This window comes from Thunnus thynnus, chromosome 17, assembly GCF_963924715.1.
Source record: "Thunnus thynnus chromosome 17, fThuThy2.1, whole genome shotgun sequence".
NCBI lineage: Eukaryota > Metazoa > Chordata > Actinopteri > Scombriformes > Scombridae > Thunnus > Thunnus thynnus.
In genome coordinates, this window is record NC_089533.1 from 17,672,508 (window position 1) to 17,815,068 (window position 142,561).

General features: G+C 40.7%; 6 protein-coding genes across 11 annotated transcripts in view; 2 read left to right on the forward strand and 4 right to left on the reverse strand.

The window, feature by feature from the left end:
- gtf2f1 (general transcription factor IIF, polypeptide 1) overlaps nucleotides 1-2,287 on the forward strand; it is a 5,256-nt gene extending 2,969 nt beyond the window's left edge. For both annotated transcript variants that reach the window (XM_067570232.1, XM_067570233.1), the window contains exons 8-14: nucleotides 85-232; nucleotides 340-395; nucleotides 532-663; nucleotides 808-878; nucleotides 1,093-1,234; nucleotides 1,407-1,545; nucleotides 1,726-2,287. In XM_067570232.1, the coding sequence (XP_067426333.1) occupies nucleotides 85-232; nucleotides 340-395; nucleotides 532-663; nucleotides 808-878; nucleotides 1,093-1,234; nucleotides 1,407-1,545; nucleotides 1,726-1,930 (893 nt within the window). In that variant the 3' untranslated portion in view covers nucleotides 1,931-2,287. The remainder of the gene's footprint in view (nucleotides 1-84; nucleotides 233-339; nucleotides 396-531; nucleotides 664-807; nucleotides 879-1,092; nucleotides 1,235-1,406; nucleotides 1,546-1,725) is intronic.
- Nucleotides 2,288-2,922: 635 nt separating this feature from the next.
- LOC137167924 (GDP-L-fucose synthase-like) lies at nucleotides 2,923-6,501 on the reverse strand. 2 transcript variants are annotated; one of them, XM_067570278.1, is made up of 11 exons: nucleotides 6,156-6,501; nucleotides 5,809-5,974; nucleotides 5,569-5,683; nucleotides 5,311-5,439; nucleotides 4,999-5,072; nucleotides 4,355-4,488; nucleotides 4,164-4,228; nucleotides 3,922-3,988; nucleotides 3,764-3,843; nucleotides 3,279-3,378; nucleotides 2,923-3,072 (listed from the first exon to the last, which is right to left on the reverse strand). In XM_067570278.1, the coding sequence occupies exons 2-11, from the start codon at nucleotides 5,940-5,942 to the stop codon at nucleotides 3,017-3,019; spliced, it is 954 nt and encodes a 317-aa protein (XP_067426379.1). In that variant the 5' UTR covers nucleotides 5,943-5,974; nucleotides 6,156-6,501; the 3' UTR covers nucleotides 2,923-3,016. The 2 variants fall into 2 exon arrangements, with proteins under 2 accessions (XP_067426379.1, XP_067426378.1); XM_067570277.1 differs by having other exon boundaries at nucleotides 5,809-6,501.
- A 72-nt stretch (nucleotides 6,502-6,573) lies between these two features.
- alkbh7 (alkB homolog 7) lies at nucleotides 6,574-9,296 on the reverse strand. The gene is made up of 4 exons (XM_067570279.1): nucleotides 8,877-9,296; nucleotides 7,750-7,923; nucleotides 7,520-7,644; nucleotides 6,574-7,296 (listed from the first exon to the last, which is right to left on the reverse strand). The coding sequence occupies exons 1-4, from the start codon at nucleotides 9,150-9,152 to the stop codon at nucleotides 7,176-7,178; spliced, it is 696 nt and encodes a 231-aa protein (XP_067426380.1). The 5' UTR covers nucleotides 9,153-9,296; the 3' UTR covers nucleotides 6,574-7,175.
- A 26,428-nt stretch (nucleotides 9,297-35,724) lies between these two features.
- cacna1aa (calcium channel, voltage-dependent, P/Q type, alpha 1A subunit, a) lies at nucleotides 35,725-102,953 on the forward strand. The gene is given in 48 exon segments (XM_067615792.1): nucleotides 35,725-37,978; nucleotides 38,512-38,616; nucleotides 38,618-38,652; nucleotides 46,477-46,568; nucleotides 47,740-47,892; nucleotides 48,263-48,450; nucleotides 51,081-51,184; nucleotides 51,458-51,573; nucleotides 52,468-52,512; nucleotides 52,641-52,724; nucleotides 53,102-53,308; nucleotides 53,839-53,951; nucleotides 54,437-54,549; nucleotides 54,665-54,796; nucleotides 55,075-55,147; nucleotides 55,440-55,557; nucleotides 55,808-55,875; nucleotides 56,049-56,155; nucleotides 59,144-59,194; nucleotides 60,059-60,224; nucleotides 60,561-61,189; nucleotides 61,483-61,835; nucleotides 61,955-62,090; nucleotides 62,401-62,530; nucleotides 63,028-63,087; nucleotides 63,221-63,327; nucleotides 70,177-70,276; nucleotides 70,883-71,043; nucleotides 71,285-71,425; nucleotides 71,517-71,718; nucleotides 71,894-72,058; nucleotides 72,489-72,599; nucleotides 74,405-74,488; nucleotides 77,772-77,888; nucleotides 78,117-78,182; nucleotides 78,444-78,541; nucleotides 78,717-78,867; nucleotides 79,363-79,490; nucleotides 81,179-81,275; nucleotides 85,724-85,838; nucleotides 86,390-86,497; nucleotides 87,529-87,632; nucleotides 89,935-90,026; nucleotides 90,181-90,313; nucleotides 92,065-92,178; nucleotides 95,706-95,922; nucleotides 96,189-96,472; nucleotides 98,513-102,953. Coding segments are annotated over 48 exon segments (7,179 nt in total). The 5' UTR covers nucleotides 35,725-37,885; the 3' UTR covers nucleotides 99,326-102,953.
- A 4,624-nt stretch (nucleotides 102,954-107,577) lies between these two features.
- On the reverse strand, nucleotides 107,578-108,720 carry ier2a (immediate early response 2a). Its single transcript, XM_067570146.1, has one exon. The coding sequence runs from the start codon at nucleotides 108,619-108,621 to the stop codon at nucleotides 108,061-108,063; it is 561 nt and encodes a 186-aa protein (XP_067426247.1). The 5' UTR covers nucleotides 108,622-108,720; the 3' UTR covers nucleotides 107,578-108,060.
- Nucleotides 108,721-117,855: 9,135 nt separating this feature from the next.
- On the reverse strand, nucleotides 117,856-134,679 carry nacc1a (nucleus accumbens associated 1, BEN and BTB (POZ) domain containing a). Of its 4 annotated transcripts, none has more exons than XM_067615798.1 (8): nucleotides 134,202-134,679; nucleotides 128,907-129,060; nucleotides 127,247-127,519; nucleotides 126,004-126,634; nucleotides 125,664-125,834; nucleotides 124,679-124,784; nucleotides 124,400-124,497; nucleotides 117,856-122,512 (listed from the first exon to the last, which is right to left on the reverse strand). In XM_067615798.1, exons 2-8 carry the CDS (start codon nucleotides 129,030-129,032, stop codon nucleotides 122,202-122,204), a joined length of 1,716 nt encoding a protein of 571 aa, XP_067471899.1. In that variant the 5' UTR covers nucleotides 129,033-129,060; nucleotides 134,202-134,679; the 3' UTR covers nucleotides 117,856-122,201. The 4 variants fall into 4 exon arrangements, with proteins under 4 accessions (XP_067471899.1, XP_067471900.1, XP_067471898.1 ...); XM_067615799.1 differs by lacking the exon at nucleotides 134,202-134,679 and adding an exon at nucleotides 133,569-134,090 and having other exon boundaries at nucleotides 125,664-125,831; XM_067615797.1 differs by lacking the exon at nucleotides 134,202-134,679 and adding an exon at nucleotides 133,569-134,088.
- Between the last annotated feature and the right edge of the window lie 7,882 nt (nucleotides 134,680-142,561).

Below are 142,561 nucleotides of genomic sequence, written 5' to 3' on the forward strand. Positions count from 1 at the left end.
AGGGCCATTTACATCCACAGTTTCCTTCCATTATTCATCATTTGATTTCCTTTTTTTGCGGGCATCCCTCTTTTCATTGGATAGATGGAGAGAGCAAGGCAAAGACAAAGAAAGACACGGGGAAAGGAAAAGGAAAGAAGAAGAAAAAGAGCAACGACAAAGAGGCCTTGGAAGACAGTGATGATGGTGACTACGAGGGTCTGGAGGTGGATTACATGTCAGATGAAAGCAGGTCAGATACTTTGCTTTGTCGCACACAAAAACCTCTTCTCTATAAACAATAGAGGTAGGTTTTTGATGGATCTTTTACATGTATGTCATTTTGTTTTCCAAAAACAGTTCAGATGAAGAGCCAGAGAAGGGGAAGCCCAGCAAAGGAGAGGACCTCCCTAAAGGTCAACCAGAAAATTATGAACCTTTCCTGTAAATTGTCAGCAGCAATGTATTTTTAGTTGGTTTGACTTATCGACTTGATTCGATGAATAGCTGGTATTTACATTGTTGTCTTAACCTAATATTCATCCTTAACAGGGATTGATGAGGCATCTGAAAGTGAGGAAGAGAGTGAGGAAGAGAAACAGAATGAGGAGGAAACAAAAGAGGAGGAAGAAGAGGAAGACGGAAAGAAAACTCCAGTCCAAGTGGACAAGAAGAAGAAAAAAGGTACAGACCTCATGAAGACAGATGATGACAGTTTGACAAAATACATTGACGAATGAGTTCTTAGTAAACATGAGCAGCACTGAATAATACTTCTTTCTGTTAAAAGTGACATTATGTTAAATTGTATGGATTTGTGTCTCACAGACAGCAGCGGCGAATCAGACAGCTCAGACGACAGCGACATCGAGGGAGAGACAGCCTCCGCTCTGTTCATGGTGTGTGGTAGAATAAATAGATATTTATGCATTTCCCTGCTAATTCCTGCTAGAACAAAATGTAGATTTTCAGTCTTACCACTTGGTATTTTCTTGTCTCTTCCTCTTGATCATAAGTAACCAGATGATTAGCAAGTCTGTAGTTGTCACATGGGCTATTACTAAGACTATTTACAGTTTTTTTAAAATCTGTTTCTCTCTCTCTCTCTTTTAGAAGAAGCGCACACCTCCTAAACGTGGAGGTGGGCGTGGCTCCGCAGGGAGCTCCAGGACTGGTAGCCGCCCCGGAACACCATCCATAGACTCTGCCTCCACCTCCAACACTCTCCGTGCCGCTGCCAGCAAGCTAGAGCAAGGTGTTTGCTCCTACACTAACAAACATACCCATGCAAAAGTATAATTTAAACAAGACGCATGACAGATGTTTTATATACTTATGTAACACTCTCAAAAGTTGCTGTCTGAAAACTCTGAAACTTAAGGTCCAGCTGCCATTATTCCACACCAACAAGTCTCACTTTCTAACAGGTAAAAGACAGACTCCGGGTCCTGGCACTGACTCACCAGCTGCTAAAAGGCTGAAGATGGAGCCCAGCAGCCAGAGTCCTGTTCCCTCTGGGAAGAGCACACCTCAACCCCCATCAGGAAAATCCACTCCAAGCTCCAGGTACTTTGTTAACAGTCATGCTTTATGCCTCTAAGAAATATGAAGTTATTTCTTCTTTTCTGATGTTACTGCAAAACTTCAAAATGCAAACAGACATTTAATTTAAGCCTTAAGAGAAATAGTTTGACTGGGCATTTGTGAACAGGGTAAAAACCATATCCTTTTCTATCCATCTCATAGTGATGTGCAGCTAACAGAGGAAGCGGTTCGGCGCTACCTGATCCGTAAACCGATGACCACCAAAGACCTGCTGAAGAAGTTCCAGACCAAGCGCACGGGATTGAGCAGTGAGCAGACTGTCAACGTGCTGGCACAGATCCTGAAGCGGCTCAACCCCGAGCGCAAGAATGTTAATGACAAAATGCACTTCTACCTCACTGAATAACCAATGAAAGTGGGGGACGAAGCAGCGGTTGAGAGGACCTCTATGGCTGCCGGAGAGGTTTTGTGTTCGTTTTAAAACAGGTTGTGCTGTGACATGCCACGAGATGAAAAGCTGAAACTGTCTCACTTGGTGTTTATCAAAAAGTATTTTGTTAAGCATGAATTAATTTTTCATACCCTGAAGTTTCATATTAAACAATGAAAACCTTGTTAATGTTGAGAGGGAAAATAGCTCAAACTCTGTGTGGTTTCCCTCCATGTGTAAACTGTTTAACTTAGAACTTAATGAATGAAAAAAAAAAAATCTTGAACTTGTTTTTCTTTGGTAGAAACTTTTTCTAATAAAACTTCAAATCTGCTGCTGTGCAAGGCTTTTCTCTTTGTACCCCATCTGTCATATACACTTTGTTTTATGGTATGAAAAAAAAACATCTTTTGTCCTCATTGGGACCTACTAACACAGGCTCTTATTTTAATGAAATTATTATACAAACACTGGTGTAAAAATCTAAATAGAAATCTGTTTTCAAATCTTAATCAGCAATCCGCAAATATGAAGTAAGGTTTTGTAAACAGGCTTTTTTAAAACTTGGGTTGGAAGAAAAAAAATATTTGCATTCTTGATAAATTCAAAGAATTATAACTGAAGATATTGTCAGCCTTTATGATATACAATCCATCCACTTTTGTATATAATTGTCTATGTACACACTTGTGGAGGGGTGCTATTCAGCTAACTGCCATTTGTTTGTGTTTTGCTTTGAGGGAAAGTCCCTATTTGCATATGAGGGAGAGTGGGAAGGGAGACTAGAAGGATGAGTTCCTTGTTTCTGTTAAATAATCGGTAGATTATGGTCCTTATTTCTCAGATTTTTTTTCTAGATTAATTTCTTAAGATTCATTAGATTCTAAGAAAAGCGTTGCTAAAATGACCCCTCATAAAACTTGACTGTGAAAGAAGCTTCAGTACACTAGAGAATATGTATTCCATTATTTAATGAGGCACTTAACTTCCTTAACACCAGAAGTAAAAAAAACAAACAAAAAACATTAAAGTAAAGACGATGCAGCTCAGTGTTTGGTCACTTCATGTCCTGGCGATGTCATAGTTGGCCACAAACCAGTCGCACGTCATCTGTATAGCTAGAAGGACAGAAAAACAAGAAAGGGTTACCTTCACCAGGCTGAGCATGCATGCAAATATTCATTCAAACCACTCATTTGTATATAAGTTGAGAGACAGACTTATCTTGAAACAAGGCTATTTGTCATAGTTTATTGTGCTCGTTGTAGTTAGACAGCATTGTATAGACTTCTTATGTTTTTGCCATCATGAGGTGAACTCTGACCTTCTCTAAGGGGTGTGAAGGTGAAGTCAGGGAGGTAGCGTCTCAGCTTGGCGTTGCTGGCCGTCTTCTTCATCTGGCCGTCAGACAGGGTGGTGTCATACTGATGTGAGGCGTCAAGGGGAGAGCGGGTGGTAGTTCTAGTTGCTTTGAGCTATTACCAAAACAGCACCAATTTACTTCCTGACTCCCTGAAATTCGTAAAGTAGCTGCTCAAGAAAAAATATGGTTTCCATCACTCAAAAATGAAAAATTGTTCCAACAGCCATACAAGCTTTAAACAAGTAACCTCCTCTTAAATTACAAGAAATCCAGTCTGTGGTGTGTAGAGTGTTAATCCATGTCTTTGTCTCTGTTATGTGACCCCTGTAATCCTCTATTTTGTAGAACTCTGTATAAAAGAACTTCTTAAAGGTAGGAAGTAAATGAAACCTGTCATGATGACCCATCTATGGGGACAGGATCATTGGGGAATATTGAAAGGATACATGTATTTTGCCTTTGAAGCCCAAAGCATGTGCAATCATGTCCGCAGCCTCTTTGATTGAGACCTCATCGTCTTCCCCCACTGAAATGAAACCAACAGTGACAAATGAATGTAAATAAAGCCTCAGAGATGCACACAAAGGATGAGAACTGTGCTCACCAGAGAGGATAATGGGATCAATCTCTTTATATTCTCTCAGGACCCAAATGATTAGACGACCCAAGTCCTGAGAATAAACAGACAACGGGATTTGGTTGACATGATTCAGTGTTTTCATACTGTTTTAAGATTTTCACCTTAATTCAGTCAGACATACATTTGGCCAAGATAGTTACAGAATACCATACACGGTGAAATCTAAGATTGAATATATACATTAAATATGTGTAATAATACCATACCAGAGAAAAGATGAACTGTCTTTTAGGAGCTCCAGATCCACACACATTCACAGGAGTTCCTTCATCTATGAGTGAGACAAGAGGAAATAGACTCTATTACGTGGTTATTGTCTGTGTTAGTGTGTGATTTTCATTGCTTGTGGTCTGCGCATGTGTGTATCAAGATGAATTAAGGGGTCTTAGTTAATCACTTTTGGCTTTGTATGTCTTGTTAACAAGCGCTGACAGCACATGACCCTTTTCTATGTTGAAGTTGTCGTTGGGGCCGAACACATTGGTCGGGATGACTGCTGTGTAACGATGTCCATACTGCTGAAAGTAAGCCCTGTCAACACACAAACACACACATCAGACATACACGTCAACTTCAGATAAAATTCTTAAAAGCCTTTTCTGCAGGTCATTGTGGTTAGTTTTTTCTCCTCAAATGCATGAAAGTCGTGGTTGATGCATGTTTCCCACCTTACACCTCCAACTATAAACACAGCACTAAAGTCTTTATGTCATAGGGCTTTTTAAGTAGAAACTTGATCCCTCTCAGAGTCCATTTTGCTTTATGGCATTCACAAATTGAACTGCTCTGAAAACAGAGCATCAAATGGCACCGTGCATGCGGCTCAGTGAATTACAACTAATTATGGATGTTTTCACAGAGTAATGGGTTGTATTCACGCATGTAGGCACATCCTCAGGTCAAATAAAGCTACAAAAGCCTAAACAGAAAGTACTTGCCTCATCAGGCGCTGCCTCCTCAGCCCTTTGTTGAGGATATGAATGCATGTCAGATTCACCTATGTGCCCGCACCACGCCCCTGTTTGCACTGCAGCTGCTTACCTGTTCTGAACATCAATCATTCTTTTGGCATATGAGTAACCAAAATTGGAGTCATGAGGTGGCCCATTGTGTATCTGTGAAAATGAGGGATTATAGTAAGGATAAAGTTATACCACAACCAAAATAACCTTTTTTGATAATATGTAAAATTATTCAAATCCCAAATTACAGGTGGTTAGTCAGCCCAAAATAACACCCTCATATTTAATATTGAAAAAAACTTTGTCTTTAAGTTACACCTTAAAGATAAAATAGGGCGTTCATGTTCCAAGGACCTAAACGTGGTAAATCAAGGTAAAACAAAAACCCTACCATGGTCTCATCGATGGGGTATGTGGTTTCATCAGGGAAGATACAGCTGGACAGGCAAGACACGACCTTAGTGACACCCATCTCATGGGCTGTTTGTAGTACATTGTCATTGATCTTGATGTTGTCTCTCTGTGAAGGTGTCAGACTGTCACTGTGTTGGCCATCACAGTTAAAAGACAATGTAGATTTGGCATGCTGACCCCACTTTTATTGCAGGGTTAAAATAAATTTTCCTGCAACAGTTTGCAATTGTCTCACTAAAAAGTGTAGGTTTTCCCTCATGTGCAGATAGAGTCCTCCCACTTTTGCAGCCAGGTGGATGACATGAGTGGGGCGATACTTCTCGAACACAGCCCTGGTCTGCCCGATATCTCTGTTCATATTTTAGTGCGCAGTTTTAATGCCACATGTATTTAAATAAAAAACATAAAAATAGAGTCATGCACAAATTTGTTTGTTGGAACGCTCTGGTTCAACAGAGGGATTGAAGCAACTTACACAAGATCAGCATCTTTAGAAGAGAGGAAGATCCACTCTTCTCCCTCACGTTTCCCCCCCTCCTGCTGCACCACATGCTCAATGGCTTTGCCTACCAAACCAGATCCACCAGTCACCAGAACACGCATTGGCATGCCTTTGATCCCGTGGCCAAATAATCTATATACTGAGTGAAAGTCACACGGAAAAGAGCTGTCATGATTCAAATAAATATGTTCCTCGTTGGATTAATATAGGTACATAAACGCAGTAGTTCACGTCCTCTAATACAAGTAGGTGAACCAAATGAAAACACAAATACAGATAATATAAATGCATCACATTTCTAATGCCTTCATGCTCCTTACCTGTGTGTTAGAGGGCTGAGGTAAGTGTGGACATCACCAGAGAGTGTTTGTCTAATCCAGGCTGTCAGTATATGTTTTAGCAATCCTGTCTTACAAGTACTTCAGTCTTTTGTATACTATATTATGTTATGGCTTTTTTCACTCAGCTTCTGAGTGATGAACAGGATTTAGGTGTGTGAGGCAATCTGAGACTCCTCCTACGACATGTCTCCGCCTATGAATTGATGGAAAAGATGAGCTGTTTCCATCTACTGGTCATAATGGACCTGTAGATTACATGCTATAGATTGACCCATGTTCCCTTCTGTTTTAATATAAAAAACAATAAAGATTAAACTTAAAATAGAAGATTCATGACAGCATTGTGCTTGTGTACTAAGAAACTTCACACACTAAACCAAGAAGAGTCTTTCCAACATCCAAGTTCACTTTGATTTTATTCGGTAAAGTGCGCTGCAAAATGTTTCACAAAGACTGTCTCTGTGATAATATATAAAAACTTTATTTAGAATCAAAGTACTCTCCTGCCTTTTAATGTGAAACTAAAATATGCATAAACAAATATTTTATACATTAAAAGCTGAGATTCTTAACTTTCTGCATGTTGCTCTCCTCTCCAGCAGTGGGAGGTAATTTAAATGATGTTAAAACTACAGCAAAGATGGTGCAGTTGTTGTGGGCGGATGTGTAGAAACTTTAAAAAAGCTCCAGTGAATGAAGACTGATAATCAAGGGCTCATTCAGTTGATTATGATCCATGAAAATGTGAACGCTGTGATGTTGCTTCTGTTAGAGCAGACTTCATTGGTACTCTGAGGCAGGTGTGACCCCGACAACCCAATCAACATTTCCCTATAGCACAGTGTGGAGAGTGTCTCAACTACAATAAATATCCCCAACACTTTATCATAGATGTATATAACAACTGTATATTAACTAAAAGACATGGAGGTCATTGACACAATCCTCAGAGCTCAGGTTGTGCTCTGTTAACATCCCAGCTGAGTCAATACGTGTGTGTTAGCCCGGAAGGTTCCGACAGATGACGGAGATTCGGCGCTGCCGAGGCACTTTCTGTCCATTGAACACAGACTCTTCATCTTTTAGGATCTCATGAGTGAAGTTATATCTGGCCTGGTTCCTGTAGGAGTGTGAGGAGAGCACAAGGAAAGAGATTACTGCGCTGTTTATTGCTAGATGTAAGTTACATGTTGTGCAAAATTATTGCAGTTGATTGAAACTACCTCTGTAGCACAGCCAAACTGTCCTGGGAAGGATCAATTAACAGTGTTTTTGAGACATAAACCATTCAGCCTCAAACTATTGAAATATATGATTTGAGTCAACTTCAGTATGCACTAAACCTCAGTATGTAGAGGGAGCGTCGTGGCAGCAGCAGGTCCAGCCATTCACTGGTAGCATCCTCCTTTACCAAGCGCATGATGCTGTCTGACAGCAGACTCAACCCAGCGATGGTGCTGCCACAAAACTGAAAAATTGGTGGGACAAAATGAAAGAATGAATGAAGCTGGTATCACATCTCACACAAAAGACTTTTCCAAAGGGAAAGATGATGAGCATATTATCCACTTACCTTGACACTGTCAACGTGAGGCTTGATGTAGCCAGTCTTGTCCAGATCTAGGACATGCACAGGCCCGAGGAGTGGGCTACCCTCATCGAACGCTACAGATCGGACACGAGTCAAGACCTCCTCACACGCTGCCCCCCAACTCAAACGCTCAGTCTCTCGGTACCCGTGAATAGCCTGAACGTGGGAAGGTGAAGACAGCACAGATAAAGTCAGCATCACTGTCACTTCAAACACAACCTTGCTCCATCTGTGGAATAAGAAAATAACTGTTTATGTGGACAATTAAAGTTTGTCAAGAGTGTGAAATTATGTACGGGGATCATTTTATCTAATAATCTGGATCAGTTTACAGCCTGTGGTTGTACTATATGTCACCCCGAGCTGGTAAAAACATCAAAATTTCAAGCATGTAAACATGCACATACACATCTATGGCATAAATGTATTGCATTTCTGTTTAATTTCAGATTTTGTGACCAATGTTTATAATAACTAAATCTTATTGCTGCCAATCTTTGCCAAGACACTTTTGAAAGACATTTTTAATGCTTCTAATTGAATAAAAATAGTCCAAAGAAAATCAAAAACGTCAAGTGGAGAAGAACTTTAAGATATAAATCATTATAACAACCAAAAACTGGACCCACAAACAGGGAAAACAATTATATTCATGTAATTAAAGCGACTTTTTTGTATACATATGCATACCGAATTCTGTTCTTCTACGGCAATTCGTGTCAAGGGGCTCAATTTTCTTAATTTTCTAGGGGGCGCTGTCGAGCCATTTTGCAAGACCCATAAAATATTAAATTTTTCACCGCTTTTGATGTATGCGCAAAGTTTAACAACTTTCCGTGCACGTTTAGGCCCTCAAAAATGCATTTGTTTCGGAAGAAAAATAGTAATAGAGAAAAATTCCTCGAGTTACAAATTATTAAATCATCCGGTGAAGGATTTTGGCAAAAAATCTGTTCAAATGTAGATTAATCGTAAAACCAATAACAGGTGTGCGTTTGGAGCGTGACCCTGCACCTCCACATCCACCTCTAATATGTCAACACGACGTGACATTTTGTAGAAACCAGTTATAATAATTAAAAAAATAAAGCATGTGTTTGTTGTCTTACATCGTCCCAGTGGTCAAATTCGTAGCGTTTCTTCTTCAAGCCTAGCTCCAGCTCTCGCATAAAAGCTCCCTCCTCCTCCTCGGTGATGAAGTCCGCCCTCACCTCCACCTGTGAGCCGAGTCTTTGCAGCAGCTCTCGGCTTGACCCGACGATCAGAGTCGCATCTCTGCCGGCTAACAGGCCGCCGCTGCTGGCGCAGGAGCTCAGACCGCGCCGGGGACTGGTGCACACAGCTGGTTTATGGAGGTGTTTTACTACTGTCAGCAGCAGTTTCATCCTCCTGTTTCAAATAGATTTGGTCAACCTCACTACACAGTTCGAGTTGCCTTTTAGAAACGTTTTCGTGTTTTGTTGACAGAAGTCAAGCCGCAGTGTGAGACGCCATGTTGAGAACGCAATGCATTGTGGGGGATGTATTCTTACAGCAATGTCACGCGGTTGTGTGTGACAGAGTAGGGTATCCTTGGCAAGGAAATGTGACATTGATGTATGAGACAGTATGTGGATGTTGCACATGTTCATTTGAAATAACTTTTTGGATTGAGGATATAATATTGACATATTGAATGATGACTGTTGACTATTTGTGGCACAAAGTAAAGTTTTTCTTAATATTGCTTGATATGATTTGTTGATTATTTACTCCTCTACCTCGCTCTTGCCTAGCCTCTGTCCAACCTGACTTATATGATTTGATTTTGGAATGAAGCCCCTTGTATACACAGTGTCTTATAAAAAAAACAAAACAGCGATACTCTAATTCTCTATTCATACAGACACGCTTTCTTGTCTCAGTTTGCTTTTCTAATATCATATGATAGTGAGCATTAAATGTGAAGAAGAGAAGCAGACAAGGTGCTATATTTTAACCGCTGTCAATAACTGTTACCTCCATTATTGTCCAACAGCTAGCCTCAGCATATGTGATTGTATATTATTTTTATGTCTAGGCTTCCAGGCCTGCATGCAATGCTCAGCTACAAAAGAATACTGAGTACAAGCCTGCTGCTCGCTCTCTGGCTCTCATACCTTTGGGATATGAACATATAAAAGGTAGAGTGGCGACACTGATTCAAGAGTGAGTAAAAATGGACAGATGTGAAGAAAAAGTGATGTGCACAAAGGGGAAGTGGGCAAGGAAAGGTTAGAAGGGAGAGTAAAGGAGTTGACACTGAGATTGTACTTTATATGGGTATATTTTACCACCTCCTTCCCCCTTGTCCTCTCAGCTGCTCTGCATTGGCCAGCCCTCACCTAGGCTCTTCACACACAGGCCTACTTCCAGTGCACTTATAACTGACAGCTGCCAGGTTGCACCACAGGAATATGAAAAAAAAAAAAAAAAGATTATCACCTAATCAGTTTACTGTGACCACTTCATTGTTATTCTGGTTTTTGAGACGGTTGAAAAAAATAATACCTTCAAAATAAATAGATATGTACTGTATGTGCGAATATTGCCTTGAGGTTGGTATGAACATCTCTAGCAGGTTAAAGCGGTTACTACACCAGATAGTTGTTAAAACAAGTCCATATTATTATCACAATTAGAAATATTGATACAATAATGGTACGCACTAATAATGAGTAATCAGTACATAATATAATTGATATATTTTAACAACCATTCATTAATTGGTTAACACATTTAACGTACTGTTGCAGTTCCTCACTTGGACCACTGGAGGGCAGTGAACACTCATGAAGACACTCAGGTCAACTATCCACTCCACCTACAGCCTAAAGGCAGACATAAAACCATACCAACACTACCAGTGAAAACATTGAATGAAATACTCAGAAAGAAAGTGGTGTTTCTCATCTGTCCACCGTCTGGTATGTAAATGGAGGTTGACAAAACATTCACAAAGCTCGTATTTATTGAAGCACTGTTTAATGTATTACATGGTGCAGGAGTTGTTTGCTTACAAAGTGTGTATGTGGCACCTGGAATTTGTTAAAATCAATAGTGTCAATCAATAGTGTTTTTCTGAACTATTAAGTTATTAAGCACTTTAAAAAGGATAATATATAAAAATATAATATGTATAATTAACTGAAGGATGGCAGTGTGGGAGGTACTGAATATATTTGAAATAATTTAAGGGATGGATGAAGAAGGAGAGGGTGTGTGTGTGTGCTATGTTTGAGAAAGAAGCTGAGTATAAAAAAGAGAGAAAGAAGAGAGTTCTGAGAGCAGATAAAGTGGTGACTTCATCCTCGCTAGAGATTCCCCCAGAAAAAAAGCATTGGCCTACTTACCACTAAGGACAGGTTACCACCCTCTCTCTTCTGCTCCCTCTTTTGCTTTGTTTCCAGGCGAACCTCTGTAGCTAGTGAAATGTAGGTATACAAGTATAAAGAAAATGGGGCGTCTTCTTTAACCTTTCAAGAAATCTTTAAATAAAGCTTAAAACTGAGGTTGAACTTCTGTATCAGACAGATCAGATATAAAAAGGGTAACCATCAAGGAGCCAGAAGGAGATGGAGAAAGAAGATTTTGCTTGTGCAGGACCAGCTGTGTTGCCCTGCTTATGGCGAGGTTAATAATTCTAGATGTTTAAAAATGCATCGTGCTTATTTCAGCAGGCTGAAAACTTTATGCGGGCGTATTTTTGTGTATTGCACCATAGTCTATCCACTATACTCACACCACAAGTAGACTGACAGGATGATCGTGTAGCGGCTGGACTTTAAAAGCAGGGGGCTTGATGCATAAGTTAGGTGCAGATCAACCGGGTGTTTATTTCACCCACAATGAAGACATAGTAACAGTAACAGTCATAATTCTCCACATAAAATACTGTGGACCACAATTCCAGCTGAGAGGCAGCTACAATATCTATAAAACACACATCATTTCAATTATTATTATTATTCACAATTTCGGTAAACCTTCCAACCTTCAAGTTTGTGCCTTATTTCTTTTACCAGTACTGTATACAAATTGTGCTACAAAATAATAGTAATGAAGTTGACCTTCATTACATAGATGCATTTTGCTTTTGATACATGTGAGCATGAGCCTATACATGGAACACATCCAAATACATTCACTGCATATACAAGGATTATTAGTGCTCTTTTTGTGAGCCTGCTGTTGGTCTCGGTCAGTGAGCATCCACAATAAAACTTACTCATGCCCCCCCCCCCCACCGCCAACAGACATATGCAACTGATGTGATGTCCATTTCATTGTTGGATGCCATGCTGCTGCCCCCAGCGTTACATTCATCTAGCCATGATGAGTGTTTTGGGTTCATATTCTAATTCCCAGTTGGTGCACGCATAGAAAGCTTCTATGATTAACTGCATTATCATCAGTCAGCTTGTCCTGGAAGCATCAGTATGACTTCTGTTGAATCATGCAATTAAACTGAATATTACCAGACAAATACTTGCAGTGGTTAGTGGGAGGTACATGTGTGGAACCTGTCCATCATTACTGCACTGTGATAGCTACCGAAAAACGCACAGTTTCATAGGATAATCTTAAAGATCTTCTCCAGACATGCTTTAGGACATATGAAAACCCTCTTCTTCTCTTGGAATAATTGTGTCTGATGTGTTTTTTTCCACATAAACTGTTCAGGTACCTTGTTGAAAATCCGTAAAATGACATCTTCTCCTTCTCCTTCATTGGAAAAATCCAGAATCTATGAATATACAAAGACTTTTCATTTCAAAAGTTTAGCTGCTGGACACAGTCCATTCTCAGTGTATGTGCACTGGAGGCTTCAAGTTTCCACATCACACTTGTGTAAGTTGTTTACTGGTACACAATTGGCTCAAAACTAGTTGTGATATCACAAATTGTGCTTGTGGGTACGCCTTAAATTTAGGTTTTCAGTGAGTTCAGAGAAACTTTTCTCCTTCATTAGATTAATGTGAAAACAACCTTCTAGTGTTAAAATTTGCCCATCATCCTGCACAGTGAGGCTGTAGCATCTATGTCAGGTATCAAAAGCAAAAGATATTTTAACTGGAGGGGGACTTTAAGATTCTTAATCATGATTTTATCAGATGATCACAGAAAATGAATGAAGTAGGACTCAGAGTGGTTGTTTTTGAAGCATGATGGTAAAATAGCTACAAATATGTTATCACTGGAGCAGAGAGATGATATTTTGGTTTTGACATAAAGAATAACGATGTGTTTGTAGGCTCATGGTGAGGGGAAGGTGGACCTTAGGAAACACACACAAAGGGAGATAACCGTGAGAAAGGGATGAGAAAAACCCATCTCCTGGGTCTACCAGTGAGTCTGCATAACTGTCTCTGTGGTCTGTCCTGTCAGATAGTCAGCTCCACAGCAATCAACGGTCTGAGACGACCAAAGACAAAAGTCATCACTTGATGAGTGTATTCTTATCACACCATTTCAGCTCATGACCACGCTCCCCTACTCTTCCACCAGAGTTGCTTGTCAGGTCTGTGTTAGGTTTGGGTATGGCTGGGCTACCAGCTCTTCACTAAGTGTATGTGTTCTACTGAGTCACTATATCATTCCATTGACCTTTAAAGTTTGTATTAGTTTTGGCGTAGCGTAGTTACCCATCTGTTAAACTGCCTCTTTACTAGTTAGGTCCGAATTGGATGTTGTGTAAACCAAATACAGCACGTGACCCCATTTTTTGTGGTTAGACACTTAAATCTTAACCTACCCTACTTTTCACATTGTTTATTTACATTCGTGACACATTATTGACTGTTGTTTGGCTATTAACCACAATCAGTCATTTTGTTGTGTGCACAATGTGGACCAGTATTGCAGAGGTTTACATGTACAGAAGTCTGCGACGGGTCTGTGAAGGACCAGGTTCAGCAGGGGCGGAGTGCTCTACATGCATCCAGCACATTGAATTATTCAGCCTTATGAATCATTGAGTCACGACACTCCCTTTTAGGCTCTCTCCTCAGAGCTCCAGCCACACAGCTACCAACTATTTGAACATCCGACAGAGAAAGAAAAACAATGCAGAACAATTCCGACATTTTTAAACTCTAGTTTTTTTTAAGCATGTTAGAAACCTGCAGTGGAAGTCATGGTTCTTATTGTTACTGTCTCCTCACCGATTTCAGCATCCAAACAGAACATAAAACATCACCTGGAGTTAATCATACATTATTTCTGAAATATACCAATAATCTATACTTTTATTGAAAAGCATGATACTTGTAATATACTTTTATTGTATTATGAAGAGGTGAAGGAGGAAAGGCAGAAGGCATGGAACTTGCATACTCAAGTGTGTGTCATTTATTACATTATTATGCCTCAGTCTTAAATAACATGTGGGGTGTGTTTTTGTTGCTTGTCAAATCCAGACTACAGTTTATTTTGTGCAGCCTGAATTTGACTTTTACCACAAATGTGTTGATATGGTATGTCTGCATAGAGCTACATTTTGATATTTTGTTTCTCTGCAGTCTAGCCTTAAACACAAGTTTGTCATCAAATGATGATCTGATCTTCAACTTTTTGTACTTTTAGTGTCGTGGTGCACTTTACAGTGTAGGCAAGGAAGAAGAAATGATCTGCACTAAACTTCAAATTGGCAAACACTTTGTACAAAAGGTATTGGAGACCCTGCAGACCCGGATACATGCCAACATGTAGCGGTATTCACCTGTACACACTCACAAACACACTGCTGTATAGGACAACGATAGCCTATCATGTAGCATTATTTTTCCCCGCCATACACCCTATAAATACACTGAGATTGTCATGTATACCTATCTCTTCTATAGAGACACTATGTGTTCTTGTGGGGTAACAATGTTTTATGCATGGCTGGCCTTGGAGATGTTGCTCTTCAGTGCTTCTTGTGCTAGCTGTGTGAAATAACAGGTTTAGACAGAAGGCTGCTGCTCCTCAAAGGCTCCAGTTCTGAAGGGCAATAGATAATTTCACAGATCATCACACCCAAGTGTAAACACACACATTTGTGGACATACACACATACATAAACAAGATATAACAACCTATAAAACTGGAGGATATTTATTTCAAAAAACAGGAAACACATTTTATATACTCGCTGCATCGTAAAGTTCTCTTAGTATTGCAGGATTTTTAGGTAGCTGAGATGAGACATTGTGTAACAAACAGCAGAATCTTTGCATTTTAATCGCTGTAACATGTACAAGATCATCCAAATGTAAAACTGCCATGAACTAGAACAAGACTGAACTGCAAGACATTACAGCAGCTCCATAGTTCTGACTATGTAATGTAAATGAATACATCTATGCTCTGACTCATGTACTGTAACACTTGTGCCAGAGAATCAGTTAACAACATAGATAGGTCTTTATTTATTTACAATACCAGACCATATGTAAATATAAATTATTTGTCCTGCTTTAGTATTTGCAACAAGCACACAGACAAAACCTTGTATATTCCTTTGAAAAGCATCTTTCTCACTCTTTACTATTGATTTTCATGGTCTTGAAGTGTTTATTTTTTATGGTATTCATTAATTTTTTGGGTTTGTTTTGTTTATCTTTCACAGTAATGCAATAAAGGGCTTTAAAATGTCTCTCTTTCTCTCTGTTTTATACACACACACACACACACACACACACACACACACACAGTCGTGTTTCCATCACTTCAGAGGACATTACATTGACTTATATTCATTTCCTGGAGACTTACCCTAACCTTAACCATAATCACCACATACCTAACCCTAACCCTACCCTAACCTCAACATAACCTTAAACTAACTTTAACTTTAATTCAAGTTTTCACCCCAAAAATTAATGATTTTATGTCAAGGGGACTTGCTTTTTGACCCCATAAGGAAGGCAAGTCCCAACATGTAAACAGATTTACATCCCCACAACTTGAGGAATACCTGGACCACACACACACACACACACACACACACACACACACACACACACACACACACAGTCGTGTTTCCATCAATCATTTTCTGGAGACTTACCCTAACTATTACTAGTGTAACCCTAACCCTTACCCTAACCCTTACCTTACCATCATACTACCTTACCTTAACCTATACATATATATATATATATACATACACACACACAGCGGTGTGTTGCTGTCCATGGTCCTGAAATGATGCCAGTAAGCTTGGCGGTATGGCCTTTTTCTCTATCTATCCATCTATCTATCTATCTATCTATCTATCTATCTATCTATCTATCTATCTATCTACCTACCTATCTATCTATCTATCTATCTAGCTAGCTAGCTATCTGTCTATCTGTCTATGTTGTCTGTCTCTATTTCTCTCCCTGTCTCTCTCTCTCTCTTTGGTTATGATCAGGAATTCAAATTTATGTTCTTGCATGCCCTTGTGGTGGGGTCAGTCTCACTCTCGCGGCCGGAAGCATTGCTTAAGTGGACACAAAGCAAAACGATCCCTTTCTGACATATCGGATAGACGTTTAAGGTCGTGCTGTTATCGATTGGCGTTCGCACGCGTAAGGTTCCTCTCCTGATTCAATCTGTTGGAGAGGTGAATTCATTCTCCCGGTCACCCTTAAATCTGTATATGTATAATCATTTCCCATTCACAGGGGCGGCTATTTCTGGAGTCAATCAATTAGGTCACATAATAGATTAAGAGAATGCTGTCCTGTGATGTTGTGGGCTAGAGCCTATACCTCTCCTCTTCTCCGGGGATTAACGTATTGGCACTAGTAGGCCTTCTTTACTGACGGTGTATTTGAGAGAGACTCATGACATTCACCGAATATGAGACCACTCTTTGCCATCTTTCTCCAGTCTCCATCATCAAAAAAAGAACAAAAAATCCAGTGAAATCAAAATACAATCGGTATTCAGGCTGCCTCATTGGCAGTTTCAGTCTGATTTTCCCTGTAGGCGAAAGACTGGTATTTTTTAAAGAAATGATAGGTTTGACAACTTACATGGAATTGGTGGGTAATATAGAAACGCTATCACAAGAAAAAAGTACCGCAGCTCTCATTTCTTGGAATTGTGTATTCACGTTGCCTGTTGTGTTTTCTCTGTGTTATGTCATTGGAAATCTTTGTTGTGCCTTGGCTTTAGCGCAAAGCATATGGTCGCACCTTAAACAGGCACCCGTGTTTTGGTGGAGCAATGAGAAAAAGAGGAGAGGAGAGGAGAGGAAAGGAGAGGATAGGAGAGGAGAGGAGAGGAGAAGGAGGGGGCCAGAGAAGAAGATCCTAGACTCGGTTTCGGAGAGGGAGGGAGGAGAGAGCTCCCTTCGTCCATTAATTTCCAAATGTCTGTTGCTAAGAATAGCCTCCCCCTCCACCTTCCCTAACAAACACACGCAGACTCACGCGCCCACACTTTGACGCGCATTTACTTTACTCACGCGCCCGTGTGCGCGCAGTCATTGTCAGCTTTGGTTGCAGCTGTATCTTTGCGCGAGCTGCATGATGCCAACACTCCCCCTCTCCATCACATACACACACACGCGCGCGCGCGCATCTGGCTATAATAAGAATACTTACTGGGTCTTTAAGAAAAACACACTCATACAGAGGTGGGAGAAAAGGAGAAACATAGTCACAGTTGCAGATGTCACCCCATCCTCTACGCCAATAGACTATCTTACGCATTATTTCAAATTGATTTGGAGTTGGACGGCTCGAGAGGTCCAATCCAACTGGGCAGGGCTATAGCCCGAAGCACCTTAAAAAAACACACACACACACACACACATAGACGATGCCTCAGTCCGTGACATACGTCTGCAAGTTGGACGAGCTGCGTGCGTCATGTGCTGCGGCTGCAGAGCCGATCCGGCTCCCATTATAGTTCACACAAGCTTAAAGACAATGATTCCGTGCGGTGCGATTATTTAATGTATGGGTAAACTCCGGCCAGAATTCCAGAGAAACAGCCGGTCCCCTCCCTTTCATTTTTGTCTCCGTCCATTCACCAATCCATCTATCCATCCGTCCGTCTGTCCCTCTCCTCCTCCCCTTGGGGCTGCTGGACGAAGAGAGAGGAGGCCGTAAGGAACGCACTACCCTACTCCAATGAGAGAGAGAGAAAGGACGCTCTGCCAGGACATTCGGGCTTATCAGTGCGGACGAAGGTAGACTTTTCGGGGCGGGGATGGTGAGGGACTTTATCGGCACTGCTGCACCTCAACAGCCAAACCAAGATCATGAGAGGGTGTAAGACGGCGGAGAAGCGGCCGTCATATCCTTGTCTTTGACGACGCCGTCCGTGTGTCCCTTGCTCAGCTTCTGGATGGCCGCGCAGGTGTCGGAGAGAAGATGATGGTTGCAACGAGGGAGGATGCTATTGAATTCGTTTGACAAAATTGTTTCATCTCGACTACAATGACACCGAGCTTTCAGAGGAAAACGGTATTTTTCTTTCTCCTTTCTGCTCGAGATTTTGTTTTCTGAAATAAGACTCATTAATAACAAATGCCACAATTTTCTTGGTCTCAAGCCTTGTCAGAGCGCACTGGTAAAACAACTGTAAGGTGGCGGGAGCCACATTATTGCCACACAATGTACCAAACATTGCGGATGTTTCAAAATAAATAAATAATAGTAGCTTTTCCTTTTCAGTGCATTTTAAGTATTCGGAAAGGCGGCTGTTTCCAATATGCCAAGTTGAACGTCTGACCGCCGAAGGTACAGGGTGTTAATAGCCTAATTTTCAGATTTATTTTCGACTATCTGATTTACTGAGGCCTGTGTGTTGTTAAAGGCGTTTGTACTGTCATTACATACTGTCATGAGAGTAAAGAAATAAATCGCCCAGAAAGGCGCAGGAGGCTGTGGTGCGCTCTCATACAGGCATGAACCATGGAGAACATGAAACATTCATGTTAACTCGCTACAGTCTCCCCATGATTTCATGTTGGGGGCGATTTCTGGTTTATACGGACATAAGAACGGACTAAGACTGAGACACCCCACAGCACTCTACAGTGCAACCAGTCAGCCAACCGACCACACATTTAATTTCCTCACACCCACAATTGGCCGTTGGCAGAGACGCACAGAGAAGGAGACGGTACATGGGCGTCCTCGTCTGCTAAAACCAACAGCTGCATATAACTGCTTGCCGGGTGCAGGTGATCAGCATAAGCTTCCAAGACAACCCGTTGTGCATATGAGACGTTGTGATCCAGATGGGATGTAATGTTGTGTGGCTGCACAGCTGAGCATTGGTCTCCTTCTCCGCTCCTTCGTGAAGATTGGCTTTCGGTGTCCATAGAATGGCGCGGTTCGGAGACGAGGTACCGGCCAGGTATGGCGGAGGGCCCGGCGGAGGGGGCCCGGGCGGCCGTGGTGGAAGCAGACAAGGAGGACCCCACGGACACGGTCACGGCCACGGGCATGGCCACGGGCATGGCCACGGCCACGGCCACGGCCATGGTCCACCCGGGGGGCCCGGAACCCAAAGAATGTACAAGCAGTCAATGGCGCAGAGAGCCCGGACTATGGCCCTCTATAACCCCATTCCCGTGCGCCAGAACTGTTTCACTGTCAACCGCTCGCTGTTCATTTTCAGTGAGGATAACTTCGTGAGAAAATACGCCAAAAAGATCACCGAATGGCCATATCCTTTACCTGGCATTGTACAGTGAGTAAAAGCTGACTACTGTAGGCCTTTCCCGGAGATCAGGTAATGTGCAGTCAGATGTTGGATTGAATGGTTCACATTTTTTTTCTTATTCCATGAGTAGCAAGCTTTACATTAAGTCATATAATGACAAAGGTGTAGCCAGCAGATGCATCAATGGAAGCCAATGTGAGTTAGGCTATAGGAGGTGACAGAGAAAATACTGCACATGTAATTTTTAGTTAATTAAGAGAAGGGGGCATGAACCAACAGCCCCTTTTTATGAGGCTGTTGATCACCATCAATCACATTTGTTAGTAATTTCATGTCACATCTCCTGGGACTTGCTTGATATATGTTTCCTGTGTGTGGTGTGGTGTGTGTGTGTGTGTGTGTGTGTGTGTGTGTAAATGTGTGGTGGTGGTGGTGGTGGTGGTGGTGGTGGTGGTGGTGGTGGGGTTTCTAGGGGGCGCTGCTGTATGGTTGCTGATGTCAGCAGAGTAGGCCCAGCGCCTAGCGCGGGTATAGAGAAACAGGAGGGGAGGGGAGGAGAGGTGGGAGAGACCGAGAGAAAGAGATGAAAATAAGCAGCTACAATTTGTCTGTTTGTACCATATCAGCATGATGCAGGTGTCTTTCTAGATATGGTGTGTGTGTGTGTGTGTGTGTGAGCAGATATGTAAGTATGCTCATCTATTAACTTGTGCATTGACAGTATTTTATTTTTCCCCATTTTGAGGCTCCTCCTCTTAATCACACAAGATGCAGGTGTCACTGAATGAATGTGCCATCATTTCAAACTGTGTGTGTGTGTGTGTGTGTGTGTGTGCTGATACTAAGTGTAACAGCGTTGAATTTCCAGTATTACCCTGCAATTTTCATTTTTCAGAAAGCAGCTCATTGCACCATTCTGGGGAGAAATAGCAAATGATTTCAGTATTTTCATTGCCAGGATTTTTGCGTATGTCTGTCTGAATGCATGCAAACGTGAAAATAAGTTTCTGTGTGAGTGTTAATGACAAGAGGGGAAATTGGAGTAATGATTGTATTGATCGATGCTGATGCTTGAGCTGTGACATAACTACACACACTAATTGGGCTGCTCTGGTGAAATGCAGGAGCTACTTATAGTGCCTCTGAATCATGTCTATTCACCATCTAACTGACAGACGTGTGTGTTAGTGAGAGAGAGGGAGCGGGTGCAGGAAATCTGATGTTATATATTCAGTTATATATGTCAACTTCATTTCCAAAATTTACATGCATTTAATAACGGGTAAGAAAGTTTAATAATGAGTAAGAAAGCCAGTAAAATGTCACTTTTTTAGTAAATTCTTCATGTAGTCTTTTTATGAGGTTATTTGTAGTCTGTTTTCAAATGGTGGATTTCTTACCTTCGAGCAAAACATTAAGGAATCAGGGTCTTGTTTTGGTTATTGGTGTCAGACATGTCTCTAAGGTACAAACCTCTCAGTGTCAACATTTTAAGAAAAGTGCAGACTGCTTGTGTTTACATACTACTTGAAAAAGAAAATGTAGAACCAACTTCAACAGTGCTAATAACAAAAATGGAGAAATCATAACTGCATTGGAAAGAATAAAGGGGCCAGTGGCATCCAGCAAGGGAAGGGAATGCACAGTAAACTTGAGTTTTTCCTTGTGCTGGTCTGTGAAATAAATACTTGTTAAAGTGGCTCCAGCTGGACCTTGTTAGATTAAAGTTCACCTTTCATGTGAATAAAAAGCTGCAAGATGGCTTTTACAGGCAAAATATTTTGACATTTCACTGTATGAAAAGCACATGTTTCAATAATATCATTAATAACGGCTGAACTCCATTTAGTTGCTTCAGTTTCAAGGTCTGGGTATTGTCCATACGGGTTCACTGTCACACTGTCATGGCTTACTGGGACACTTAAATTATATGGAGCAATTGTTAATGTTATTGGTAAAACCTGTGCTTTCACTACTGTGACAAGTTGTCTGCCATGAAAAAGACCCATGTCTCACTATCATACTGTTACATAGCTGGTCATATATAGATTTGGAGATCTTTAAGTAAAGTACACAATCCTTTTTCTCTCATTAGCCCTACAGAAAATATTGTCTTTTATATTTTTCCAGTATATTTGGCAGGATGGGAAACGTCCTTTGCCTGGCAGAAATAAATCTGATTATGGCAATAAAAATTTAAATTCTATGGTTAATCTAATTATTAAATAGCTTTAAGTGTAGAGCTGTATGTGTTGATTAATTTAAGATTTCAGAAGAGTTTTTGTTAAGACGGTATTATCTAAACTTGCAGCTGTATGACGCATTTTGTATTATTTTTAACGTCTCTGCTCTGCTGACATTAGTAGTCTGATTGGTTTCTTGGAACTTGATGTTTAGTCTGATGATCGGGAAAGCAGATGTCGAGGGGGTTTAATATTCTATATATATTTTCCTCAGAATTTTCCATTATCAAAATGTATCTTATCTGGGATATTTGCATTGTCTTTGAGGTACACATGGTCCCAACGGCAACGTAGGTGTGTTTGATACAATAACATGAACAGTAGTATGGTCTTATGCAATCCAACACAATAGCTCTGCAGTAAATACTGTACTAGCTTTTTGAAGCTTATAATGTTCAATATTTGCTGAGACTGTGTCAGAGTGTTGATTCAATTTAGTGGTATTTTTTGAAGCTGCGCTTTGTGCTGTTGTTGTTTATTGGATTGTAATAAATTGTGAGGCGTATGGGTATAATAGAGAGTACAGAGTTCCCCCCTCCCCAGGGAACACATTCATGTTATACTGCCCATCCATTGTATTACGTGGACTATTGTGGGCAGCCTTTAGTACATTTGAGATCCATTAGATATTATTGCATGGATTAATGTGGTAAAACTAACCGTGATGGGGTTAGAAGAAGGCACAAAATGGGTTTCATAATAAAATGCTATTTTGAGATTTCCATAACCTCCTTCAATCGATATTTCAAAGAAAAGGTCCCTGGATCTCTCGAAATTTCTAGTAAAGATCTCATAATCACGTATTAAATCACCCATTTATTGTTAATGATTTAGTCATATCTGCCTGATGCATGTTTAATTGTCCTCGGAATGGATTAGGCCCTACTAAATCACCTAACATGCTAAAGCTTGAGTCAGTTGAGGAAGTTTTGTGCAGGAGGTGGTGTAGTGGTGATGCCCATATCAATCATAAGGTCATTTCAGGTAACTCCAGACCCCACTGCACCACTGTGGACTGTGTCAAGGTGTCCAGTGTCTCATCAGCTGATGGGCTTTCATGCAACTGGTTCGAACCAAAGCAAGAAAAATGAACAAAATTTAACTGTGTCATAGTAACATGGTTATTTGTTGTATTTCTAGAACTTTCACATGCAAATACTTGATAGAAACTTATTGGATACTGGAGCCAATGAAGGCAGATTTCAATTTTGATCTATAAAAATCCCAATCAAAATCTAACTCTTTGTCTATTTTAACACATTGTGCTCCTGATATAACATGTGTCATGTAGCTTATAGTATAACTGTCCCATTGCACCGTGTTAAAACCCATTCCTAACCTAATATACAACATTGCAGAGAATAAAGCTCAAGTGACAAAATCAGCATCTAGCAGCTTCTATCAGGATATTCTCACTAACAAGAACGTCAGTGGAGACTACAGAAATCTAAGTCATTTTGATTCTGTTTTATAATATTTTGTAAATGTGTTGCACTTGTGAAAACTGCATTTGAACTTCCAACTTTTGTCATGCTTCGGTCAAAGAGAAGCCTTCTGTCCACGACTACCACAAAAGGTCCAGACTGAAACTTCCCTCTCCACATATATTAAGATAAAGGAAAGATGTGTAAGTGTGTACTTTACAACTGTATCATGTTGAAAAGTATGAATAGCAGGCTCATACTGGAAAACACTCCATATCAAATTACCCAAAACAAGATTAGGGGCAAAAGGAAATTACTTGAAACATCTCTAATTTAAAGAGGTTTTCTTTTCAGTTATAATATATGCCATACGTACTTCACTGACAGTTTAATGGCCAACATAAAAGTAAATCTAATTGCAAAACACAATGAAGAAAGGGGCTTAGAAATAGTAATGTGTATAGCCTAGTTCATTATAACATGGTGGAATTGTGGTTGGTTCATTAAAACCTGCTGCCAGTAGCCAGATGTTGTTTTGGTGGATTCATGAGTCAACAGTTTAAAGTTTACTGAATGGAGATTGAAAAAAACATTTTAATTCACCAGATGTACGAGTCTCAGTGGACTCACTGTTCAGCAGAAGTATGACCTGCGGCTTTATTTAGTTGTGAACTGACTCTGGACCCATGGGAGTAGCCTACCATATAAATAACTATTCTCTCACATCCATATTTAGATACAGTAGACAGATATTTGGTTGTTTAATTATAATTAGCATTACAGAGTTCAGGCCTGTTACTGTGCCATTTCCTTTTGTGGAAGCCCCTAAATGTGGCAGACAGGACTATAGTGCCTTATTAATACCAGCATTTAGCTATCTTTAAGGCTACTGATAAACATACATTGAACTTCAGGCACACAGAGCATATAGAGGGCTATTCAGAGACAGTCCTATCAGAATTTATTTTTTGTGCATGCATTACTCTACGGGTACCTCCAACACAATTTAATAACATTTACAATCACAGTAATTCCACAACACATACAATAATTTGATCATTTCCTGTTCAGGTGTGTTTGAGTGCGCGCGCGCGTGGCCGGTAACGAGGTTCTCCATCAAGTACCGGCTTCGACTCATCCACTTTCCGAAAAAAACGCTATGCTTTTGACGGTTTCTGCTGTGTCCAACCCTGCCTAAATGCTTAGGAAAAAGTACACCCGTATCATAACATATACCGACGGCACCGCAAAGGTCGCTAATTTAACAAGACGACGTGAACGCTGGCTGTTAAGTTATCGGCAGGAGCAGTCAACTAGTTAGAAGTGAGTAATGCTAACGCTAGCATCAGGCTACTACCAAAGTACAATGAAGCACAACTTGTCCAGGTCAGATGCAGTAGCTGGAGCCTTGAGGTTTGATTTACAAGGACATACGGTATGCCTGTATGCCACTGTTACAAAATGCCACTGACGCTGGAAGTGAGCTAACCGTAAACAAAACCCAGTAAGCAGCATTTCAGTGAAAAATTCAAGCTAGCTGGTGTGGGAGTTTACCTCATTTTGATTAATTTTGACATAAACACTGTGGCTCATTGGCTCTTTTAAATGTGGTTAACGTTAGTTACTACCAGTCAAAACTAATACTAAATTCATGACCAAGTAAATTATCCAAGCCTGTTACATCTGAGCTGATTCAAAATTAAATCCCACCGCATTTTATCATTGTGAACTGGCTTTTTGCAGTGTCTTGTATTGTTTATTTGTATCAGATTATTGACCATATCCAGTGTCTAGATACGTGTCTAGATGACTTTTTATTATATATATATATATATATATATATATATATATATATATATATATATATATATATATATATATGGCCCCAGAACATTTGCTCAGGGCATGTTTTATAATAGGCTATATAACATGAATTTGTGATCATAATGATTGTGCTGTTATCGTCCTTATAATGTGCTCATAAATAACATATCATGTCACATGTTGGTCGAAAGTTGAAACTAAATGGGTCATCCTATAGGACCTTAGAAATTAAATCCTTCCTCCATCTGCTGTCCTACTGACATTTGACCCTTAATGACACTTTGACGTTGCCTAATCCATATCTGGTGTCATACCTTGGAGTTACTGTAAACCTTGTGTGGTTGTGCATGTTTAATGGTATTTGTATGTCTTCTTTATATTTTCATGTACTCAATTGTTTATGTGTAACTGTAAATATTAGGTGTCGGCTAAGTCCACAATATCCACCTCTGCAGTACAGTAATATTAGCATGTGTGTACAGGTACATAAACACACAAACACGGGTAAGCACACACACATATGCACCCCCCACACATATACTACACGCTGACCATATGGTGTTGCATGCGTCATCAGTGTACATTTAAGTGTTTTTTCCCCTGCTGTTGTAAATGGAGAGGAAGTCAATACATGTTCTAGCTATCTATAGTACCAATGAGTTCAATATGAAATATAATACAAGTAATGTGTTTTATAAATGAACCATAATGTCATAATCATGGCTGCAGAAGATATGAAGTTAGTAAGTTGTTTAGCATATTCTGTGGACAATATAAACAAAGCAAAGTACAACGTTTCATGAAATACAGACTGAATAAATTAAATGATTAGATTATACTATTTAATGCCTTAGAGTATAAGAATAGGGAAACACAGCTCTCAAGAAAATGATATTTTGTTAGTGTAAACTTAATATAAAGGGTGTTCATTAGCAAAATCCATGAGTATGTCATATTTAGCTTGTGCATAGTGTATGATTTGTGTCGATGCGACTGTATATGATACTGTAAAACACCATACGGGAATTTAGTGGAATCAACTAACTTGACTTGAAATTTCAAAGTTAATTCAACTTAAAATTTCTACTTTTCATTTTCAGACCACTTCAGAACTTACAAACATGAGTTCTTCTGGCTTGAAATGATGAGTTGAATGAATATACTGCTGAGAGGTCACTCAACTTGTTAAATTAAGTTTCTAAAGAAACATGATCAGCATATTAGCAGACTTCCCAGCATGCATTGTTTATGAGTTAAAATTCTCCAGAGACCCATCTTTTATGTAGCTTGAAGAAAACACACAGTACATGAAACTTGCTGTGTATTTTTAATAAATGTTAAGATAAGTCATCGTTGTTGTTGTTTTTTTGTTTTTTTTATAATAATGAAAACAATACAAACCACAATAGTGGTTAGTAGTGAATTCAGTCCCTACCCCAGTAGGTAATTGAGAGCAGCCTTGCATGTTGTCTTAAAACTGACTTTTGAATTAAGTGGCTCCAACAGGAGCAGCCACAGTTATAAATTCTTTGTGACAAATAAAGAACCGAATTTACAAACTGAGAAAATGCAAATAGAAAGCAAATCTGACGGTGACATTTGTCAGTGTGACTGTTGTTGATTCAACTTAAGTATATTAAACTTGTTATTTGTAGTTGAGTTAACTTAACTCAGCTTTTTTTTCATTTCCGCAAGTCATGAGCCAACTTTGAACCAATTATTCAACTGAAGTTTAGTTAACTCACATTTTAAAGGCAGCAGGGAACTTATGTTTTACAGGCTAGTGGTGCCTTAATCGCCTAGTTCCATATTTGGTCCTACACAGAATCAATGAAAGATCAAATGACCATTCAAGACTACTAAAGGACTGTACAGGTGCATTATGGTTGACTGACCTTTCCTACAGTTGCTATGCTTTTTTGTAACTGTAGAAAATTGGAATGTCAATAAATTGCCAAGTGGAGAAAACTCCTCAGGTCCGCGTGTGTGTCCGAGTACTGACTCAGATTTATTTTCACCTTTAATGTACCTGACCAGGCTGCCATGTGAGTCCGGTCCAGAGACAGACATAGCTAGGGTAATCAAAGAAAGAACAGAAGATTAAATAGAGAAAGTGATTAAGAGGAACAGATAAGAGTTAAAGTGGAAAAAAAGAGACACACCCAGGAACAGAGAGAGAGAGAGAGAGAGAGAGAGAGAGAGGGACCTGGGTGTTTTTGGGTGGATGTGGAGAGTCAGTGATCTACGTTCACTGCAGAATCTAAATTATTTATTGGCCTTTCTCCAGCTTGCAACTGTCAGCTGGTAACTACACAGACTTAACATCAGCTTAGTTTGTGTGTGTGTGTGTGTGTGTGTATATGTACATGTTTTGTGTGTTTGAAGGCATATGTGCTTATTCATTTGTTCACAAGTCAATCACAGTCTGTGATTCAGTCTATTTTTTTTCTCTCACCCCCTTCATTTAGAAAACACACATACACACACACATACACACACACGCACTCTTACAGTACACACTCTGCTCATGTGGGGTCGGTCTCGCTCTTCTCAATCTGGTCACGTCCATTGAATCTTTATCCTTCACATCCAGGCAGCCTAAAAATATCAGGGTCTGCCTGGAAAAAGCACTTTTCACTAGCGACCCCCCCACCCCCCCTTCTCCTTCAACCCCCTTTCCTCTTGTGTTTTCCAGTTGACATAGAGACCGCGTAGTTTACAGCATCGTCATCGTGTGCGCGCTCATGCATGGTGTCTCGGTACCTTAATTTCTATTTGTCTTCCAAATACTTTGGTAAGAGTTAAGGTAAGGGGTTAACTGCAGAAAGTGACACGTAGTTACCGGTATGTGTGTTTATGTGGGATAAAATGAGCAAGAGAGTGAGAGAGAGATAGAGAGAGAGAGAGAAATGAGGTAAATGGCTGTTTCTGTTCTGCTTCTAATATACAGCTGGACTAGAAAGAAAAGAGAGATGGACTATGGTAGGGAGAAACAGAAAGGAGGGGGAAGTCAGTAAGACAGAGACATTATAGAGAGGGATAGACTAATGAGAAACAATGGAGAGAGAGAGAGAGAGACAGAGAGTCAAACTGCCTGTCTGCATATAAATCATTTAACACAAAGTGGTGGAGAGACAAACACTCAGGCTTGGCCAGCTTCACTGCAGCCAGAACACACACACACAAACTTGTTTTTGTCACTTATAAGACATTGCATTGACTTGCATTCATTCCTTGGAGGCTTAGCCGACCATAACAGCTACATGTCTAACCCCAGCAGCCCTAACCTTAACCAAAAACCAAGTCTTAGTCATAGAATTTAATGGTTTAGCTTGTAGGGACTGTTTTTTTCTTTTTGGTCCCCAAATGGGAGATAAGTTCCCATAACATGATTGATTAAACATATTTTCATCTCCATGATGTGAGTAATACAGCTACACACAAACACACTTTTTTCTCCTTTTTTCTCTCTTCCCCCTTCCCACCCCCCCCATCTCTCTCTCTCTCTCTCTCTCCCTCCCTCTCTGACTGATAGGAACTGAAGTTTTGTCGTCTCCTCTCACGTTTCACTACCTGTACTTTTTCTCTTTCGCTCAAATCCAATCCATCATTCTTTTCTGTCTCTCTCTTTCCTGTCACCGCTGTTCCACTCGCTCTCCTCCACTACATCTTGTCCTTCCTCTAATTGCCCGCTTCCGCCTTTTGTGATGCTAATTTTAAGCATTTGTTAGAAGTTTTAGGGATATTTTTCAGAACATCCTGACAGCTGTCTTGTTTAGTTTGCTCATGATTGTTGGCAATGAGAAGTGCATGTGTATGTGTGTATTTCTGCGTATGGGTTATGATTCCTTTCTGGGTTTGTGTGTGTGTGTGTGCGCGCGCCCTCTGGGCTCAATCTGCCTACCTCATACCTTTTGACTGTCTGGTAATAAATGTGTGAATTGATCCGTATCCTGAGTCCCTACAGGCAGACTCTGCACTGGGGTTTGCATGAGCACGCACACGCGCAAGTACGCACGGAGCAAAATTGAGTTTATAAGTGTAATCTATTTTGATTGTTTTTCTTAATTTTTTTCACACCTGGACAATATAGATGTTATTTCTCTTATTATGTTCTGTATGTATTTTTTATATATAGTGTTAAATTTCAGACAAAATGATTTAATTAAGCAATCAATAATTTTAGAATAGAGAATCTGGTCATTTAAAAGAATGACATTTTATAATAGACACTTTCCATTTAAACAGCATCATATTTGCTATATCCTGACTTTGTGACATTGAGAGCATTTTTGTGTGCACCTGTGTGTGTGTGTGTTTGTGTGCTCGTGCGTGTGTGTCTTTTACTGAAATATATCTGTCTGTCCTCCCACAGTGTTCTTACAGTACATAGAGGTGGAGAACACCGAGGTCATTCGAGGTAGAAAGGAATCTACATTTTCCTCTCTCTCTCTCTCACTCTCTGGTTCTCTGTCGCTGTTTGTCTGTCTCCTCCTTCCTGTTGACAATGCAGTTCACAAATCTAAGTTGAATTGATATTTTATTTACATTTTTTCCAACTTGTAAAGAAGGTCATACTAATTGTATTGTATTACACAATGTGAGGAGCTTCAGGTGAACGCTATAGGAGCATCTGTTTAGGAGCATCAGGCCGTTTACTTTGCAACTCTTAATCGTTTTGGTACAGAATTTTAAATGAAGTATAACAATCACTGCACACACCGTTTAAATTAATTTGTTGTCTAACATCAAAACAGTGAAGTGTTACTATTTTAAAATAAAAACTGAGGAACCTTTTGAAGACAAAGCATACTTACTTTCAAGACAAGTGGTGTATTATTTCATTTTCTAAAAATGTAGATGTTTTTCGTGTATCTGGATTTAATATGTTGATACAATCTACTGCCACAGATATTTATAATCCATTGGTTTATCAAGTTCTTCTGGTGTCAAAATGTTGTAAAGTGTCTGTAAGCAAGCTGTTGCCTACATCCAGTACATATCAAGCAGAGAAAAAGCAACATCCCTCTTGAGTCCTCTTAAGAAAGTTTTTTGTTCCCCTCTTTACATCATAGTTTAGTAAGAGCGAATATCAGAGACCTCATGTAATCAAATCACATGTTAATTGTGAGTAAAACTCAAGAAGAGATGAATGATTTGGTGTTATTGTGCTCCAAAAATTTTTTTTTTTTGGATGTGTTAGCTGACTTGTGTGCTGCAAAGTAGCTATGTAGGTTTAGCTAACCGTATCAGATACAGTGTAAAACAAAAAGTCAGGATTACGTTTTAATGACTTGTAACTCGGTTCACTCGGTTTTAAATTTTATGAATTTATTTGACCTTGTTTTTCAGAGTGGCTTGTGTAAGTGCAGCCAAATGTACAATCAGCATTCAGACAGTAAATGTAACACTCCTTTTGTATTGCAACTGAAAGTCTAGAGTGTAGTTAAGTGCTGGGCAGGAACAGTTCACCAAGAGCAAATGAAAATGACAAGCTGCACTGTTCTCAGATTGTAAATTGATCCTCTAAAATCTGATAAATGCGTCGTGTTAGCTGTTTTTTGATATACTGCAGATGGGTGCCCTTGTAACATATATGGCAATTGAGCAATGGAAGCAAAATCAATATGGGAACATGCTGCTGTGTGGCAACTAGGACATAAATCATGATAGAAATATTGGTATCAACAGCTGCTGGCAAAATTTGCCGACTCCGTGGCTTGAGTCAAACCTTGTGTGTGCAGATGTTTCTGGAACAACATACACTGCATTTAGAGAATATGGAGTACGGCTTGAACTTAAAGCAAGCCTCTGTGGTTAGAAAAATGTTATGTCGTGTTAGAGACATATCATGTTCTTTTCAAAACAGTCATATCATCTATCAAATCGCTGGCTCTCATTGATGTAATGTACTCTAGGTTAAGTTAAGATAAGCTTGCATATCTGTGTGTGTGTGTGTGTGTGTCCTTATTACATAATTTTGTCTGTTACCTACTTTTGCATCTGCTTTGACATCACATAAACTGGACACAGTCAGAAAATAAAACAGACATCCCTCAGAGATCAGTGTAAAGATTTAGTGTAGAGTCACTTTAACATCTTGGGGATCATTCTGTTTTAACATTTTGTATTATGAGCCCTTCTTATCAAGGACATTGCAGTCTTCTACTATTGCCATGTCACATTGCATTGCCTAAAACCTCTGATAACATGTAGATAAACATCCTTATCGTAATTGTTGGTGGGTTTACCTCGTAACCTGTTTGCCACAGGTCTAGTGTGTGTCTGTTTATCCATGTTTACTTTATCCACATGTATTCACATGAAATAGAAGATCTTTTTTTTCCTCTTTTTTTCTTTGTGTCTCACTCTCCTTTCCCTTTGCATTTTTCTTATTCCCCTTTTCTCTTAGCTGTGCATTCTGACTCTGCTAAATAATTTAGTTTCAGTTGCAGGCGAGTTCAGACGTGTGTGTTTGTGTGAAGGTGTGTCTGTGTGTGTGTGTGTGTGTGGAGGGGGGCAGTGACGTGGGGCAGCGCTATTTTTGGAATTTGGATACGTGGAGAGAGAAGAAATACAGAGAGAGGGGGAGAGTCTGTGATGGATTGATTTTCTCATGCCCGTGTTCTTTAGTCACGTGCTGCGGCTGTTACTAGACAAACCCTGCTGGAAGCCTGCACTCTACCTGCAGGGCGTGCTGGCACACACGCACGCACACACGCACACACGTACACATACACATTGGCAGTGAAAAAGCAGGCAAGCACACACGGTTAAATCGGCAAGTACTGTCAGGTATACAAACACGTTCATACTAACACACCAGCTCTGTCTGAACATGGAGCTAATGTAAAAAACATGCTACACTGATACGCTACACACAGCCAACAGAACACACACACACATACCAGCGTCAGCATCTTGTGAAAAGTGACAACTCGGCTGTATGTGGGTGATGGGGGAGAGGCAGTGGCAGGGGTGAGACAGAGAAACAACTTATGCAGTATGGAATAAAGAGGGACGAGATGTAGGTGCCTGTAAGGACTATACGCACTGATTGATGCTAAATCAGACTGCGAGAGGCCAAGCAGGGCTAAACTGGCCTTGGGGCACTCTCATTTGTTTGGCAATGCAGTCAAACATGGTGCCAAAGTGGGATAAATGTTGAATCATTACATTTTTTTTGTAGCACTGAGGCATGGACATGATTTTGGTTTGGGTTTCATGTCAGAGTGTGTTTTGGGCCCAGTTGTCTTGCTTTTGGTCAAATTGTCGAATGCATCAGCAGAATGAATCTGCTTTTTCTTGCTTTTGTGTGTGTGTGTGTGTGTGTGTGTGTGTGTGTGTTGGGGTGGGGGGGGCAGTGCTTCTCCTCAGTGAAGGCCATTTTCTTGCTGCAGAGGGCCTCTACTGCTAAATTAGTGCACATAAGTGTACAAGCAAAATTAATTATTATCATCTTTCAGTAATTATATACGTGAAATTATATAGTAATTGCTACTTAAAGTACACTGCCTCTTGTGTATTGTGGACTTTTCTCACCTATCTTGAAAATACCTTACCTTGAAAATAAAATCACTTTGCGGTGTAAAGCTGTTAGATTTTAAGATGTCTGGCTAAGTCCTGGAAAAACAAAATTATTAGGGCTGCAATGATTAGTCGAAAATTCATCGTCATTCTGATACTTGATTTGTCATTTTGAGTCATTTTTTTATGAAAGAATTTTCTTAAAAACTTCTCAAATGTGGATATTTTCTGGTTTCTTTAGTCTTCTGTGATAGTAAACTAAATATCTTTGGGTTGTGAACTGTTGGTCGGGACAAAAGAAGGCACTTGAGGACATCAACCTGGGCTATGGAAAACACCATTTTTCACCATTTTCTGACACTGATAATAACCATTAGATATAGCCCTAAAATTATATAATAATAACTTGTTTCCATTCATATTATACATTGTCACATTGACAAATGAAAATGTTGCTAAATGGGAAAACGGAAGGCTGCATTTGCAATATGATAAGAAACTAAACTGCGAATGGTGAAATTCTATTCAAAATGTATAATGTAGGATTAAAATGAAGCGCTTCAACCATGTCTCCTATCTTTTATGGCTACTGATTATCAAAATAATTAGATAGGTTTCAACTACAGTGCTTAATCCCATTCATTTTATCAAATCAGTGCTTCTGAGGGAAAAGTGACAAGAAAATGAAGTAATCATTTGAGCTGTTCTGCCACTGCTCTGCTGCATAATGTAACAGGGCAGAGAAAGAGAGGGAGGGAGGGAGGGGGAAGGAGTGAGGGATATCAAGAAACTGACAGAGAAAAAAGGGAGGCTGCTAAGTAATGAGTCCGACTTCCTTCTATTTCCTTTTTTCTTTCTAAAAGTAGCAACACAAAACATTTCGCTAATTCTTTTGTAACATACTGAATGGGTGTGTTCAGCACAAGCAAGGTACATTCGTAAATTATATTTAATGTTTGTGGACAAGACTGATATAACAAATTGTTGACGTATAAAACACTTTACCTACTTCACACCACACACACACCGATAGAGACAGATAAAGAAAACACAAGTAGGCAAGATGATTATTTTATCCTTGATCTTGTGGCTCTGTTATTTTCATAATTGCATAATTAATGATAAATTTGCAATATTATGGAGCCAAATCCCTTTTTTTTTTCTTTAAGAAACATTGCAAGTGAATGTAGTAAACAAATCTGAGAAATAAAACTGAGCAGATAGTGAGTATGAGAGCGATCATGCTTGGTTTTATTAATAGGGAGGCTGGCACCTTCCCAAAGGGTAGCAGCTGGTCTGGACTCCACTGGCAGATAAGTGTGGTGTAGTGAAGTGGAATCTAGTGTTGGTGTATGTGTGTACAGCACATGTATGAATATGTTGTTTGCTTGAATGGCAAGATGCATGAGCGTGGTAAAGAGACGGGCCGGAGGGGTTGATATTTTGGAAACAGTTCTGGTGTGGTTGGTAGATAGGTGGGTTATTCAGTAGCTGTATATAGTAAAAATATTTGTGTGTGTGTGTGTTAGTGTGTGTGCACCTGCTACAGTGCTGGCTTCCTGTATCAGGATTAAGGACTTCCAATTGTGAGCCATGTGCAGTATTTAAAAATATTTGCACATATGCTCATGTGGTGGTGCGGAAATGTGTCAATGTATGGAAGCATGTGAGGAATGCGGTGATTTTATACAGCACAGTGGGACAGTGGCACACATGCATACACACATACATACTGTATGTGACAGCATGATGTATGGTCTCCCTCCCACTCTCTTCCTTTTAATCCCCCTTCCTTTGTACAGTATGTGTGTGTGTGTGTGTGTGTGTGTGTTCTGCCACTAACCTACTTTCGACGGAGCATACACACTGCTCAGGAGAAGAAAATACCGCAATACTCTCACACCCCTCTGTCATTCTCTCGCTTTATCCCTCATTCAGCACTCCTGCGCTCTTCGTCTCTGCCCTTCTCTCTTCCCTTCTCTCTTCCTCACTGTTGTTTCCCTCCCTCCGCTACGTCCCCCCCCCCCCCCCCCCCCACCCCTTTCTCTCTCTTTTATTCGCCACTCACTCTTTTCTATCATGTCTGTGCCCACAGGACACTTTCTGTCTTTCTCTCTTTTTTCTCTTTCCTACTTTCATCTCTCTCTTTCATTTCAGCCCTCCGTATATTTCTCTCCTATCCAACATTTTCTTTTCCTTAATCCCCTCTCATACTCTTGTCTCTCGCTGTCCTCGCGCATTAGCTGACGCGGCATCTCTTTCCTTCTCCCTCTCTCATTCGATATTGAATGGAGATGGCATGACAGAGATAGGGATGATTGATGGGCCGGCTCAGTGAGAGAAAGGTGGACTGAGGAGAGATGGGAAGGAGAGATGCCAGCAAGCGGGAAGAGACAGAGAGAAACAAGTGGGAAAAGAGCATAGAGGGTGGGAGATGAGGCAAGCGGGAGAAAGATGGAGAGACAGAGATAGAAGAATATAAAAGGGGATGGGGATATAGAAGCAAAGAGGTATGGGAGAAAGAGAGAGAGAGAGAGAGGAGGCTTAACAGCGCAGGTGGCGAGAGGAAAAATATATCAGTGAGAAACAGACGGGGGCTTTACTGAGGACGAGAGAAGGTAGGAGAGGGAGAGAACTGGAAGACCGTATGGAGCAGTGATGGACAAGGTTAAGAAAAGTCCAGTAGAAGATTTTTTTTTTATGTGCGTGTGTGCGTGCGTCATTTGGCTCCAGTGGTGTACTTTGAGGGCCTCACTTCCCTCTCTTCTTGGCCAGACATCTCTGTCTACGACCTACCACTGTCCCCATTACACTGTATATATACACACACACACATACACGCACTCACACCTAGACAGATAATAAAAAGCAAGCATATGCAGAACCGCGGGTAGAGAGAGAAACACAGGGGAAGCAGAAGAGGGAGACCGAGGACAAAGAAAACATTAGAAAGATGAAGGGCGGGAGAATGGTGAGAGAGCAACATATCCTCATCTCTCTCTCTCTCTCTCTCTCTCTCTCTCCCCTTTCCTCACTCTCAATTCTTCCCTTGCTTTTAACTCTGCCATGTTGCTATATATAGCCATTGAGGAAAGAGGAAGAAGCAATTCATTATTGAAGGTTTATGGCAAAGTGTGAGTCATTTATTCATATGCTGGATTTTTATATATGTGTGTGTGTGTGTGTGTGCACGCGCAGGGGGGCATGTTTAAGGATACTTGAGCCTCAGCGAATCCCTCCCCACCCCCCACCCCTACCACCACACACACACACACACACACACACACACACACACAAAACCAGTGTTTGTACCCCAAAACATAATGCAGAGACAAAATGTGCCAAATAATTCTCATAAACACAGTCGTTCATCATGATACAAACGCATTTGTCCCTTTGTCCCTGTGTCCTTCCATATCGCTCTCTCTCTCTCTCTCTCTCTCTCTCTCTCTCCCTCTCCCCCCTCTCCCCTTGTTCCTCTCTATCTTTCTCTCTCCCTTTTTCAGTCAACTACACCCTGCCCTCCCACAGCCCATCGCAGATACACACATGCATATACATACGTGCATGTACACAGGCTCGCATTTATACACACACACACATATCGCTGGGGGGGCAGGAAGGCTAATTGAGTGGTGCCCTGGGTGTTCTAGTAATGCGTGCCTGTGAAGAGCGGTCAAACACATGCGCGTGATCACAAACACACACACACACACACTCATACACATCATGGGCTTGCAGGCGACTAACAGCGAAAGCAGCCTTTCAAAACAAACACACACGCACACCGAGGTCTATACACATGCACACGCACACGTACGTGTTTCACACATGCACACATATGATGTATGTTTCCATAAATAGCTTCCTCCTTCTTTCTGTCTCTTCACCATTCAATTTTTCCCCTCCTCCTCCTACCATGGGAATGGCTGCTCCCAAAGGAGGCAAGCAAGTAGGAAAAAGGTGAAGAGGAGGAGAGTAGAATAGAAGAGTGAAAAGAGTCATCTCGTCCAGCTGGGAAATCACAAATGACGAAACCCTAAAAACAAGACTGACTGCTTTATATGCTATAGATGTAAATACTTTATATTTATACATCATAATAATCTTAAAAATGAAAGTCAAAGGTTTATTCTGTTCCCCTTCTTTCACCCCCAGGTATTTATTTCTCTCTTATTCCCTCATTCTCATCTTGTTCTCCTTTCCTTTTTTCCTTCCTTCTGTCGCGTCGCTGATTCCTCATTCATCTCCTTCACAGATTTGCACTCGCACTCTTTCTCTCAGTCACTCTCTCCACTCGCTTTCTCTCCTCTTTTAAATCTAACTATTTATCTTGTGACCTTAACGAGACAGGGGGATTGATTTAAGAAGACACCACCAGTGTGTGTGTGCGTTAGAGAGAGAGAGAGAGATTGTGACAAACACAATTAGATGTCCAATGAGATACTCCGTCCTTCTTTTTCATTTCTCTGTCTCTCTGTCTCTCTCCCTCTCTCTCTCTCTCTCTCGCTCGCTCACTGAACTGGCCGTAAGACGCAATGTACATGGAGCCAAACGGTGATGTCACAATAAATCTCACTCAGTGTCCTGGCACGCTATCATACACTAACACTTTAATATAGCCCGTGTCTGTTTGAGTGTGTGTGTGTTTGTTTGTTTTGTTTGCCCGTGTGGGTGGTGTGTTACCAGAACATACACTTAGCGGAACACATTTAACTGACTCATGATGATGGTTTGTGGGTGTGTGTGTGTGTGTGTGTATGTGTGTGTGTTAACAGGCGGCACTGGCAGTGAGAGGCCAGAGATCCGTGATCACGTCTACCTGTTTTACAGTCTTGTAAATGCAGTAAATAAGTAATAGATGATAGACATTCTATGGAGTAAATGTTCTGATTACATTTTTGTGGTACCTTGCTGCATAGGTTTGAATATTAATGAGGTCATTTTAATTTCTTGAACTACTGAATGTCCTTGTAAAGTTGACAAAACAGCTCTTCAAAGCAGCCAAAGTATTTTTATTTTTTACAGTGCAAGACAAGAGTAAAGAATGTCACATCGACTTTTTGGCTGTGTACCTTTAAGTTTGGGCCATCTGGTCCATCACATGATTTCCATCCCCACAAAAGCACTGACCTAATTTAAGAATCATCAATTAGCAATTAACATAGCACTGATGTGCATGCCAAACATAGCAAACAAATGTTTGACAGGTACACTGACCTAGAAGTATTTTTTTAATCGATGTGTTATTTAGCTTAATCAATGGCCCAAGCACAACATGGCTAATATACTGTGATAACTGTAAGTCTTGTTGGAATGTTATAAAGTATTATTTAAATGTTGTATATTTAATCTGTTAAACTGTTTAGATTTATGTCTTGAGAGGTGTGTTTTCCTTGACTGACCTTCCTCACTCCATTTGAGTGGATGATTCTAGCCACCATCATTGCCAACTGCATCGTCCTGGCCCTGGAACAACATTTGCCTGATGGGGACAAGACACCGCTGTCTGAACGCCTGGTAAGTTACACAGACATGATACAGTATGTGAGAGCCATATGTAAACATAATTAAATCAGGCGAGGGATCTGACACCTTATTGATTTTACTTCAGTGGAGATGCATGCAGCTTCCCTACTAGAAGAGGCAGATTTTTTTGATCTTGAAAAAAAAAAAAACAATAATCCAAATGTTCTGGGCACTATAACACATCCCACACATGAGAAACATACACATTCTCACAGAAAACATAGGATTATACTGTACACACATAATATACAAGACACACATCCATTTTTTTAATATGATAATAAAGCTGCATATGCAGTTATGAAGTTACAAAAGACAAAGTGAATACATTCAAATCTCTCTCTAATCTCTACACACTGAAAAAAGTTCACACACATTTATGAAAACCCCTTCAACACAAACTGATGTTTCGACTGATAGCTGTCTCACTCTTTATCTCGGTCTTTCTCCATCCCTCTTAACCTTCTTTTGTCTCTCTCCGTCTTCTCCTGCCTTGCTTCCTTGCTTGCTCTCTCTCTCCTCAGGATGACACAGAGCCGTACTTCATAGGGATCTTCTGTTTTGAGTCTGGAATAAAGATCCTGGCACTTGGTTTCGCCTTCCACAAGAACTCCTACCTGAGAAATGGAATGGAATGTCATGGACTTTGTGGTGGTGCTCACAGGGTAAGTGGTGAACAAATAGACAGGAGTCGATAGATAACTATTACAAACACCGACACACACAGTTATGAAAACACGAGCTCAGAATCAGATGTAGTTTTCCCTCTGTTTCATTCGACTACAGCTAAACAAAATGAAGTGGTTTGTCATGTGTTTTAGTGTGTGTTTGAGCATGTGTGTTATTGAGAATGTCCTTCCCCTCGCTCCTTTGCCCTAATGAATAGCCCCATCTTGGGTAAGGCAGCAGTCAGATCACAGAGCAGAACTGCAGGCAGCCAGTATCCTGGGTAGTTAACAAATGTCACCACAACACGGAGGGGATGGGGGGGGGTTGGGGGGCACAGAGAGAACAGAGACTGGAGAGAAGGAGAGAGGAGAGAATGTTAGAAAAAAATCACAGATAGTGACAAAGAAGAGGTGGTAGGCAATGGGAAAGAAAGGAAGGAGGCAATGTGCAGGAAATAGAGGAAAACGCTCTAATCATGATTCGTACACCTTTGACAGCAGAACAGTGATCATGTAAGACAGACAATGAAGATGTGGGTAGCTCTAAACGCTGAGTACGATGCTAAAAAAAATCTCTCATTTGGAATTAGAAGGGAAGGTTGGATTAGCATGATAGAGTTACTATGACCGATTGGATTAGTGTAAGAAATTAAAAAAATGTAGGCGATCATAGAAAAAGACCAGAGTTAAAGGACCAGTGTGTAAGATTTAGGGGGATCTATTGGCAGAAATTGAATAAAATATTCCTAAGTATATTTTCACTAGTATTATCCCATAAAAAAAATAAGAATCATTGTGTTTTTGTTGCCTTAGACGCCATGTTGCACTGCCATGTTTCACCAGTGGCCCAGAACGGACAAACCAAACACTGGTTCTAGAGAGGGCCTTTTGCGTTTTTTGCGAGTCTCGCAGCCACCGTAGTTTCTCCTACATGCTTGGAATGGGAGAGAGGGGGGAGGAGTATTCAGTTGGTTGCAATCTGCAACCTCACCGCTAGATGCCACTAAATCCTACACACTGGTCCTTTAATAAGTGATACGTTGGTGGGACGGAAATTTAAAAAAATGTTTTTACATTTTATAATTTAGTTGTATAGAAAAATTGCACTTGTTTTCAAAAAAGTCAGATGATTCTGTTTTTCCAACATGTGTGCCCATCTTTTCATCCATCCATCCATCCTTATGACTGTCAAATGTCAGTCCTTCCATCACACGTCTTTCTTTGGAGACACAGTAAGCTTTCTTTCTTATGTAAGTGCTGCAGGCTGTGTGGTGATATCTTGTGTCACACGCTGGTGTACGGGCACAGTTTGTGTTTAAAGATGAATGTGATTACATGAGTGATGGATTAGTGATAAGAGCACAATATGTATTAAATGCCTACAAATTAATGATGTTGATGTCAGAATCCCCTCAGTTGAGCTAAGCACAAAGCTGATGTTGTCTGAAGCTTGCTATTGCCCCACAACATGTTATAGTCCAGCTGAAATTAAATCGCATGTTTGTTTTTTTTCTGCTACAGCACACATATTTACTCTGTAAATGTGGAAAAATCAGAAACCAAAAGGGAGAAATTTATATTTGATATTTTTTTATTTCATAATGGCCCCTTATTTTTGCATTAATTTGCTGCAATACCGCTAGTTCTCCATACAACCAATCAAATCACGAACATTCACTGCAGAAAAGTGCACTGCTAACGTCATCGCAGGCTAGCTGACTGGAGCTACGTGCCCAACTGCAGCTAATTAAAGAGTATGTAAAGGTAGCTGCAAGTGTCATTCCGTACCTGTTAGATGCTGGTGCGGTGATCCTTACTCTTCAGTACCACTGCTATCTACACACGTAAGCCACAGTGCACGTTTGTTTACTTATTCAGCCTATCAGCTGCTGTCAATCAAACACAGACATTGACACGCCCCTCCAGCTGCTGAGACAGAAAAGGAGTATTTCTGATATTCCCTTAAGACCCTTTTTTCTTACTTTTATTAATACAAAAACTTACTACAGGGATGACTAAATATAATTTCAGTTGGACTGTAAGATTGTTATAAAGCTTGAGAACTAGTTTTTGTTGCCTCTTTCAAATTCCAGTAACACACATAGTTATGTAATTTTTTTTTGTCACCAACCTAGCAAATTTCACATTACACTATATTGTCTACTAAAACAGAGAGACTTACAGTAAATTAATGCATTTTAACAGCTGTGTCTTGTGACATTTCCGTTAGCAAGTCACATAGTAAAATTGGGTTACTTTAGGCTACTGTATCCAGTGAAATAATGTGTGGGAGTGCTGGCACAGTTTAATATGTTGAGGTCACCGCGTGTTTGTGTGTGTGCATATGGTGATTTGGAGAGCTTCGTGGGTTACATAAACCTTTCTCATCTTTGCTGACAAAGCACCAGTGAAACTAGATTTGCCCCCCCCCCCCCCCCCTGCTCAACTCTCTCTCTTTCTCACACACACATACACATAGACATACTCAGTCTAGCAGTACGTCCTTATGCTTTAATAAGAGCAATCATGAAGCCAAGCTCATCTCAGCATGGCACAACAGAGTGACTGTAAGAGAGAAGAGGAGTGAGAAGACAAGTGTCAGTGAGACAGCAGGGTGTAGTGAGATGCAGAGAGGAGGGAAGTGAGGTAAAGCAGAGGGAAGCGAGGCAGTCCTTAAACCTTCCAGTAAATGCCTGGTCTCACATAATCCCCCTGTGTTTTATAGTAGGAAATCTGAATGTTTTCATAGTGAAACCCCCATAAGCAAGCATGACACAGCTGTTAAGTTGTCAGTTTCTCCCTAAGACACAGGCATTGCTAGTGCTGGTGCATAGTTTATGTCCAGATGTTATTAAAGCCTATGTCTCTAATGACAACCCATCTCTTATGTTTTATTTTTTTGTAAACTACTACTGCATTTTTCTATATTTCCAAAGAGTCCCGGTTCGGACAAGGTGATGACACTCTATGTCAAAAGTGATGAAAACATATCATGAGACACTATTTTTCAAGTAGAGTAAGGAATGTGAAGGAAAAATATAAAAGTTACTAAAAATAAAGACAAATTGGCAGGATGGAGGTAGAAGGCATACTACGTAAGGTACAGAAGAAGAATTTAGAAATTTTTGTGCAACTTTTATGAAATTAACACTATCGTAGAGCAAATGTGAAGCACTAATGCAAAGATTTTTTTCAAGTAATCAAAATATTTGTTTTGCAATGTAAAGAACAGTCACAGAAAACACCCAGTAGTCTTCATGTCTCTTCATCCAGCTGTTTTTTGTTACCATTTTGGAGCAAAATTGGATGTTGCATCGCAGCGTAGCAACAGAGAATATGTTGCGTCACTGACAATATACATACTGTAAATTCCCATTCACACAATATATTTTACACACACACAAACACTAGGTGTGTGCCATATCATATCATTCACAATAATATTGGTATAATTTTTAATATGATGAAAAAAATTAATATCGATATAACGGCAATATTCCGACTTGTGTAATGATGTCATACCGTTACGTACAGCAACAACAAGCGTGGCTGAAAGTAACATTGCTACTGGAGGAGTTAGTTCTAAAGAGCGGAGCAGCTTCAGTAGTGTGAAAGTGATTTGGTTACAAAAGATCAGATGTACAATAAACCACAGTAATATGTAAGAAGAGCAAGAAGACTGTAACAGCAAAAGGGGGCAATAAAACAAACCTATTTCACCACGTCAAGCAGGAGCACCCAGTTGTGTACGAGGAGAGCCAAAAATCCCGCTAGGAGCATTTTGTCCTATCGTCAAGAATATCATTATTGCAGAAATACCCTGAAATATTGTGATATTATTTTAGGGCCATATCACCCATCCTTAACACAGACACACACATTCTTTGTTGTGCTCTCTGTGAATGGCGGCGGTGTTTTTTTTTTCCACAGCGCAGCTCTTTGAAGATGAAAGGCTACTTGGCCTTTCTACGCACCTCTGGCCGAAACCTTTGATAACACACTGACCAGTGTGTGCGCACACACACTTCCCCCATATACACACACATTTCCACTTCAAACATTCCTTTCCATTTCCTCCTCACTCCTAGTACACTTGCAGGCGCTCTCTTTAAACACATACACAGACAAACACACAAATGACACTTAACATGTCTGAATAGATTAGTTATTCACTCTACAACCTTGTTGGATGTTACTTGATTTGTGTGCACCCGTGTTTCTGTGTCTAAGTGGGTGTGTGTGTGTGTGTGTATGTGTTGACCTATGTTGTAGTAAATTGCCTGAGTGATTTGGCCCTAAGCTAGTTGTTTTTTTATGCCTGCCATTGATTATTAGTCCAATTATGCTTAGTTTACAGCCATTCTTGCCTTGGATCCTCCCTTCTTGGACCCTCATTGAGGTTCTTTTGAGAAACTGGTGTAGAGAAGTGTAGGAAGAAAGGAAGGAAGCAAGGAAGGTCCTTTAAGTGACCCCATAGTCAGTTGAAATTGATACTGAAATTTGCAAAATCTGTTTACAGTGAAATATTGACTGAAAGAGTAATGATCTTTACCTTTTAAAAAACAAAATGGTCTCCTATGCCCTCCTTTGTCATTTTAGTAGGATTGTGAAATCAGGAAAATGTTTACAACAGGTACTACCTTCAGTTGTGTCATTGTCTAGATTTGCACCCTATGGAAAATGTCTAACATGCAGCTGCATTTTCTTAATCAGTTTTGATGTTACATAATGTTAAATGGCATGTCATTAAAATGAATAACGGGCTATCGGCAATCTTAACACCTTTGCTTATACAAATGTAGGAAATATTAATATAAGTGAGCATTTATGATAATGCAGATACATAATATATGAAATAGTTTAGTCATAGTAACAAGGGAAAGCAAGTAGATAAGGAAAGATAAGTTGAGAGTTTGGAGAAGAGATGAAGTGATTTGGTCAGTGATTTGGTCAGTGGACTGAGCTAATTAGCCACATTTAGCTGAAGTCAGCAGGAAAGCAGACGGTGAGAGCAGGCAAAAAAGATTGTGTTTGTATAATGGTTGGATTCCCACGAGAAGGAGTCAGTGGGGAGATTGTGTAATAGTAATATTGCTTAATGTGATTCCTTAATCATCTGTTCCTCCGCATAAAGTGCAGGTTGTATGTGTCTGTGTGTATTTTAAGTGTATAAGTGGTAATGTAGACAGCATCTGTCCCTGATAAAGAAGACATTGTTTTCCATTGGTTATACCAAATGACCTACTTTCCAGTGTGCATATGTGAATAACATTATTCTTTCTCTGTATGTTTGATCTTCAACCAGCAGTGCCCATTTGCTGTGCAGATGCGTTTTTGTCCATCTTATGTGTATTTTTATATGCATACATGTGTTTGTCTATGAGTTGTGATACCATTTACATTAAAGAGAGGAGAGAAGAAGAAAAAAACAATCAATCAGTCTCCTCCCTTGGCCCTGTTACCAAGGTGATACAGAGATTCTATCAATGAGCCAAGGTCCCTGTTGCCATGGAAACACTTATGAATGAGAAAGGGCCCAGTAACCGTGGAGACGGTGTGAATGAGGAACTGCCTCATCGGCCTGACACTGTTTGTGACGGTGGATGCTGTTTAGAAATTGAATTCTTTATCACTTTTGCCATCATCATCCTCCCTTGTTATCATCATCATAATCGTCATTTGTCATGTACACATGTATATGAAAACGTGCGTGTGTGTGTGTGTGTGTGTGTGTTAATTCATGAAGAAAGTGATATACTTACTCTGTATTTCTAGGTATATAAGCAGGTTATTACCTTTAGAAAAATCCGACTGTCAGCAGCATTTTACTGTTCCTCCACACATGCATTCGCACCCACACACTTCCATCTATAGCGTAAATATTATGCTTTAATATTATATGCCCCCACATTTCCAAAAGCCTTAGAAAATATGGCCCTGAATCCCTGCTCCACGGGGACTGTTGTGTAGCTGAGCCTGCACTTTGACCTCCCTGGGAAGCTGACTTCACAATAATATAATTCTTATTAAGGGTAGCTAGCATACAACACTCTGTCAAAGTACATTAATATTATTTACGTTCCAGCATCAATAACACAAAGCTACTAACCCTAAAACCCTCTAAATAGCACTACACAGACAAAGCATGGAAATTTAATAGTTATCAAGGGATAGTTGGATTCTGTGTAAAATTGTACATTTGTAATAGATTGATAGTAACGGGTGCCAGATGTTGTTACTGAAGTCACTGCCATATTTCATGAGAAAATACCAACAATGTCCTCTCTTAGATGTTACGAAATCTTTAAAAAAAATCTCAACCTTTTTATTCCATGGGCCACAGCTTCATTTTCCACCAAGTTCCACCCAAATCTATCACATTTTTAGACATCCTGCCAACTAACAGACAAGCAGGCTGTATTAGAACCAGACTGAGGCCAATACTGATGTTGATGTTTGATAACAGTATATGTTCATTCACACACAGCACATACCAGACATTTCCGAATCTACCAGACACTAATAAGTTGAAAAATAAACTTATTAGTGTCTGGTAGACAAACACACAATTTAAGACTTAATTATTGGCCACCGCATACACTGATAGCGATATATTGGTGATAAGCTAACGTCTGCAGATAAATCTGGTGTAATTTATAGGTGTAGCTATAATTTAAGTATCACTCAGTAATACATCTTAATGTTTAAGCAACACACACAGCTGAAAGTACAGTGTTGCCTCGTGACCAAACCGGGAACCTCTCTGTTACAAGTCAGCCTCTTATGAGGCATTTGATATCACACAATGTCATTACAAGGACCCTAGCCTACACTAGTGATGGAGCACCTACAGTACCACTGCGGGGCTTTCAGGTAATGCAATACTGCATTCAAAGTATACAGTTGAGTATATCGTCACCCATGGATCCTAGGTCAGTGTTACTTTTCCCTGCTTGCCAATTTTGGAGGTTTCTAAGCAAAGCAGGCTGACTTCAAACCTGTGATTAAGGCTCTGCTGTGTCACTGGGCCTCTTAGTGAAACAGAGGAAAGTGGAAATGTGTCAGAGAGACTGAACGAAAGTGAGAGAGAGAGAGGAGAGGGAGAGAGAGAGAGAAGTGGGAAGGATGATGATTCACAATGTGCGTCAGACGAAGGGACTGACTGGAAGTCTGGCGGCGCAAGGGAACATCTTAACCCTCTCAAGTACACACATACACACGCATGCTGTTTACAACTCTTTATTCAGATGATGAGTGGCGATGCAGGTGCTGTAACACACACCACAACACATTTACTCTGCAGTCTGGCTTAAAGAGAAACATTTTAAATGTACTAAGAATGAAAATAGACAGAAATAGGCAAGTCAGCATCTCTGATTCACACCATCTGCAAATGCTCCCTCTTTCTCTTTGCCTTTTTTTCTCTCTCACTCTGTTTCTCTATGTCTCTTTCTCCCCTGCACTCACTCTTTCTCTTTCCATCTTCCCCATCACTCCATCTTCCTCCTTTTTCAATTTGTAGTTCCTCTGTCATACCGATATAAAACACTCTCCCTTCAGCTCATAATTCCCCTCGCCCTGATACACTTCACTGTCCGACTTCACTTGTCAGCTCTATTGATCAGCTCAGCTCTTACAGGATTTACATACAGTGCTCACCCAGTTGCTTGTAATGACCTGGCATGAGTTTGTGAATGTGTGTGAGAAAGAGAAAGAGAAAGAGCGAGAGACAGAGAAAGGTTGACTGACAGCGACAAGCTGGACTAGCTTAAATATTGATTCCCTGTGCACACTTCTGTGCATTTGTCTCATTCCTTTTAGGATCCTGTCCACTGTGGGTTCGGATTTCGACTTGCGGACCCTTAGGGCTGTACGAGTATTGAGGCCCCTCAAACTGGTGTCCGGTATTCCCAGTAAGTCAAATCTCTTCATTTGAATGAACTATGACTCTGCAAAATAAAGCTTTATTTTTAAATTTTGTGGCCTCCACCCATTATCCCAAACGTCGTCTTTGTTATTCCATAACAGTTGAAAAAAACGATGAGTGCAGAACAGCTTTAGGTTTCATTGGAGGATCAAAATAGCACAGAGAAGCATTTTGTGTCAAGGTTTTATGCAGCTTCTGTGTTGTTCTGCATAATGCACCCAAAGTATTCCAACAAAAGTGGTTCTTCTATGCACTCTCTCCTCCTTTTTAAAAATGTTATAGTGGCAGTAACGCTCCAGCAGAACTGCAGTGTTATTAATAGATTGGTCTCCACTACAGGGCTGAACAGACAAACGAGGCTTACTCATCATAAAAGTCACTAAGCTTTGTTTGGAAACCCAATCAATGTGGAGTTCAATTCTCATATGTGATATACATTTGAGAAGTGTGACCAGTTTCCACAAAATAACATTTGGCATGGAATTAAAGCTCACTACTCAATGTAGCCTTTGAGACCTTTTGTTTCTTAGAAAACATATTTGGGGAAAAAAAGAAACCTCAGGTATGATTTATTTTACCTCAACTAAATGTGAGGCATTTTACTGACTATATTGTGTGTTGAATCCCTCCATCACACACTGCAGTGTGCACTAGGCTCCCTCCTCCACTGGGTGCAGCAAAATGGTTAATAGTGTATTCTGGTATAAGTGTGTGACAGTCTTTTTTTTAAGAGGATGTGAAAGCAAATTACCATTAACTGATGGTCTTATTGCATCTCTCATGTCTGATTTCTATTTATCATAACTTTCATCTTAGGAAATTGTAATTATTATTATAAAATTTAACTTTATTTAAAGTGGTAATGCCTGAATTAAGAAACACACAAGGTTTATTTAGTTTATCAGTTTCAAACCATTATTATCATTATGGCAACACTTACATCAACCAGTGACAAAAAGGGAATAGCTGGTAGTGGAGACCATGATGTGATTTCTCTTTATAAAGTTTAACTGCTAATGAATTAGAGGAAGGAGGTGTTGTAGCTGTTTGTCTTTTAAATCCCGTTTTCCTCATTCTAAATGTTAAAAACTGTAAAAATTGATAATAGACAATAATACTTCTAAAAACTCTAATACTGTACACATTGTGTCCTCCAGGCTTGCAGGTGGTGCTCAAATCCATCATGAAGGCCATGATTCCTCTGCTACAAATTGGCCTCCTGCTTTTCTTTGCCATCCTCATGTTCGCCATCATCGGCCTCGAGTTCTACATGGGCAAATTCCACACAACCTGCTTTGACAATCACACAGGTAAAGGAGTGTGTGTGTGCACTAAAATTAGAAATGCAGTTTAGTTGAACAAAATAACATCTTTGGTGTTTGGTAGCTTCCACAGACTATAGACTGTATATATTATATCTATTTTTGTACATTCTTTGCCAATATCTCTATCATTTTGCCAACTTTTGTACAAAGAAGTTCAAACAGAAGTTTGTTGGCTAATTTATGTAGCCAGTTAAGTCCTTTACAGTTTGTTAATTTTCCTCAGGAAGCAGTAGTAAGTGAAGGCCAAAGTCGTATTCTGAGTCAATAGAGCTCATTATTCATAAAAAACAAACTACATATTTGCATTTGCCTGCCTTTTGTTTTGAAACACCTCCCCAATTCCACCTTTATTCAGGTGAGATCCGAGAGGAGTTTCCATGTGGGACAGAGCTTCCGTCGCGGCTGTGTCCTGAGGGCACCACGTGCAGACCATACTGGCTGGGACCAAACTATGGCATCACCCAGTTTGACAACATCCTGTTTGCTATTCTCACCGTCTTCCAGTGTATCACCATGGAGGGCTGGACTGACCTGCTCTACTATGTATGTACCGCTAAAAAGTTTGGAACACATTCACACAATCAGTGACCAGCTTATTAGCCGCCTCAGCCTGTCCAGGAAACATGCAGTAAAGCAGGGATTAAATAAATTGAAGGCTACTGTTGAAGTGAAATTAGAAATGGGCTACTGGGTAACCAGTCAACCAGTAAGTTGCAGGTCTTTGTACCTTTGTAAAATGCTGTTTACTTACCTCTTAATCATGTTGGTGCACCTGTTAGTGCACTTGAACTGGGCAAAGATTGCTTATTTTGTTTTATGATGAAACATTGCATCCTCATGGCAGCACCACTGCATTCTGTTAACACATAGCGACCATCAACTTACCACCCACTCCTGCTGGAGTAAAAACAAACGCACCCTCTGCGATGAAGCTAGCAGAGAGAAACATTGGCTGGAGCTGCTTTCATGGAGCCAAGGAATGAATCAGAGTTCAGAGAGTGGATATGACATCTGAAACATGCTGCATCAAATAATCTGTCATATAGAATATCACCAAATAAGAAGCTAGTTATAAACCTTTATTTTAACCATCCAACGTATCAGTTTGTTGCTGGTTGCTTGTTGATAGTTTAAGTTAGCTTATAACTCATGACCTGTATTCCCACGACATTATATGGTGGTATCAACTGCTGTAATTAACACAATGCAAGTTAATGCTTCATTCAATGTCAGGTTTTTTCAAATGGTGGCAAATTGATGTTTCCACATACAGATTTTTTGTGTGTAAGTCAAACTGCTGACTTATGTATATGAATACGCAGAGATGTTTAATCAAATTAATTAATTATTCAAAAATACTATTCCAAACATTACTCTGGGCCAAAAATTGGCATATTAATTATGTTTGATTTTGCTGAGGTAAGGTATGGTTTATCCACCCGTTATTTACCATGATGGCCCTACTTGTCATGGAAGGACAGACAAGCACCACAGCCAATTAAGTAGATTCAAATTTAACAATATCAGTTTATTTGCCACATGGACCCTGTTTTAGGGATAATGTCTTTGTTTAGCATTAGTTTTTCCATTATTGTCATGTTTGTTGGCCATTTTGTGTGGATAAAACTGCCGCACAATATCTGGAGAAAAAAAAAGCTATAATTAAACATCTATTGAAATCTAGCTGAACTTAGGTCTTATGTTTGTCTAAAATTTCTGTCAATAGTTGCAATAATATTTTCAATCCAAATTCTTCAAATAGGCTTCATGACCAAACCACCCAAGAGTTTTCTCTTATAAAATACAAAAATTCATGTGGTGAAACATCGGTCATTTTTACCTGTGCACGATGTGTGTCTGTCCATAAAATGGGTACTAGGTCTCTAACAGTGTCATCACTCATGCCCAAGACTGAATAGTTCCCTGCTGTCAGTGGCAACGGTTGCTATGGAGACTAGACGAGGGTCTTTGAGTGTTACTGTAGTCATCTCTTTTCTCATCTCCTCTCTCTCTCTCTCTCTCTCTCTCTCTCTCTCTCTCTCTCCATCCATCTTATTCTTTCCATTGCTCTTTTCCTTTCTTCTTTTTTTTTCTTTTTTATCTTTCTCTCTTCCCTCTCCTTCATTCCTTCCCCTCTTCTTCTCTGTCCCTCTCACTCTGTGTCTCTCTCCCTGTGTCCCTCCTTCCCGGTGCTGCTCTATATTTAAAAGGGCCTGTTCAGCCGAAGTTATTCTTGCAGCTGCTGGGGAGGGGAGTGATAAAAGTTTAATGGTAGAAAAAAGGGTCTGCGGTACATCGGGTGCACAGCGGCAATACCAGCTTACATGCAGGAAGAAGGAAAAATGAAGGAAGGAGGAGACCGGGAGGAAAGACAGGGAGGCTGTGAGAAAAGAGAGCACAAATTGGTAAAGAGAAGAGGTGGTCTGGAGGTGGGAAAGGGTAAAAGAGGATGTTAGAGACAGAGAGGGAGAGCGCAAAGCATTTGATATACATTATTTACTCTGCTCAGCTAAATAGAGTGGCAGATATGCATTTACTTATTGAGATGACTTAAAGCAAAACCATGTCAGCCCTGCTGTTGTTTATATTTCCAGTGGCAGTGGATAGCACTTTTGAGTGAACTGACCTCCATCATTTTAATGGCCACATTGTCCAGACATTTAATGGTAATGATAAGCCTTGGAAGGGAAAATTTTCTCACATTATGTTTATTCCAGATCTTTTTTATTTTTATTTTTTATAACTTGTATGACCATCTTTTGGCGTAGTTTTAAGATATGTATGCAGTACATGGATGCAAATGAATGCACCTTCATCTGGACAGCAACCCTAATAAATGGCACAGGCATGTTCATCACTGGCCCAGTACAGAGACAGAGTTTAAGATACCCTTAACTTTCAGCAGACTGACCAAAACATATGCCATTGCTGCCCAGAGCCTACTGTCAAAGTGGTCATGCATATTATATATTCTTCTTTTGACGGAAACACATTCAAAAATGTCCCATGTCTCAACTGAGCAAATCTTTGGTCATTTTGAGTTGTGTTTCCCAGTGCTCACTTTAATAAACAAAGCAATGTTTCTGTTAGCTTAGATGCTATTATATGAAGTTCAGAGGCGACAAGCAAAGCATTGATTACTCTGTCTGATGTCTGTGTGTGTTTGTTTCCAGAGCAACGATGCCTCAGGGAGTGCATGGAACTGGATGTACTTCATCCCCCTCATCATCATCGGCTCTTTCTTCATGCTCAACCTGGTGCTGGGTGTGTTGTCAGGGTAAGGTATTAATTTGTGTTGCTGTGTGTGTGTGTGTTTGTCTGTCTGTTTGTGAAAGAGAGCATGATTAAGAGATTGTACAAGTTGTCTATCCAGAATTTGTCATCACATACAGTATACATCACTTATTTAATAGTTTTTACAGGGATTTTCAAACGATTTGTAGTTTGTTGTATGTACAGTATGTTAAACTAAAATGTAAGGTGGAGGAAGGCATCTACGTTAAAAGTATTCACTAAATTTGTGCGGTCTGTGTTTTGTTTTTCACTTCAGGGAGTTTGCCAAAGAGAGAGAGCGTGTGGAGAACAGAAGTGAGTTCCTGAAGCTCAGAAGACAGCAGCAGATTGAAAGGGAACTCAATGGTTACCTGGAGTGGATCTGCAAAGCTGGTACGCACAGTATATATGTGTGGTTTATTTGTAGATGTTCACATACAAAGATGCATACAGTACAACCATAAAAATGTACTGCAAGAAACTGTTGAGCTGTATCTTGGTTGTCTTAATAATACCAATACATTAAATATAAATGTTATTATGCAGCCAAAACAAAACTAAATGGATGTACTGTGAAGCAGCTGAAGGAAGTGGGAAGATTAGCTTGAACAGTTATATATTAGCTGAAGTTAAAAGTTGTTCTAAGGTAACATTTGGACTACTTGTTTTTCAGTCAGGTAACATAAACAATCTATGTTGAATGTCCTGTCATGTCCTGGCTGTCACATTATACATATTCAATATCTCAGTGACGCATGTCTACTGGAACCTACTGGGGAGGTTTAATGTGCGTAAAGCCATTGACCTTTAGAAATATATATGAGCATCCTTTATTTAGATGTACATTTCTATGGTAAGGATTAATGACACTTAGAGAAGATCCACCGTTTACTTGTAGTTCTTTCTTTTTCTTGTCTTGTTGCCCATCTGGTGAGGGCAGAAAAGATGCAGAGAGGATAAGAGGGATGGAGGGTCGGATGGTGGATATTGGAAGGAGGAGATAAAGGGGCAGATAAAGGACAGAGCTTTGATCTTCTTGAAAAGACAATCTACATAAAAACAAGGAAACTAAAAAAACAGGGGAGGGAGAGATGAGTGAAAAGCACAGGTGCAGCCCAAAGACTTTATTTCCAGTTTTAATTAAAATTAGAAATGAAAATTGATGATCAAAAAATGATTCATAGATATTAGACTGTAGGCATTGGCTCATGAATTTGGGAAGTTGTAAACATAAATTTAATGTGGCTATATACTGTATTAACCTTTCTCTTCCTTTGTGTTTTGTAGAAGAGGTTATCTTGGCGGATGATGAAAATGAAAATGATTATGATGGTATAAATTTGCTGATTTCTTTGTACTGTGTTTGTGCACGCAAGATTGTGATTTTCTAAAATATTACTAATGAACTTAACACATCCAACATAGATGAGTCAACATCAGCACTGTTCATTCAATTACAGGCTCCCGTAGGAGAGCTACAAAGAACCATAAGAGCAAAGCTGAACTTCTAAACCCAGAGGAAGGGGAGGGAGATCTGGCAGTAGGTAAGATACACTCTCTCTCCTTCTCTCTCTCTCTCTCTCTCTCTCACACTCACACACACACACTCACACACACACACACACACTCTCTCTCTTTCTCTCAAAGACAAACCACAGGTACAGTACATACAGATTCTATCTTATCTTGCATATCAGCATTACCTGACTCTCCTCTCCTTCCCTCTCCTTCCCTCTCCTGTGCTTAGCTGTTCTCCCCTCTCATTCAAAGCAGTTGTTCTGCCTGTTTTCTTTTAAGACCCAAAGGTTTTCTTGATATTTGATGTAGTTATATTGTATTTTGTACATTTTGTAACTGGGGAACACATGTAATTAGGACTGTAAAGCTAACACTATACCATGTGCCTTGCTTAACCTTTCAGGGTCACCGTTTGCCCGTGCCAGCTTGAAGAGCTCCAAGCTCGAAGGATCAACTTTCAAGCGGCGGGAACGACGTCTACGCTTCCTTATCAGACACGTCGTTAAGTCCCAGGCTTTCTACTGGACCGTACTGTGTTTGGTGGGCCTCAACACGCTGTGTGTGGCTGTAGTGCACTATGACCAGCCAGAGCCACTTTCAGATTTTCTATGTGAGTAGGAGGGAGGGGGATACAGGCATACATAATGCAAGCATGCGCAGATAATCTCCACAGATGCACAAATACTCTCATCACAGATTACTGGAAAGGAGTGGGTGAGCAAATTCTTATGACTAAATCCATGAAAGAGCTGACCCAACCAGTTAACATAAGCACATCCAAACACACAATACCTTCCTCTCACACAGATTCTCGCTGTTTCTCTCTCTTTTTTTGTACATATACACACATATACAAATGCACATACAGACACACAATAAACAACTACATTTTGAAACCAGATGATTGTATTCCAGGGTAAACCAATTGGTGATGGAAATTAGTGAAAAATGCTAGGACTAGGACTAAAACACAAATTACTAAATACCATTTTATATGTCAGATACTTACTTATATACTTAAATGGATGGATGGATTGACTGATGGATGGGTGTGATGGTGAATAATTTCCAGGTACAGGTATAAGGATACACAGATGGATGATATCCTCTCAGTTATTTTTGTCTTCTCTCTCCGTGTAGATTTTGCTGAATTAATCTTCCTGGGAATATTCCTGTCGGAGATGTTTATAAAGATGTATGGCCTGGGCAAGCAGGCATACCTCAACTCCTCCTTCAACTGCTTCGACTGCATTGTGAGTCCCACTTCACTTGGGGACACACCCTCACACACACACAAAAAAAATAAAGACACACAAGCACAAACCCATAAGCAGACGCCAGCACTCCCTTCACACGTGACATGGAGTGCGTGTGCATCTACAAGTGCTATTTTAGTTCCTTTTGTTCAGCAGCTCAAAGTGTAAATGGGCTGGGTAAGATAGAATATAGATCTGAGTGTATGGTAATTAATAAATACACTCACAGCACCACACATTTCCAGCCGCAGGCAGATAATGTGGATTTTTTTTTTTTTTTTACAATTAATTAGTACAATGGCAATATATGATTGCATCATTCTGACTCTATTTTCCCTTTAACTCTACTGTATCACATGTTGATAGTCATATAGTATCTGGTCATATCATAATATCACCAAAGTGGCAGCAGTGTGTCCTGCTAGAAACAGATGTGGTTCTGAGATTTCTATTCTTAATGTTTGATGTCTAATTTGTTTTAGGTGATATGTGGTAGTATATTTGAAGTGCTGTGGTCCATTGTCCAGCCGGGCACATCATTTGGCATCAGTGTGCTACGAGCTCTCAGGTTATTGAGGATCTTCAAAGTCACCAAGTGAGTCTTTTGGATTATAGTGTTTATTATTTCTTATATTTATATAAACGACATAGTGTTACAGTCATATAAACCCCAATTAAACACTTTTTGACTTTCTGTCTCTGTTTGTCAGGTACTGGGCATCTTTACGTAACCTTGTTGTCTCTTTGCTCAACTCCATGAAGTCCATCATCAGCTTGCTCTTCCTGCTCTTCCTCTTCATAGTTGTCTTCGCCCTGCTGGGCATGCAGCTCTTCGGAGGACAGTCAGTGATATCTCCCTTAAACTTGCCGTCTCTCTCTTGTTTCTCTCTCCTCTCCTTCCCTTTCAACAGTCCAATTTTCTGCTGTTAAATGCCAGGTTGGCTAAGTCATTTTTCAAGTAGTCTTTTAGAAATGTAGGAAAAAAAAGTGTTGTGCCTGTAAGATGCTTCTTGTTCTGATTTTTACCTTCATGCTCTTTGTTTCACTCCCTCTTTATGTTTGCCCTCACACTTTTCTCTTCCATCTCTCTCTCTCATTTGTTTTTTTTTCCCCCTGGTAGGTTTAATTTTGAAAATGGCACTCCTCCGACCAACTTCGATACCTTCCCCGCAGCAATAATGACAGTGTTCCAGGTGAGCAGAGGGGACGATGTGAAGGGGAGGGAGGGAGGGGAGCAGAATGGTGGGAGAAGAGGAGGGCTGGATTAGTACTAAAGAGGATTTGCACACGAGGAAGTGATATAAAATGTAGAATGCTACTTTTAGATTCTTAAATGTCAAAAGTACAATTATGGTGAAGCTTGTGTACATGTTTAAGTCTATAGGTTTATATCAAAGCATCAATAAATCATCAAATCACTAAATGCACTATGAGCGGGTATGGCCTCGTCTGACTTTGTGCGTGCGCGTGTGTTTGTGTGGTCAGATCCTGACGGGCGAGGACTGGAACATGGTGATGTACGATGGCATCAAGTCTCAGGGCGGAGTCAACAAGGGCATGGCCTTCTCTGTCTTCTTCATCGTACTCACACTTTTTGGCAACTGTATCCCTTGGGCAGCGAAAATGCAATGAAGCACACATTCATAAAAAAACATTTGTCCACACACACATATACTGGGAATTATATTATTGTAAATTATAGTTCTAGTTACTGACTTTAGACTGAATATACAGCCATGTAAATGCAGATGCATACACACACAGAGGTCGTGTCAATGACTTTATGTGCATGCTGTATAAAGGCATACAAGCAAACTCCCACATACTTGATTTCCTTTTAACTCCGTGTTCAGATACTCTGCTGAATGTGTTCTTGGCCATCGCTGTAGACAATTTGGCCAACGCACAGGAACTGACCAAGGTACACTACAGTCCAGTGTTACTTAACTCATTACCGTTTTTTTTTCCTGAACATTCAAAAAAACGTAAGAGTTACACTTTTTTACTTATTTGCTTTATTTCCACTTCATCTGCTGACATCCCTGTTCTCCTCTGTCTCTTTATTTCGGTTTCCTTCCTAATCTCTCTCTGCAGGATGAGCAGGAGGAAGAGGAGGCTGCCAGTCAGAAGATCGCCCTGCAGAAAGCCAAGGAGGTGGCTGAAGTCAGCCCACTGTCTGCTGCCAACCTTTCCATTGCAGCGTGAGTTTCTGTCTCTATTACTGTTACGCTCTATTTTTTGTTTCCACTTCCAACATTTTCACACCAGGCACTAATATCAGGACATATATACACATACGCTTTAAAGAAATCTCATTCACCAACTAGGATTCAAACACTAATGCAAGATGCAGCACCTTGGAGAGAGCACCGTGTACTACACTTAATCAAATACACTTTCTAGAATGAGGATATTTACACTCTGTCATCTCCTAAGTTTGGACTCACTTAATTAACTATCAGTATGGAAAACGGTGATCGCAAATAGTTTTATACATCACAGTTGATAGTCTAATTGCCAGCAGTGGAGCAGATGTGGACAAAAATTCAATAAAAAAAAAAAAAGAATTACATTGAAATACCCATCTCAAACACACTGCCTGATGTCACTGACATTTGAAAACACTGCATAAATCACCTCTGATGTCATTTCTGTTTAAAGAAGGACAATCTTGTCGCTGTTTCATTTTAGAATATAACAAATTCACAACAAACCAGGGGTGGGAAGTTTGTATACATAAATACTTGCACAGTTTTTATGTATTTGCACCACCTTTTCACATCACACAAAACAACAAAATAGCTTTTACTTCCATGTGTACATTCAGCACTGTTTGCTTCATCAATACAATATCAATTACATTTCTTTCAAATATCACCTTACTTGGAATAAAGGGTCATCCCGTCTTTTTTACATCCATAGGTAGGCATTCTTTTCCTAAAATCACAAATCACCATTAAAGATATGTTTTTATCTGACAACAGTACATTTAGTGATAAACTGATACATGCACATACTTGCCTTTCTCTCCTTCTCTGTCAGCTTATCCTGTTCCCTTTCTTTTCTTCTTTTTATTACTCTTTGTCATACTCTTTTGTGCATGCTAAAAGACACAATCACACACACACACACACACACACACACACACACAAGCCAGCGTTTGATTGATCTGGGCCATCCCTCCTCCGGTCAGGAGAGTCAGAGTCTTTGATCTCTTTTCTCTGTATACACAGGGGTCTTTTCTTTCACTCCTGGTAAAGTTCACACACTCTCACTCACACAAGCATGCACACAGAGACTCACAACACACTATGGTCTGTCCCTAAAAAAAGCACAACAGGGGAGCCCAAGTCTGCTTAGAAATATCACACACGCAACACGCACACAGTTCTGACCTTTACTGCTTTGATACATCAGCCTATGTCCTCTTTATATCACAAATGCACACACATTATCACACACAGATGTTATGAATTGAAATTATACACACAGAAACATACACTCGCTCATACAGTACATGTTCATCATTTCGTGTCACAGTGCCTCTTCTGACTGTATGTGCCGTGCGCACTTCACTGTGCTGTGAACATTTGTGTCTGTGTATCAGTAACCTTTATTTTACCTGGGAGTCCTATTAAGGTTGAATATTTGTTTTTCAAGACAATACATATGTATCTGTGTGTGTGTGAGAGAGAGAGTGTGTTGAGCTAGAAAAGCTACATTGCATACTGAAACAGTGTTATACTGCTGCAAACTTGCTAAGGTTGTTTGCCCAAATAATTTCCCAGAAAACTGGCCACCAGGACATACTGCATATTGAAAATATGACAGGTGTCTCTACATGTTGCCTAATCCTAGAAGAAGAAGCTAAAGTAGAGTAGACAGTAGAGTCTACTAGAGAATTAGATTTGAATTTACTCTTGAGTAATGCTAGGAATATAGGGCTGCAGTGCGCGTTACATCCCACTTTATCAGTGTAAATCTTAATACCTTATTTCTGTAGTATAAAAAAGAAAAGACATTGAAATTCCTATGGAGATAGTCTTTGTTTTCCAAGCAGGGATTTTAAACTTGGGGACATCAGTGGTGCATGAAGAATCTCTTAAGAAGATATTCTATGGTAGATTCAGGAAGGAGGCCGCCATGGAAGCTACATAGAAACCTTGGAAAACAGTAGTAAGGCTACATACATTAACTGGTACTCTCACAATGATTACTGCTGTCACTCTAGAAGGCTGGAAGCAGGTTTACCGCTGTGTTTTTCAGTTGTTAATGTACAACAGTTTGTGATAATAGTTTTGAAATTATGCTAAATCAGCTTTTAGTTTCATTTTAGCTTTGCTGTGTGTTAAGTTAAATTGTTTGCTCTATACCAAAGCACAACATATTCACATTCATTTTTTAAAAGTTTAGTAGTAGTACTTATGAGTACAATATATTTTTAAGTGTATTATTTTATCAATGTGCACACAAATCACAGTGACACATGCATGCTCTCATGTATGGTAAACTTATGGGACCATCATTTTCAAAAGCTATTTAAAAAAAAACATAATAGATAGATAGTGAAACTAGAAAAAGGCAAATGGGCTCTTAAAAAACTATGACGAAAAGAAACAGGTATTTGGAGAACAAAAGTGGCATTAACTGGAAGAAAGATAGAGGGATATGTTTGAATTTAAATTTTAAATTAAAGATACAGACAAAATAAGAACATCAGAGAAACAGCTTGGAATTGAGACATTGAAAAAGATGCAAAGAATGACGATCAGGATAGAACAGCAATAGGCACGCAGGGTGAGTAAGTGATGCAAGAAAGATGAAATTTGTGAGATTGCAAAAAGGAGCACGGTGAAAAATAAATAGGATTGTCTTAGATTCAGAGATGGAACAAACTACAGAGGTGACTGTGTGTGACTGTCTGTTTGGGCGCATGTTTTTTGTATGTATGTGTGCGAAGGGTTGCATTCCAAAATGCTGAATCTTTATGGCAAAAAATGTTACAGTAGCTCTAGATCTGTTCAGTTTTTGCATTTCAGGAATATATTTTACTTCTTTAAGTAATTCAGTTATTACAGCAGATTTTATTTGACTGTTTTTTTAAATGGTGAATGGATAGCCCATTTTGGAATGAAATCCTCCTTCTGTTCTTTCGTGCCATCTCACTCACCAGCTGTTTCCCTCCTCAGCAACAAAGTACACAGTGAGTGTCACAACGCTACCGACCCCTTTCTGGACTGGTATTTATTTATTTGTTTATTCATTTCTGAATCCCTTCTGTTTATTGACTTTACAACCATTCCTCGCTTTCTTTTCCTGTTTTCGAACACCCTCCTTTCCTTGTCCCTTTGTTCTCAACTCTTTATGAATTACATACCTGGCTTTTTTTTTAGCTGTTATTTGTGTTGGCTTATTTTTGAGAGTACATTTTCTGTTGCCTGCACCTCGCAGTATGGCTGTCGCTTTACTGTGGTTGACTGTTGGCCCTGCGAGAAAAGGGACTTTAAATTGATTACTGGTAGAAGTTTCGGAGGCTAAGAAAGGAGGTGGTCACTGACAGTTTTTGTCAGTGATTCTTCAAGTAGGAAATCAGTTACTGTAACCAGTAACAGAATCCTGTGATCATTGTGACTTTTGTCAACTATTCAATTAAGCTCAGTAGGGATTTTGGGGTGCCATTCCAGCTTATTGTCCTGCATAACAGCTGTTCGTTAAATTGTGTATACTTTAGTTTGAGTGGGTAAATTATTGATTAATATAATAAATTCTGACCTTGCCTCAGTGTTATCCTCCATTTTGTGTCCCCACATGGTTTACCAAAGTAGGGCTGCCCTACCCTGTACTTTGGCAAGCTGTGTAGACACCCAGAACCTTGTTCTGATGAGCTGCCTTGTTCTATAGGTCCAGCCAAATGACCCTTTAAATGTCTGTGGCCCCGAGTGTGTCTTTCTGTCCTGGCTATTTTATGTACTTATATTTTTGGTGTTGGTTTTCACATCATTCTCATGTGTTTGTGTGTATCTATGCGCAGCAATACGTGTTTTTAAACAGGTCTTCACTGCCGTTTGTCTCCTCCTCCCTCCCCACCATGCTTCATTTTGCAGTAAGGAGCAGCAGAAGAACCACAAGGGGATCAGTAAGTCTGTGTGGGAACAGCGCACCAAGGAGCTGAGGAAGCAGACTCTGGCATCCAGCCGTGAGGCCCTCTATAACGAGATGGACCCTGACGACCGCTGGAAGGCAAGGACAGGGAGGGAGGAGCACAACAATGTAAAGGACAAGGCAAAACGAAGGCCTCTAGACTTGTGCTATCAGTGTACACAAGTAATGGCGATGATGATGATGACTTATTTTATATTTTACATACATGTTGCTTACCTGGTGTGTAATTATATATAGTTTATTATTTGTATATGGTATATTTGCCATCTGTAATCTATACATTGGCTGGAAAATACCAAATCTGACCATAATCTACAGTTGCAATAAGAATTTGTGCCAAACCTAGGGAGAAGTACAAATCATAACCTCATGCTGTAACTTATCCTCTTTTTTCTGTCAATCTCTACTTCTATGCTGCCTCTTTATCCTTTCTTCACCGTGTAGGTTAACTTCTCACGGCAAATCCGTCCAGACATGAAGACCCACTTGGATCGACCCTTGGTGGTTGACCCCCATGAGAACCGCAACAACAACACCAACAAGACCACTGCAAACAATTCAGACCTCTGCGTCAGCCAGCACCATCCTGCCGATGAGCTCCACAGGCAAACACGCCTCCACGAACATGGTGGCCAAGTAGGAGGAGGTGGTGGAGGAGGCTCAGGTCCAGTCAGGGCTCCATTGGAGCGGGGAGAGTCCACAGAGAGCAGGCGGAGCCGGAAGGCTGAGCACCACCACCACAGCTCTCATGTCCGATTGGATGCGACAGTGATTCCCGGGCCAGGCTCGGAGGAGAGGCCGTCCAGGCGCCATCACCACACCCGGAGTGGCAGTCGAGGGGGAGGGCAGTCAGAACACAGGAAACCCAGGTCACATCGTAAGCATGCAGAAGACGAGGATGGTGGAGGAGGAGCTGGAAAAACAGGGAGGCACAAGAGCAAAGGGGTGGACGGAGGTGGGGAAGGAGGAGAGCAGGAGGGAGCTGGTGATGGCAGTGAGAGGAGACCAAGAAGAAATCGTCATGGCAACCAGACGGATGGCGAGGGGAAGAGGATGTGCCAGCACCGAAGGAAGTATGTCCATTGCACCTGGTTATTGATATGATGCAATTTTTAGTTGCAACAATGACTAAAGGCATATTTGGATATTGATTTCAATAATTTGTCTTGTGATGTCCTCTGGTCCAAAAAGGTTTATCCTCATTATCTCTTCTCTGTACTCATATTTTTGTCTGTGCTCCTCTCACACCACTCCATCTCTCATGACCTTTCTTTGGATATCACCCCCTCCTTTCTCTGCTTTCCTCTCTCCATCTTAACTTCCTTTTTCTGTTGCCATTTTTTTTCCTCTTACTCCCGCTTTCCAGGGATTGCAGTGTCCCTAACCTGTCTACCACACGGCCCATCCAAAAGAGCCTCTCCAGACAGGATAGCCAGTACAGTGAGGATATGGACAACCTCATGAATACCAAACTAGTCTCTGGCTCTACCCCACCTAGCGAGGGTCACCCAGTGAATCCAGTTGCCAATCACACCGTGGCCCCTGGCTTTGGTTCTGCCCTCCATCTTGCTAACAGTGGGACTCGTGGGAGTTTGGTCACATTAGATAGCTATGGGAACATTGGACATCACCGTGCCAACAGCATCATCAGGCTGCCTCACCCTGACTACACAGCTGTAGACATGCCAATTTTTCCATCCACCAATGCCATACTGCAGGGTAAGAGCAGAATGAATGTTTTCTTCTACTATCTCTTCTCATTTTTAACTATTTCCTTAAATAGCAAACTTTCATATTCAACCCTTCCTCCCCCTTTTCTCTCTCTCTCTTTAACGCAGTCAATAAGAATGCCAACACGGAGCCTTTACCAGCGAAAGAGGACAAAGATGATGATGATGATGAGAAGGGAGGTGATGGAGGACCTAGGCCCATGCCTCCATACAGCTCCATGTTCATCCTGTCCACCACCAACCCGTAAGTAGGACGGTTACAAATACGTGCACACACTCTCACCTATACTAAACGAGTCCATGTGGGCTGACACACAGGAATGCTTTCTTATAGGCATTCACAAACATTTGTTGTTTGTTGATCTTTGGATTTAGAGCTGAATCCTGACTGGAAAATTGATCTACTATTACAGCACTTGCATGTGCACACATACTAACACATGCACACAGATGTACACTTACAGTAAACAAACAAATACATTATATTTACAAAGCAGATCTAATGACATTTATAGCACTCCTGCTAGAGAAAAAACATCTTTGTCTGATCCTAGGTTTCGGCGGGCGTGTCACTACATCTGCACCCTGCGTTATTTTGAGATGTGTATCCTGCTGGTCATTGCCATGAGCAGTATTGCCCTGGCTGCTGAAGACCCCGTCTGGCCTGAATCCCCTCGCAACAATGTAAGGAAGTCAACACACACTCTGACGCTAATTTGATTAATTTTGTCTACCATTGCCTTTCTTGCATGAAAAGTAGTATACATGTTACCACAATGCCTTTTGTTTTTGTTATCATTTAATTTGTGATGGTTGCCTTTTCTTTTTGTAGTGTAACTCTATTTGAAATATAAAGAGGATCAGTACTGTAACTAGTATTATATTATAACACTACGGAGCAGGTCATGCAATCACCAAATTCAAAAAGGCTCTTCTTTTGGGGTGCTTGAATAAGGATTTCTGGACAATGAACTATACAAATTTCATAGCAAACTGGCTGATTGGTGAAATATCTTGCCCTTGACTAAAGTCAACTGGGTCAAATCTAAAGTTAACCTAAACACAAACTTTCATTCTTTCAAATATTGGCATCTGCATTTGAAAATCATTATATACATGTCTATGCAATCACTCTTTTCCACTGTGCAGCAGCAAATCATTCCCTCTTTCTCTTTGTATAGGTTCTACGCTATTTCGACTATGTTTTCACAGGAGTGTTCACATTTGAGATGCTGATAAAGGTAAAAAACACAAAACATTCACAATTGTTTCTGCCAAGCGTCTGCTAGATGAAACATTGTGACAATTGACATTGTACGCATCCATGCCAAGAGGCTCACTTCCTTATAATCACCTTCTCTCTTTCTCTTGTAGATGGTGGATCTGGGGTTGGTCTTGCACCAGGGCTCTTACTTCCGGGACTTGTGGAACATCCTTGACTTTATAGTGGTTAGTGGTGCTCTGGTGGCCTTCGCCTTCACGTAAGTCTCCCTCCTGCCTCCCCCTGTCCTCTCCTCTCTTCCCTTCTCGCTCCACCTTCACTTTTGCCTGTCTACTGCCTCACTGGCACCTTGGAGTACAGCTTCCCTGTTCTTCTCTGTTCATCCATGGCTCATTTTTGGGTTCTCTCTGCCTTTCCTTTCTTTCTGACTTGTTCTTTCATTCTCTCACACACATTCCCTTTCACTCTTTCATCCTTCTCTTGTCTCCTCTCCTCTCCTTCATCAAACCTTTTCCTACCTGTGCTTAAAAATGGCCAATTCTCTACAGTTGTCCAGTTCTTCTGCTTTTTCTCTCTCATTCAACTTTGCCCCCACAATCCTGCCATTTCTAAGCCCCTCCACTGACCCCTTCGCCCCTACATGTTATAAAATAGTTTCCTGGCTTCCCCTTCCTATCCACCTCTTCTTTCCCCTGTGAGAGGTGAGGACCACCCTTTGCACCTGTAACCCTTTAGTGCCTAGGGCGTTCTAGAGTAAAAGGCCCCATGCAAAGCCAGGCCAGGTCATGCTGTACTCGCTCTCAAAAATCTCCACACCCTTCTCCACGGCAAAGCAGGTACTTTAAACCCTCCTTAATCTGCATGACTGTGAGGATGAAATACAGTTTATTTGCATAACTGGGTTAAGTTGGGGCTTAGGTTATGAGTACTATGCTGGGTACAAAGCATGAATCTTGAGTTTTGGGATTTATTGTCATGCTTTTGCATGGTTGGGGAGAATATAAAGTGAAAAATATCTGCAGGACTGCAATCATCCTTAAATGTAATGTGATATTGGTGTAGTTCGAGGACACACAGTACTATATGTTTACAATGGTAATGCTGTAACCTCCTACACAAACTCTCACACAGGTCATCGTCAGAAGTATAAGGCTGTGCTTGATACTATTTCATGCCTTAAAAAAAACAATCTGTAATTTCAGGAACGTCTGTGCAAATGTTTCCTCCACAAATGTTTAGTTTTTGTGGATTCATGTGTGGGTTACACCTGAGGGTGGGAAGGTCGGGGATAATGACAGTATATCTGGCAGACACAAGAAACGTCCTTACAAGGAGAGCAAGATACCCTGGCCATTGCATATTATTGTTTCAGAAAATCGAGAAAACGATTCAGCTAGCTATGTTGATCCTACAAAATTTTCACCGTGCAAGTAAGTGACCATTTATAATTTCCCTCAAAGCTAATCTGCCATGGTATGAGCACATTAGCTTGCTGTAAATGTCAACATTAATTGGCATTAAGTCTGAATAAAAATCTCACACGCTAGCCTAATAACCACATAAGCAATATGTTTGCCATGTGACATATATTTTTGTTGTTGTTCATGTTGCTTTGTGACAGTTAGGTAATGCAGGTAATGCAGGACTGAAAACAGTAACAGTAAGTTAACTGGCTTCAGTGATTTATCATGGTTGTAAGCCCAGTCTGTCTAAGAAAATTAGACCTGTGTGCTTTCTCCTCCTCCATTCATATCATATGTCACTAAGCCATTTCTTGTGTTGGTTAACTGAGGTTAGTGGGCTAGGGTGGGGTGTTTGTCTATCAACAACCATAAAACAGAAATACTTACAGTTACCTCTTTAGGCTTTGCACATGTGCAGTCATATGCCTTTCAGTATAATAGCCCTGTATTTAATATTGTCCATTAAAACAACCTTTCGATATATTAAACATTATAGCAGAATTAAACATTATAAGCTTTACAAAGTTAGTCTATTGTTGGGCTGTTGTACTGGATTGTATCCAGGCCAGTGTACAGTACTGCAGGACTGAAGAAATAGCATTGTTGCCTTGACTAATAGATTGGACTTGAACAGATATTTAGTCACTGGGATGACAGATTACCACAAATGATTATCACAAAGATTGGGATCGTAAAGAGTCCACATGACCATTTCCATGAAGCCAAATATATTTTTAAATTTTGGTGGAATTTCATTGAAATGAAACTGAGAGTAACGTTCAGAGGTTCAGTTGATGTGGATACATAAGGTCTCCATATCCATGCATATTAAAATGGAAATGGCTAAGTGACATAATGCATTGTGCATAAAGCATTTGATAAACTATTTGTTTTTAGTTGGTACAGCTTGATGACTTTAAGTCATAAGCTGATGGGAACTTTGCCTAGTGTAAAAAAAAAAAAAAAAGAAAAAAAAGAAAGAAAACCTCTCCACCTTGCATTTTCCCAGCATGGTATCTTCTAACATTGTCCCTTCAATGTTCCTTTAAACTGTTTTCTCATCGGATTCTGAGTTTGGTCTCGATCACTCAGCTTTCAGACTACCTTAAATCTGAGGAAGCTGAACTACAGTAAACCTAAAGTTGTTCATTAAAGCAAAATACTGGGCTGCCCCTGCTTTAATTATCTCACCCCCTCCTCCAACCCTTCACCTATTTCACTATCCATAGCAACACCCAACATCTCTCTTACTTCTTCCTCCTCCTCCCTCTGACCTCAAACATGTCCACACAATTGAGTTCTTTCAGGTCAGCTGTGAATATGAGAAAGAAAGGACCCCACAAGCTTATGAAATTGGGAAAATCCATCCTTTAACCATTCAAACCATGCCCATTACAGAGTTACTATGCATTATTCAAATTTACTGTTACACCTTCTTATATTTGGAGAGAATAAAACAATGGTTACCTTCTACGCTGTAGTTTGTGGCCAGCAGTATCATTACCTTGAGGAAAGATAATGGATACTTGAATACTAATGGACAGCTTCCTTCTAATATACTGTTTTGTGGTTGGAGCCACACCCTCTATTTGTATTAATTTTATTAATTTCATGTCCTATGGCTTTATTGCATGATGGTACTGTACGTTAAAACTACTGTCAACAGATGAATTGGTGTCTCTGCCACTTCTCTAAAGAAGTTCTCCTTTAATGATTCTGTAAAATCAATGGAAAATGTCAACTCTGTTATTTTGAAGGACTGAAAGAAAAACTGAATGTTCGCTTCAGATATTTTAAACAACATGATTTTACATTATATAAGTTTTGTAGAATAACAAACAATCAAACAAACCCGAGACATATGAATGTGAGCTTAAGCCTAAAAGACGACACAAGAGATTTCAATTATTTGAACACCCACTACTCCTTCGTACTTATGTACATTGTTACTGATTCCATGAAGTTGATGAATTGCTTCTCCCATAAAGAAAACAAACATGCGGCAGGTGCTCCAGGGTTCTAGTGGTGGTGCCTCACCTACAAGATCGGCCTTTGCCCTGGTCTTCCTCTCTGAATCATTTCTATTTGTATGTTTTTTTCACTAACACTCTTCCCCCTAATTTCAGTTGAATCTAGTTGTATATGTGGTACACATAAAACTATCTGTGTTTCCGTTCCGTGTGTATATATCTGTGTGCTTCTGTCCTTAACTCTGTCTCCTCTTACCTCGTTGTGTTACATATTTATATGTGGGTCAACTTTATATGTGTCTGTGTTTTTTCTCTCTGTGTCTCTCTGTGTCTGTACGTTTTGAAGGAAATGTTAAGTACGGGCTAAAAAAAGATATATGTGGTGACACAATGTTTAAAGTGAAGGTAAAGATAATGGACTGAAAAAATAGACAATCATGTAATCTAAGTAATTACAGAAAAATTTCGAATAATTGAAGAGCATACAACCACACAGCACATAACAAATTTTATACACTTTTTACATTAATATTAAAAAATAAATTTAATATTGTAAATGTGAACTTGAGCTATTTTTAATTATACAGAAAAGTCTTCTCCATGCTGCTTTTGCACATATAAGACAAACTCACAAAACAATCAATTTAGCCAGTTCAACCAATAAAGTCTGATTTAACTACAATAGGGGTTAACAACACTAATGGCCGATGGGGAGATTCAAGCCAGTCAGAACAGACTCATACACATCAAGATAGTGCCTTCATTCAATTGGTGGAAATCAAACAGCACTCCAGATAGGCTCAGCAGTCTCATTGGAGATGTTTATCGCTCCTTTAAACCAATTAGTCTGGTCTGAGGGCTGCTAGTGTCTTGGACCGCTTGTGTTGCTGTCCTGCACATTTCTGCAGCCGCACTGAGTTTAATGTCCAGACAGGCTTCCAAAGCAGAGACGCTTGCGTGATATATGACAGAGTTTGACACTGACATTTGACATTTTGAGATATTATAATGTTTGTTCCAGCAGACATTGTGTGTTTTAAATTTATGTGTGGGCATTCTGGTCTTTCAGTTAAAACTGACAAAAGGCATTTTTAGCAGTCCTCATCAATCGTAATTTAAGCACTGACATATGACTCATTAGATTTCAGCTAACCGTTTATCTATGTTGTTGAAAGGGAGTGCTAATTTGCAGATTTTAAAAGTTTGCAATGTGGCAAAGGCTTAACATATTCCATGATGTAGTTAGGGCACGACAAACTCAAGACCAAATTGAAAGTGTAAACTAGGTTTGGAAGATTTTGGTGGAATTAGAATACAATGTAGTAAAAATTTTAGTGCACTTAAGCAATTTATAACAATTAATCCGCCTGCATTTTTCAGCTGAAATAATAATACCAGTAAACATTGCTCCCAGAAGTAACGTCTGGCCTGTAGACCCATCACTAATTAAATATCATTGATGAAGGCAGTCGTTTGGTGCTGTGTTCTAGTCACACTTTTGTCCAAATTGTGACTGCACGTGTTTATTTGCATGTGTATGATTAATTAGGTATCAGTAGTCTATGGGTGGGAGGGTTGATCTAACAAAAAGCAGGCCTGGTGTTTTTCTCTCTGTCTCTCATATGGATGTTTTCCCCCGAAATCCCTCTTTTCTCTGTGTCCCATTCTGTTTCTTTCTCCTCCCTTTGTCTCGCTGTCTCTCACCCTTTCTCATCTCTCCGTTTGGACCACCAACAGCGGCGGCGGGTAAAGTTCTCTTTCTTTAACGTCCTCATTTCTTCCTTCTGCACTCTCAGTACCTGTTCTTCTGGTCACACATCTGTTTCCTGTTCATCCACCCATCATCACAGCTGACTTCTGTACTTGTCTGTCCTTCTCTGTTCCCATTGTTCACCATGGAAGAGCTCTGACTCAAACACAACTAAACCTCAAGTTGTGTCAAATCTTCTGATGATTCACACAAAAAACATTTGAAATTACAATATTAATCGCAGGTGAATCACAGAAAATAATCAAGAGTACAGTAAATGTAAACAGAGCTGTGTAATCAGAAAGTCCCCATACGGAAAGAACAATTAGGTTGATTTTTCAACCACAGACACACACCAATACACATGTGTACACACTTAAACACACAAAATCGACATGCACACAACCACCAGAAGTCTACCATCTGGCATAACAGCTGTAAGACACATGCGGCTGTACATACAGCTGCTTCTCCCCTAAGGACCAGTATCAATGACCTTTTGCTTTAATCTGTTCACCCTGATCTTTATACTGGATATATGAGAAATTTAGAAAAATCAGGCCAGGGAGTTAAAACCATTGCAAATTTTTCTAGATGCTGAGAAGTTAGCCAGTTATTTCAAAAGCAGGTCATTATTTTTCTGCTTTCAGAATAGCCAGTTTTAGCATCAGTTTAGTACTGTATTGTTTCTTTAGATTCTCATATATTTAGCTTGGCACTAAGTCAGTTTGTTAACTGGCTGACTCACTTGTAGTTCTTAAATCTGTGATGTTTTAGCTTTGTGAAGAGTGTTGAGTGCAACTAAAACAAAAGGTTTGGGTCATTTGTTACACATGTACCAAGAAAGCCAGTGAAAAAAAAAGAGGTTTGGCTCAGCATTTCATCAAGAGATGCTCGCTAAAAAATCTTTGTCTTTGCCGAAGGGCCTACAAGACAAGATTCCATGCTGTTTGAACAATGCTGTGAAACCAGCCTATCCTAGTGGTAGCTTTGAGTTTATAGAAATTGAGTCATCAAAAGAGAGAGTTTGACTATTTATTCAAGTTTTTACCACTTTTTGACACATAGTGACACTTCCTTTAACATACAGTAGGGTTGAAAGGTCTGGGACCACTTTCCCATGGGAGAGTCTTTGGACCCTACTGTATATTTAAAGCTTAAGGAGTTTTTTTTTACCTTTTTAACTATCTATAATGGGGAGCATTTCCAAGCTGTCAGTATGTTATTTATGGTATGTTATATACAGGAAGGCACTTAATTGTACCTGTTACCACTCTAACAAGGCTTCTGTTAGTCAGCTGCTAACAGAAAATATGGGGTCATTTATGTCTCGCTGAGACCATGACTAAACTCTCTCTGCAAATGTCTCTGTGTAGAATTGAGTTCTCTGTCACTCAAACTGCTGCTTAAAAGAAGAAATATTGCAGCATGGAAAGCAAGGTTTCAATGCAGCATGATTACGTTTCACCATTAGCTGGGCATGTGCAAGCCGAGGCTTTAGTCATCTTTGTAAAGCATTGAAATACATTGCAGCGTATTAAACGTGTAAAAGTGTAGCGACTAGATAGCATTCAGACAGGAATGATATCAGTTGTTCCCATAGCATGCACTGTAGTTGTAAAGTACCACCTAACTCTAGCATGTAGCTACAATGCTAACCCTACACTCAGAAATAAGGCTAAAGCGTAATATAATAGCAATGCAGCATGTGTTGCTATTTATTTAACCCAGACGCAGTTACTCATTTTGAGTTAACTCGGACACAAATACCATCAAGGAATGGCTGCCCACTGCCATTTTGGAATCGAGAGGACTAAGCCTGTCATATCCCAGTGAAGTTGCTGACTCTCTTAATTTGTGTGTGTGTGTCTGTGTGTATGTGTGTGTGTGTATGTGTGCGTGCATGTGTGTATGTGCACATACAGGGGGAGCAGTAAGGGAAAAGACATCAGCACCATCAAGTCTCTGAGGGTACTGAGAGTGTTGCGACCTCTGAAGACTATAAAACGTCTCCCCAAACTCAAGGTATGTTTATGAGAGACGCAACAGGGGCGCTGCTGGTGTCCCTCAAACCACCAGTGCTCATGGAAGGGAATAATATTGAAGAAGAGCAGAAGAATTATGACAAAAAAATGGCATAAAAAATGCAGGTGTGTGTCACACCTTTGGTGGCTGCAACTATAGTTACTGTGTTTGTTTCTTTGTGTCTCCACACCCTGAAGAAGGCGCAAGGGGACATGCATTAGTGTGTCTTTTAAGGACTCTAGCCCATCTATTTTTCAACCTACCTTGAGTGCTTGGACCTGGATTTTTTATGCCATTTTTTGGTCATAATTCTTCCGCTCTTCTTCAAGGTTCATGTTTATGTTGAAGATGTTTGACCATCTAATCAATAACCCAAATATCTTGGACATTTACATGTTGCTTTGTTTTTAATGCAAATCTGCCTCCATACAGTAGTATAAATTGGGCCACAGTGAACTATCTTTTTGTATTTTATCTCTTAGCCCTTCAGTAGCATTTGACGTCACAGTTAAAGATCAAAATACACAAATAATCTAAAGCTTACATGTTTCTTTCATATAATAACTACCATCTCTCCTTCTGCCATCTCCCCTTCTTGATCCTCAGGCTGTGTTTGACTGTGTGGTGAACTCTCTGAAGAATGTGCTCAACATCCTGATTGTGTACTTACTCTTCATGTTCATCTTCGCTGTGGTGGCTGTGCAGCTCTTCAAGGGACGCTTCTTTTACTGCACTGATGAATCTAAAGAGTTTGAGCGCGACTGCAGGTCAGAAATCACCAACTGTAATAACTTACCCTGATTGGTGAAAATGTTTTGGCCTCTGTCTTAGCATTAAGATGAGCCCTTTCATGCACAATGCTTGTCTCATATGGTTTTAAAACAATTCAGGTGTCTCCTCCCCTTCCTTTGCCTCTTCACTATCTACTAAGAAACACATGATTATATCAGTATTGTATCAAAGTGTCCTCCTTTTGGATGTGTTGAGGATGTGCTATGTGTGTTTCAGGGGCGAGTATCTGGTGTATGAACGTGATAACGAAGTGAAGGCGCAGAAGCGGGAGTGGAAGAAGTACGATTTCCACTACGACAACGTGGCTTGGGCCCTTCTTACCCTCTTCACCGTGTCTACTGGAGAGGGGTGGCCGCAGTGAGTATACATGAACATGAGCAGCCACATGCAACGCGCATGCTTTCAGACAACATTTAACACCCCCTGTACCCCCTCTCTTCTTTTGCAGAGTGCTGAAACATTCAGTGGATGCGACTTATGAGAATCAGGGCCCGAGCCCAGGATACCGGATGGAAATGTCCATCTTTTACGTGGTGTACTTCGTGGTCTTCCCCTTCTTCTTCGTCAACATCTTCGTGGCTCTCATCATCATCACCTTCCAGGAGCAAGGAGACAAGATGATGGAGGACTACAGTTTAGAAAAGAACGAGGTGAAGAAGTATTAATGGAGCGAAGGTGGCTAGAGATTATTGAGAGTATTGGGAGGGTGACTGTACGAAGGAGCATTATAACTACTGGGTAGAGAAGAAGGGATGGATGGAAGAAAGAGGGAAGATCATGGCAGGATAAGAACAAAACCATCTTTTTTTTGGTCTTCTTTTGCAGAGAGCCTGTATAGACTTTGCCATCAACGCCAGGCCTCTGACACGCCACATGCCCCAGAACAAGCTGAGCTTTCAATACCGAATGTGGGAGTTTGTGGTGTCGCCGCCATTTGAGTATACTATCATGGCAATGATCGCGCTCAACACGGTTGTGCTGATGATGAAGGTAAAAGTCTACACGCTACAAACATAGAAACAGTAATGCTCATATAAACATAAACACACATCAAAAACCATTAACTACTGACTATTACATTTTTGAAGTTGACATCTCTCTATTTTTGTACTTTTATCTCTTTCTGTCTCCCCCTCAGTTACAAAACATAAACTCTCATTAATTTGGATTTAGACGTTGCTATTTCCTGTGATTTCCAGTGATGAACAAATTTTAATATGTCTGACTCTGACTGGATGAGCTGGACTGTTCGTCTCTTTATATGTCTTTATACTCGCCTTTCTTTCTGTCCCTGGTGATGTGTGTGTGTGTTTGTGTGTCTACATTAATGCACAATTATTTGTGTGTATGGCAATCCATTCTGTCATTTTTGTAAATGAACGTGTGTATGTGTGCGCTGCCTGTGTGTGTTTGTTTATAGTACGACGGAGCTTCTTATACCTATGAAGGTGTGTTAGCCAACCTGAACATAGTGTTTACCTCCCTCTTCTCCATGGAGTGTGTACTCAAGATCATCGCCTTTGGAGCACTGGTGAGTGTATGTGTGTGTGTGGGTTTGTGTGTGGTGGGGATACACTGCCAGTGCTTTACTGTATCTTTGTTTGAGTGTTGTTTCTGCAAACAACACTCAAGTGCTCTCAAGTCATTATTATATTACATTATTATATATTATATTATTATTATTATAATTATCATTACACAATAATGTTGTACACATGTAGATTATTAAGGGTTACTAGGCAGTTTGCAACAGTGAGACAATAAATACGGCCTTTGACAGACAAAAGCAGAGCCTCAGAGCCTGAGATTCATCAGCGCACAAATTTAACGAGAAAAAACATTCCAGAAAGATTTTTAGCATTTTATTTAGAATAAAAAAGTGCCACTTGGCCAACAGCAGCACCTAAAATTCAATGTAGAACCATGCTATCCTGCCTGAAATTCACCTTGTAAAACTGTTCAAGGTTGAGTTTTTGGGTAATTATGTACTTAAAGCTGTAAAAGTGCAGTAAAGCAAGCAAAAGTAAAGCAAGATCAAACCATTTTGCGAAAATGGTAAGACTCATGTCTGATAACCACAAATAGGAAACTAAAAGAGACTAAGATGTGGAAAACAATGGATTCTGCAGATGAAATAGCACTCTGCTTCAAAGGGTTCACCCCAAGCTCATTGGTTATTTTGTTACATTGGAACACATCGTCTGTCTTGCATTGTTGCTCACATATTTTAGGAGAAACTGTGGGGGGATGGCAAGCTAGAGAGATACTATTATAGGTAAAAAGAAAACTGCCAGAAGTCAGCAGTAAAATGTGCAGTCATCTTAGCTGCAGAGGAATGGGAGGGAGGCAGGGAGCAAGGAGAAGGAAATTGATGGAGGAAATAGTTTAGGGATAAATGCTGGGAGAGAGGGGGAACAGTAATAATTAGAGGAATGAGGGTGAATGACAGCTAGGCGGTAGAAAGAGAAGCAGAGATTACGGAGAAGGTGGAGATTAAGAGGGATAGGATTTGAACTGGGAAAGCGCACTCAAACACACACTACTTGTAGAATCGTACACACAAATAACAGGGACTGGGTGGGTGACGTCTGTGTTCGTCAAGGTGGTTTATTTTAATAGCTGCCTCCTTTGTTCTTTCTATGTCCCTCCACTTGTCTAATGCACAGTTTGGCTTCAGGCAATATGTGGGAGAGCAAAAGAAGCAGACCTCCATCATCAGCATTTGATCCTCACTATCCCATAGTTTTTCTTTTAAGAAGAGAAAGATTAAAAAAAACTAAGAGGACTTTTTTTAAAAGTATGCGTTTGTGCGGGTTTGGTTTATGATATACAGTAAGTGACATTTGATGGCTGGTGTAGTCCTCTGATGCGGTACAATTTGTCCCCAACTTGTCTGCTGGCATTCATCCAACGTACCGTCCCTGATGGTCCATTTGTCTCATCTGATTTCTTTCCTGTTCCTGTCCGACACTGACATATCTTTTTTTTTTTCACTTTCTTGTTCTCTTTCTCTTTTTGTCTGACTGTCATTCTCTATCTGTGTTTTTTTCCCTCACGCTTTACCTTTCATTCCTTTCATACTTTTATATTCCAATGTTGTCCATCTTTGCTGCATATAATTTCTTTGCCCATTTCCCTTTTAAATTTTTATCTCTTCTATTAATTTCTTACTTCCTTTGTCTGCTTCTCTGCCACATCCATATTCTTTTACATTTTACTGTCTCACTCTTGTCACGTTGCCTCTTCCTTTTTCCACCTCCTGTGTCTTCTCTACCCCTCTCTTGCCTCTTTCACTTCTATTTCTTCTCTTCTGTCTCTCTCTTGTCCTGTTCTCAGAATTATTTCAAAGATGCCTGGAATATTTTCGACTGTGTGACAGTTCTGGGCAGCATTACTGACATTCTGGTCACCGAGCTTGGGGTAAGTAGCAGGATCTGATATGTGTGCGGACGTGTATGTTTGAGAGCTCTGTACTGAGGAGTCAAAACTGTAGCCACAGATATATGATATTGTATTTGCAATGTTTGTTTAGTGTATGTTTGTTGAGCAATTATGAATATTTGTTAGGTGAGCTTCAGCATGTGTCCATAGGCTTGCACATCTGTCACATAAGCTAAAAAACATACAGTAGACAAGACAAGGAGTTAGGGGAGAGCATGAGTTAGAGGCCACTGTTAAGTCTTGCATTGCTCAGTCATGCATGAACATCTCTTGAAAGTCTTATATAATTGTCCCAGTTGGTGGGATGAGGAGAGACCAGTGACTGTTAGCTAGCACTGAGCCACTAACAGCAAGGCAGAAAGCATGCTGATGCTCTGTAGCGAGCCAGCTTCTCCAAGCAACCTAATAGCCAATGAAATTATCAGGTTGCAGCTCAGGAGGCCAATAGCATTTGCATCAGTCATCTGTTAGTAACTACAGCTGGTGCTGTCTTGAAGGTCCATAGGACATCTGACAGTGAACAAACAATAAAAGCAACTGAACTAGAAAAGAAATATCTGAAAGATTATTGGTCCGTTATAGATCTAGTTTATTTTAAGTTTAAGTTTACAGTTTGACTCAGCTGGTTCTGGTGTTGTTTTTCCAAAATTAGGCCTCCAATATTGCTGCATGAGGTTGCGTTACATCACCTGAAAGCACTCTAAAGGGCAAATTGAAACACAAACTGAGAACCAATTAAAAAAAACGAAGGTTAATTTATTTGCCAGACTGAGGTGGCAAATGGCCATGAAACTGAAAAATTTGTGGGCTAGTCTTCATGTATGTGTGCGTATATCATGTTTATTTGTGTGAGTGCATATATCAGGGGGTAATGTCGCTCGAATTCTAATTTTCAAGGTGTTTTCAGACAGAACATAAGGTGATTTTTAGATGCACAATTGCATACAAAGTCAATGGAAAGATGTGAGCAGGTGCAATTTGACACAAATTTTCCCAGGACATTGGTTGTTTGAAGCTAATAGTCCGCAAAAATAATACAAGGCGAAGATTTGCACCACCTCCTGTCTGAACACACCTTAAGAGTTTCTTTAATGTACTGGCTGTGCACAGAATTACAGGTAGACCTGGTAGGAATGGAATACAAACTGCATTTAATCATGTATCAACCTCCTGGATAGCTTTGATGTTATTTAGCTATTTGCTATTCATACAGTATTTTCACAGTGTACTGTGACCTACACACTGTACCTACCAGTTCTGTCTGAGGAAGCAAAGGATACCAATGACTCAAGCATTACATTTATGCTGTTCACCAGCCAGATTATTATTAATCTTTCATTGACTGGTTGGTCTGTATATTGATATACAGTCATGTTTATTCATTTAGAATCTGTATAGTTTTCCAACTGTCTTGGTCCTTGGTATTCCTGCTCTATGGATGTACAAAATCTGCAGACAGAAACCTGCTGCTGTGTTAACTTGTTTCTGTAATGACTATTGATTTTTTTCTTGTTTTTATCTTTTTACATGCTTTCTTTAAATCGTCCACACACTTAACGACGATCTACTGTAATCTACTTCGCCCCGCCCCCCTTCTCCCCCCCAACACCTACTACTTCCTGTGATTCCGTCCAATCAAAATGCACTATGAATCCTCTGTGTCCACCCATGACAACTGGCTTGGTCAATCTCTCTGGTTGTTCTTCGAACCAACCAAAAATCCAAAAATTTGCTGCTATAAACCATATATCTGCAACATCCACATGTAGATGGTTTGTAATTTTTTGGAGATCTTATTTTACTGCATCTGTTTTAACTGCATCCCAGCCAATGTTGTGAAATGTGCATGTTTTGCTTGACCCCCACTACCCAGAACCCTCAACTTTAAGTGAGCTCTAAATTTGCAACATTTTAATTTGTTGCCAAGTTTACTAGCCTCTCTACCAGTCACTGTATCATTTTATATATTTTATTCAGTCATAAATCCTACCAATACTGTATATCCTTTACTAAGAACTAGTGTTCAGTTTGTAAAGGATTTGACTGTATAAACTGGAATAGATTGCTACATCTATCCGTTGAGATTAGCATTCATTGAATGCACAGACATACTCGCATACACATCCACACATATGACAGTGACTGGGAGAGTGTTTCCAGTAACAACGACAGAGTCCAAAGCTTTGCCCGTGGCAGAGAGAACAAATGATGCATGCTGCCCCTTGCATGTCTTTGGCAGGAACCCTTTATTTTCACAGCACACACACACACACACACACACACACACACACACACACACACACACACACATCAGTGTAATACATGCTGCATTGTAGGTGGAACCTGCATGTGCCTGCTGCCAGTCCCTTTTGAGTACTTCAAGTCTCAAACTGCAGTCTTGTGTTCTTTACTGTGGTAAATGGTTGAAGAACTTTGTATTATAGATTTTGTATAAATAATACTGTTTTTGTAAATAAAAGATGAATATGCTCCATTCAAATATAAACTGGCCCACAATGTTCCCTTTGAAATACTGTATGTAATCAGAGTGTTAAGGCTGAAAATAAATGAATCGTAAGAAATTCCCTTCAGATATAATGACCTTAGTTGTCCTTCAACCACTCTCTTGTTCTTATTTGCCTGTGACATCACAACAGCATGCCACATGACTTCGGCAGCCAGTCCTATTTGACTGTGCATAAGCTGCCATTAGCTGTGCTGCTTTGTCTTGTATTAGTGCACATCTGCATGCTGTGGACTTGCTTCATTTAAAATATTGTATATTTTGCCTTGAGAGAATTAGTGCATTTGGTTGTCTTTCCAAGAAAACGTCCTGACGTCCCTGCACTCTTAACTACTCACCACTCCTACCACAATTACTACTACGTAACCCAATTTGGATGAAACTAGTTAGATTTGGATGATTTCCTTCCCCCCCCCTGTGTTGTTTTGTTTGGTTTATGAAAAGCTTGTTGGAGCCTTGCCGTTTTTAGTTTGGTTTGCTTTGACTTGTTTGGCTCCTGGTTATTTCATTTGTATTGAGTTTGAATCTCCTTCAGTTTGGGTTTGACTGTTTTTCCTCTCATTTTTTAATGTTTTGGTTGTGTCAGGAAAATTGCTTGCACACTTTGCCCTAAAACTACTCTCCCTTTATTCCAACCCCAAATCCCTCTATCCTCCCTCTTTCACCCGTCTCCATTGTTTCTTTTCCTTTCCTACCTTCTCTCATTCTCTCTCTGGTCATGTTGTGGCGGTACTATAGAATAATTTCATCAACCTAAGTTTCCTGAGGCTGTTCAGGGCAGCTCGTCTCATCAAGCTGCTGAGGCAGGGAGAAACCATCCGCATCTTGCTTTGGACCTTCGTTCAGTCCTTCAAGGTTTACACCCAATTATACAACATATCACATACACACACACACAGACAGATATTAAGCACATTCACATGTGTAGATTATAGACACATTCAAGTGAATGGGAAGTTGTGTCCAAACTTTTGACTGGTACTGTATATACACATAAATAATGCCTAGGTGCTATCTCACATATGCACGCTGTGTTCACATGTATCAAACTTAATACCAAACAATTCATTTGTCTCTCCTCAGGCACTGCCTTATGTCTGCCTCCTCATTGCCATGCTGTTCTTCATCTATGCCATCATTGGGATGCAGGTGGGTGAGAGTCTCAACCTAAAAATTTCTACAATGCTTTTGGGATACATGAAATATATTTTACAGGATAATGATGATGAGCAGAAGGGCGAGATAGGGAAGGACAATGAGGATGGTGATAATGGTGTGGGGGGCGGGGGGGAATATTGTGAAAGTTGTGGCTGTGGTATGTGCGTGGAAAAGCTTTCATACTACTATTCAAAATCTTCAGCTCTGCTTTAGCGACTACAGTCTGGTTTAATAGTGTGATTGTGTTCACAGCTGTTTGGGAATATTGCTATCGAAGAAGACGGAGAGAGTGCCATCAACCAGCACAACAACTTCAGGACCTTCATACAAGCTCTCATGCTTCTTTTCAGGTGCTTGTGTGTGAAGATGTGTGTGTGCATAAATCCGTATATATGCAGTATTTATTCATTTTTGTGCAACTGCCATTTCCATGTAACCATCAGAAACAAACCTGTTATAGTTTTGGTAGACTTTATACTGGTCAAAGCCTTTATACATCATGGAATCCCTTGTGTGTGTTTGTAGGAGTGCAACAGGAGAGGCATGGCATGAGATCATGTTGTCGTGTCTGGGGGGTAAGGATTGCGACCCCCGGTCAGGGAATACAGAGCCTGAGTGTGGCAGCCAATTTGCCTACCTCTACTTTGTCTCCTTCATCTTCTTCTGTTCATTCTTGGTGAGCACATTTCTTGATCCTATACCATTTAAACGGCATAAAACATATAAAATATAGATTGTATTTTGCATACATGTGGGAACATGCCCATGCATCAGACAGGAGTGATTAAAAAGGGTATACAGTATAATCCTGCCTTACATTAATGTGTTTTATGAGAAGAAGAAAGCCATGTTCATGGCAGCGTAAGAAGTGATTCCAAATCCAGATGGTAGAGTCCCACTCTCACTTTTTTCTTTAGTCTATACAAAAACTGATCTGATATTCCCCTCTCACACTGTTCTGCAGCTCTGAGTTGCAGCTTGAGATAAAAATCAGAAACTAACAATGAACAGGACACTTGACATGTTTCTGGTGCTGTTCCATAAAAACTTATTAAAAAAAAAATTATTAAACTGATGATTTTGTAAAGTCAGTTGTGTAGCATGTGTAGCTGTTTAACTCTAATTGTGTGTGTGTGTGTGTGTGTGTGTGTTGATGTGTATGTATGTGTAGATGCTGAATCTGTTTGTAGCCGTCATCATGGACAACTTTGAATACCTGACTAGAGATTCTTCTATACTGGGACCTCACCACTTGGATGAGTATGTCAGGATATGGGCCGAGTATGATCCTGCCGCCTGGTGAGTGGTAACGTGTGTGCACTAGATGCACATGCACACATACACTTACACACACACGCAAAGAAACACAAAAGTAATTTTGACTTAGTCATATCCATAAACTTCTCATATTTTGGTGTTTGCTTTAGTAGTCCACGTAAAATCACATAGACACTACTTTAGACGTCACACTCAGACACATCAAATGCATTATTTTATGTTTCTTGTGCTTGTTTTAATATGCTTGTTCACACAGAGCAAGGCCCAAGCAATGAAAGCAGTAACTTCTCAACAATGCCGCAACTGTTTGTTTTTTATTTGTGTAAAACAACAGCAGAAGATATTTTAAATTGCGTAGAAAAGACAGAAAATAAACAAAACGTGAGTTTCGACATGTTATTACAACAGAATTTTCTAGCAAAACAGCTGCAAGAGGGTTGTAACGGACCTGAGCATAACCTCATCAGGCATCTGGTTATCTCACTCACACCGCACAACCCCTTCCTCGTCCTCTTCCTCCCCTTTTCTATAAAGTGTCCGAAAATATCCTCCTACCCCTTCCCAAACCTTCTCCCACTTCTGGAATCTGCATATCGCCAAAAACTTATTATGGCAAAGTCTACACTCTCAACAAAACCTCCCGTGTCTGACTCTGTAGTGTAAATGTCTACTGTAGACATGCCAAGTTTCATGGTATCTGTATTCCAGTGCTCATTTGTTGCCCTCATGCTGTCCTGTAGACTGCACATAGACTCCTTTTAAACAGGGAAATTGGGAAAGAATGACAAATGAAGAAGAAATGACAAAATTAATGGAAGGGTAATGATGAGTTTTACAGGAAAGATAACAGAGGGACAAAATTGACATTGGAAAATTGAAAGTTCATAGCGGATTATCAAAGGCTAAACCTCTGCTAGTATTCTATGGTATGTATGCCTTAGAAATCTATATATACATTTTAGAAATGTATAAAATGTTACTTACGTATTCAAAAATAGCCTCTTTTTTAACTCTTCTTTTAAAAAAATTATGTAAATTGAGAGAAAATTGCTTGAAACTAACATGTTTTTCAACCACTACCTTACTGACTGTCAGATGGACACCACTGCACTGGATACACAGACACATGGCTGACATTGAACACATATTTAAGAGGGAGGGGATCTGCACACCACAAGCAGCTATTAAGCAGTTAGCTGTTTACCAAGCACATGCTTTTCTACTCAGTTAGCAATTCCTTAATTACATCGTGCACACATCAGTGTTGAACTGAAGGAAGAGAAAGAAAAAACAACAGAATAAGACAGACTTTGGAAAAGTGAAACTGTATTGGCAGTGCTAAGGACCACATTTAATAATGTGTGGCATGCAGTAAAGTGTTGTGTTTACTATTTGTGTGTGTGTGTGTGTGTGTGTGTGTGTGTGTGTGTGTGTGTGTGTGTGTGTGTGTGTGTGTGTGTGTGTGTGTGTGTGAGCGCGTTTGGGTGTAGAGTTTGCATATATGCATTCTGGTGTAGATGTGTCTAAAGAGTCTGTTATTTACTGTAAACATATTGTAAAGTATTTTCAGATATTGTGTACTTGTCAATCTTGTGCTCTTCCTCCCAATGTTCTCTCTTTCTGGATGTGTATGTATGTGTGTGTGTGTGTGTGTGTGTGTTTTCCTGTGTGTAAGTGTGTTTCTTAACCCCCATGTATTCTTCTTGCAGCGGGCGCATTCATTATAAGGACATGTACAGTTTATTACGAGTTATCGACCCGCCTCTCGGCTTAGGCAAGAAATGCCCCCATAGGGTGGCCTGCAAGGTTTGACTTCCATTCAAACAAAACCTCTCAACCACACTTGCTAGCCACAGCATCCAGGAATGGAGTGAATGCCGCTTTATTATTATTTTTTTTTCTTTTTCATTTCTTTTACAACTTCTTTTCCACCATTATCGACTTGCATTCTGAAATGCTGAGAGAATGTGCGGGACAATGCAGACACCCAGAGAAGCATGTGAAATGCACTAAGTGAAATGAAAAAAAAAAAAAAATCCACATTAAGACATTTTATCACATTGTAAAATAAATCATTATTATTATTTTTTTTTAATGAATATTGTTTTTTCTTTTTTTTTTCTTTTTTTCTTTTGCTTGCTGTGGAGCCATGGCTATAATGTAGCAAGCTACGGTTGCCCACTGTAGTGTTGCATTGTTCTTGGTTTTTGGGGGTTGGGGGAAAGACAGAAACTGCATTGACACCCCTTCCTCTTCCTCCCCTCTCTCCCCATCCGAGCAGGAGCAGCTTGGTGCCTGCTGTCAAGCTCTGCCCTGCTCTTCTGTGCAAACACACTCACACACACACACACACATACAGTATATATATATATATATAACTTTGTCCTGCTTGTGCAGAATTGTCCTCTGATGCTTAAAGAGATCATTTACTTCTCAAATTCCTCCTCTTGTCTCCCTAAGCTCTGTCATTTACCCCCTCTCTTTTTTGACATGACAAACTGTAAGAGAGTACTGTAGCTCATAGAGAAGCCACACGGTCACAATCTCTCTCCAGGTCAGCCCAATAACCTTGTCTTTCTGTTGTTTTGTTCTTTTACTTTGTTTTGGTCTTTTTTCTCTCTTTCTCCCCTTTTCTCTCTTTCTGACACTGATTCTCTTCTTTCTTTTCAACTCTATTCTCTAATCAACCGTCACCCCTCCTACTCCCTCTAAATCTCTCTCAATATCTCTATCTCTCCCTTTTTTTGTGCTTTGTTAACGGGGTGGTGGCACTGGCTGATGATGCAGTGGCAGGATCAGTTGCAGGGAAATGTATGACATGCTGAGGCACATGTGTCCTCCACTAGGCCTCGGGAAGAGGTGTCCAGCACGGGTGGCCTACAAGGTCAGAAAGGACCCCACCTTCACCCAAGTCTCCTACGGGTGTCGGGGGGGTGGGTGGTGTGGGAGGGGGGGTCCAGGAGGGAGGGGCCAGGGATTTAAGCGCTCAACGTGGTGTAACCTTTAGTGTTGTTGTTTCTTTGGTTCTGTTTTCTTTTTCTGTTTCCTTTCGTGGAAAGTGGGGGTGGGCTGGTCGGTGTTGTGGCGTTGTGTGGTGGTGTGGGATTTGCGGGTGGAGGTAGCAAGACAATTAGGGTGAAGGGTTAGACAGGGGTGTGTATCCACAGGAGGGAACGAATAGAGGGACCTTCTCAGCTCGTTTGCACCGTGTATGATGAACACACAAGCTCACTTCCACAAACATGCCAAAGCCATGTACATTATAATCAATAGTGTCATATTATTCTGCAAATAAATACATGTAAATATGAAAGCATTTTTTTAAATGTCTAAGTACAAAAAACCCCCAAACAATTAATTAGACAAACATTTCACACATGTAGACGCTGCTCAACACACATACTCAAAGATGCATGCGTTTGCAGCAGGGCTTGGAAGGTCCGCTAGACTTACGTCCTCTGACTCGTTCCGTCCTGTGGATGGGGCAGACACATGCACACACACATACACACACAAAGAATTAGGTCATATCACCCTACACATAGAGAGTCTCTGTTATTTCTCATGGTAGAGAGAGCAGAAGGGCTTGTGTCAGTGATGTGTTTTCCTCAGAGAGCCTTTGGTTGCCATACAGAAGCAGTTCTTTATCTGTCACCCTTCATGTAGCAGCTCCAAGCCCCCAAGCAGCCTTTTCTATCTGCAAGTCCAATCTTCTCTTTGTCCTTTGGTTCTGTCGTCAATGCAGTTCTATTCTGTTTCCAGCCCCCCCTTCATCTCTGCATAATGCTCCCCTCCCCACACATAAACACTCCCTCACCTGCCTTCTGCATGGCCGATAACCACCACCACCACCACCACCACTCCTGTCTTTCATATTAATAGCACGGACACACAATTTTGTTATCAGAATAGAAATATACAGAATGATAACAACAAATTTTCCTTCATATTACCACATGTTCCCGTAACACCTCCTATGATAAACATGTCTCATGGCACATCATTGACAGATCACTGTGAGCCTCATGGGGCAGCCGGCCAAACAGCCTGTAGGCACAGGAGATCACTCCATCGCTAGCCATTGCTTTATCCAACTCCCCTCTCCTTCTCCAGAAGACTTGGGGCAAATAGTACTGATGTTTTACTGTGCTAACACATCTATAATTCATAAGAGAGCAATTTATAATGTGTCAAAGAAGTTGTCAGTTCATATGCTACTTTGCTTTTGCAGTGTAAGGCTATTGTCCTATATGGGAAACTCCATCCATGATCTCCACCTGCTTCGGATAGTAAAAAAAACAAAGATTGACTATTTGACCCAGGTTTTTTTCACCTCCAGCTCTGTGTATTTCTCAATGAATCATGTCCTATTTTATAACCCCACTATCCATCCTGTCTTTAGATACTCTATTTCTATCCTCATCTTTTTGGTTTTACCCTCAAACATTTTTTCCTAAAAGCCTCCTCCCTGAACTAAAAATTAAACCCTCAATCCCCCTGCTCAACAACCTAACATGCTTTTCATGCATGGTTTTGGCAAAGCTTACATAACATCTTAATCTACCCCTTAAAAATGATTACTGGAACGATATTCCAGAAAGCCACCATCTCTACATTTATTCCTTACCTCCCCTACCGGTTTCCCTGAGCACCTTGCCAATGAGAGAAATCCAAACCCTTACCTTTGACTTTCCAACCAGTCCACAGAACAATGACCCATCTAGCTCCACTGCTTTTAACCTTTGATCTTCTCTGTCCTGACAAGAGACAGTTGAGCCTTCAGGCAGGACCGCTTTCTCACAGACACAGCCAACTAAGTGCGGTGATGTTTCTTTTTTTCTTTGCATTGTTTTGTCTTTTGTTTGTCTATTTTTGGTCACTTTTTCTATTTACATGCTCCAGCTCCTGACCTATTAATTTTTCGTTCTCTATCATCTCTTTCCCTTAAGCTTCCCCCTTTCAACTCTTATTATATCTATTTTCTGGCAAAATAAATATTTTTTTCACCTCATATTTTCTACATACACCTGGACTAAGTTCACCTGAACAATCATTACACATCTTTGCGCCAAAAAAACACATCCATGGTGGCCATGTTGTTGTTTTCTTATTTTTTTTCTTTTTCCACAGAATGCTGCTCTCTCACCTATTAACCCTCTAAGTCTGTACCCATTTTTCACACATTAGACATCAGATTTTAAGCCATTGAGCTACTTGCTCTATCTTTTCAGCCTAGCCCTATTGTCTACAAATTTTCTTATTCCCTCCAATAACAGCCACGTTACAACAATTCACAAACTCATTTTAATGTCGTCAACAGAGGATGCTTTCTGTGTACGGCTGTGCAGCTGCTTGTCCTGTGAGGCATATTGCGTGTGCATCGCATGTCGCATGGGGATGGGATGTGCAAGAAAGGTTTGGGGGAATTCAGAATTAAGTTAACAAAAAAAAAAAGTTTTGATGGATGGATTAAAGGGGTGTGGGGGGAGGCATGATATGCTGCATGTCTGGGTTGTCGTCGTCTTCTGTCACCAAACACACACAAACGTCACTCTGTCATCTGTGAGTTGGTGTTTTTATTTTAAACCAACAAGACCTATAAAGGATCAAACCAATAAATGAAAACCAAAGTGTTCCCCTTCCTTGAAGCAGTCCCTCAGTTTTTGGTTTATTGGTTTATCATCTGGTCTCTGTTGTTTTTTTACTGTGAACCTCCAATCCCCTAAGAGGAGCTCTGGATAGTAGTAGCTGCTGCTCAGCCTGTCCTCCTGTTCCTTCATTGGAGGCTCAGGATTGCCAGTTTAACCAACCTGTGAGGTCTTTTGGATGTCGAAAAACATAAATATAACATAAATCATAAAACCCTAACACAACAGTTATGAAACAAGTGAATATGTGAGTCGAAGGACAAATCTGAAAAAGTGTGAGCATTAATCACCTCGGCACTCACAGGTTCTCTCATACCACACGACAGATTCAAATCTGTGAATCCCTACATGTCACTGCTGCACTGAAAATCAAGGGTGCCCAATTTGACACTGAAGCTGAGTCCAAGCCATTTGTTACAGGGAGACAGAGAGAGTCAGAGCCTGCTACAGATGCTATGCACAGCTCTTTTACCCCAACCCCACCCTTCACCCTGATCCCCCTCCCTTTCCTGCCCTTCCCCCTTGTCACCTGGAGGTTCTACGTACATTTCAGCCTTGCTTGCTTCCTGATTTTCTCACTACTCACCCTGATTGGCTCTCCCACAGAGACTGCTCCGTATGGATCTGCCTGTGGCTGATGATAACACAGTCCACTTCAACTCCACTCTCATGGCCTTGATCCGCACAGCGCTGGATATCAAGATCGCCAAGGGTACGGAAGGTTTGGAATCCCTCTTACCTTCTTTGGTCCAATTTTCACATGCTTTCCTCTGCTCTTTTTATTCCCTCGTAGTGCAGCGCTATCCGCTATTTCTGTCCCGTGAACCCAGAAACCTTCGGTCCTTCCTGATGCTTCTCCTTCTGTAGCTTAAGTACAGTGTACTTTCTATGCCAGTAGATGCTGTGTGTAGCGTGTTGCTAATTTATGTGTGAGGCAAAAGTTTTAGATGATGTGGAATCGAGATTCTGTCACTTCAGCTTAAAAAACTGGATTGCATGTGTACAGTTTAAACTGCTTAAATGTTCAGAGCTGAATGCTTTATAATATTATTACCTTAGTAACTAATTAAAACATGTTTTTTCTGTCTGTTTTCATGTTTGTATGTCCTCTCTTATACCTTTTTGTATCATATGAATGGGTATGAATGTGCATGTGTATTTGTATGAGTCAACTTTTTTTTGTGAATTTCTGTGTGTGCATGCTCATGTCCATATGTGTATGAATGAATATGTGTCCATGTACGCATGTATGCATTTGTCGAATCTGCGTAGGTGGTATTGACAAGCACCAGATGGACGCAGAGCTGAGGAAAGAGATGATGGCGATCTGGCCCAATCTCTCCCAGAAGACCCTGGATTTGCTGGTTACGCCGCACAAGTGTAAGTTGCAGAGTGTGGGTACAGGCGCAGCAATGTGGCTTGGATGCAGCCACCCTGTGCCACCCAGTGCTCCAACGTTGTTTCTCTTCACGTCACCTGAGGACCGCTTCTTTCAGCCAGTCTCTCTCTCTGCTGCACCCTCTGATACAGCTGGCACATCACCCCTACACATCCACACCCACATTACTCTACATCCATGAAGAGATAACTATGTGAACATGAAGAAACACACACAGGCTGCACACACAATACCCTATTGCTTATTTCAGATGCAGAAATCACACACACCAGAATAGACCACCACCAGTCCCAGACTCCAACACTTCTCCACCCGTTTGTGCCTGAGATCAGTGGGTGCCTCACTATAGATCAACTCTCTATAGACGTCTTTTCACTCCAGGGGCAGTCAGCTCTGTACACAAGATGGCTGGCTGTGCTTGAAAGAAAATATTGTATATCTCCCACCATAGTATTAATAACACTGAGAACAATATGCACAGGTGCCAAAGCACTACTTGCATAACAGCGGTTGCTTTCGTTTGTGTAATGCATGAGATTTATTATCAAAATAGCCAGGAGCGAAGAAATAGATGATGTATTTAGCATCACATTTGGAACCAAGTCCAAAGAAGTCAGTGTCAGTTTCAACTGGATATCACAGTTGTATTTTATTTATTTTGGTTTATTTTTTTAATGGCTTGTTCAGTTAAAATTGGGTTAATTCTTGCGATCACATGATTGCAAATTCCTGGGGGGACTGCATATTGTTTCGTCACAATGAATGCTTTGATTATAAGATTTTACCTGTGATAAATGTCAGTGCTATAGAAAGTAAAACAAAATTAAGATACTGTTAAAAAAAATCAATCTGTTTGTGAAAAGACTATTTGCTCAATGTTCATGAGTGTTTGAGTTGTGTTTGAGAGTTCAAGTACTGTTTGTGTGCATGCCTCACCCCTTTCTACCATTCCTCGCGCTCAGGGTCCATACCAAAGGGTCTAATCTTGCAGGGTAACTTGTCATTCTCTCAGCAGCTACAGACCTGACAGTTGGGAAAATCTACGCTGCCATGATGATCATGGAGTACTACCGCCAGAGCAAGATCAAACGCTCGCAGGCTCTCCGGGATGAGCAGGTAATGCTGTCTCTAGGAGAACAAGACGATGCTCTACCTGCATCTGACCTGTAGAGTTAAAGGCAGACTGACGAACTGAAATCGAGGCTGCAAGGCTGTGGACCCGTTTCATACAAGCCTTGGCTGTGACAACCTCTGTCTAGATCAAGGGTTCAAATAACCTATGGAGGAGTCCTTATTCAATCACCTACAAGGGTATACAGGGGTTATAACAGTCAAATGGAATCCAATCCAATAACCCTGCATCATTCACTACCTTTGTGAAGCTTGTAATATTTTCTTTTTGTTGAGACTTCAAGGAGCCATTCAAGTCTGTGATCATTTGTAGACTATAATGTAGTCTTATTGTATTGAATTTCATTTTATTATATGGTATACCTAATATTTTCCCTACAATATACACCACTTTTGTATATTAATGGCCACCTCTCATGAAATGCTCCCTCACTAACAGCAATAACAGTGCTGCCATCTGCTGGGCAATGCTTGCTACTTCTTGCTTCTTTTTAGCAATGGCATTATACAGAAAAAAATGCAAACATTATTCATGAGGCAAATTATTTTAGTTTTCACTAAATTTAAAGTACTAAAGGTAGATGGTTGATTCCAACATGATTAATATTTTTGTTGGAGAGTGCAGGGTTTGGTTTTAAGCAGACTGAAGTATTGTCACAATCCCTAAAGTACCCATACCTTAACATCACGGGAACCTTCATAATGGCTTCTTTTGCTGTGCTTGATTCTGTCTTGGGAGTCGACCGTTCTCTGCTTGTAAAGATACTGTACCTCCTCACTCCCCATGCTTGTAACCTTGGACTGTTAGCATTACATTATGATAGCACTGCACCCAACCCTTCACTTAGCACACTGTCCCTTATCAAAGGACAGAAAACCTGTCAGTCACCTGTCACACTAATATCACTGTATTTCATCTTATTTGTGATGGAAGTGATGGATATCATACGATGATATCTTAATAGAAATTACGTTTAATGTCCCTAAACAGGTTTATGCAGCCATCAACCTGTGCTTGAACCAAAAACATTTGCATGAGAGCTGCATGCTTCTGAGGACACACATCAATCTGATTTTTCATTGCACGCAGTTAGATTTTCACAATGTCTCTGAAATGACAGCAAAACTCCTTCACCCTCTTTCTGCAATCTCATGCCCTTTTTTTCCCTTCCCCTTCCTCCCCAATCCTCTGGCCACACACTGTGCTCCACACTCAACCCATTTTTTTTCACTTGCTTCGTCCCTTCTCTCCTTCACTACATACATAATCTCCACAGTCTCCTCCCCCCACTCCACCTGCCACACTGTAGGTTGCTACCTGTCTTACTTGGGCAGCAGGACTTTGCTACCATATGGTATGGATAGACCCAGTGAGAGACCTCTGCAGGGTTTCTTGATCCAAAAATGTCATTAGTAACAGCACACAACAGTCTGAAAGTGATAAGTGTGTTTTACATGTCGCACACAGCTCTGCATGGATCAGTTGTATTCAGTGTTTTCAACACATAGATAGGAGGTTTACCACACTTTAGGTTTGAATGAAGGTAGGAAGGAAAATAGAAAGAATTGTTTTAAAATCACAAAACTCAAAAAGTGGATGATTTGAATGTGAAAGCTGAGATAACATGCTCTGAAGTTTTTTTAATGGTGTTAATTAGATAGTACTGTTGCAACTTCTGAAGTGGATGACTAACAAATGAAAGACTGTGAATGTAGCATTTCCTATTCAACTTGTCCCATCATGCAATTCACTTGCTATATGTTCCCCTCCACAGGATTGTTGCAGTGTTTATCTGCCATGATGTCCTGCATCCCCCCTTTGAACGAGGCCCCTCTTGTATTGCTCCCTGCTTATCAATTGTTATTCTACTTCCACTGCTGTGGACCCATGTTATGTTTGCTTCTATCTCCTATCAACATTACAATTATCATTGATCATTTCATTTGACCCATTCCTGAGCTCCAAACTCAGTGTGTGACTGTATAAAGCTTTCCCTTTCCCGGACTTGGACGCCTTACAGGCAACACAGTTGCTGGGTCCCAGAATGCACTCTTGAGTCCACCCATCTCTGGGCATCATTTGCTCAAGAGTGCCTTCTCCCATCTGTTCCTCTTATATTACTTCTCCCCTCATTTGCCTCGCCTCGCTTCAGCCGACTGCCCCCTTTCTGCATCCCCTCTGCTCCTGCTCTGCCCCTTTTCCCCCATTTCCCTGTCAGTCTGCCTGATAGCTGGCGACGGCCATGTTGTATATCTCACACAGAATCGAACGCCATTACTGTTTCAGCGCGTGGAGCCACCTTCCCCCACCCAGGATGGGGGTCCGGGACTTAACAACGCCCTACCTCCACCTGAGACAACTGAGACTGTCAACAGCCTGTGAGTTGGACTCTTAGCATGTTTCACTCTACAGGAGATGGTTTGTTGAAAGCAGACCAGAGAACTAAGATGTGTCTGTGACTGTGTGTGTGTGTGCGCACATGCGCGTGTATGTCTGTCTGTCTCTCTGTCTGTGTATGTGTGTTGGTGATAGGCCGGTGGAAGGGGGGGTCCCGGAGAGCCAATCATGGGTGACAGCTCGTGCTCAGGCGATGTCCCAGAAGGTCGGCAGCTGGAGCCCTGAGGGACACGCTGAGGATGGCTTGGGAAGCATGACCAACTCTCAGGTAGAAAGCTCATATACACACACACAGCAAGGATTACACACATACACACACACACACCTGTCAGCACACACACACACAAAACAGATAAAACACATCCATGTCATACACAAGTTTGTGTTAAGTATTCAAACACTCGATACATTCAGCATTTGTTTTTACTTTCATGTCATTGCTTCCAAATGAACTCCCAAAGAACCATTGAGGACAATGATGTTATAATAGACTATGGTCTTTTTGCAGATACAGATATAGGCAATCCATTTCCATGGAAACCATTATCCTGCTTATTCAGAACTCCAGTGTGTTATATGAATAGACAGATAGATAAAGACCTCAGGTTTGTGTTACACTTCATTATAACTGACATTAAAGTAGACATTAAGGTGGATTTCAGCAATCTGCTGTTGATCAGGGCATTGACTTGCTTCTTGTTTCATGTTTTTACATAATGCATGAATAAACAGCATTCTTCCTAAATACGGCATGTATTATATAATCTGAAGCTTCTCTGCAGTTAAAGAGCTATTCATACTCAAAACATATGGACTGGGCAGCCCTTCTTCATATGAATAAGATGAAAATCAAATCAAGTGAGTGAAATTGCTTTCTGTCCTCCATGTTTATCACCTTGGCACAAAATAGAGAAGTTCAGAGCTCATACTGTCCCATCCTTACTGCCTTGTTCCCTTAATAACTTCTACTCAGTAGGTCATTTTCATTTCCTGGGATCTTTCTTACCTTGATTCTTCAGTTAGCATCGACAGCATCATTAAACTTTCTTTGATTTCATCTCTCAAACTTGTGTTTTCACACAATTTTATATCTTACAGAATTTTTCCTTCACTGTACATTTCCACATTTCATTCGGAGTCTATCTTGCCCCTGTCTTCAGTTCAGAGTGATCCACGTCTCTGTCGTCATGTTAAACCTCTCTGCTTGTTGACCTCCTGGAGGGCCTGACAGGTCTCTGTATCAGTCAGCCCTATAACATAGCCACTTCTCCATATCAATCAACAGAGGTCTGGAGAAGTTTAAACCCAGTAGTCGGATAGAAGAGAGTGGCTGTCGGCTTCATTCAAACTAGTTTGAATGATAACCCACAGTTGAGGCAAATCAAATCATAAAGCACAAAACAACAACCAGTGATATTAGACAACAAATGGCTTTACATTGAAAATGTAACACCCAACAGCAAGCACATGCTACTTATTGACTCAATCTTGAGTGGTGAGCATTTTTCCAGCATTACATAATTCAACATTTATTGAAATTCCTCATGTACTTTTATCTGTATCTATAGTCTTGCGATCCCAGGTGGTGGGGATTTTTTTCACTCTGCCCTAGGCTGACAGTATACTCCAAACAAAATAGATATGACCAAACAACATGTTGGATTTAGATTTGATATCTTCGTAAATGCTGTATGTGCAAACTAGCCAGCAAAAGTATGACAGCAGCCTTTGCAAAGGTGAGTACACTCACCTTCGTATCCACTTAAGTTCCAAACCCTCAGTTTACTATTTTTCCATCCATCGCACAATTCTAAACTAAAACAAGAACCAAACAAAAAAGGCAATGTCCGACACCATACACACACTCACCAAATTCTCCAACTGACTACTTTTTCCTCTCTGAGACCCTTGGTTCTCTGCTTTCTTTGGATAACAAACTTTACTACCTATACCCCTACTCCCTATTCGTTTTCATGGCAGCCAGTCACACCATCTCCTGCTCTCCTGCTCTGTTTGCAGACGGTAGAGATGAGAGAGATGGGGCAGGATGGTTACTCGGATACTGAGCACTTTCCACCAATGGAAGGCCACGGCAGGGCCGCTTCCATGCCCCGCCTCCCAGGCGACAACCAAGTGAGCAGCATTCTCACCTTTCCACTCTCTTTCTATTTCCCCCATTTTCTCTGTTCCTCGTCTCCTTTCGTTGGAATTGATCACACAGGTCTGACTCGTTGCTTAATGATTCGTTGCTGTGGGTACTTTAATCCATGGTGGAGAAAGTTTGGCACAGGGTCTAAAGGGATTTCTACTAAATTAGGACCATAATTGAAAAAATGCATACTGCCTCTGGTATGATACTGGGCAAAGTATTAAACAAAGATATGAGTTCATTTTTTTTAGCCAAAGATCAACCAGACATGACAACATTTCTGTCTAAAACATGGAAATGTTTTGCTGAAATGTTGACTTCCAAACTTGAATTCAAAAGGACCATAGCAAAGCAAAGTCAGACCTTTTGTTACTTTTCTCCTCTTCTCCTGTGGTCCTCTTCTCTTCCTCTCATCCCTTCACTTGCATGAAGGTTTTTAACCGTGATTGTCCTGTCTCCATTTGACACACTCATCCATTTTTGTATTGTTTCATACCCTGGTGAGTGCTCTGGTTGTCATATGCACACAACACATTTATAAATACAAATGTGTGCACACACACACATATACATACACTTTACACACTTCTTTGCCCCCCATTATTTCCTTTTCTTTTGTCAAGACCCTGATTTATTTATCTTTTTGTTGTTGTGGATGTACTAAACTTTTTCTCTTCCTTCCTATCAAAGGTTTTGCCTGTGTTGAACTCTTTTTGAGTTTTTGGGGACTTGTTTCTTGTTTCTTTTTTTTTTTTTTTTCAACCAGGACTGGAACCAGCATGACATGTCGCGTTATAGATGTGTGTATGTGTGTGGGTGTGTGCAGTTCTTCTGTGCTGTCACTGTTCTCCGTGTCTTTAAACTCACACTGCTGCTGTCAGACTGTTGTCTGTCGTTTGATTGTAATTGTGTGTGTGTGTGTGTGTGTGTGTGTGTGTGTGTGTGTTATTATGCATATCCATTTGTGTGGTTATTTTGCTGATTGTCATCATTGCTGACCGTGGTGTCGTTGATTGAGCATTTTCACGGTGACCTTGTCTATATAACACTGTTTTGGTGCCACCCACCCTCCAATGTCTGTGGTAAGTGTTTCTCTTCCACCTTCACTGCTGCTTCGGTGTCTAATCAGACTCTCTTTCTCTGTCCCTCCTTCTCTTTCTGTCTCTCTCTTTCCTCTCTCCATCGTGACACTCCATCTCTTTTTGGGTTCAACCTCCAACTAACACTCTTTGGTTTTTACTTGTATTCCTCTTTACCCTTTTTCTCTTCCATTGTGTATCAATCCATCCCTTCTTCCCTTACTTCTCTCCCTCTCCCCTCCCTCTCCCTCTCTTCCTGGTTCTGTGTGAATGTTTCATGTGTGACCACACCTTTGGTGTATTTGTGGCTCTGTGTGTGTGTGTGTCTTCTCTGTGCTCATACAGCAGCGGAGGAAAGGGAAGCAACGTGGCAGTAACCTCAGTGTATGTACCCTGTCTTCCCTGTCTCATCTTTCTCTCTCTATCTCTCTTTTCTGTCCCTTTCATTCTCACACACTCTTGAAACTTCTTTTTTCCCTCATTTGTCATGTCCTCATGATGTGCCTTTATCATTTTTTTTAGGGCAGGGGTTTCTTTAAAGTTTATAAATTTAACCTTTTTTGGCATGATCTAATCTGATGCCAGCTCAGCTTCCAAACTCTCTCAATCTCTCTATCATGCAGTTAACATACTGGGTTTGGAATTGCGCTGAACTTTGCACGTCGCCTCTCCTCATCAACTGTCATGCCACTGTCTCGTGGCCTCTGTGTCTTCTCTCTCTCTCTCTCTCTCTCTCTCTCTCTCTCTCTCTCTCTTAGCTGCTGCTGCAAGTGCTTTTTTGTTCTATGTCCCCATGCCTGTGTGCTTGTGTATAACGATGTTGTCAGTGTTTCCCCTTCTGTGTCAAAGTCTCCATTCACACCTGCCCACCTGCATGCAAGAAATATGTTGAAATGTGTTTAAGTGGGCGTGTGTGTATGTGAGTATGTGTGTGAGTAATGAAGAGAGACAGAAAGAGGAATGTTGTTGCTAAATGTGCGTGTGAATGGATACGTTATTGGGATTCTCAGTGCTACTCCTATGAGGCCAGATAATCTTGTGTTTTATATACGAAACTGTCAATCAATTTATCTAATAAACAATAGAGAAACTGGCCAGCTCACCTGCCCTAAGGATCTAGCACTGATGTACCCTGATATGGTTTACATGCCCAGGTCAGCAACTTGTGGCACCATAGGCTCTGCCCTGCTGTCCCGAGGAAGCTCTCATGTGGGTAGAGGACGCAGGACAACCCCTATGTGCCTGCATGGCTGGAGGAAAGCACGCTGAGGGGAGCAGGAATAGAGGAGTTTTGTGCAGCCTGGAATGTGCCACGTTCAGGGGTTTATGGTTGATGAGGGTGGAGAAGTGTTGCAAGTCCTACTGACCCTTCTATCCCTTCTTTTTTTCTTTTACAAAGCAAGTAACAGAAGCATGGAAGGCATGGCCATTTGCCATCATCTCCTTTTATTTATTTTTATTTTTGATTCCTCTGTATCAGGGGTCGGCAATTACTGTAGTTTCAGCCATGAGCTGGTGTTTCTTAACACTGTTCATTGGGGGACCAACACAGTTTTACAGGTGAAGTGGAGACACATGTCTAACTGTGTGCATTCAATACTACTTTTAAATTTATCTGGATACAAAGACGATTTATTACACTGTTTGGCTGGTATTTCAGTGCACTCATGGTTAGACCTACAGCTACTGAAATATATGCATTTAAAGTTCTGATAGATGTGATCTCACCCTTGTTTGCCAATTCCTGGTCATCATCAAAATGGCTGCTGTCAGTAAAGACTTTTTTGGTTTATTACTGCACAATGAAACGTGTTTGAATTAAAGAGGTAAGATAGTTTCATTTAAGTAGTGGTTTTATTAGACTTCTGTCATATATTGGGTGAGTTTATTTGATTTCAGCACCAGGAGCTGTCCACATTATAAACTGTTGCAGAATGAGTCCCAGAAGTGGTTTGCTACTGCCACATGGATGATTTCGAATATTGGATGGGAAATTAAGATAATGCTGACTTCTGTTTATACATGGCTTAAATTTATATTGTTCCATGTATCTACAATGGATTTATGAAAAATACTGCAGAAAAGATACCTTTTTGTAATTGTGATGGAGGGACAAATTTGGCCCACTGTCTGCTTTTTGCCGACCCCTGCCCAATAAGCTGTCCTCAGTATCTGTATTTTTGAAGTAGCATGATTGGAACATTATTACTAATGCGTATGTGTAGGGATTGGATGCGGGTGGGGGGCTTGCATAGAGTTCAAGAAACATAACCCATTCAAACACCTGCACACATATACACAAACACACAGTGTCTCTTACCTCATAGCCTGCAGAAAACACCAACTCGACAGTCAAAGAAAACACCTCTCCCTGCATCTCTCTCTCCCTCTCTCTCCCCTTCTTCCTGGTGGTCTCTTTCTCTCTCTCTCAGACCATCAATGACAGCAGTCCCATGAAGCGCTCTGCCTCGTCACTGGGCCACAGCAGGTCTGGGCGTGGCCACAGAGACAAAGGAGGGCCAGATGATTACAACATGGAGCGTGTAATACCTGAGGAGGGTCGAGCTTCCAGACACGGACACCGGCGAAAAGATCGGAGTCATCGGGCCTCTGAGAGGTCCCTCTGTCGCTACACGGAGGCTGACACAGGTTGGAAAGGCCACACACCAACACCCATATACTATAGAAAGCAATAACATGATACTTTTGGAGGTTGATAGATTCAAGGCTTCACCTGTAACCTAAAGGGTTACAAGTTACTGTAGATCTCTTGAACTCTCAAAAATGAATTGATAATTAAGCACGAAGACTGAACAAAAATATGTAAAGGCTAACTTTGTTTTGTCTACGCATTATTTTGATGATAAATAGTGGTAAAAGTGTGATCCAATAATAAGTCTAAACTCCACTATCAGGCCTGGGCACAGACCTGAGCACAACCACCCAGTCAGGCGACCTGACGTCCAAGGACAAGGATCGTGACAGAGATCGCGGCCGGTCCAAAGACCGCAAGCACCACCACCATCATCACCACCACCACGGCTCTGTGGACAAAGAGCGCTATGTAGCAGAGCGAGGGGGCGAGTATGGACACAGGCACTCCCGCGAAAGAGAGCATGAGCGGGAGAGGGAGAGAGAAAGAGACCGGCGCTGGTCGCGCTCACCCAGCGAGGGTCGTGACTGCATGACACACAGACAGGTGGGCTTCTGGGTACTTAGATTGGTAATCGTGTTTCTTCCTAATAAAACAGGCAGTGATGTAAACACATTTTCAGTGTTATGTTGAAAAATATAACCCATGGGCCTTTAGTTTGATGGGGGTAAACAGGTGTAATTTGCTAATAATGCCCTTGCTCTCTTTTCTGGCAGCAACGAAACACCTAACTTTATTGTGGCGTTGAGTTTGCCATCACTGATCTGGTTTTCTTGTGAATAATACTCCACTATTTGATGTCAACTAGAGGCCAAGATGTGTTGTTGTGCTTAAAAACACAGTGTTCTCTTTAAAAAGACTAATCTTTCAAACAGTATGTATCCAGTATGTACATGTGTGTGTGTATGTATATATGTGTGTGTGTGTGTGTGTGTGTGTGTGTGTAGATGGACACAAACATGCAAATACAAGTAAATGTTTGTTAAATGAAGTCACTGTTATCAAATCACTGTTCCAACAACCCAACAAATATGCATAAGAATGTATATTTGTGTACCTGACTGCTGTCCCTATCTCCCCTGCCTAAATGTTTTTAGACTACTGATGTTCTCTCATGTCCTCACTACCTTTCCTTTTATGACATTGACTATGTTTACATGCACAAAATATCCTGGTTTTTGCCCTTATTCCAAAAAATATATTCCTGAATGAATATTCCACTAATATTCCCGTTTACATGCAGAGGGTTTTCAGGGTTTCCCTCTGCTCCAGTGGGAACAGGAATCACAAGATCTCCACAGGCAGTGAAGTAAACCAGCGAGGTGAAAAACATTAGTGAGCTGCTGTCTGGTATTTATAAGTGATATTGATAAAACTGAATTTATACTTACAGGCACATACAGTACCTAGGTTGTCCCATGATGTTTACTACACTGCTGAGTGTTTTTGTTGCATCACACCAAGTCATCACCGTCAGTGACGACAAGGATAATAACCAATCCCCTCCGTCCATGTCAAGGAGAAGGCGTGCTCTGCTTTTTCAGCCCACCCTGAATAGCTCTCTACTCTCTTCTCATTCCTCTCCTCTGTCTGCCTTCCTGCTCCAGTATATGTCATTTTGCCTGCGCAGGGGTAAACGGGCAAGAGGGCCGTGCGTCGCAAACCGCATTAAAAACCCCCATTGAGATGCATATTCTGAATGTGCTGTATAAATGTCCAAAGAATGCTTCTAAAACCAGAATCATACCGGTATATCCCACATCTTAATTGGAAAATACTACATTCGGAATAAGGTCTAATTCAGAATATCCAAACGGAATATACTGTTTACATGACCCATATCAAATTCAGATTATTGTCATATTTGGAATAGTGGAATATTAGTGTGCATGTAAACATACCCAATGTTTCCAAACACATCCCCTGCAACATTTTATATTAAAATATAAAAGGAAAATATGAACCACCTTAGAATTTTCATTTTTTGACTTGAAAATGTGATGAAAGTTTGTTTTTGTTGTTTTTTCACATTTGAATTTTTGTCTTTGTGCTGTAAAGAATATTTTTTGGAACTTGAGATGTTGCATAAATATCACACAATTTACTTACAACAACTCACAACAATTTAAAACCCAAACGCATTTTTACGTATGTTTAGTTATCATGTTTACCCTGTACCACATGTGTTGCTCCAGAAATCAACCCTTTACCCTTTTTTTCTCCTGTCGTCTTTTGTTTTCTTTCCTCTGCGTGACATGTTGCTTCTCTATGTATGGTGCTGTTTGGAATCCCATCTTTGTTATCCATAATCTTCTGCTCTGTTACTTTTAATGCCTTTCATCTCTGCCTTTCTCTCCTCCACTCCACTTACATTTTGACTGGTGCTTTTATTCTTATTGTTGCTGTGGTTCTTGTTCTTGTCTTTTCTTGCTTTTCTATCTGAACTCTCTCTCTATCTTGCATTCTTCCTTTCCCTCTCTATTTTTTTCAAACTCTATCTTTCCCATCCTCTACTTTATTCTATATGTTCTGTCGTTGAATTTGTGGTTCGTTCTTTTTATTTGCTTTATTTCACTTTTTGTGTAGGGCAGTAGTTCGGTCAGCGGAAGTCCCGTTCCCTCAACCTCGGGGACCAGTACACCGCGCCGAGGCCGACGACAGTTGCCTCAGACCCCCGCAACACCCCGGCCCCATGTTACCTACTCCCCTGTGGTCCGCAAGGCCATGCCCACACCACCTGCAGGGCCACAGGGCCGAGCCCCAGCCCCAGCCCCCCGCCGCTTTTCTCCTGAGCCTCCCCAAGGCCAGGGCCCTCCCCCTGCTGGCCTACCACTGGCCCACCATGGCGCACCTCGCCAGGGTCATCATCCCCCACCTCGCTGGGGAGACACAGGTGGAGGAGGTGGCTCCATGGAAGGGGATGGCTGTTTTTACAACCAGGACTACCAGGACTATGAGCCCCAACATGAACCACCTGCCTACGAGCAGAGCCCCATGCAAGGCGGCAACCCACACCCCCATGCCCTGGCCAACCACCCACTGCCACCTCCCCCCCAACCACAGCCACACAACCCCCACCCTCCTCCTCAGCCACACCCTGTAAACAACCCCCACCCTCATCCGCCGCCCCACCCTCAGCCTAGTCGCACCTCACCTAGGACTGCCCGCCATGCGCCCCCTCCTACCACCGCCCTGACTGGGCCAGTGCAAGGCCAAGTGCAGCCTGCTGTCCAGCGCCGCCTACCCAATGGCTACCGCTCTTCATCCCCTTCCACACATCTCCATGGACCGCCACATACTGGGCCTCACAAGGTCCCCCCTCCAGGTGGGCATCCTAGGGGTCCCCGCAAGGGCCTGCATGAACCCTACAGCGAGACGGAGGACGACGACTGGTGCTAGCCTCTGGGGATGGGGGAGGGGTGTAAGGAGGAACCAGTATAGATGGACTGAAAGATGAAGATCGGAAGCTCTGAGCCAGAGCACTGACTGCCAAGGGAAAACATGATTCTTTCTTTCTTGTCTGTTCGATTTTTTCCTCTTCACCACTGCTTGGCATGTCCCAGGGATGGTGGGCTAGATGAGGGGGATAGGTGTCAGGATGAAAGGATGGAACAAAAATGCTGAGGCAGGATCTGGAGAAACAAATGGTGTAAGAGGAGGTAACAAACAAACCACCTCCATGTTCTGCTTGCATTGTTGTTGCATTCATCTCTTGACGCCAAATGAGACCAACCTCAAACTGCAGTTTTTAAGGATGCAAGCAGGAATGGTGACGGACACTAGTCTTTGTGTGTCTTAAATTATGCCTCTGGCAACGAGCTACAGCCACTTACAAGATGTCAAGAGTTGCGACTCGACAAAAGACACTTTACAGTCAGAGACAAGAGAACGACCACTTTTTTTGCTTCTCAAAGCTAACTTCAGTTATGTTAGCTGCAGAAGGAATCAAATCCAACCCTCCCAGCCACCAGTTGAATATTGATGAGTTTTATCATCTGTGTTTTTAAATAAAAACAAAACTGACAATGAGCCCTCCACCTGTATGAGGTGAGAAGGCTTAGTGGGTGGGAGAGTTGGGGAGTGTTGTGCATGGGTTGACAAGCCTAGAAGACAGGATGGGTGTATTGGGGATGTCCCTGGAAAACACCCTCCTCCCAGAAACAAACAATTTAACCAACTTCAACCTATGAGAGAAGGAAAACAAAAAACGCGGAGATTGGTTTCAGAAACAGAAACAAACAAATCCAATAACTGTTTTCTGCAGTATTTCTTCTTCTATTCCTGCAGCTGCTTCTTCTTCTTCCTCCTTCTCTTCTACTTCTTCAAAACATTGAAGCTTGAATCTTCTGTTGCACCCCACACAGCTTCGTTTTTTAGACTTGCGGAGTTGTACACCCTGTGGAATCCTGCATGAATGATACAAAAAAATAATAGTAATACTAGCAACAATGAGAATCTACTGTATGTGGGGGGAAATTTTCCTTGGTCTTTTCTGTTGTGGTCTATAGGGTTTCTCTCTTTTTAGTAAACGTACCTTTCTGTTTCTCTCTCTCTCTCCTCTGTATCACATTCCTCTCTCTGTACCTTCATTTACACTAAAATCAAGTGATCGAAGGCTATAGGGAGATTTGATAGTTATGTATATCTATAAGGAACAAAATGATTACTTTTTGCTTGCTTGTCTGTACGTTCTGTGCCAAATGCCTGCCACTGATACAGCTGGAAATGCACCTATTTTTTGTAAAAGTAACTTTTTGTAACAAAGGTGATAATCCTACAGTGATATACTGGAAAGCAGGGTAAGCGGATAAAAGACACGGTGACGAACGTTGCTTTCGTCCATATTGGTGAATACGTTTGACAAATCAGTAACACTTCAAAGTCTTCCAGGGTTTGGGGTTAAAACAGAGACGTCGGAGAGAAAGAGACCAACAGAGAGGTGGAGAAACGAGAGAAACTCCTCATCTTTGTTTTCTTTGTTATTGACCATAATAATGGATAAACAGATAATACAATAGCTCATGATGATCATAACGATCGTGATAATGAGACAGATTTCCATATTTGGTCTTATATTTGTATGTTTGTTTAATTCTGAGCTCAGTTAATCATTTGTCCAACCTTCGGGGTGGAGCTCTAATCCACAGTTGCACTGTGGGAGAATGTGTTTGCAGGAGGGCAAACGTGAATCACAGATTACCCAAAGTGTAATATTATTTATATACATAATATATAAAATCTTATCTAGAGCCCTTTTAGAAAAATACATCACATGTCAAACACAGCAGTGCCCTACAGGTTTCTGCATATCAATGGGTGAGTTTATTCTCCTGCAGATGCTAAAGCAGAGTTCCACCACCACTTGTGACCTTCGGGTGGCGCTGAATGACCTACAGTGTCCCTCTGGTTTTTGTATCTCTCCCTTTACTTCACTTCTGAATCAGAGTTGTTATATCAGTGCACTAAGAGTACAGTTTAGCTCAGTCTCTCACTAGTAGACCACCTTATCTGTGTTCACCAAGTGTGAACACAGGCAGCTGAACTGCACAGGATCATGAGTCAACAGTTCAAATGGGTTGGAGAAAAGATGTCTGGGCCTCGTCATGGTCCTGGAAAACATCAATGTTATGTGTGTATCACTCCTATATATCTTTTAATTTCTTTCTGTGTGTTTCTCTGTGTGCCTCAAACTAACACTTTTCACTAACGCACACCACTGTCAGCCCCATTGTTATTATTCTTTAATTTATGGATTTAATGATTTATTTAACCTACGTTTTACCTGGAGGCCTATCACATGTTGACCAGAGAATGCACCGAAAAAATAGAAAAGAAAAAAAAACTGCCTATTAGTGTCTTTCCAACCTCAGTGGAATGTCACAGACAAGTATTTTTTCACTACACTTAAAATCAGAAAGCACACTAGGTATGTAGCTCCTGGTTCTGGTGTGTGTGTGTGTGTAAGTGGGTTGTTGCGTGTATGAGTGTGTTTCTGATCAATTTTGGTGTTTTTGTTTTGTGCTGGCTTTGCTTTCTATTCTTTGTCTCCAGAAATCCTTTTGAGATCTTCAAGATGTTTCAGTCAAATCATTGTAACAACCTTGGACTATGTGTGTGCGTGTTTGTGTGTGCATATGTGCGTGTGTGTGTGTGTGTGTGTGTGTGTGTGTGTGTGTGTGTGTGTGTGTGTGTGTGTGTGATGTCAGTAACCCCCTGAATGAAACATGCAAAGCCCTGAGCATTCACCATCCATCTTTGTGTCTATGCTGCAGTGAAATCCACTAACACGCTGATTAACCACACAAAGTCTTCAAAAAGCAATGTAAAGCCGCTACTGAGAAGAGAAAAAAAAAGTTTTTTTAAGTACAAAAGATCAAAAAAAGGAAAAAATATCTAGTTCCAGAAATGCATGTGCTATGTGCATGCCACACCGTGGGTTAACAGTCATCTTCAGGACATAAAAGAAAAAGCAGATAAATGAATTCAGAGGAATAAAAAAAGATATATAAATAGATAGATGTTTTTAAAAAGCAACGTTTCCTTTTTTTCCTTCTATTTTTGAGAACAAAAAAGGATTAAAAAATTACAAAAAAAAAAATGTCTAAAGAGTAAAAACACAAAAGAGACTTTGGTGAGAATCAGAGTCTCGTTTTTTTTCTTCTGTTACATGGGGTTGAGGCACAACACAACCATGTTCAGGACACCACAAAAAAAGAACTGTTTTTAAAGAAAAAATATGTATACAAAGAAAAGAAAGTACAGTTCAGAAGATGGTGTATTCTCCCTTCTACTTTCTGTGGGGGTCAGGGGGTGCAGGAGCTAGCCAAATCTGATGATGTACTCATTAAAACTGGCTGTGGAAACTTTGATCTCTCACTCACTCCCTCTTTTTTTCTCTCTCTCTAACTCTGTCTCTCTCACACTCTTATCTGTCGCACTCTCAACCTGTCTCACCGCTATTTCTACCAGTGCATTTTGTAATTCCAAACAGAACTCTTCCTAAAGAATAAAATCCAGAGAGAATGCACACCTTGTTTCCTTGAGGTCATTTCTTGTCCATATTGTTGTTTTGTTTTGTTTTTTTTAACTGTGAGAATGTGTGTTGTGGGTGTGTATGGCTCATATCTTGCCTTAAAAGGGATGAATCATGCACATTTCCAGGTCTATATTCATATTCTTGGGCTACTGAATATCTTTCCATGATTCACAGTTCAGTAAAATACTTACTGGCCCTTTATGCAGCCCCTCAGTTCAGCTTCTGTCTGAAACAGGCTGTTTTAGCTCCTGTCTCTTTAAGGCCCCCCTCCAAGTTGGAGGCCAGCTGGAGGCTACATAAACAAACGGTAGTAGTGGTATTTCACCTCTTTTTTTCGTTCTTTACTTGAAATGGAAACTTCTCAAATACATCCAATCCAAAATATGTGAGTGAACAACGCAAACAACATGTGGATCAACCTTGGCAACAAAGGCTAAGCAACAGACGCATTGTGGGTATGCGCAAACAATCTGACGTCAACATAGTGGGGCAGCATAGCTAACCTCTTGTTCATTTTGTGATAAAAGTGCCAAATTTGGCACATATATAGCTTAATGTATTTAGAAGAAATCTGGATATTGGGCCATAGCAGATTGGCATTCTGATGACCATGATGGCCATTTTCCAAAATGGCTGCCAGCAGTTACTGGCACAGAACACTTTGGCCACCCCTGAGCCGCTGTTTCCATGTTTTATTACAATGTAAGGCAATAATAAATGAAAGAAAATGTAACAAAATGGTGACATTGTCTCTACATGTTATATGTTATGTAACTTCCTTGTCTTCCTCACAGAACGCGTGAAGGAGGACCTTGGACAGGAAACTGAATAGTTTTGTCTTGTCAGCACTGTATCTACTAACATGTTTAACAATTCAAAATGTGTATAGGTCAATCTCAGGCCATTTTATTTATTTTTTACAAGGTTTCTAAATGAAAAATACTTTATATGAGTGACAGGACTGAAAGTAATAGGACTAAGTTTTTAGCATAGCATTAACAAATACATTAAATGTAGCCACATGGCATCAGTGCTAATAGCATGAGAACACTTAGCACCTTCAAGTGGTTTACCAAAACTATCTTAAAAAAAAAAAAAACATATCTAAGAAATAATTTAGGTAACAGGACTGAACATTGAGCTTGACATTCTACGTACTGACATTCTCATGCTTACAATATGATCAAAAATACAGAAAACAGAGTGAGAGAGCTTACTTTTGGTATTCCCATGGTCTACAGGAGACTCAGATGATACTACTTCCTGTTGGTCATGTGACTTGTGGAATTTCCTAAATTTTTTGAGGGGGGAATGTGTCAGGTTAACAGGACTGACTGAAAACCTGGGGAAACGAATAAAAGGTGTATTTTAACTAACATATTATGAATGTACAATGAGAAAATGTATTTTATGTCTAAATTGGAAAGAGAGCCACACAATAATACAAAATAATAGGATTTCTGAGGGATTCTAATCATTATATGTCATGGTGAGGTATAGAGTTAGAGAGTGGGGATAGGCTAAAATTTTATTTTTTCATTGCTCTAGGTAGTTTTTATTAAGGTTTTACATGACGCATCTTCAAATTGCAATTAGGACGAAGTGCAGGACACTTTGCTTGATAATATAATGTATTATACAGATACTTTTCATGTATATTTATGCATGTAATGTCCTGGCACTGATTCGGTGGAATGACCCATATAATGAAACAACTAATTACTTTGTAAAAGTCCAAACAATTGTGAATGAGTAATTTATTTGGTTCTCAGGGTTACTACGATCTAGACTATATCTATTATTGCATGTGGGTCCAATGGGATAGGAAGGTTTGACCAACCGCTGGTGGCCAATTTGAAAAATGGCTGCCATGGCCAACAGGGTGTGAGTTTGTGATGGCCCACTATCCAGTTTTGTTCCCAATATATCTATCAACACATCTGCCAAATTTGGTGCTTTTATCACAAAACTAACAACTGTTATGATGTGTTGAACTATGCTGCCCCACTATCACGAGGAAGTAGATGTAAGTTTGCAAATGGAGCATTCAGAGCAGAGCAAGCTTTTGACTTTCAGGGAGCACTGTACATATGTTCACCAAAAGTTGTTTTTTTTTTGTTTTTTTGTGACTACTTTTGGGCAGCAGCACAAGCTGTTATCAACATTGACATAGTATCACCATATAAAATTGTGTTTAAGTCAAATACACTCTCCTTTTAGCTCTGCTTTGGCTTCTATCATCTCCTAGGGAAATATTTGTCTCTTAAGCTGCTAAATGCACCTCTATGTTCAAAGGCTTACAGGTTTACACGTAGTCATTTGATCAATTGTTAATATAAAAATATCGATCAGTGCAGCTTTAAGTTAACTAAAATTGAGCTCATATGCATCACAATTCGTATATGCTCTATTGCTATGATGCAGAAATTCTAGCAGCTTTGAAAAATACTAGAAAATGTGTTTTATGCTTAGGTATGCAGAGGACATGAATGAGTCAGCATGTTCAGTCACAATGAGCCTGTGCAAAAGAGAGCAAGAGGCGGAGAGAGAAAGAGTCAAGAAAGTATTTGAGCGATTGGAATAGACAGACATACTTAATTGTACGTGAAGGTGAACGAGTGTGTGTGTGTGTGTGTGTGTGTATTTTCACAGGCATGTCCAGACAGTTCCGGCCACTCCTCCTAGTCCTGTGTACACAGACAGGGTGCTCTGGTTTCAGCCGGAAGAATAAGCAGCACAGTTGGGGCCTCATGGGGCTCACACCACACAGGCACTTCCCCCAACATTCATTCCTCTGTTTTCCTGGGTTTAACCCCCTCCCCCAACACAAACACACAGCCACCGGTGAATCCCTGTTGCGTTTTTTATAAGATCTTCATTGAACTTCAGAATAAATAACAATTACATATAGAATACATAAAGTGCAACCAGTGCCAAAGTCAAAACATCTATAAAGTGCATAGAGAATTTGGTGATATTGTATAAATTGCTGTCAGTTCATAAGTCCAGCGTGTTCCAGGGGAGGTGCTGAGATTTATCTCCTCCTCCGGAGGTCAGCAAGTATCTGTTTGGTTACGGTGCTGCTGTTGATTACAGTCTGTTGTATTATAGCACATCTTGTTTTCCACAGTTTTAAACATACAATACATATCATTATCTGTATCAGTTGTAAATGTTTTGATGGCAGTTCATCTTCCATAATACAATTCATGACAGAATGATAACATAAATCAAATGTATACCATCAGTTTTCAATTTATCCTAGACCTCCTAACAGTCTGTTAGAAGATGCTGCCGTGTCTCTTCATCATTGCAGTAAATCATTGGACATTCTTTTGTTGTGATGTAGCAACTCTAAGACACAACAGCTGTAACGGGAAGTCTTCCCACAGATATCAACCACCAAACATCCCTAATGCCCCCTGACAGATTCTTATTTTTTAGATTTTTTTTATCACTGTGCTTTCATTATTAGTTAAATTTTTATAATTAATTAATCCCCCATCTTTAAAATCATTAATTCTATTTTAAATAATTTTGCTGGGCAAACTACCCCAGTCTATTTGTAAATGTTGGTATTGTGTAATAAAAGCCCTGTATAATAATTTATAATAAGGGCCTCTTCTTTTTTTCCACTTTGAAAGATCCCCAACCCAAAGAGCATTTCTGGTGATGGCGGCAGATTTGTTTTTTTTACAAAAGCAATTTTTAATCTGTCACTGAGCTCTACAGCACCCAAACCACAATATTCTTTGCTTTTACACATGAATTTTCTTTTGGTGGTTGTTCCCCAGATTAGGCTGACACACTGTTTATTTAGTTGGATTATTATTTTGTTGGGTGGAAGAAAAATATTCACTAGAAAAAGGAGCTTAAATGGGATGAAGGTTTTGACGATATTTACTCTTGTTTTGTAATTAGTATCATTGTTTTCCCAACTCTGTACCTCTTCTTTAATTTCACACATTTTTTTCTCCCAGTTTCTTTAACTACATTCACTGTTACAAATGTTCAGATAGAGTATTTTCATTTCTTGTTTGACCTCTCTTGTCTTGCCGGATTTGTCTGTTGGGGCATCACAGCTCAAAACTTCCAACCTACTTTTAAAGCTCAATTTTTTTTGATTAAGTACACACATTTCCAAAAATTATAATAAGAATGGAGTTTTGTTAAAAAGCATCTTCTGTTTCTGGTGATGCAGAATGACTGTGGTAACGATTAACTGATAATTACGTCAACTCCACCCACACGTAATTGAAGTTTTGACTTAACCTTTTGCACCCTGATGGCTGGACTGTTGTCATTACAGCATTAAGGCCACAGTAACACTTTATTACAGAGCCATGGGACTCTTATGTGTTCTCCATATACAGCGAGTCAATGGCTTTACAGCTTCCCCCTCATTCTATGGCCTGCAATCTCCTGAGTTGCCCCTGCTTTTGTTCTTTAAATGAGTGTGGGGGATGTGAATTTGTGGGGGGAGGAAGCAAACTTCTTCACACCCAAACCAGTTTCCTGTCACCCTCAAACACCCCATGTTAACACTTAAACCAAAAATAAATCCCACACTAACAATCCCCACCAATCCTTCTTGCAAAATATGACATCACTCCAGTTTCACTTTATGTAGAAAACATTTAATAAATACTGAGGTAGTTGTAGTCAGTGAATGTTTTACACTTGAATTCAACACAGTGCACATCTTCAGACAGCATTGATTTCAGGCCTCAACACATTCACTGAATGTTACATTTTCTGAGTAGAGCAACAACTTGTTCTCTATGAGTTCATGAAGGCAGCTTTAAGTCAAATCCACAGGAACTAATTCCTTTAGTTCCGCCTTTGGCCAGCTGAAGTCAGTCCTTATTTGGTAGGCTGTAGGCCATAATCAGGCCAAAAGTCACTACTACGCAATAACTGGGCTGCTTCCGTGATTCCTGTAACATGCCCCGGCTTGTTCCTGTTCGGGACATGTTTTGGGACACACTAGCCCGGGTGTTAATCCGACGGCCCTGGAACAGGCCCACTGTAGGCGCCCTTCAGGCTTCCAGGCCGTGTCGAAAAGTTCAAATCGTTTCATTTGTAGCTGCGCAGGACTTCAACACACTGCAATGGCTCTGTGTAGAGGCACGGGGGTTGGGGGTGCTCCCAGTTCACTGCCGCAGTTCACATAGTCAATCAAAACGGAGGTAACAGCGAGCTGTTGATGGCAGTTCTGCTCAAGTTTTGCTTTCTTGCAAGGTAAAAAGTCCGGCTCAGCGGCCGCTTTACCCCGTCTTTTCCTCGAGGGGCCAGTAGGGCACAAATTCTCCTTGTCTCCAGCGCTGGTACGCCGCTCCGTGGGTGAACCTACGACCTCCTCCTGGATTCGGGGTGAAGTCCGGAGCTGTCCGGCGACGAGCAAAGCGGGAACCTGGGGCTCCACATGAGCACCAGCAGGGGTTGTAGTCACCTCCACGGAGGGGTGTTGTTGCACACATTCAGAGGCAACACTGTCCGTCGTCGCCTGGGCCGCATGGTAGATGTCCCGGGCGGATTTCATCACCAGAGTCAGCAGGAGGCTCCGGTGGAGACGGAGACCCCCTCGTTGGGTGCGCGAGCTGTACAGTTTCCCCAAAGCTACGACCATGATCCTCTTGGCCTCAGCGCTGACCTCCATGTCACAGCTTCTTTTGAAACTAGGCCAAAACAAACTGAGACTGTAGTTTGTAAAATCGGCCTCTCCCGTTGACTTCACGCACAGACACAATACAGACCGGGTGTACGAGAAGTACTTATCACCTCGTTGACGTCACGCGCCCCACGTCACACGGGAGAGCCCCGCCCACTGGCCTCATACCCTGTCTGCTATTTGAAAAACAGACCTGCAACAACTGGTTAGGCAACTGTGGCTATTTTTATCGGTCGTCGGGCTGTATCAAGATATAAATACAAATTCAAATCACAAAGAGGGCTTATAACTGTGCTTAGAAAGCACAACAGATAGAAATGACTCACAGGCACTCATCCTACATCTAGCAAAATACCAAATCTCTGGGTCAATGACATTTTGGGAAATAGGTGTGTTTATTGCCACCAAATTCTACCATGAAAACAGGAAGCTGGAGAAAACAGTTGAGAATCAAACCTAACATCTCCAAATATGTCTTATTTACACCATCATATGTCACATGTAGCAATAAATACTGGAAGCTTATTGTGTGATAACGGCTGCTGGGTGCTGTGCACATCACAAGCACCTATTATGGTGTGGTTGCAAGTCTGGACTGCTTGAATGGAAACATAAAATGCCGCACTAGTGGTATTGAAGTATCACATTTTTAGAGCTTACTGAAGACCCATGGCAGCAATTGATGGTTAATCCATTATGTATTTTGATGTACTATTTTATGAGCTAATATCTTCAAGAAATATAGCTTCAATCTGTCTCTTAAACTATAGTTTTTAGATAATTTTCTACACAATTTACAAACAGGTTGCAACATGCAGACAACTTAAGACTTGCAGTCCTCTCCACCTTACAGTAGTTTTTCAAGTCTAAGTCAGACACATACATATCTTTGCATTGGACACAGATACAATTGATTCTGACTCTGGATCAATTGCTGTTGGCTGTTGGTTTAATATTCATAGCTCAATTAGGTATTGCAATGGCACTCTTGCAGCCCTGGGAGGAAACCTTTTGGTTTGTTTTAAGATTAAAGTACATCATTAGGCCTAAATCATGTGACACAAATAATGGGACTGGATATTTTGGTTCAACATTTGCAGCAGGTAAAACTACCAATAAGGACAACCATATTCACAGCAGTTTTGCATTTTGCCATTAAGTGTTGATGTATCTAGCTCACATTAGTGGTATTAATTTGGAATTCAGGCTGCTGCATGCACTTTTACAAACAAAGTCTTAGTGCTGCTTTAAAGGAGGTCACGTTCAAGTAATTTATTTCGCTAACAAAAAGCAAAAGAAGCCAATTGTGTTGTTAGAATATCATCAAACAGTGGATTTCATTGAAAGAGTCTTGAGCTCTCTCTGTTTATATAACATGGCAATGTTTAAGATAACAGGCAAGATAAGGACCTGACTTTCAAGTAATCTACAGAATAAAATGACCACAATGTGCTTTACATGTACAGAGAATATCCCAAATATATATATTTTGAACACTTGACAATATGTTCATGATACATTTTATCATTCAAAATACATGTAGGCTACAGGCAACAGTTCCAATATTTGGACTGTTTAGACACATTGTGATTACATATACGATGTATCTTTTTCATATGTATATTACACATTGGATCACACATTGCTATTGCTATAACACTGACTAATGAAATGCCCTGTACCAAGTTTTGCAAAGTTCTTGGTGCTGTCAGTTTTGCGCTAATTTAAATATACTTTTGGTATGTGTTCATATTTGCATGTTTTAATAGGTCAATAGTGTCCTCAATCCTGCCTGTTCATAAACAAAACCTGGAGCAGGAAACGTCTGGTCTGTGAAAGACATTTCTGTCTATTTTTAGTCTGTCTCATACCAGAGATGAACACCATTCCACTACTCTTGTTATCTGAAACAGCCAAGAAAGCCTGCCGAGAACAGTCTCTGAGCTCTCTTCCAGATTTACCCATCCCCCAGTGTGTTGCTTCCTCTCACAGGAAAAAGAAAAGGGGGGTGGAGGTTAAGAGACAGATGCCCATATTAAGCACATCCTGCTCCTGTGGCACAGGCAGAGGAAAACCCATGACGTGAGTGGGAGCCCTCATTTCATGAAGCCATTTAAAGTAACAGCAGTGAGAATTGCATCAGGGCTTGCTACTTCCCTGAGCCCATATTTGGGCAATGGAATCCACTCCTCCAGTGACAACCAGTAATTACCAGAAACTGCATAGTACTTTTATACTGTCTTGGCTGCGAGAACCTAGATACATAAAATATGAGAGAAATATGGTAACATTAATCTATATATTTTACTTTCTAGCATCAGTTTATCCAGCAGATCTGAGGTTGAGAGAGAGACATAGAAAGAGAGAGAGATTTCAAATTTCCAGAAGAATTTGTGGTATGCAGTTGATTGTCTCTGGTGTGCCTGCAGTTTAACAAAACATTAGTTGCAGAGGACAATGGGCTGATGACTGCACTTTTTAAATGTGCAGCTTCTGTCAGAAGAACCTACTTGTTTATGTAGGAATCAAATCAACTAAATCAAATGAGCCAGAATGAAAGGAAGAAAAAGAAAGCTAAATAAAATTCCTCTGCTGACAATGAGAAGTAATAAGTAACCACATTAACAGCTTATTCTTAGTTGATCTGAGCATCAATGGTTGCTTTTCTCTTACTCTCTGAATATTTTCCTTAAAGGCCAAAATTTCACAACTGACAGATGTTTGGAATTTCAGCACAGTTTTAAATCATTAATAGAGGTGAAGGGAAACCAAATCACAGTCCATTACAGTTTTTTTTGCAATTGCCAGGACACAAAAACTATTGACCACGTGTGCTAAACCATAAGCATGTTGTCTGCTTTACATTAAAGCAGACAATTCTAAATTTCTAAAAAATGCTTTTTTCCAAATAACTACACACTGTTATCTACATTAGATACATCATTTAAAACTAAAAGCCAGTGTGTGTTGTTTGCTAAACACTGCCATCGAAACACCACACTCAATTATCAATCACCTGCACCAGAGTGCACATGTGAAAACACCTGTAACCAATTACATCACTTCAATCAAAGCTCGAACATTATAAATAGGATTCAGGTTTGCTGTTTGGTGTGTATAACAACAGAGGCCAATTTTGGAGAGAGAGGAAGAGGAAGAGGAAGAGGGTCACTTTGGTGGACCATGTAATCAACCATGGGTTGAGTCTACAGGAGGCTGGTCAGGGGGTCCAGCCTATTTTGAGTTGCTACACTGTAGCAGGTGTCACCCAGACATTTCAAAATAGGAACAGGTAAGAAATCCCATAATTAAACAATATTTCATAAGAAGGAGATCTTAGACCCTAAAAATTGCATTCTGCTTTTGCAGAATTGCAAGGCAACCCCCCCCCAGGAGGAAGTGTCATGAGAGTAGCAGGAGATGGACCCAAATGCAGGACATAGGAGGCAACAGATATTAAAGTATAACTTGGATAAGTGCAGGCCACGCAGAAGACAACTGAACTGAAAACAGGACTTAAATATAAACTGAACTAATGAGGGAATGGGGAACAGGTGACTAGACAGAGAACAGGCGAGGAGCTGATTGGCTGGGGGAAACACTGGGAGTAGGGCAGGGCTAACAAGGCTGATGCACGGCAGGTGTGAAGGGAAAAGCAGTACAGGAACACAGGAGGAAAAACTCAACAAACACAAAATGAAAAACCCAGAGAACACAGTAAAAACGGTTCCCTGATTCCTCACTGTACATGGTTACACAAGGTAATCTCTCATACACAAAAGCATTTTGAGGTGATTGCAGAGATGACAGGGTCTGGAGAAAAGCAAAAGCAGCTGGAGGGGTGGGACATGGAGCCAAACTGTGACAGGAAGAAATCACTTGTTCACACAAGAACAGGAACGACACATCATTCAACAACATAAACAGGGTAAGTTTATCCACACTGGGCCGTCTACTGAAGCAGCATCAACTTCGGATGAAACAGCTGCACAGAGTGCTGTTTGAAATTAACTCAAAGAGTGAAAAAACTGCTCTATGAATATGCACAAGTGAGTTAGATTTTATATATTAGCCTATTACAATATTGTTACTGTATTCCAGTTTACTCTATTACTGTGCTATACTATATGGACTGATGTCTGTATCCTTTCTGTCATACGATAGGCTTTTTCCTGACTGTTTTAGAGTGTCATGGAGCTATAACTGTAATCAGTTATAATAAATCATGAACTTCCACCATATGTAAACTAAGAACCAAACAAAAAATAACATCTTCCCCAAAACAAGCAACAGAAAAACAATACTAGATTCCCACCAGGGAGCACATCATCAGCAGTCCAAATACCATTAAAAACAGACAGTTTATGAGTACAAGAAATTTCCAGCCAGACACTCAGTACCAATGCTGGCCAGTGTCTCTTAGCTCAATGACTGTTTTCAAACTGAGTTTAAAATGTTTAAAGGTAGTGTACTCTCTGATACTAAGGGGTAAAGAATTCCACATCCTGCCTGCCTTAACTGAGAAGCAGTTTTGCCTAAATGTTGTAGACTGAAATTTAACACAACAGTTCCCTCCAGTGGATGCTCTTGGTAACCTTGAGCCAGCAGTACATATTGTTTGTTTAAGAGGTGGCGCTAGATTGTGAATGATCTTATATAATAAACCAACATTTGCCATACACAGAAACATTTCAAATGTCAAAAACTTATACTTTTTAACTTTATTGCAATAATGATGAGAGTTAGTTTTTCAATCCATGATTTTCAGTGCTTGCTTATGCGGACTCTGAAGTGGTTGCATTGATGTACTATATGTCTGAAACCAGGTTGTAGTACAGTATGAAAAATGTGACAGTATCATTGAGTGCATGTACAATTTTGCTGCATCTGTACTCATCTGAGTTCTTATAAATCTAAAATGAGCAAGGTTAAGCTTTACTGTTTTTGAAATTTTTGTAACTTTTTTTCAAAGGTTGGATTGCTATCAACAATCACACCTAAATATTTAACAAGCTGAACATCCTGAACCCTCTGTCCTTTTTGTAATAATTTCAGGAGGAGGGGAGTTGCTTCTTCTAATAGAAAAAAATAGAGACAAATTCAATGTCATGTCATTCAAAGCATGAATAAGTCATCCAATCTGTTTTCTCCATAGCTCCCATAAGTAAAGATGCAGTTTGATGTTTAGAATTAGCATGTACATAAATGACCGTGTCATCCACATATATTTGAATATTAACTTCTGGACAAATGGATGGTTGACCATTAATATAGATACTAAATAAGAGAGGGCCTTAAATTGAACCTTGGGGTACACCGATAGAACATTCTTAAAGTGATGAGGTTTTTCCTTTAATTCTTGTACAGTGTCGTCCATTGTTCAAATATGATGCCACCCATTCAATGGCATTTTCTGATACATTATGAGTTGATAATTTTGATAACAATACACTGTGATTGAGTGTGTCAAACACCTTTTTCAAATATATATTCCTGGGCAGCGTGGTGGCAACATCACAATGTATGCTGCAATTGACCAGAAATGGTGTCCTTCACCACCATGCCACTCTTGGCCCATATAACACAGCTCATATTTTAGATTCCTTGACGCCCTGCATGACGTACTCATTCCCAATGACCAGAGGAATGTGCAAGGGACTTCACATTTGTCGTCATATGGGACAACATAATTCTCCTTCGGGCTTATGTGATCCATAATTGGTTCGACAGTCACCCATGATATTTGAAGTTCTCTCCCTTCCACCTTACTCTCCTTTCCTGAACCCTATTGAGGAGTTCTTTTCGGTGTGGCGTTGGAAGATATATGACAACCAACCCTACCTACATGCAACTCTCCTCCAGGCTATGGAAGAGGCCTGTGGTGACATTGACATGTAGGCATGCAAGGCCAGGATACGCCACTTAAGATGGTACTTCCCCCAATGTTTGGCCAGAGAGGACATTGCTTGTAATGCTGATGAGGTGATGGCATGGACTGTAATTGCAATATACTGTATTTTGTTTACAGTACTATGTTCATGTCATCTTCAATTAAAGTAATTGTGTCTGATACTGTTATGAGTATATGAGTATTAAGAATAAACAAATTTGTTACCCCATTGCATTTGTGTTCATAGTCTATATGTACAGCATGCCACAAATGAAAATGCCAAAGACTCTAGATAATAGTATTTTATACTTAGCACATCAATGTGCAGTTGGCATGTGGAAAGAACTATTTACTTGGTGTTTGTGTGTAAACTTGTGATACAAAAATACCATAGTTATACCATGCCAGAGTTTATATAGTTTTGATTGAAGTGTTTCATTTTGCAAGAGATGTAAGATATATTGTGTATATGTTTTTGGTTTTTATGTGTAGAGTTTCAACAGAAGGCCCTGGTTTCAGAAATTGTTTTGGCGATAGTAAAAAACTGTAATAGATTGAAGAGTGCCCTCCTGTGTTCATGTTGTGGAATTGAACCATGATTGTAGATACTGGAGGCCATGAAAAAGCTACAATATATGCACTTGTAAAGGAAAGAACTCACCAGGCACACACTTGTCTGTAGAGCTGCACTTAGAGACTCGTAGTAGACTATTTCACATTTGTCAGGCACTACATTGTCCTCCTGTCAGTGAGGGACTCCACTTTAATCCTTGAAAAAAATGCAGAATTCCCCACATGCTATCAACAATGATGGCCTATTTTCAAATACTCATGCAAAATCTTTCATTCATTCAATTTTCACCAATTGCTGAGATGAGATATGCTTCACATCTGGAACTGGACTGTAGTGAATTGCCTTCCAAGCCATAAAGCTTTAAACATGCAGTAATCAATGTTTTGTTTTTCCTCCAGGGGGCAGGAAATCTCACAATACACTGACAGATATGTGAGCACTGTATTTCACTGGAGTTATGTTTTGACCACTGACAAATGGCCCCTTAACTCTGCTTTGGTCTCCACCAACTTCTGAGAAAAGTATTTGGGTCTTTAGCTCAGTATATATTTGACTTTCTTCACCAGCCTGTTACTAATTTCTGTCTGACCTCAACTGATTCAGTGTTTACATAAACAAATATAAATATATTGATAAAAACAAATATACATTTATGGAAATGTATGGAATTTTTAATATATAGATTAATGCTGATTTAAAACACATGGGGATGCTTGTTGACACAGGTCATTACTGTAGATGGAGCTGCCAAGATGGAATCATTTATATGCATAAACAGCGAACATAACAGTGAGTTGTACCCCTGTATGCGGTATATGTGAGGTGTGTTGCAAGTCCCTCCCGCCCTCTCTCCAGGTGAAAAACATTCATAGGTGCACTGCACTGCGCTGAGCACAATTAATACATTTGTTGTCCAATTTTAGTGCTTGTCACTACCAGTTTAACATTGCCACTTCAGGTTCAAGTTTGAACTGCTGTACTGGAAAATCTGAAGTTGTTTGTGCAGTCTCATCCATCTGATTTCCTGCAATCAGCTGCCTTGTCAGCCTTGTAACACTGGGTGGTGGACTAACACAAAAAATTAAATAGATAACCTGATTCTGCTCAGGGCCATGCAGTGTTTGATGTCTGCTTTTGAGACAAGAAAAAGTTTAAAGCGTTCATGCATGTAAAGAAAAAAAGGTTTAACTCATACAAGGTTGATATTCTATATGGGTACAGATGATGATTTTTGTTGATCTACTCATGCACATCAGAAACAATAAGGTTATTTGTAATCCTACGCAGACTAACATTTCTGAAAGGGATACCAAAGTTACCAATGCATAAATTATTATTTTATAATGGGTCTTCACAGTGGTGCCGGAATCAATTTTAAAGGGGAGGAACATCCAGCTTTGGATAATGTAAAAGGCTCGTGAACTTTTTTCATGTCAACTTCCTTTCAATTTCAGCCTAGCCTACTGTTTTTGTACAACTAAAATATGGTAAGAAATGCATTCCCTCCTCTCATGAGATACTTCCAGATCAAAACGGTAGTGTTTTTTTTTTTTCTTAGCACAGTAGTATGCCAACAAGGGGCTAAAAGGCTTAACTCAAAAGGAGCATCTTGGCTCCTTTTGATACAGACCCTTATGTTTTTCACTCTTAGAACTGTTACACTATAACCAACCAGTCAGTATATTCTTTATTAAATAAGGCTCAAAAGAGAATCAAAATCATGCCCTATTCAGAGGCTTTACATTCAATATGCCTACTAACATACAGTACAAATAGACAGCAACGCGGCAGAGCAGGTTTTTGTCCCCTAGGTTTATTTTCCAAATTATTGAGTGTGCCTGTCACTCCCAAAGCAAAAGCTATTTAACACTGTTCATGTCCAAGTCATCAGGTCCAACATGTCAGACTAGGCTTACCGTAATACCTGGCTTAGACATTATCACTTTATTACCATAACACCTGAAAGTGGGGGGGGCAAAAAGTCTGATTGTCCCCCCTATTCTGGCACCAGTGGGTCTTCACTTTGAGGAGAGGTAAAAATCATCATTTTAAATAAGCAATTTAATGTATGTTTGTTTTTTTAGCCAATTCAAAATATAAAGCCCTATTTCACCATCTTTATACAAAGTAGTCTTATCAAAGCATATGTAAAATACGACACAAGTCAGTGAATTCTGGCCTCAAGAGGCAGCTTTTTTTCCAAACATGTAAAGCACTTTATATCAAGTATGAAAGCAAAACTATAGGCAAATGAAAGCAGAACTAACTGAAATGATTTGATCATAAAGCATGAAAAAAATGGTTATACATGGCAGCCTCCAGGTGCACACAGAGAGGGAAAATTCAAGCAAGCATGTTAAAATGTTTTATCTGTAGGTTTATGAAAATTGTTTACTTATAGTTAATCACACTGAAGCATGTCACAATTTCACAGTGAAAAGCATTTCTCCACAGAAATATAACTGAAAGATTGACCTCTAAATTTTGATATTGGTGTAAACTGATTGAGACTATAAAGAGATGTTTAAACACTGATATATTAATCTTATCATGTTTAAATGAAAGTGGATTTTTTTATTTTTGGATAAAAGTCAATTTTCTATTACTTAACAATCAAATAAATTTACTTTATTCCAGTTTATCTGTAATTTTTGTAAAGTACCCCACAATCTTTGAGGTATCTATGAAAAACGACCAGACACCAAACAAGCAAAGAAAGAGCAGCACAATAACACTTCAGTAAAAAATAAGCCAGAGAGAAATTGTTACAAATCTTTTATTAAGATATTCATTATTTAATCCATTTGGACATTTTCTCTATGATTTATATTCATTTATTTTACAGTCGTTAATGTGCAATTACCTTTGATAATGTTGGGTCACAGTTACAGGGCTTTCACGAAGTTATTGGCACTTGGAACACAAAGAATAGGATGAGCAGTACAGGAGGTCCACTGGCGCTACAGGGTTACAGAGGGCTAGGAGCAGGGGCAAAGACATGGGCAGACCAATTACTGCATGGGTCTTGAAGAAGCGCTGTTTCTGGGTAAATATATACCTCATGCTGCGAGTGCACAACAAACAATCTGACCTCTATGTGTGTGTCTATATATAATATACAGTATTTATCTGTACATGTATATAATCATATATTTATATATGTACTGCTTTGTGACAAAAGGTTCCCCATGCCATGCCACACCTTATCCATTCAAGTGTGTAGGTCTACATGTGTTTTTGAAGTGTAAACACGTACGCTGAAAGGTACAGAAATTTGCTTACAACGTACTAACAAAAAATAAAAAAATAAAAAATCATGAAAGCTTTCTATAACCGCACTCACACCTACTGCTGATGAAGCACTGTGCAAGTGCATTGTGAGTGAGGGACTTTTTGAACATGAGAGAATTTAACGTTTACCAATGCCTAAAAAGAAAACTTGGCCCTGAAAGCTGACTACAGATAAAGACCCCTGACCCATAGTGTCACCTTATTTATGCATTATAAATTGGTTGAACTGATCACAACAGGCCCTAAGACAGTGTCTCTAAGGTAGCGACTTATGATCTAGAGGCCCAACAGCAGGATATTCGGACTGGGTCAATGCTGCAGTGTAGACATTACTGTATCTAGGTTGGGCTGCTCTGTTGTGAAAACAAACTAAAACCAATGCTGATTCATTGGTGATACTTCAAGTCAATGACTCAGAGTAGATTACAAGTCATTCAGTGGGTCACTTTAACATGGTTACTGTTAGCAGCAAATTTAAGGTTATTTCTTGCTCTAAATTGCTTTAAAAGATTGTTTACTTTCATTTTAAAATTCATTTTTTTTAAAGATTTATGTGGGAGTTGTGTAATAATGGAACTAATTTCATCTGATTCCATTTAATTGCTTGATTGGATGCCCCCCAAAGGACCTCTGATTAAATTGTGTTAAATTGTCCTCATGATTAGTCTCTTGGTCCTTTCATTGCACACAAAGCAATTATCCAGGAATCTGGTATTAAAATGGATTTATTCTTAAAACCTTGAGCAAAGTGTTTTGGAGCTTTTGGATTTATGAAAAAATAAATTACAAACATTCTCAGTTTGATTTATTTCAAACTTGAAATGACAGGTTTTCTGTATGGATTATGGTAAACACACCTGGCAAAGACTAACTACATAATTAAAAAAAAAAAAAAAAAAATTGGAGAAATGTAATTTGAGTTGTGAGTTCGGGCCCTGATACAAAAACCAGCTGAAAGCCACTAAGCAAATTAAACATACATGTTATAATTCAGATTTAACAACCTAAAACCACAACTTTGCCTCTCTCTCTTTCTCTGAAACGCATGAATAAACTTGTGGAAGTGAAACATGACACCAGCTGCATGAAGGACAGGAAGCACAACAGTCTTCAAAGATACTGAAGAGGTAAGTGGGGGGAAGGGTGCTCATGTGGCATTTACAGTCAAATACAAAGCTTACTGAGGTTTTGTTGTCATTTTACACAAGGTACTGCATTTTTGTTCTGTCTTCTTATCTCCTGGTTAAACCGTTTAAAGGTGCAGTGTGTAGAATTTAGTGGCATCTAGCTGAAAGGACAGAAATGAAATATAATATTCATAAGTAGGTTTTCATTGGTGCATAATCACCTGAAAATAAGAATCGTTGTATTTTCGTTACCTTAGAATGAGCCCTTTATATCTACATAGGGAGCAGGACCTCTTCCATGGAGCCCGCCATGTTTCTACAGTAGTACAGAACGGACAAACGAAACACTGGCTCTAGAGAGGGCCTTTAGCATTTTTCATGAGCCACTGTAGGTTCTACACAGTTGGAACGGGAGGGTGAGGGGAGGGGTATTCAGTTGGTTGCAATCTGCAACCTCACTGCTAGATGCCACTAAAGCCTTAACATTGGTCCTTTAAGTAAACTCATCCTTGTACTTTTAAACAATGATGGAAATAGGAAGAGCTATATCCATCATGATCTGGCTATTTTTTCTATGAGATTGATTCGACTGCCTTTTAAGAATGCTTTTTCCAATTAGAGAAAGTAGTCAGTTGCCTGTGAAAGCATTTCAGGTTTTCCTACAAACAGTATAAGAACACATTCCTCTGTCAGACCATTTTCACTTTTATCCACCTGCAACAGGAATAATGAATCCCCTGTGTTGACCTCTGATCCGCAGGCAGATCAACATGCTTTCAAAAAGGGTTTCTAGCAAACACAAACTTACACATAAAAAGGTCAGTTGTTGACATTTCATCGTAACCGAACTCCTCCAGCAACAGAAAGGAAGAACACTTGGGTTTTAACTCAACAGTCTTCTTGATTATTTACAGTAGGAGTTTGTGCCACTTCTACACAAGAAACACAGGCAGACATGGAGAAAAAAAAAAGACAAATTCCACCTAAAGAGGTTCAATTGCTACACAACATTTCTCAAAAAGGTGCATGAACCACTGGTTCTTCTCATTAAGGTGCTAAAACCTCCACTCTACCTCTTATGGAAGGTGCAAACTCCAAAATAAACTCCAAAATAAAACTGTCATCAGGCATTTTGAATTTCCATATTAAAGAGGCGGTTCTACAACATGGAAATACATTAGATACATGAATAAACCACATACCAAAACAAACAGCCGTGCAATACAGACTCTCCTTCTTTACACACACATGGATAATACCATGAAACCTATTTGCTTAAAGCAATATTGCCTCCTTGACATCACTGTACCCACCAGACTAAAGTTTATCAATTTCAATTAAAAGGCACGTTCCAATATTCCATAAATATTTCCTGTGGCTTTTGCACTTGCACAAAATGCCGGCAGGTTTTTTTTCATTTTTATTAATTTCAGTACAAAGAAGAAACTAGCTGAGTGTTCAGACCAATAAAACCTTTACATTTCTACAAGTAATTGTCAGAATTGTGGGCAAATGTTTTATCGAAGGAGGCAAACGTTCACAACCTTACAAGAAATGGTTATTATAGACAACAGTCAAGCCAGCTGAATCAGTCTTATTATTCCTTCTAAGTTAGTGAACAGAAGATGAAATGCTTCAAATTTAGCAGTTCAACTGCTCATTCCATCACTCTGCACTGTAAAATAAAGATAAAAATAAATGACTGTGGGTCCTATGATAAGACTGCTTTATTATACTCCTTTTTTCTGCAAAAATAGCACTTTTCCTTATTTGTCAAGACCTCTTTCAATAAAACATGAAGATTTTTAAAACAATCCCTCCCACTCTCTCTGCTCACACCATTCTAGGCGTGGGCACTTGTATAAATATAGTTTGTCTTCTAAAAATATGACCATCTTTTGATTACCTGTTGTCCTTAAAATTTCTTTACAATCATCTCAGTAAAAAGCTTCCCCCCTTCTTTCTGGATCACTTTTCCGTTTAAACATGCTAAAAATATAGAAAACAGAGAAAGATGAGATATATTTATATAAGACACCGCAGAGTGAAACACTCAGGTGGAGAGAGATTTTCTCTGGTCTCAAGAAAGGTGAGGTGGGATGGAAGAGTACTTGCAGGGCGATGAGTGGAATATGCAAGGGGAGGAAGAACAGGTAGTGTTAATTCATTTTAATAATGTATCTGTTTTAAATTTTACTGGTAGTTCCTTTTTTTCTGAGGCTGGAACACAAGTTGTCAGGCTTGCATAGAGAAAAATGCCACTGACACTTACATTCAATATACTCGCCACCTCTCCTCCCTGCCTCTCCATCCAGCCGTCCCTTCCTCCTCAGGCTGCACTATCAGCTCCCCCCACCACCTGCACTTCAGGGAATGTATTTAATATGCAACAGTGGATGCACTTACACACCTTAAAAAGACAAGGGGAGGCAGAGGGCAGTTAGGAGAAAACTAAACACCCTCTTACTCTCTCCCTTTTCTCTACTAACTCCATTGTACAGTCATGAAGCAAAAATTTAAATTTTCACGTCCTGGTTACATCAGGTCAACAGCTGTCGACCCTTGCAGTGTAGTATAGACAGTCAGATGTAAGAGATCAGCGTGGGCCAAAGAGTGAGGAGGCAAGCAGAACTGGGGAATACTTGTATGTGTGTCACCAAATTTCAACCTTCCCCGGACACAATGTTCAAAATAATGGTCCTCCATCCCCGCCCACACCTGGTAGTGATTCACCTGAAGAGCCACCTGACTCCATGCCGGCACCGCCAGCGGCCTCCAGAGTGGCGGGGTCGAATGCCGGATCGCCTCCCAGTGCGTCGTCCTCCGCCTTGACGCCGTCGGGAAGGAAAGAGGTGTAGGCATCGCTGTCGGCCATCAGTAGCTTCAGCTTGGGGATCCAGCTCTTGCGGACCACACGCCGGGCATTGGTGCACATGTCGGCTGCGATGGCGTTCATCTCGCTCTCTTTGAAGCTGGTGGCAAAGTTCTGGCAATAAACTGATATGAGGAAGGAAAACATAAAGTTATACTGACTGCACCTACAACTAAGACAAGAACTGGTGCCATAAAGCAGACGGGCACCTAAACAACAAAAACAGAACTGCCAGATTGAAAACCAAAAAAGCTGAACATGCTCTAAACCATTTCCTTACCACCTACTACTCTTATTTTCATGAGATTTAATATATCACAAACCAAACCCAAAACAGCCTCAACCATGTAGTAGATGCTTTACAGTAAGCCGATCTATATTCTGTATGTAGGAAATGACTTTTAGTAAAATCATTTGCTCTATGACTTGTTAAACTGGGTCATTATCTACTATAAAAACCAGCCAACTTAATAATCAAAATTTGTCTTTCAGGTTTTGATACATATTAGCCTAACTGAAATTCTACTACATTAAATGTGTCTCATGTCCCCGACCTATGTCTCCTAACCCTAAAAAAAAATCTGTGATAGTTTTGAAGGTTGTTTTCTGATGACAGTCTTCTTAACGGAAATCTTATACTTTTAGTGATATACACATAACTTAATGAGTAATTCGTGGTGTGGCGCTGACTCATTCTATACTTTTTTTAAATGCCAATCTGTCCACTGTGTTCTGGCACAACTTCATCTACTTGCAAGGATAAGAGCATATCAAAGCTCCTCCTTGTCACACTGCAACACTTGCAGTATTGATATGTGTTGCTGGGGCTTCAATACTTCCTGTTTACAAGGTTAGGGACATGCAGATTTTACTCAGATTTTACTGTGCATGTAAAATTCTGAATCATCTCAACCACCTAAAAACTCCTCCTCACATCTGTCTCCCCCAAAATTTCCTTCATTCTTACACACAGTTCAGATGATACTGTAATATACTGTATAACTATCTCCCTACAATAAAATTAAGAAGACATATTTTTAAAAAATAGAGATATAGGACACTGAATTATACTTGTAAATTGAACAGCTCAGAGACTTAAAATATGTCCTGCTGTCTTACTCATTTAACTAATGAGATGTAGGGAAATTTGTTCATTTACTGAGTAATCCTAACAGCTGGAATACACCAGGCAGGGATGCGGCACATAGGCAGGATGGAGCGGGGTTTTCTACCTGTCTCCGTTACTGCATGCATATTGAGTCTTGGCAAGTGATAATGCAGTTGGTTATGCAGGGTTCAGAAGTGTATATTAACTGGTACTGAATTAATAAACTAGATTGCACTAGGTTGCACTGCTGCGTCGCATTGCCTCTGGTACAATGAGGTATTTATTTTAATCATTTTTAAACAGATTGTACTTATTTTCTTGCACAGTTCTTTGTAGGTTTTACCTGTTGGAGGGCCACATAGTCACCCGTAGAGGAATAAAAATAGACCAACCACCCAAAAATATAGATGAGCCGTGCAACGCCCGCCCAGGTGCATGTGGCTTCCATGGTCAGTGTAGCAGCTTCAGCTGATTATAATAGACACACTCTGTTGCGGCCATGCTGCGACAGACGTGTTGCACCGCGTCCGTGCCTGGTATATTTTGGCCGTAAGAGTTACATATGATTTCTGTTTAAAACTTTCCCTTTTTCATAAACATCTGAACATGTATTCACCTGGCTAAGCTGTTTTATACGTGTGTAATACAGTATTTTCTACCAAGTCTGTCTGGTGTTGACATTCAGTCATTCATTCAGTCTCAGGTTGAATGTTGCTATCTAGTGGTCACCGTGAGTCATTACCTAATCCTAATTATAAAGATGCAGTAGGTAGAAGGTCATCTTCCATTTGCACTTTCATCCAAAACTAGCCTGAAAATGTATTTAAGTTTCATACTTAAATGAACTTAGACAATTAACAGCCAATCATTAAATTCAGCCACAATGTGCTTTACAAATACTCACATTTGACTGCATGCAGTACTCTGTTGTCCAGGGGCTTGCGGCTCGGGTCATTGGTGGACGAGCGGATTCCTGTTCCACAGCTGTTGGCCAGAGTATTCCTGATACATCAAATTAAGAATGAGTTCCACAGAACAGATGAAAACAAAAATAGCTCTTTTACCCCTCCTACAGTATGCCAGCAGATAAAACAATACTTTAATTTCTATATTAAAACTCACTTTACATGAAAGTCAAACACTTGCAGAAATAGACCCAGACACGCAGACAGAAGGAACAAACCTGTCAAAGAAGGCAGCCAGCAGCCTCCTCAGCAGCACCTTGTGTCTGGTCCCTGCGCTCACGTGACAGTTCATTAGCTGGGCTCGCGATATATACACAGAAGTACCTGGTGATACAAATACAAAGAATGTCAACAATCCACAGATAAATGAACACATTTATTACTGACACTTATCATTTATGATTCATGTATTGCCTGTCTTTATGATACTTTTGACTGGTTTGAGTTCAGGTTTTGTGGGTAATATGGTATTAAATCAGGATCTTCAGTTTCATTTACTTGAATGAGGTATTTATATATTAAATATTGGAGCTCTGGGTGGAAAATGAGGAGACTGTGTCATAGTTTTAAGTTTTGCTTTTGCTCTTTGCTTTTTTTTTTAATCTATCATGTTTTTGCATCTGTGTCACAGAAAAGTTCATTCATTTTCATATTATTATGTAGTGTGCAATACATCTCTTCTCGCATTTTGCATCTTGCAAACTACCCTAAAATACTTGCCAGCTGGCTTATGTTAATTCCCTCCTGTTCTTTCTTTCTTTATCTCGCTTTCTTAGTCACCCGCACAAAAACACACAATTTATTGCAAAGTATGTAATCCTGCTCGTAAGGTTACACAGACATTGTCACAGGATGTCCTTGACATAAACACTCTGAGTCACATGTACGGTGTTGCCGCATAATCTGCATGCCAATGCCAAGTCCTGTCATTTGAGGACAGCCTCCTCTAAATATGTGTACTGTATACATATCACTGCTGTTGGCCTTGTCCTGTTTAGATCTCCTGTATGTTGGTATATTGTGCATGAAGGACTATTTTATTGTTCAACTGTACTTTTGTACCATTACACTTGTACCCTCCAAATGTCTACAGGCCTAGAAAAACACTAAAAACCAATTCTGTATGTTTTAAAATCCAATCTCATACAGATGTTTGTCTTTTGTAAGGACAGCACAAACGCTCTCTCTCACACACAAACATACCTGAGACTAACTCTAGTTTCTCAGCAGGGTCTCCTTCCTCGTACAGTTTGGGGTGACAGCGGTTGCCTATCTGAGCGATGAGTTCTGCAGGGAGACATGTAAGGTCTCGGCCTCGCATCCGACCCCGTGTCTCTGTGTGGTCTGGTAGAGCCTCCACCCGCTCGCCAGCTGCTGAGGAGACAATACTGTGAAATTAGAATAAACCCACATCACTTGTACACACAGTCCCCATGAGTGTAGAGAACAATGCCTGCATCACATATTTGCTTTAATATCAGCATGTAAGACAAAAAAGGCAAGTAATATGTATAAATGTATTACTATGTCTCATGCCGATTACCTGCAGCTCCCATGTTGAGCATGCTGTACATGGTATACATGTTGCAGATTTGCCTGTACTGCTCCTCTGCACATTCATCTGTCCCCTCTTCCTCTTCTTCGTCATCATGGTAGCTGATAGGTGAGTCACTGGCATAGGTGCTTAGGGTGCCGGGGCTGGCGCCCTCTGACACACCGAGACCTGCTGCAGAGCTTCCATTGGTGCCGGCACTGCCACTAAGCCCACCACCAACCACCATGCCCGCCATGCTGGTGGCTGTGGTCCCCATACCCATGGCCAGTCCGAGGGCTCCAGGGCTCTGGATGGCACTGCCCCGCACTGCCTCCTGGGAATAACGGGCCGCCTTCCTGGCCCCCCCTCCGCCCCCTGAACCTGCTCCACCTCCGTCTCGGCTGCTGCCACCCTCCCACAGCCGCTTGGCTACAGGAGTGCAGACCACCGAATACGGAGTGGCTGCTTCCGGTTGGCTAGCTGGCTGCTCTGTCTTCACTCGTGATACCAAGGGGAGCGGCGTCAAGCAGGAGGCGGGCCGGCCTGCACTATTACTGGTCTGTGTTACGGGGCTCTGGGGCTCAGAAGGTGGGGCCTCCTCTGCGTGAAGACCCTGGGAGTCGCAGCTGGGGGAGGAGACCTAGAAATGAATGTATACATCATCTTTGTGTCACCATATATGAACACTTCGGTGCACCAACAGATATGTGTTTGCTCTTTTGATTTTACCCACCCTCTGTTAGTCCGTCAGTTCTTCCAACTCTTTGGAACCCTGTCCGGCTATAACTCTGGCCAGTGACAAGTTATGTCAACAACTGTTATAACTGGCAAACTGCTATTAAATTTCCTCGATGAGTACATCCTCCCCCACAAATAAACCCTTTGCATTTTAGCCAAACTGCTGGTCAAACTCTGAACACCATATATATATTTCAGAACTGTACAAACTGGAATAGGAACTTGATTTTTAATGGTGAATTCACCCAAATACTGAGAAACAAATCCCATACATTTGTAATAGAGTTTTGGTTTAGCTTGACCTGTTTTTCACCAAGACTCTTGCCGCTACCTTAAAACAATTGATGTAAATGGCATTTGGTTTGTGCATTTATTGCACTAAAACCACTGGAAATTTAAATGTGGAAAACTCAAAAGCCTCTCTTCTCTTTTAATATTTTTAATATTAATTAAAATTAATAATCCCTGCTACTCTGTTACTTGCTTTGACAAGTTTTTACCGAAAACTGTTTACCTTGAGGAAGAATTCAGTGCCTTTTTCCATGATCTGTTGGATCTGCAGGAAGCCGGCAGTATACATGAGGAGAAACTGGTCCCCCACTGTCATGCTGAGACGGCCTGTGTAACAGAAGGATAGAATCTGCTGGAAGCTCTGGGGCTGCACAGCTGGTGGAAGCTCCACTACTGTCGGGCTCGTCTCATTGTTGCTAGCACCTCCATTATTGCTGCTGCCACTGAAAAGGTCCCGAAAATATGAACTGCTAGCAGCCAGCACAGCTCGATGGGCCTAAAACAAAAGAAGAGAAGGAAGGTGTCCCATTAGAACTTTTGAGAGTAGAGCTGATTTTGAAGATTAAATGTAGGATTTTAGATTTTAGGCATTTTCTCTCCTTTCTCACTTAATGATTTAAACTGAAACAGAATTTCTGAATTCAATGTCTCGCTCAATGCTTCAACACAGGGATTGGCTGCTGCTGGGATCAAACCTGAGATGTTCAGGCGATGAGACACCTTAAGTCAGAGCTTCGACCAAGGTATTTGTGGTGAGTGATACCCATGCAGAGTTCCTTGATATGAAGACAGGGTCTAAAAAGATCACAGTAAACTAATGTACTAATTTACTTTTGGTACCAAAACTAAAACTAGACTCTTTGTGATACCTTATTTTGCTTAGTGCAAGCATTTACTCTACAAAACAATTCCAAAAAATATATCATAACACAATAAGTCAAGCCTTTCAAATAAATCAGTGTTTAATTTTGTCTTTATGTAAAACAGCTGCACAAGAACCTTTCAAATGTAAAAAACAATATAACACTGACAAAAGTATAAATTAAATTAAGTAAAGAAGACAGATATTAAACCAAGAACTTGGTGCCAAATGTTGGTGAATTAAATTTAGTCAGTATTTGAATATTGAGTTTCAATACCCAGCCATATATTTATTTGTGTAGTTATTTAATAAATCTTCAATATAACATATAAATAATATAAAATACTTATTTGGAGTTGTCTCAATGTTCTATGAAAGAAAGCCATACTCATTGACAGCTCTCTTACAATTGGCGTTATTAAAATTTTGACCCAGGGCATTAAAGTTGGAACCCTAAAAAATAAAAATAAAATTAGATGCCATTAAGAGGGTCCAGGAGAGGACAAATTAATTTAAGTCACCACAGTAGTATACTAGAATGAAAATCTGCACATTGTGAAAGTGTATCAACATTTAAGGTTGGACGATGCATTGTCCACCATTGCTACGAAGTTACAAAATAGGAAAAGTTAGAGCTGCCCCCACTTTGAGACCAAACAGCATTTCTTTTGAAGTATATGTTCCTGCAATCCTGTATGCAACATGGCTGTCATAGAGCCACAAGACTATCTGTTTACACCATGGATGTATTAAGGAGAACTGGATAACAAACTCAAAGATGGTGCCCCGTTCATTCCTATGAAAGTTGCTCAGTGGCACATGAAGCCAAAAAACTGGCTTCCCGCTGTGAAGAAATTGCTCAATTGCTGCTCTTGAATCTTTGAATCCAGTATCCAGTTCTTCCTAATAGATCTATGTTTACACCCAAGACCAACTTCTCCAGGGTTAACCTTGATTTTCAATACTAAAGTGTAATTGCCATTAAAAAAAAAACAATAATAACTTTCTGTCTCATCAGTACCTTGAAGGCATGCCCCTTGACCACCACCGAGACGTCACAGTAGAGGCCCTGCAGCCGCTGCTCATTCAGACACTCTAAAACATTGTTGCCAAAGTTTGGGATCGCCATCTGCAGGGTCTGGGCCATGGTGCGCCTACGCACACCACCAAAGGGTCTTGTTGGGAAAGAGACAGAGACAGAAACAAGAGTGCAAGAAAGAGATAAGTGACAAAGTTATTCCCCATACACATAAAACTCTGTGTATAATACTGGTTATTAAACATGGGTTCAACTTCACTTGAAAGTACCAGACTTTTTCTGTTTTTATAAGAACTTTGGTCTGCAAATTTAATGACATACACATCACCCATCAACAGGGTTGACTGTAATGTTGGATATTTGTAGAGCTGCAACGATCAGTTGATTAATTGATTAGTCAATCGGCAGAAAATTAATTGCCAAATATTTTGACAAATGACTAATCAAGTCCATTTTAAAGAAAAAATGCCCAAATTCTCTTCTAGCTGCTCAAATGTGAATATTTTCTAGTTTCTTTAGTCTTCTATGATAGTAAACTGATATCTTTGTGCTGTGGACTAAGACAACAGTGACTGACATTTTACACCATTTTCTGAAATGTCTAATTGTTTAATCGAGTAAATAATCGACAGATTAATCGATAATGAAAATTGCTGTTAGTTGTAGTGCTAGATATTTGTTTACTTGGGTCAACCATACAGTCATTTAACATAGCTTGCACAGCCAGATCTCCATCTTGTTGAGTTCAAGGAGACATGGAGAGATTCAAACTAAAAACTTGATAAGAAAAGGGAAGACACAAAAGGCTGTCACTTAAAGTTGAAGTAACAATGGGTAGAACTCATTTGTACCCAACCAGTTCTCAGCATGTGTTTGATGAGGACTGATTTTGTGAGATTATCCATAAAATAACTGTACAGTCATTACCCTGTTCATACACAGGTTACAGTACTTTATCCCTGGTGCGATAACTTGACCAGGCCTATTCAGAACAATGGCAAAAACTGTTTGATCCTGGACTGTTTCTTTGGTTTGAGGGGGGTATCAGTAGGTAATGTGAGGAGGGGGAGGTGTAATATAACATGGAAATGTTAAATGACAAAAGACTCAAGGAGAAGAGACCTAAAACAAAACAGCTGAGGAATCTCAGACTCTTATATTAAAGGTAGAGTCAGCGATTCCAATTCAATACACTTTTTGTCAAATTAAGCAAATATCTCATTGTGGTCTGCTATCTGCCCCTTCTGTGTGTGCGCTGAAAAAAAATTTGGTGGTCATACGCAGCCCTGGCTCTGTAAATGGGCACGTAAACACAGTGGCTTGGAGTGAGCCACACAACACTATTCCAGCCAATCAGCAACAGGGGGTGTTCATACACAGGACAGGGAGAAGTCATCAGAGCAGCTGTCTGTGTGAGGACATGATGGTCTCCCGTCTCCAGCATTGGTTGAATGGTGGGGGAGGGCTGGCGAACTGGAGAGAGAGAGGTTGTGGCCAATTCACATAGAAAGTGTTTTCTTACTGAACAGATAAACTTCCATTTTATTAAATGTATCAGTGCACACTGAATCAGAGACAGTCTCACGGAGACCCCCCCCCCGCCTTTTTTTACACTCTGAGTCTGTTCTGGTCGCGTTTAGTGAAGCGTAATCTGAGCAGGCAGCTGTTTAAATCACACTAATATCCCACTGTATGTGTTTTGAACCTATTAATCATCAGTGAATCAATAAATACAAACACTGTTGATTTCTTCCTGTGGAGCCGACATGCAAACTATTTTGGTTCAGTAAATTTAAATACAGTGCGAGAGGAACAGAAGTAGCTCTATTACTTTTTTGGTCATTGCCTTCGCAATGAGCGTCCATGAATTTGGGGGGGCGGAGCTTCTGAAGGAGCACAAAGGGAGGGGTGTATTTGTTTGTGTGTTTAGTTCAAATATCAACAATCAAAAATTCTCCAGACTGACTGACTCTACCTTTAATGGACGCTATAAAATGGTTGACAGTCTTTCTAAACACATATTAAATCCAATGGAAGTCTATTTTTATCATTAATAGGCTAAATTATCCATAATGAAATGCCTCTTTTCTGAAGAAAAGTAGTTCTGAATAAAAATTACACCCCTTGGAATATCCAGTTGACATAGGCCGCAAATATTTCTTCACACAGTCCTATCGAGAGTTTCTGTCCAGCTCACAGGACGTTGATATTCGAAACAAAGTTTTGTTTAAGGATTCGTGGATAATCTACGTTGCATTAATCCTATACGTCACTTCAGCCGTGCAGTGGTTGTTATTGCCAGGAGCAGGCTCAGTGAAAGCCTTTTTATTTTCTGTCTTCTACAAGCTATAAAATCCAGTGTCCTCAGATAACTGGGTCAAGTTCTGTTATTCTATGTGCAAATGTGTGGCCTACACAAACAACGCATAGCATGTTTCCATTCACTTTTCTAAACAGTGAAAGGCAAACATACCCCCTTGCCCTGCGCCCTCTCAAAGATTCCTATATTATGTTTTGTCAATATTAAATGTAAGTGGACCAATGTTCCCTCTGCTGTGGATATGAACACTGTCTGCAGGCCTCTGCTTCATACTGTAAGATACAGTAGCTTCATATTCAGTGATAGGATATGTGAAGACACAATGTTGAAATTATACCAAATATATTCTTTTATGTTTCTGAATTTTCATTCTACAGAGTGGCATGAGGAGGAATTCAGGGATTAACATGTAAAAGCATGATATGCCCTCTGAGCCCACATGATTGTCTTTGTTTTTATATATTTTTTTTTCTCTCTTATGTGTTGACTATTGTTGTTTCCCCTTTGGGGACCAATAAAGTCTATCTATCTACTATATTACCCTCAAGATAACAGCAAAGAATACAACAGATCAGACAGATAAGCATTTACATAAAGCAGTATATCAGTCATAAAAGTTCTCACATACATACAGCTGAGGATATAGTGGTGCACTGCACAAGTGTGCATGCATAGCCTAGATAAAGCTACTTTTCACACGGATGCTTTACCACTTAAAAGTGTTGCATGAATGCACGCTGAGCAAACACACACACAGAAAAATACCAATACCAAACAAAGACAATCTCTGATACTGTGAGAACAAACTGATTGAAGCCCACCCTGTGAGAGGCATACAACTAACTTTGGTGTGACTGACTGATGAGGGCTGGAGAGAGCCGCCCCATCATATCCAAAGCCTTTCATTTGGGACCTAGCCAAGCTCCAGGGTAAAGAGAAATGCTCTCTTTGTCTCCGTCTCACTCAAGCTCCCTCTCCCTCATACTAAAACACAGATGCGCACACACAAACTCAAACAAACCCACAAAAGGCACACTGACTCACACACAGGCATTAGACAATACTGCTTGTTTACAGTTTGGCGAGCCGCAGTAAGCACACATGCGTGCACATAAAGACACACAAACACTGGGCTGAGAGCAGGGTGTGTTTGCACAGTTTGCCCTGACAGTGAGAGAGAATGTGACTGTGTGTGCTCGTGTGTGTGTGTGTGTGTGTGTGTATGTGTGTCTGCATGTGTGTCTTTATGTAGCAAGGAGGGGCTGTGGGGCTTGCAGAGATGAACGGGATCATCTCAGGTTCTTCTTCTATTAAATATATAGAGTGCAGCCAGTGTGAAAGAATGAAATCCACCCGAAATGACCCCTGTGGCTTAGATCTCATACCAACCAGCCTAGAGAGGAATGTAGGTCAAACAAGCAACATACTTAAGACCTTAGACTTTTCATACTGAGCCTTAAGAATGGTTCGCCCGCATTCAAAAGGCTTATGTTATGTTATGATGGGAGGGCTGTCAACATATTTTGGAACTTATATTGTCTGACAACTTTCCAGTTTATCCAGTTTGAATACAGCAAGGGCTTTTATACTGCTATGAGGGTGATTACTGTAGAGTCACTGGTGCAGCTGGCACACAATGCTTTCCCTCTATAGGCATTTCCTGGTTTCTCAAGTGCCCATGCCTGCATGGCTGTGGTAGGCTACTCCTATCAAGTCAAGACAGTACATGCAGGATTATTCTTAACAGGGAAGACTCTGGATAGGTAAATCAGCACAGACATCAAACGTCTCAAAACTTCTTAAACTCCATACATTATTACTGAAGCTGTGTTCAAATGTCTGTGCAGAAATGTTTAAACCTAAAAGGATGGCGGGTATAGGGGGAACAGATAGGACCGCGCCGTGTGCCAGTCTAGCAGCCGGGACTTCTCCTCTGTCTGCTGGCAGCGGAGCCGGGAGGCGCCGGGAGGGGGGCGACACAGGCTGGCAGCAAACCCCGGTGATACCCCGGCGAGGGCGACCGTGTGTTAGTGTTGACGTGCTGTGAAATGACATTCCAATACATTTATCTAAAACAGTTTCAGCGTATTAGGCTGTCGTTATGTGTCCTCCTTTCCCCTGTGGCTGATAGCGCTGAAACGTTTGATGCCCTCTCCCATCCGCAGCAGGCCTATAGAGGTGGCTAATGGCTAAGCTAACAGCACTGTTAAATATTTTGGGTTCGCCCCGGCGCACCATCCACCTCATGCACACTCAGCCCAGCTGCACAATGTCAAGCATTTCCGCGATAGTCCCCCACTCAAAAGATAAACAATGACACTTACTGCCTGTGTGGACGAGGTAGCGGTGCGGCGACGCCGGTTGTCAAGCCCAAAATGTTGCTTATTTAAATTTTTTGGTGATGGGGGAAATCGCTCCCCCTGCCATTCTCCATTCTACCGACATCAACAGGTCATCCCAGGACACGCAGCAGCTGAGGGCGAGCCAGACGGAACCAGTGCGGCACGGAGCGGGGGGGCGGGGCGGCAGGGGAGGGGGGCACAACAAGGCACAATTCTTTACAACCGGCGCTCGCAAGGGCTGACGTGCCAAAAAACCCGACTGCCATCGCGTTTTCGCATATTTGTGAGAAGACCTTCATGAAAGTAACGATTTAGCAACAGACGTCGCTCTCCACGCCGATAACAAGCAACGTTTCAGTCTTTTGAAAAGGCTGGGGTAAAGAAAGTTTAGGATCACCCCCTACTTATCCCCAAACTTTAATTGTCCCGTATCTACTGGATCGTTCAACCCAAACCCACGGCGCTAACTAAGGACACCGGCACAGACTCCTCTCCCCTCCCACACTTCATACAACCCCCCCACCCCACCCCCCACCCCTCCTCTGCCGCCGCCGGTGGATCCTGAGACGACCCCGGCAGAACGCCTCGCACAACGGCAGACAAGAAGACACTCACCCCCCTCGCTGGGAAGTTGATGCGGAGCGTTGGTTCAAAGGAGGGGACGCAGCGCTCTCTCTCCCCGCTTTCCCTTGCTCCAGGCAGCCATTCAGTGTGAGCGAGACGCCGATAGCAGAGCCATCGAGGGCGGTACGGTATCCCAGGGGATTGCGGAACACAGAGCCACTGATCGCACAGAACAGAAGAGGAGGAAGACAAGCATGACGCGCTCGTCATTCAATCGCATGATCGTTTCGAGCGCAGCCTCAATTTGGGGAGACCTATCCCACGGCGTAGACTGTTTGCGCATTGGCACAGCAACAGCAGCAGCCTGCAATGAGAAACGTCTCTCTCTCTTTGAGTTGCTCTCTCCCCCCCTCTCTCTCCCTCTCTCTCTCTGCATATGAGCGATAGATTTGGGAAAAGTAGGCCGCGCGCGCGTGTGTGTATGTGTACTTATTTAACTTGAGTGAACTCGCTGCGCGCATATAAAGTAGGGATAAAGCCGCGCCCTTGGTGGCTGTAAACAGTGAAACCGTGCAAATTGCAGGGTGCTATACACCTACATACATATACATACTGTACATACCTGTGTCTGGCTGATAGTTTGCTATAAAACACGGAGTTACATTATCTATAATGCCCTACAAAGTATACTGAGGCCTAACTGTAAGGCCATTTATGTGACTGTGCATTAATATTCATTCTTCTGTGCATCTATGCTTGTATGCATTTATTCATACCCATGTGAAGCTGGAAGCAAAGCAGATATTCAACCATCATACATATTTCATATATGCCGACAGTAGGCTACACATAGAAATAAATTCACCTCTGGAGTAATGGAGTTATGAATAAATGTCTTCAAAATAGCATGCCTGCAGCAATATTAAAATGGAAAAAAGTATAAATAACCTGTGACTTATGCAGAACAGAGTGAAACAGAAACCTTATTTATACTATACAATGCCATGGGAAAATTTAAGGATAGATTCACTCAGTTTTTTAAGTCTGTCTTAAACAGTGAGGTGCCCAAATGAACACTGAAACAGGTTTAACTTGCTGTAATCATTCCTCCTGATTATACTGACTATTTAAAGATCCCTTCATAATCCGCTTTCAATGTGAGTGATGGTGGACAATTAATCCAGAGTCCTTGTTTTGTGCAAAAATGTACACCAAAGTTTATCTAGTGTAAATATGAGACTCCAGCCATCTGAGCCATTCCTCTTTGTGTTTCCCTGGACTGCATTTCCTAGACTGCTGAAAACTCATATTGTATTAGCTTCAGAGGAACTTTGGAATACATTCTTGCACAAAACAAGAATTGTGGATTTTTGTGCCCCATCACTTACATTGAAAGCGGATTAGAAAGGGGTCTTTAATCGCTCAGTATGAACAAGAGGAATGATTACAGCAAGCAAAACCTCTTTCAGTGTTCATATATGCACCTGATTTTTGTTTTAAGACAGTTTGTATATTTGTGTCATACACATGTGCATCATGTCTGACACTATGGTTCCGGCGGTATAGACAAATTGTGCATTTTCTTGTTATGAATGAGTGCACAGTGGTATTATTCATTCCCCTCTTTAATAGTGCCAAGCTGACATATTATTCAGATATAAATGCTTTTCATAAGTTGTTTCTGTCCACCCTGGAAAAGGTTGCACCTTGCAAAACCCTGTTAAAATAAGAGCAACCCCCTGGATAAAGAAAGACATTTAGATATTAAAAGAACATGCAGGAGAGCAGAAAGAAAGTGAAAATCTAATAAATTACAAGTGCACTTTCAATCATTAAAATATTTATTAAATTATTTGCATTATATTTGTTTACATAGGTTATTGTTTCTTTTAATTTGCACTTTCATCTGTTTTATGTATGGGCTCAGTGCTGCTAGATCTGGTATATGTGCCTAATTTTTCTATTTCTTCTATGTATGCATGAATTGGGGGGAGGGTGATCTGGAAAGCACTTAATTCTTATGCTTGAAAAGTGCTATATAAATGAAATGAAATGATGATGATGTTGATGAAGATGATGAAGATGATTATTATTACTGGTCATTTTCAATGCTCATGTTAGAGAGACTTCTTACTGTTGTTTCGTTCTGTCCTTGGTACAGTATATGTGTTTCATTGGCAGAGGGCTTGTCTGTTATACTGTATGTCCACAAGGGGTGAAAATATTGTTGATGCAGCTGTGGTCACTAAATTCTTGATTAAAGTATACCCTAAAATATGAGTGAGTTTGAATAACTACGTAAAGCTCAATTTAATTCATGCATTTGAATAAGTTTACTAAATATATCATCAGCAAATAATGGAACAACTACTGAACAATTTACAGAACTCATGATGAAATAAAGAAGAGAAATAAAGAGATAAGAACTTGTCACAGTATGAATAAACATAGTTACCAGTATCATTAATGATGGTTCTGTTACATTAAATTGTCCCATTAAGCCATGACAGTGAGATAGCATGCACAAGTGAAGCTTTAAGATACAAAATACAACTCTTATGACAACACCAAATTCATCTTGTTATTTCTTTCTTTTAAATCACTCATAACAATTTGCAAATAAATGGTGAATAAATAATAAAAGTAGATGGATTCATAGTAACAGTTTTAACATTCACTTTTGGGCCTAAATCATTTCTAAGGAGTGGGTGAAAAGTTGTTTTTTAAAAATATTTTTGTCCGTAGTGTCAGTTTGTAGTATTTTTTCTTTTCATTCAATACACTTCCTTTAATCTGCCTGTCCATTCTACTGTGGAGGGGGCATCCTCGCTGAACCTTGCCTTGCCGTAACCAAAAGAATATTTAATAAGTATGAATGTCTACAATCCTCAGGGATTACCTACAACACTATAGTTTTGGGATTTGCAAGGATGCCTCCACAAATCTTGATACAATTCATTTGGTAAGGTATTGAATTATATATTTGTAAGACATATTAATATGTCATCCAACAATATTTTATGCTCTTCATCACCAATTTTTAATATCTTTAATATTGGGTTTAATCTTATCATTTGTGCAAAGGGTTCAATACTAATTGCAAAAAGAAGGGCACTTTAGGACAGCATCGATGCACTCCTCTATCAATACCAAAAGGTTGTAAGATGATGATAAGTGATCAATTATTCATACCTTGCATGATTAGTTGAAAATAAGATTTGTGTTTTAAAAAAATTTGGGCCAAAACCATGCTCATAAAATATCTGGAACAAGTATGAACATTATACCCAATGAAAGGCTTTTTGTGCAGCCAAAGCTAAAGCAAAATTCTCTCCACCGACTGTAGATAGAAGTTATACTATGTAGCAGTCTTTGAATATTATCAATAAACTGAGAGCCTGTGATACATGTCATTTGATCAGGGTGTATAGTGTGTTCCAGTGCCACAGAAGGTAGAGGTGTGCCTGAATACAAATACGGCAAAGCACAAACAGTGGGTTTTTTACAAATATTTGTTTCATACAAATATTTTAAAAATTATTTGTTTTCTGGAAGAGAAAAAAAAGCATGTCAAATATCAGTGCGCAGGTCGGTTACATCGCTATCTCAGTCTCTCTCATCTGCTCCGCTGTTATGGCTATCAGCAGGTCTCAACGAGGGGAGTCACATCCACCTGCTACATGACACACATTTCCTAATTTGGACATCACTCCCAGAGTTGGGGGTGTTCCCCAGAGATAAAGCTGAGCTACTGACACACACAAAATGCTCCCAAGGGACTCCCCATAACTGTTTTTCCCTTCTCCTTTTCACAAAATTAGGTTGTAAAAAATAGGCAATAAATGAAAAATACAAAGCAATTATCGCCTTTGAAGTCCTTCCCTACATGCTGTCTCTGTGTTATGGGTGTATAAATAGGTAGAGGTCTGTCTGCAATGAGGGGATGAATAAAGTTTTAGTTCAGTTGTCAGCACAGTCGTCTATGATCTGGGAGACTCCGGTGTGGGGACCTCCTTTGTAAGGTAGTTTATTCATGAACACTTATTGTAACACTTTAATTTTCTAAATTTAAAAGTGTACTGAAAACAAAAACAGGACAGAATACAAATAGTTTTGCTGCCTCAACAAATACAGATGCAAATACAAATGCTGGGCCCTCTGCACAACCCTGACAGAAGATTAGTAAAAATACAATAGCAAAGCTTCAAGATAAATAAAAAAAGAAAAAAGTGAACCTCTAAAGAAGCAAACATTAAAAATCAGTTTGGTTTAATATCTATGCCAGGTAATTCATCTTTTGCTTCTTCTTCCGAATATTCATAAGGATAGATGGACTTTCCAGATGATTGGTTTATTATATTAATGTACAGAATTAATGTACAGGAAGTAAGATCATTGTTCCTTTCTTTGTTTCTGTGTGCCTGTCATTGAGAGAGGCTCCTTCCATCCTGGCTTAGGCCCAAATAAGGTGATATTCTGGGTCTCAAAATAAGCAAAACACATCAATGGGTCAAAGGCCACATATGGTTTGGGGGCCTTGGTTTCTTGTGTGTCTTAGGGAAAGATGGCTCTCACATATATGTAGAAGTACATCTTGTGGCCTTCTGACACTATAATAGATTAGGTTTCCTTTGTTCATTGAAACAAGCTAATGCAAATCTTTGTGTGTTCTGTCTCCTTATTGTACAATAATAATTTTTAATCCTCAACCCAGCAGTGTTTTGTGTATTATTTCATATGTGTGTTTAGTGTTCTCAGATAATTTCCACAACAAGGCTTTAGTAGAAATCACTTAAAAATTGCTGTATTCAGCATTCAAATGCATTTGAACAAAATGAACTAGCGCGACATTCAGAGCAGTGCCACTTTGCGGTTCTGATTTTCTGTATTATGTTTTCAAGAAAAGCTAATGCAGCACATGTCAAATTACACACTTGTTGATTGTATAACCAGCCAAACTTGACAGTGGCTATCCCGGAAAATACTCTTTTATCAAACATTTACAATGATGCTGTTGTTGCAGTATTATATGTGTTCTATCTCACACAGGCTCTGCCCTCTACTGGACTCTATTGATAATACTCTCGTCCTATCACATGCACACAATCGCCCACTGAAATTTGCATGTACGTAGCCAGCCAGTCAGGACGCGCTTACCTATTACGTGTGTCTCGCACACTATATAAGCAACATCTCACTGCTGCTCACTATCCTCTTTTCTTCGGTGATGGTGAAATCCGCTCACTGATCTTTCCTCTCCAAGGATGGAGTTGCCACTCCAAGCTCGATCCTGCCTGTTGTGCCCTGGTCTCATCGCCGCTGCAGCCAGACATTACTTTACTTCAAGTGCCTCGGAAGGGACCACACAGAGAGCCGCATGAGGCAGCCACTGCCCTGCCTGCACTGCCAGGCACTCACTCCCGTTCAACTCCAGAAATGGTGGGAACATTTTTGGCTCTGTGACCTCTCACTCGACTGTGACGAGAGTGAAATTGGAGCTCGAGATTGATTTCCGCAGTGAAGATGAACACACCTCTTCATTTGGTCCTCTGCCGCCATCGGACACCTCAGCTGAGACTCTGCATACGGCTTCTCCGATGGATGATGATGACAACCTCTCTTCTGTCTCAGCTACTTAGCTGACCTTCAGAAATCTGTGGCCGAGTTCATTTCGCCATGATTTCCTGAAGGTTATAGCCATGGTGGCGAAGGCAGTGGCCAAAAAGCTGCAGCTTCCGCTGATGCAGGACAGAGACATACTGGAATATTTTAAGAAAATATTACGGCCGGGCATATGGCCAGGCGCACAGCTGGGCATGGCAGCGAACATTCTGGGTGTGTTGGGCATCGCAACAGAAAATACACCACTGCATGCCTCCTCCATGACTGAACAGGTTGAATTTCTGGATAGCACAATCGGTAAGATTAACAACCTTGTTCTGGGTGTTGCGAATGCTGCGGGGTGAGTGATGCGGCTTGCCACATTAGGCTAATGTCACGTGTGGCTGGGACTCTGGACAGTCTCTTTGGATTCATCTCCTCTATGACTCAGTGCTTAAAGACGCTGGAAGAAGAGAAGGCACAACTGAGCTGTCATCTGCCGCTGGTGCCTTCTTCGAACCAGAGAAGAGACGAGGTGCATTGCTGCAATGCCATGGTGAGGAAGAGAATGCACAGGCAGGGCAGAGTACCATCAGCCCCTGCTGCTTCAGCCACCTCCCATACCACCTCAACAGAGACACCACAGCAATGGCCTGCACGTGACCATGGATCAGCCCAATCTGCAGTAAGGAGTGCAGACAGACCCCCACTGAAGTTGGCTTATGCTTGGGGAAAGTCAGTGGCACTGAAATGACTGTCAGTGGGAGGGCGTGTCACATTGGTGCGGGCTACGTCCAACAACTCACCCCTGGATTTGCCGGCGGAGTTCACTTCCCCCTCCCACCACTGCTCAAGTTCATTGTGTGTGTTCACATGTTGAAAATGTTTTAATAAAAACATGTTACATTTTCCAAAGAGCACAACCCTCCACCCTCCCCTTCTCCACTTCTCCAGCTCTCTGTGACACTGGGATGACAGCAATTCAGCCTACTTCGTCCAGCTGGCCACAGAGGCTTTGTAATACAGAAAGCACTTGCTCTGCTGGTGCCCCTGCGTCTCTTCTCTCTATCAGAGAAGCAAATAGCAGGAGGCTTTATTCAGCTGCAGACGGTGCTAGCCGAAAAAAGCCCAGTGCTGTTAGGCGTGATGTGGTGAGAAAAACACACATCATGCCCAACATAGCAACACTCAGAAGCAGATCTGAGTCTGGCTGCGCTCGCTGGTACTGTTATTTCTGCAGGAAATATGGAGGGTGACGGACGCACTAACACAAATTTGATGCCATGGGCCAAACTTTCATTTATGGAAGGTTTGGCCGTGGAAAGGGCCAAATCAGAATATCACAGCTTCCTGGCTGCTGCCCCCCAGCTGACCGCTCATCCTCAGATGCAGTTTTATGAGGAATGGCATCACAGCTGTGTCTTATTGGAGTGGATGGACAAAACACTGAGACTCCCAAGAGGGGATAGATTTTCTCTCAGAAAAGATCCAGGACCTGTTACTGAAATAGGCTGTCTCAATCGTTCACACTCATGACAGACAGAAGGGGTTTTATGCCGTGCACTTCCTGGTTCCCAAGAAGACAGGAGGTGTCAGACCCATTTTGAACCAATGCATTGCCAGAAAGACATTCCACACTCTGACCATAAGGAAATTGCTGGAACTGGTTCAACCAGATGACTGGTTCAACACCATTAAGCTGAAAGATGCTTATTTTTACATCGAGGTGGCAACAAAACACAGGAAGTTCCTGCACTTAGCCTTCCACGGATAACCTACAAGTACAACAGGCTACCATTTGGCAAATGTGTGGATGCGGTGCTACAACTGCTGCGCGCTGTGGCATGAGGGTTTTCTTCTACTTAGATGACCTCATTGTCATGGCCAGGTCCAGAGAATGGGCCATTTTCCACACTGCCAGATTGGTGCTGCACCTAAGTTAGGTTTTGCCATCAACTGGAAAAAGAGCACCACCCCAGCCACACCAGCAGGCAGAGTATCTGGGAGTCGTGCTCGACTCGTTCAGGCTGCAGGTTGTTCTGTTGGAAGCCAGACATACAGCCCTGCGGCTTGCAGTTCTCAGACTGCAGTGGGGAGTGGCAGTGACAGCTTTGACTGTAATGCAGGCATTGGGGCTTATGGCGATGGGCCATCCAGTTGTTCCACTGGGGCTCCTGCACATATGCTACCAACAACGGTGGATCGCCGGCCTGTGCTTGGATCCCAAGGGGCACAAGCACTGCTTGATGAATGTTCCCCCATCAGTGCAGGAGGACCTGCTTTACTGGGGGTCCCCACAGCATCTGTTGACAGTCAACCGCATCACAGTTGCCTACATCAACAGGTAGGGCAGACTCCTGATCCACAGCCCTGTTGAAGATGGCGGAAAACCTGTTGGTGTGGGCCTCAGAACACCTCCTGTCTCGAAGAGTCCTCCACATTCTGGGTCTGAAGAACAGAGGCACTGACCTCATGTTGAGAGGCAGCCCTCTGCTGCACCCTGAGGTGGTGCAGCAGATTTGGAACCAGTTTGGGAGAGCAGAAGTGGACCTGTTTGGCAGTTGAAACAACACCCACTGCCTGCTCTGGTTCTCCCTGACGCTGCAAGATGATCTACCATTGGGGGTGAATGTGCCATGGCCAAGGGGGCTGCTTTACAACTTTCCCCCTCTTCATCTCATTCTCTTGCTGCTGAAGAGAGTGAGACAACCGTGTAATGGTCATCCTTATAGCTCTGGACCACTGTTCGGCACCATGCTACGCAGAGATGACCCAGATGTTGGGGACCCAGCCCTGGGGGGAGTGTGTGG

Bases quoted from the DNA above. Each gene is read 5' to 3' on its own strand.
- LOC137167924 (XM_067570278.1), bottom strand. From the start codon at position 5,942: ATGCCAATGCGTGTTCTGGTGACTGGTGGATCTGGTTTGGTAGGCAAA. The intron at 4,229-4,354 runs GTGATTAACTAA...TCTCACTCATAG, and splicing joins CAAGACATACAAAGCCAAAA to ATGAAGGAACTCCTGTGAAT. The intron at 3,844-3,921 runs GTGAGCACAGTT...GTTTCATTTCAG, and splicing joins TGATCCCATTATCCTCTCTG to TGGGGGAAGACGATGAGGTC.
- alkbh7 (XM_067570279.1), bottom strand. From the start codon at position 9,152: ATGAAACTGCTGCTGACAGTAGTAAAACACCTCCATAAACCAGCTGTG. The intron at 7,645-7,749 runs GTAAGTGGATAA...CCAATTTTTCAG, and splicing joins CTCACGTTGACAGTGTCAAG to TTTTGTGGCAGCACCATCGC. The intron at 7,297-7,519 runs GTTTAGTGCATA...ACACTCCTACAG, and splicing joins CGCTCCCTCTACATACTGAG to GAACCAGGCCAGATATAACT.
- ier2a (XM_067570146.1), bottom strand. From the start codon at position 108,621: ATGGAGGTCAGCGCTGAGGCCAAGAGGATCATGGTCGTAGCTTTGGGG.
- nacc1a (XM_067615798.1), bottom strand. From the start codon at position 129,032: ATGGCCCAGACCCTGCAGATGGCGATCCCAAACTTTGGCAACAATGTT. The intron at 127,520-128,906 runs GTACTGATGAGA...CTTTTGTTTTAG, and splicing joins TCAAGGGGCATGCCTTCAAG to GCCCATCGAGCTGTGCTGGC. The intron at 126,635-127,246 runs GTAAACAGTTTT...ATTCATTTCTAG, and splicing joins GCACTGAATTCTTCCTCAAG to GTCTCCTCCCCCAGCTGCGA.